The 121,896-nt window shown below is 39.8% G+C and overlaps 2 protein-coding genes and 1 long non-coding RNA gene across 6 annotated transcripts; 1 reads left to right on the plus strand and 2 right to left on the minus strand.

Annotated features, from left to right (window-relative positions):
- Positions 1 to 27,004: 27,004 nt before the first annotated feature.
- NTAQ1 (N-terminal glutamine amidase 1) lies at positions 27,005 to 45,097 on the minus strand. Its single transcript, XM_055545894.1, has 6 exons — positions 44,805 to 45,097; positions 39,623 to 39,722; positions 38,792 to 38,842; positions 34,679 to 34,827; positions 33,563 to 33,687; positions 27,005 to 27,675 (listed from the first exon to the last, which is right to left on the minus strand). The coding sequence occupies exons 1-6, from the start codon at positions 44,891 to 44,893 to the stop codon at positions 27,566 to 27,568; spliced, it is 624 nt and encodes a 207-aa protein (XP_055401869.1). The 5' UTR covers positions 44,894 to 45,097; the 3' UTR covers positions 27,005 to 27,565.
- A 5,919-nt stretch (positions 45,098 to 51,016) lies between these two features.
- LOC129626646 (uncharacterized) lies at positions 51,017 to 56,966 on the minus strand. 3 transcript variants are annotated; one of them, XR_008702111.1, is made up of 3 exons: positions 56,839 to 56,966; positions 55,465 to 55,537; positions 51,017 to 51,271 (listed from the first exon to the last, which is right to left on the minus strand). It is a non-coding gene; the product is annotated as an uncharacterized LOC129626646 (long non-coding RNA). The 3 variants fall into 3 exon arrangements; XR_008702109.1 differs by lacking the exon at positions 56,839 to 56,966 and adding an exon at positions 56,518 to 56,567; XR_008702110.1 differs by lacking the exon at positions 56,839 to 56,966 and adding an exon at positions 55,964 to 56,505.
- Positions 56,763 to 121,357, plus strand: ATAD2 (ATPase family AAA domain containing 2). 2 transcript variants are annotated; one of them, XM_055545895.1, is made up of 28 exons: positions 56,770 to 57,252; positions 65,901 to 66,049; positions 72,795 to 72,844; positions 74,317 to 74,482; positions 74,842 to 74,944; positions 75,202 to 75,289; positions 76,021 to 76,215; positions 77,447 to 77,564; positions 82,794 to 82,901; positions 87,187 to 87,295; positions 87,611 to 87,726; positions 91,972 to 92,146; positions 93,010 to 93,098; positions 95,056 to 95,215; positions 96,052 to 96,142; positions 96,832 to 97,146; positions 97,473 to 97,605; positions 98,097 to 98,283; positions 98,965 to 99,150; positions 105,559 to 105,694; positions 110,819 to 111,015; positions 111,539 to 111,698; positions 113,683 to 113,805; positions 113,924 to 114,067; positions 115,378 to 115,755; positions 117,684 to 117,817; positions 118,671 to 118,799; positions 119,798 to 121,357. In XM_055545895.1, the coding sequence occupies exons 1-28, from the start codon at positions 57,088 to 57,090 to the stop codon at positions 119,840 to 119,842; spliced, it is 4,149 nt and encodes a 1,382-aa protein (XP_055401870.1). In that variant the 5' UTR covers positions 56,770 to 57,087; the 3' UTR covers positions 119,843 to 121,357. The 2 variants fall into 2 exon arrangements, with proteins under 2 accessions (XP_055401871.1, XP_055401870.1); XM_055545896.1 differs by lacking the exons at positions 117,684 to 117,817; positions 118,671 to 118,799; positions 119,798 to 121,357 and having other exon boundaries at positions 56,763 to 57,252; positions 115,383 to 115,605.
- The last annotated feature ends 539 nt before the right edge of the window (positions 121,358 to 121,896 follow it).

A 121,896-nucleotide genomic window follows, 5' to 3' on the forward strand; every position in this document is an offset into this window, starting at 1 on the left:
CCCATAGACGGCAGCCACCAGGCTCCCCTGTACCTGGGATTCTCCAGGCAAGAACACTGGAGTGGGTTGCCATTTCCTTCTCCAATGCATGAAAGTGAAAAGTGAAAGTAAAGTCGCTCAGTCGTATCCAACTCTTCGCGACCCCATGGACTGCAGCCTACCAGGCTCCTCCATCCATGGGATTTTCCAGGCAAAGTACTGGAGTGGGGTGCCATTGTCTTCTCCGAGTAGGCACTCAGTAATCACTAATTTGGTGAATTAGATTGTCAATCCACTTTCCCCTTGGCACTGATGACAACTTAAGAAAAAGGTGTTACTAGGTCTCTATCCAGTGGTCTCGAGTTTTATTCACATTTTTGTGTTTTTTATTTGGATCTCACCACCTCATTCAAAAAGTCATTATTTGTCCCCAAGCCTACTTTACAAAAGAATTCTGTGATCTGGTTATTATTCATATGTGTCCATCATTTAAAAAATAACAACAACTGATGATTTTTGACAAGGTTGCTAATCAGTTCAGTTAAGTCCCTCAGTCGTGTTCAACTCTTTGCAATCCCATGGACTGCAGCACACCAGGCTTCCCTGTCCATCACCAACTCCTGGAGCTTGCTCAAACTCATGTCCATCGAGTTGGTGATGCCATCCAACCATCTCATTCCCTGTCATCCCCTTCTCCTGTCTTCATTCTTTCCCAGCATCAGGGTCTTTTCCAATGAGTCAGTTCTTCGCATCAGGTGCTCAGAATATTGGAGCTTCAGCTTCAGCATCAGTCCTTCCAATGAACATTCAGGACTGATCTCCTTTAGGATGGACTGGTTGGATCTGCTTGCAGTCCAAGGGACTCTCAAGAGTCTTCTCCAACACCACAGTTCAAAAGCATCAATTCTTCAGCACTCAGCCTTCTTTATGGTCCAACTCTCACATCCATACATGACCACTGGAAAACCCAAAGCTTTGACTAGACAGAACTTTGTCAACAAAGTAATGTCTCTGCTTTTTAATATGCTCTCTAGGTTGGTCATAGCTTTTCTTCCAAGGAGCAAGTGTCTTTTAATTTCGTGGCTGCAGTCACCATCTGCAGTGATTTTGGAGCCCAAGAAAATAAAGTCTGTCACTGTTTCTATTGTTTGCCAATCTATTTGCCATGAAGTGATGGAACCGAATGCCATGATTTTAGTTTTTTGAATATTGAGTTTTAAGCCAGCTTTTTCATTCTCCTCTTCCACTTTCATCAAGAGGCTCTTCAATTCCTCTTCGCTTTCTGCCATAAGGGTGGTGTCATCTGCATATCTGAGGTTATTGGTATTTCTCCCAGCAATCTTGACTTCAGCTTGTGCTTCATCCAGCCTGGCATTTTGCATGATGTACTTTGCATAGAAGTTAAATAAGCAGGGTGACAGTATACAGCCTTGACGTACTCCTTTCCCAATTTGGAACCAGTTCATTAGTTCTAAATTGTTGCTTCTAACCGTTGCTTCCTGACCTGCATACAGATTTCTCAGGAGGCAGGTAAGTTCAGTTCAGTTCAGTTCAGTCACTCAGTTGTGTCCGACTCTTTGTGACCCCATGAACTGCAGCATACCAGGCCTCCCTGTCCATCACCAACTCCCAGAGTTCACCCAAACTCATGCGCATCGAGTCGGTGATGCCATCCAGCCATCTCATCCTCTGTCATCCCCTTCTCCTCTTGCCCCCAATCCCTCCCAGCATCAGGATCTTTTCCAATGAGTCAACTCTTTGCATGAGGTGGCCAAAGTATTGGAGTTTTAGCCTCAGCAGCAGTCCTTCCAATGAACACCCAGGACTGTTCTCCTTTTGGATGGACTGATTGGATCTCCTTGCAGTCAAGGTGGTCTGGTATTCCCATCTCTTCAAGAATTTTCCACAGTTTGTTGTGAAAGGGGAAAGAAGAGTTTCTTCAATAAATGATGTTGAGGAAAGTAGATGTCCACAGGGAAAAGAGTGAAGTTAGAACCTTTTCTTACACCATACACAAAAATTAACTCAAAATGGATCGAAGATCTAAAAAATAAAAACCATAAAACTCCTAGAAGAAAACACAGGGCAAAGCTTTATGACACTGGACTTGGCAATGACTTCTTGAGTGTGACACCAAAAGCATAGGCGAGAAAAACAAAAGCAGACAATGAGACTACATCAAACTTTAAAATTATGTACATAAAAAGACAGACTCAGTAGAGCGAGAAGTCAGCCTATGGAATGAGAGAAAACGTTTGCAAATCATGTATCTGGTAAGGAGTTAATATCCAGAATATATATATATATATATATATTTTTTTTTTTTATTTCAAACATGAAATATCATTTAAACATCATTATGCTAACAATCGAATGGTACTAAACTTCCACGTATTATCTGGTGGGAATGTAAGTTGGTACAAAACTTTAGAAAAGCAATTTGGAAATATGTTTTGAGAATCATAAAAATATCCATGCCCATGCCATAAAAATATCCAAACCCCATTTCCAGGAATTTGCTCGAAAGAAATTATACTATAAAAGAAAAAAATGGCTTATGTATAAAAGATGTTTATTTCCAAGTTATTTATGTAACTGGTGGCAGACATAATCAAAATATATTTTGTTTTTCTCCCACCATCCCTCTAAAATGAACTCATTTGGAGAGAGGGGCAGTAGGAGAAGAAAGGAGCTTGTCCTTGACTCTAGATGACAACTATTGCTGGGCCTTGTCTGCTCTGGCCACTTCCAAGTAATGACAGTTTGATGCCACATCAAGTCACAAACATGGTCTTAATAGAGTAATTCAATGTGTCAGGTCATTATATTAATCAACAATTCAGTTTCATCCCAACACTTTCTCCCCCATTCCCAGATAGAGCCAGCAATTCAGTACAAGGTGGAGAGGAGGAGGGGGTCTCCTACGCAATTTCTTCTCTCTTCCACTACTCTGTCACAGTTCCTCCCCGACTCAGTAGCTGCTGTTTTAGATCCCATGTCAAAGTGACAGAGGTAAATGTTTATGTCTGGAAATACTTTAATTGGCTTGTGACTGGCACTGTCGTAAGTTCACTGGACTTTGAAGCTATAAACTGCTTCTTGCTTGTCCACTGTTTCATGGGATCTTTGGAGATCTCCCTCTCTGGGGACCTCTCCGGTTTTAATTCTCAGGACAACGGAGAAGTATGAAGCATTCCATCCCAGCTGCCAGTACCCACTGCGCCCCTGGTTCCCTGACAATCCTTTCTGTTCATACTTCATCATTTGAGTTTCTTCATCATTTCTCACCTGAGAAAGTCCAATGGGCAGGATTTAAGTGACTCCTGCTGGGAATGTATAAACTATGTATAGGTATATGATTAAATATTACTAAGATATAAAAAATAAAGAACTATTGATACAAGCAATAACATGGCTAGAACTCAAGGCTGTTATTTCTGCTAGTGAGAAAAGCCAATCTCAAAAGGTTACATACTACATGATCCTACTGTGTAACGCTCTTGAAATGATAAAGTTATAGTGATGGAGACTAGATCAGTGATTGCCAGGGAATAGGGTTTGCAGAAGGGTCTGACCAAAAAGATGTAGAGTGAGAGAGCTTCTTACTAGTAAATCAGTATCCTGGTTGTGATGGTGATACACAAATCACAAATCTGTACTTGTGATTAAATTTCCCACCTCCTTGGCAGTCTAATGGTTAAGATTTTGCCTTCCAGTGCAGGGGTGGGTGGTTTCAATCCCTGGTCAGGAAGCTAAGCCCCCACATACTTCAGGGGCCAAAAAAAACAAAACATAAAGCAGAAGCAATATTATAACAAATTCAATAAAATACTCTGCTGCTGCTGCTAAGTAACTTCAGTCATGTCCGACTCTGTGTGACCCCATAGACAGCAGCCCACCAGGCTCCCCGGTCCCTGAGATTCTCCAGGCAAGAACACTGGAGTGGGTTGCCATTTCCTTCTCCAATGCATGAAAGTGAAAAGTGAAAGTGAAGTCGCTCGGTCATGTCCGACTCTTCGCAACTCCATGGACTATAGCCTACCAAGCTCCTCTGTCCATGGGATTTTCCAGGCAAGAGTACTGGAGTGGGGTGCCATTGCCTTCTCTGAAAAGAATTTGGTCCACATCAAAAAAAAATTTTTTTTTAATTGCATAGTAACACACACAAGTGCATGTGAAAATGGATGAAAACCAAAAAAGTCTGTTTAGTTCATAACCTTGTACCAATGTCAATTTCCTAGTTTTGAAAATACAATTATCACTGGGGAAAACTGGGTGAAGGGCACATGGGAACTCTCTGTTTTATTTTTACAACTTTTTGTAAGTCTTAGAGGCTTTTTAAAATATATATATATATATTTTTAAATAGCTCCAGCCTAGTCTCTCCCAAGTGACTCACATTTGAGTCCTAGGAAACCCTCTCTCATCCTTTGCTCCAACAAACCCTGGGAGCGCAAGACCAAAGACCACCTTCTTTCCTGCAGCCACAGGCCACCCAACTGGTTTTCTTTGTCTCCAATTATAAAAAAAAAGTACTACAAGTTCAGTATGTGGACCTGAGGAAGCCCCCATCATATACTTTCAGAAAAGGAGGCAGAACTGTGGCCTTTCCTCTGGGGATGGAGGGAGGAGTCCCAGCATGCAATGCTCTCTCCACCTTCTCCCAGCCTCCTCCCGGCTCCACACACACACCTGTGTATTCAGTCTGGCTGCCGGGATCTAGGACTTGCATGACAGATTCATGAGAATTCCCCTGGTGTAGTGGATGCTGTGGTCTCTGCCCACAGGACTGAGGCCCTCATTTTCACCCCGATTCTCTTTGAAAATTGATCTAAGCTAACTACCTCACCCAAGGTCATGGCCACTTCCCAGGGGTAAGCCACATCCAATGACTGGTCCCTGGAGAGGTAAAAAGACCCAATCTCCTCGCCCCAGTACAGAACAATTCTGCAAGACGATCTCAGCTCAAGCCAGTGGAGGGCCGGCTGAGGCCTTTGTAGTAACTGCATTGAAGTTCAACTATCCCTTCGGCTCAGTCCCACTTCCTCCATAGCTGTTGATCTCCAGCACTCTCAATAAACCTCCTGTACAAAAATCTCCATCAGGGAACCTGCTCTGTGACACTTGACAAATTCCATATATGATTATCGGTCTCATATAATTGCAATCTGATACCTATTGAATCAGTACCTGAGTCAAAATTGAGAAAGAAAAGTCCCACATGACACCATGTTATGCTTCTAACAGGAATAACTGAAGAGAAATTTATTAATGAATCACAGCAAATCAGCATCATGGAATAGCAAATAGTCAGGAAAAATCATGAACATTTTACACCAAAATATTTTAGAAAAATGACTATGGTCTAGGATTAAGAGAATACAAAATTGTTTCTGGATCAAAAATAGAAAAAGAGGGACTTCCCTGGTGGTCCAGGGGCTAAGACTCCATGCACTCCCAATGCAGGGGGCCCAGGTTCAATCCCTGATCAGGGAACTAGACCCCACATGCTGCAGCTGAGAGTTCCCATGCTGCAACTAAAGACCCCACATACTGCAATGAAAACCGAAGATCCTACATGCTACATCTAAGACCTGGTACAGCCAAAAAATAAACATACTTTATGGGGGGGAAAACAGAAAAGTTTTACAAAAGAAAAAGCTATAAAAGGCATCTTGGCAATATTTGGAAAAATCTGGATACAGATTATGTTACATATAGATTACGTGGTTTCATCAATATTAATTTCTTGGACATCATAATAACAATATTGGGATTAGGTAGAAAACTGTCTTCGTTCTTAGGAAATCCTATTAAGAGAGAAAGAGAAACTCTTTCTCGCAAAAAACAAGAACTCACTCCCTGTAGCGATCTTATTCCCATTCCTGTGCTAAATGCTCCCCCTTGTGTACCAAAAGAGCAGACCGAATTCATCAGAATGCATTTTAAAACTCCCCAGCACAATAGGAAAGCAAAGCTCCAAGAATTGTAGAGAAGGCGGTCAAAGTATGGCAAACTTGAATGCACTCTCTCCCAACCCCCAACCAGCGGCGTGGCTCCCATTCCCCAGGTTGTGCCCCATAAGGTCAAAATCTGAGTTTCAGTTCTGATGGAGGGAGCATATGGTTGGCCAAGTGGTGGGGAGGAGGGTACCTATAGCCTTGCCTGTGAAGATCATGGGGTCCAGAGTCAAATAGCCCGGGGGCTAAATCCCACTAGGTCTTACTTAGCTGAGTGACCTCTTTGAGCATCAGCTTTGTCATCTGTGAGCCAGGGATGACAGTAGTACCTATCAAAGGGTAACTGGGAGAATGAACTGAGATAATGCAGCCCAAGACACAGCCTAGGGCTTGGCCCATGATTTAGCAAGTATTAGGAATTCCTTGGCAGACCAGTGGTTAGAACTCAGCACTTTCACTGCCAGGGACCAGAGTTCAAACCCTGCTTGAGGAGTTAAGATCCCATAAACCACGTGGGATGGCAAAAAAAAAAAAAAAAACACAGATTTAAAGCTCAGTAAGTATTAATCATTATTATGATCTAACCTCTTCTTGGAGAGGCTTCTAAGAGAGTTCCTGAGACATCCTACCACCTTGGAGAGCATCATTTGAAAAATAGTGCCCTAAGCATCTGATTTGTAAAATTTATTCTTGGGTAGAATCCATCCTATGTTTTTTCTACAAAGCTAACATTACTCATCTTATATTAAAAACAAAATATAGGGCCTCCCTGGAGGTAGTGGTAAAGAATCAGCCTGCCAGTGCAAGAGACATGGGTTCTATCCCTGATCCGGGAAGATCCCACATGCTGCGGAGCAACTAAGCCACAACCACTGAGCCTGTGCTCTAGAACCAGGGAGCCACAACTACTGAGCTCACCTGCCACAATTACTGAGCTCACCTGCCACAATTACTGAAGCCCGTGCACCTGAGAGCCTGTGCTACAAAACAAGATAAGCCACCACCAAGAGAAGCCTGCAACTAAAGAGTAGCCCCCTGATCGCTGCAATTAGAGAAAAGCAATGGAGACCAAACACAGCCAAAAATTAAATAAATAAAGTGCTTTAACATAAACAAATAAGAAAAAACCAAAACTCTCCTTCAGAGATTCATGCACTGAAAAGGACTATTTCATTAGGAATGGCTTTCCTCAGCAGTGATTTCCAAGGAAAGGGATTTTTGAGTTCTCTACCAAGTGTTCTGCTCACCATTGTGCCTCCTCTGGATCTTCTGCCTGACAGCCTAACCGTGGTCTCCTTTAAGGCAGCGACTCTCGAGCCCCATGACATGATGCCTGCAGGCTCTCATTCATGCTCCTGTGTCCGTACCCAAGTGCCTATGCCTCCTCTGCCTTTTGCTGTCTCTTCCTTTCAACAAATCCTCACTGAGCATCTGTCTCTGAAAGACATAAGTCTTGTTGGTCTTGGGTACTAAATTATCCAGACCATACTTCCTGCCTTTTATGAGTTTATACTGGTGTCTAATAGGCCAGACTCTAGTAGGAAAGCCAAAAAGATCCGGGGAGACATTACAGTGAATACAAAGACTGGTCAGTATCAGAGAACATCAGGAGCCCACTGGATTTAGGAGAGCTGAATTAAAATCCTAGATTTCCTACAGACTGGATCTGTGAGCTTAAACAAGTGAAATAACCTCTCTGGGCTTCCCTGGTGGTTCAGATGGTAAAGAATCTGCCTACAATGAGGGAGACCTGGGTCCGATCCCTGGGTTGGGAAGATCCCCTGGAGAAGGAAATGGCAACTCACTATACTATTTTTGCCAGAAAAATCCCATGGACAGAGGAGCCTGGAGGGCTACAGTCCATGGGGTCACAAAGAGACCCAGGGCAGCCAAATAAATTTTTTAAAAGATGATTAAGCCCTAAATCTCATCTTGCTCTCAAGGCTCTCATATTGTAAAGACACACCACATTCCAAAGACAGGCCACCCCATTACTTCCCCAGGCTCTCACTTCTATAATCCACTCAGCATCTCAGTCCCGAGACCAGCAGGAGAAGCAATGCTCTAATTCCACATTTGGATTTATTCCAATGTGACTGGATCTTCATCTCAAGGGGTAGCAATCCTGGAGCCAGACCCAGGTTCAGATGACGTTCATGTGCGTGTTGACTGTGCTCCTTGGGGAACATTGCCCACACCTGTTTCCTCATTTGAGAAATAGATAATAATAATCCCTACTTCATATGGTTGTTCTGAGGATGAATCAGTTCATATACAGGCAGTAGCTTTGACCCGTGCACGTACAAACTGAGAGCCCAATAAACATTGGCTATCATGACGAGTTCCCACAAGGGGTTATTTTAAGATTCTTAAAAGAAGTTCAAGAGCGATCTATCTACTAAGAAGGTTTTCGCTCTGCATGAGCTCATGCTTTCTGAGCCTTTCTGCCCCCCGGCTGCAGCTCAAAGCCATATAAGGCACCAAAACACATTCCTCATGAGCACAAGCAGCTCTTTAAAGGTCTCACCTTTACTCCCAGCAGCCAAATCAAAGGTTAGCACTGCTGAACAGAAGGCTAAGATCGGTATAATAGGAAAACAATTGGAGGCATGTTTCCTCGTTACTCAGTCTCAGCATATGGACGTTGCTGTCAAGTTCTCTAAGTGTGTGTCACACATTCTGGCTTCCCGTGCTGCTGGTCAACCCCGCTTTCACTCCAGAGAACACCTGAGGATGCAATTGTTAAAAGCTCTGCTTTTGCTTATTTAAAAAAAAAAAAAAAAGATCATGTGGGTAAATGTGTGAGTGAGGGAAGGTATGATTTATATATATTTTAATCTTATTTATTTTCAATATTTTAAATAAAATACTATTTGTTTTATTTATTAATGAGTAAAATTATTGATGGGGCCCCCAACTTTTTTTGTTTTTGGTAGGGGTACAGTTTGAAATGGAGCAGGACCACACGGTCCTTGCCCCCACCACCACATGTCTTCTGCATGCCTTTTGCCTGTGGAAAACTTAAGTCAAAGAATAAGTTTAATCAGAGAAATGAGAAATGTGGAAATGTGGAAACAAAAGAAAACAGTCAAAGGAGACTAAATAATAGTAATGTTGTGATTAAGCACAGTCAAGGATCTTTAGTTCTTTCTCAAGGGCTATAGAGAATATTCTGATCTATATCCTGTGAGCTGTACTATAGATACTAGAACACCAGGTAGAAAAGTTAACTACATGATGACCAGACTGTACCCAGGATATGAGTTGCCACAATGCATTTTAAAATATTTCCTCATTTATCTGGCTGTGTTGGGTCTTAGTTGCGGCATGTGGAATTCTTTAGTTGCAAGGAAATGGGAACAAGTGCACCCCGGAACTGAAGATTAACTGTACCTAAAACAACCAAGATGATGCTAGTCAGACCAGTGATGACTAATTTGAAGATGACTGTTAGAGATGACTGTGCTGCTTCTGCATGTAAACTCCCCTACTCTGTCTATAAAAGCTCTCCCCCCCAACCCCCGCTTGTTGTGGGGGGTGTGGTGGGGGCTGGGGGGAAGTCGGCCTTTGGACACATGTCTGCTACCCTTCCCTAGCTGCCAGCATCTGAAATAAAGTAAACTTGCCTTTCCACCAACCTGGCCTGTTTATTGGCTTTTGAGCGGCAAGCAGCTGCGGTGAGCAGCCACGGCGAGCAGCCAGACCCCCGTGCGTACTTTTCGGTAACAAGTCGATTGACAACGTTGTGTTAGTTTCAGGTGTACAGCAAAGGAGGCTAATGACTCTTAAAAATACAAAAGGATATATGATGGAGTTTCCCCTCTTCCTCTAATGCCAGCCACCCAGCTCTCCTCTCCAGAGCCCACTACTATCACCAGTTTCTTTGGGATATTGGATATTCTTTATATTCTGTAGAAATACAAGCAAACATATACCTATTTTCTCTCTCTCTCTTTTTTTTTTTCTTTAACCAAGACACAAAGGCGGCAGATACATATATGTTCTAGGGTCCTTCCAAAGTAAAGATGGATTGACTTTTATCTATTTTTAAATATTTATTCATTTATTTGGCTGTGCTGGATCTTCGTTGCAGCATACAGAATTCTTTGGTTGCAACATGCAAACTTTTAGTTGCCGCATGTGGGATCTAGTTCCCTAGCCAGGGATCAAACTCAGTCCCCTGCACTGGGAGCACAGAGTCTTAGCAACTAGATCACCAGAGAAGTCACCATTATCTTCTCTTTTAATACATACTTTTTCACTCGCTTTTTAAATTTAATTTTACTAAATATTTACTACATGTGAAAGAATATAAACTTAAGATAAAGAGTAAAAACATTACCAGTCAGCCTAAGAAACATAAGCTTCATATGTTTTCATAGCTTCATGATGTTTTCTTCCATGTTGTTGTTCAACTAAGTTGTGTCCAACTCTTTGTGACTCCAAGAACAGCAGCATGCCAGGCTTCCCTGTCCTTCACTATTTCCTGGAGTTTGCTCAAACTAAAGTCCATTGAGTCAGTGATGCCATCCAACCATTTCATCGTCTGTGCCCTCTTTTCCTGCCCTCAATCTTTCCCAGCATCAGGGTCTTTTCCAGTGAATCAGCTCTTCACATCAGGTGACCAAAGTATTGGAGCTTCAGCTTTAGTCCTTCCAATGAATATTCAGGGACTGACTGGTTTGATCTCCTTAGTGTCCAAGGGACTCTCAAGAGTCTTCTCCAGCACCACAGTTTGAAAGTATCAGTTCTTTGGTGCTCAGCTTTCTTTACGGTCCAACTCTCACATCTGTACATGACTGTTGGAAAAATCATAGCTTTGACTATACAGACTTTTGTCGGCAAAATGATGTCTCTGCTTTTTAATATGCTGTCTAGGTTGGTCATAGCTTTTCTTCCAAGGAACAAGTATTTTTTAATTTCATGGCTACACTCACTATAAGCAGTGATTTGGGACTGCCTTCCACAGAGTTTGAAACAAATTGATTTTTTTATTTTTGAAAATTTCCAAGATGCCTAGAAGTTTAATAGCTGGCAACATCATTTAAGTTACTGAGCTAAGAGGTTGGGAAAATGAAAGGATCATCACTTTAAAGTGACATTTTTAAAGGATGAGCTAAATATCATTTTTTGTTTCACCCTGAGGTAATCATGGAAAGCAACTCTTGGCTTTTCCTTCAATACTTGCTAAAGGGTCCAGGTACATACTTTATTCTGGCATAATTCCTATAAGGGTTGATGTTTTTCAGAACTGACCAAAATAATTATTTCCTGTAATGAGATAATTATGTAATCAAGTTCAGCAACACTTCTTTGTAATTCTGTTTACTTAAAAATGACTAATGCTTTAGGTATTTAAGAAGTGCATCTTGTGCTCCAAGTTTTGAAATAAAAGTCCTTGTGACATGTAAGTTCTCCTGACATTTAATAGCATCAGGAATAAGCAGGTTGACTATTAACTGAATTGTTTATCTGTAAATATAACCACTGTCAGATTATAGGGAATTATGAAATAGAATGTCACAGTGTCTAGAATTTGGCACTGGAGATTCCTGTAAATAAGTTCAGTGAGTTAAAGTGACTTACTCCAATATTATAAAGCAATTATCCTCCAATTAAAAATATATTTAAGAAAAACAATAAAGTGACTTACTTAAAGCCAACATTACTTATATATATACACACATATGTGTGTGTGTGTGTATATATATATATATTTATTTATTTATTTACTTATTGACTTATTTGGGCTTCCCTGGTGGTTCAGTGGTAAAGAATCTGCCTGCCAATGCAGAAAACACAGGATCCCTGGGTCAGGAAGATCCTCTGGGGAAGGAAATGGCCACCCTCTCCAGTATTCTTGCCTGGAGAATTCCATGGACAGAGGGGCCTGGCGTGCTGCAGTCCATGAGGCTGCAGAGAGTCAGACATGACTGAGCAACTAAACAGCAAGAGCAGCATTTATTTATTTGGCTGCCTTGGGTTTAGTTGCAGTACACAGGATCTTCACTGCATCAAGCGGATCTTCCCTTGCAGTGCATGGGCTCTCTAGTTGTGGCTTGTGGGCTTAGCTGCCCCATGTCACATGGGCTCTTAGTTCCCCAACCAGGGATCAAACCCACATCCTTTGCATTGCAAAGTGGATTCTTAACCACTGGACCACCAGGGAAGTCCCAAAGCCAGCATTATTTCTGATCACGAATCCACCTACAGCAAAAGGAATAAGTCAATGAGTTGGTGCCCTAGGATTCTCTGGTTTTACCATGCTCCTCATAATCCAGAAGTAGCTGATCTTCTGGAAGGTAGAATAAATGGCCTGTTGAAGGCAGGCACAGCACCAGCTGAGACACACCACCTGGTGCTGCTGACCTCCTGTCCTAAAGAATGCCGTAAGCCATGATGGTGCTGCCAGAATTTCTGGATCTAGGCACCAAAGGATACGTGTGAAGCATCTCTGGCCGCTACACCAATGATCCCCTCTTCAAATGTTTGCCTCCCTGCTCTGTGATTTGAATCAAACCCTTTTTGGCTTCAAGCAACAAGAATGATTTCTGTTATCTGCAACTGAAGCCTTACTGGTATGCTTACTGAATCAACACCTCTCAGAGAGGGCTCCGAACATCAGCCGTGTGTGTGTGTGTGTGTGTGTGTGTGTGCAGGCTTTCTCTAGTTGCAGTGAATGGTGGCTACTCTCCAGTTGTGGTGCATGGGCTTCTCATTGCAGTGGCTTCTCTTTTTGCGGAGCACAGGCCCTAGGTGTGCAGGCTTCAGTGATTGTGGAGCTTAAGTTGCTGTGGCATTTGGGATCTTCCCAGACTAAGGATCGAACTTTTGTCCCTTGCATTGGCAGACAGATATTTAACCACTGGACCACCAGGGAAGAACAAAATAACTCTTTCTTAAGTGACGCAATGAAAGCCCAGAGAGGTTAAGTGACTTCCTCAAGGTCACACAGCAAGTGACTAACAAAAGCACAATTATAATGGGGACTAAAGACTCAAACCTGATTTTTCCTGTATTCTGAGTGCAGGCAGAATCTAGGTCTCCTCTATCTGGCCCCAAGGAGGTCACACACAGCTCTGTACCCCATGGGCCTTGAGTAGAAAGTGACTCATATATTACCCATATTTCTAGAAATGGTGTCTGTTAGAACAGTGTGGCTTTATTAACATTTTTACCGTCAATTTCTTTCCAACATTTTTCCCAGAAATTGCTCTAAAACTCCAGGTCCCCATGGAAACCATTGGAAAGACTGCCTATTGACTCTACGTGTGATGCTGCTACGACTGCTCCCTTGATAACAAATGGATGCTATTAAAAGCCTGGCTCAAATGGAAGCCTGCTATAGCTCATGGCAAGAGCCACATTCTCTTTGGACTGACAGGGCGAAAAGAAATCACCCTCTGATGCTAGGCTACGTGGTCAAGTGTAGAGGAGAGAAGGAAAAAGTAATGCCTTCCCCAACTGTCACGAGCAGATACACAGGACAAGGTGCTTTCAATATATGTTTACAAGAGGAGGCTAGAGTGAAAAACCCACCAAGGTGTGAGAGTGATACCGATTAAGTCAACTCACAATAATCTTTGCTATCTGCCATTTGTAATATCCTTTCTAGATCAAAAAGTGAAAGAGTAGTGGAGTGGAGGCTTGAGAGACTGAAAAAGAAAAAAGGATAATACCACCTAAATAAGAATTATATACCCTTCCTAAACAGTACAATACTATTTATAAAAGGACAGTACCACCTGAAAATGGAACAGAACCTGGTCAAAAGGAAGAATGCAAAGAGCAAGAATTTAGCAGCACTTTTCTGGCATTACCCTTACCCAGAGATGGGGGCGGGGGGAACCTGACCTTCCAGACCCCTGAGGTAGCAGGGATTGCTCCTTCATTAAATGTTCCAGGCATGTTTGTCGGGCACCTACACAGTGGCAGACAACATGCTAGGCAAAGCAGAGAGAGCTCACAGTCTAGTGACGGGAGATAAAAACAGACTTTACACAAAATAAATATAGCAAATCACTTCAGTTAAGTGGTAACTGCTGTGAAGGGAGAAGTGGAGAAGCAGTCTGATACTGACTGGGGCGGGCAGCTTCCGACACGTGACCAGGAAAGAATTAGCTGAACTGTCAGGGAGCTGACAGCCAAGAGAAAATATGAAGGGGCAGGAAAGGGGTCAAATTAGAGCAAATAGCATGTGAGGTCCCTAAGGAAGGAATGAGTTCCTCCTTCTTAGGCACAGAAAACTCACCAGTGAGGCACGGCAGGAAACGGCCAGGAGCAGGGGCACTGGAATCACAGAGGCAGCCATGTCCAGACCCTGCAGGGCATTGTGGGCCAGAGTAAGAACAGTGGATTTTATCTTTTCCCCTTTTAGTAAACACTGATTTTTTTCAAGCATGCTCACTTATTTATTTCTGCTTGGCTCTGCTGGTCTTCATTGCTGTGAACAGGCTTTCTCTAGTTGCAGCAGCGGGAGCTACTCTCCAGTTGCTGTGTGTGGGCTTCTCATTGTGGGGGCTTCTCTTGTTGTGGAGCACAGGCTCTAGAGAGCAAGACTTCAGTAGTTGTGATGCACAGGTTTAGCTGCTCCGTGGCATGTGGGATCTTCCAAGACCAGGGATCAAGCCTGTGTCTCCTGCATTGGCAGGTGGATTCTTAACAACTGGGCCACCGAGGAAGTCCTGGATTTTATCTTAAGTAGTGTTGAAGCTAGTGTGAAGTTCTGGTAGTGGCAGTTGTTTTGAAATAAGGAAGTGAGATCATCTGTTTATATGTTTAAAAGATCACCCTGGCTGCTTTGTGGAGACAACACTGAAAGGTGGGAAGGGGACAAAGCGAAAAAGCAGGGAGTCTATTAGGGATGGTGCCTAGACTTCTCTATGACCTGGATGAAACACACCCAGCACTCTACCCATGGGTTCCCCATCTGTGGATTTCAGTCTGCAATTTTCCATCAGTGGTTGGTTGAGTCCACTGATGTGAAACCCATAGTTACTGAGGGCCGGCTGTATTGCACCATTTTATATAAGGAATTTGAACACCCATGGGGCTTGGTATCCATGGGAGTCCTGGAACCAATCCCCCATGGGTATCAAAGGATGACTATCCCTCTGGAGTATCCAGCTTTCTTTCCTCCAGTCGATGCTGAGGAAGGCAATGTGATCTAGTCAAGAACACAGATGTGTTCGCCCTGAGTGAGACCGGTGGGCCTTGAGGACAGGTCTCTGATGTCCCTAGAGGTCTCTCTGGAGGACTAGAAGTGGTCAATTTGTTCATCATGAAGGAAGACTTGGATGATGGCCACGATCAGGACAGCCCCCTCTTGACCCACATCCCTCTTCAGGACAGCCCCTCTTCTCTATTCCTTTCATCAGACCACTCTGCCTCCTGCCTCCCTTTCTCTCCTAAGCCCATTTCAAGGAGGCTTTCATCCCCACCGCTCCTCTGAACTTGTTCTGAAGCCATTTGCCAAGGCCGGTGGTCATCTCAGTCCTCAGCTTACTCAGTTGGTCAGCGACATCTGACTCCCTCTTGAATTATTCTTCTCTGAGCTTTCCTGTCTTCTCCCCTCCCTACCCTGACCAGCCCCTCCTTCCATCCTCTTTTGGGAGTCTTCATCTCCTGACTTCTAAGTGTAAAAGCACCCGGGGCTAGGGCCCCCACGTCTTCAGTCTACACTCATTCAATGATCTCACTGAGTCCTGTGCCTTTAAATACTGTTAACTGAGGTCTTCCCAGTTTATATTCACAGTCTGAACCTCTCCCCTAAATGCCTTTATCCAACTATTTGACATCTCTTCTTAGACATCTAACCAGCATCTCGAATTTAAGAGGCGCAAAATAAAACTCTTGATCCTCCTCAACACTCCTCCTCCCATCTACCATCTTCCCCAACTTGGTAAATAGCAACCATTCTTCCACACACAGTGTGCGTCCACTGTCCATCTTCTCCACCAGAATGCGGGCTCTGTGAGTGCAGGAGCTTGTTTTCTTCACTGCTCAATCACCAGGGCAGGAATGCTGCTCGGCACATAGCAAGAGCTACTTATTGAATGGATGAAACACTTCCTCGAGGAAGCCTCCCAGTCCCCTTTAACCAGATAATTTCCCCCATTACACATTCTCATGGGGCTTCCCAAGTGGCTCAATGGTAAAGAATCCGCCTGCCAAGCAGGAGTTGCAGGTACAATCCCTGAGTCCTTGGGAAGATCCTCTGGAGGAGGAAATGGCAACCCACTCTAATATTTTTGCCTGGGAAATCCCATGACAGAGGAACCTGGCAGGCTACAGTCAATGGGGTGGCAAGGAATCCGACACGGCTAAGCGACTGAGCACGCACGCACGCACGCTCACACGTGCTCTCTCAGAACTGCCACCTCTCCTTGACAGCACTCTCACAGCTGCAATTGCACAGTCATTTGATTGCTGCTACTCTCCATCATGAGTCTATAAGCTACAGGAGAGCAGAAGCTACTCTGGTTTCAGTTACCAGCATCTGTCCTGGGGCCTGAGGTTAGAGAGTAAGCCCTCAATAGGTAAAAACAATAATATTGGTGGTTTTTTTTAATATTTACTTTACTTGGCTGTGCTGAGTCTTAACTGTAGCACACAGGATCTTTACCCTTTGTGGAAACATGCAGGATTTTTAGTTGCAGTGTGAGAAGTCTTAGTTATAGCATGTGGGATCTAGTTCCCTGACCAGGGATTGAACCCAAGCCCCCTGCATTGGGAGCTCAGGGTCTTAGCCACTGGACCACCAAGTAAGTCCCTCAGTTCAGTTCAGTCGCTCAGTCATGTCCAACTCTTTGCGACCCCATGAATCGCAGCACGCCAGGCCTCCCTGTCCATCACCAACTCCCGGAGTTCACTCAGACTCACGTCCATCAAGCCAGTAATGCCATCCAGCCATCTCATCCTCTGTCGTCCCCTTCTCCTCCTGCCCTCAATCCCTCCCAGCATCAGAGTCTTTTCCAATGAGTCAACTCTTCGCATGAGGTGGCCAAAGTACTGGAGTTTCAGCTTTAGCATCATTCCTTCCAAAGAAATCCCAGGGCTGATCTCCTTCAGAATGGACTGGTTGGATCTCCTTGCAGTCCAAGGGACTCTCAAGAGTCTTCTCCAACACCACAGTTCAAAAGCATCAATTCTTCAGTGCTCAGCCTTCTTCACAGTCCAACTCTCACATCCATACATGACCACTGGAAAAACCATAGCCTTGACTAGATGGACCTTTGTTGGCAAAGTAATGTCAGAGATTGTTATATAGGCTAGGAGTTCTCTCTCCAGAAAAATACACTCATATACACACTCAGTGTATGTTAGGACTCCAGGTTAGGGACCCTTTGCCTTAGTATATTCAGGCTGCTGTAACAAAATACCACAGACTAGGTAGTTAACAAGCCTCAGTAATCTATTGCTCGAGGTTCTAGAGGCTGCAAGTCCAATCAGGGTGCCAGCATGGTTGGCTTCTCATTGTATCCTTACATGGCAGAAGGGGCTAGGGCACTTTAGGGGATTTCTTTGATAAGGCCACTAATCCCCTTCATGAGGGCCGCACATTCCTAATCTTTTTAAAAAATATTTATTTTATTTGGCTGTGCCAGGTTTTAGTTGCAACACAGGTCTTTGATCTTCGCCACAGCATATGGAATCTACAGTTGCAGCATGTGGAATCTTTACCTGTGGCATGTGGAATCTTTTAGTTGAGGCACTCAGGATATTTAGTTGCGGCATGTGGGATCTAATTCCCTGACGAGAGAGCGAACCTAGGCTCCCTGCTTTGGGAGCACAAAATCTTAGCCACTGGACTACCAGGGAAGTCCTCCCTACCCCCCTACTAATCTCTAATCTCCCACACACACACAGACACATGCTACCTCCTAATACCATTCCCTCTGGGGGTCAAGATTATACCATATGAATTCAGGGAGTGGGTTGGAGGAGATACAGATATTCAGGCCATAGCATCCTTGCTGAATTCCAACAGGCTAAAGCTACTATGCAGTTCACCGGGTGAAATACAGGGATATTGTTCCTTCTCTACGTCTGTTCGGTCAAGACACACAGGGAAATATTGATAGATATTCTGACGAAATGTTCTCATTAGTCAGGGTATTTCTGAACACTCTTCTCAGAAATGTCACAAACAATCACATCCAAACAGGATCGGGAGGGAAAACAGGGGGACAAAGGGCAAAAGAATAGGCCGAGATAATCCCTTCCGCAGAACATTCCCGTCATTTCTCTGCCAAGAGGAAAAAAACAGTAGCAACAGTTGTCTCACAACCAAATTCAACCTCATCGACCAGCTGCGGCTGCTTTATGTGCACAATTACACATCATTTCATTGATTTTATAACGAGCAGCGCTAGTGGAAACACACTGAGAGAACCTCATAAATACACATTCATTCATGCAGCAAATGTTCATGGAGCATCTATTGTGTGTCACGCGCTGCAAGACAAACAGTATGGGGGGACTACTTAGCACTTTTTGTCCACACTGAGTATCAGAAGCTGATCTGGAATAGTTATAATACAGCCTCAACACCACACTGCACTTATAACTAGCAGCTTCTTTCACTCGGTGTCATATAAAGGTGCCAAAAGGACTTGCTTAGAGAAATTGTCATCAGCCTCCAGAATGACTAGTATAGAGTCAGCTCAGTTGGTAAAGAATCTGCCTGCAATGCAGGAGACCTGGGTTTGATCCCTGGGTTGGGAAGATCCCCTGGAGAAGGGAAGGGCTACCCACTCCAATATTCTGGCCTGGAGAATTCCAAGGAATTTATACTCCATGGAGTCGCAAAGAGTTGGGTACAACTGAGCAATTTCAAACTTCAAATATTCACTTTCAAATACTGCATACCTGTAACCAAGCCCCACACAGAGGAGGCAGCGGTGCTAACACGAGTCTCCAGCTCTCGCCCACTGAAGAGCTGACGGTAACCCCTAACCAGGGGAACCAAGTGAATGATTCTGGTTCAGTCTGGATTTGTTTTTCTGGTCCTAGGGATGCTCATGTGTTTCCAAATTTTCTAGTTCTGTAACATCTGTACTGAAATAATCACTTCTTCCTTCAAGATCCTTTTAAGTAACTAGAGAAAAGTCCTTTATTTTGGCTTACATCCAATGCTTGTTCGAAGTGAAATCTCTAAGTGCCAAGTCTTTACCAAAAGATTGCTATACAACAGGCTCCTCCAAGGTTCACCCTCTGCTTTACAAGCGAATGAGAGTGAGGTAATAAAAGACATCCGAAAAAAGGACAGAGGTTCTGTCCCTTGAACCTGAGCATTCTTCATATGTCTTCTCTTATAGGGCAGTTCTGTCTTACTCATCATGGCCTAACTTTGCAAATGGTAGGCATGTAATACACCCTGGGTGGGTGAATGGATGGATGGAGGAAGGGAAAGAGGGATGGAACCTGCCACCTTGTAACTTCTAACTCTGTTCTCCAAAATGTATTCAAGGCAAATGGCTGAGACTTCCTCTTCCCTGAATGGTTAATTAAGTACCTGGTATGTCCCAGGCTTCTAACCATCAGTGACTACAAACTTGTCACTTTTATAGTAATCCCAAATCTTGATGATTTAGGCACATATCCACCATCACTAGGCCCAGCTTTATAATAACCATTCTCCAACAAGAATTTCTGTGCATTGTCAAGGGTTCTTGCTATTATAAACTGAACGTATGCAAGCCCCCCACTAGCTCCTCAATCCTATGTAAGGTCACTTTCTACTTCCAAGTCCTGAAGGGGTGGAGACACCCTTGGCTGCCTCACCCTCATAAGGACCCCCACGCCCTGCTGGCACCCACCGGCCCCACTCCCTTCCACCTGGTTCACTGCAGCTATGCTCCACCTCACACGGCTCCCAAAATCCATCACCGACCTAGAGTCGACCGTTGACTGACCAGCCTGAACCACTGACCAAGGTTTCACTGACGAGGCAGAGACAACCACTGACTCACACGTGGAGAACACAGACTTTTCACTCTGTCTACTGAGGTGGAATTAAACACCCTGAGTTCTGAAGGAGTCAATGAGGCACTGCTGATTCCAATTCTCTTCACACAGAGAACTCTGAAGTAGATTATGACTATGAAGATTATAGTCATAGATTATATCTTCATAGATTATATCTATGAAGTAGGTTATGATGTCACTGCTGATTTTTCCAAAGAACCCATGACTGAATCCCCAGAGGAGTCCGGCATCTTCATGGGAAAAAACAAGCCCGGCTCAGTGTTGTTTTTTCAGAAAATGAAGCAGATTCTCCATTAGCTGTGACCATCACTCTGCTAACCCCAACTTTCTACAGAGATTCTGAGCCTCTAAACAAACCTGTGCTGTGCTGTGCTTAGTCACTCAGTCGTGTCCGACTCTTTGCAACCCCATGGACTGTGTAGTCCACCAGGCTTGTCTATCCACTGGGGATTCTCCAGACAAGAATATTGGAGTGGGTTGCCATGCCCTCCTCCAGGGGATCTTCCCAGTCCAGGAATCGAACCCAGGTCTCCCACATTGCAGGCTGATCCTTTACCATCTGAGCCACCAGGGAAGCCCAAGAATCCTGGAGTGGGTAGCCTATCCTTTCTCCAGGGGGAACTTCCCAACCCAGGAATTGAACTGGGGTCTCCTGCACTGCAGGGGGATTCTTTACCAGCTGAGCTACCAGGGAAGCCTGTGAACGAGCCTACCACTCCTTAATAGGAGCTTGAATAATCACAAAAATAAGTAGTCAGACATTCAGTATGAGGACAAACAGAAAAGCAGAAACTGTACTCGGACAGAAAAGGGGCCTCTTATGCCCCCTTTAATGTGGGCTCAATAGAGGTCCATTTGAACTCAAGAGCAACTCCCCAAAAAGGCCTGATGAAACGGAGCTTCACAGAATATAAGAGCTACAGCCTCAGGCTTTAGCATGCTTCTATTCTGTTGCTCTGAGTCAACTGCTCAAATCCCAGCCTCTCAGGCCACTGGGCCACTGTTCTCCTTTGACGCCCAAGACCAGCTACTTTCAAGGTTCCCCAGGGCTGAACTGGGCCCCTAGTGACACAGTTCATTCCCTTCACTCCCAGAGGACAGGGCTTTCAAGAGGGTGGGAGTGGGGCCAGGGTGCGCTGCATGAAGGGGAGCGGTGAGGAACACACCCCGTGCTGTCCGTGCCACCCGTGGTCCCTCTAGCCACCAGGCCTCGTTGCCCAGTCTGGTTCCCTCAGGTGTCTTCCTCACTCTAAGTGACCTTCTCTCAGGAACCTGTTTTCCTCTCCTCTAGCTAGGATGGCTCAGAGGCCTCCTAGTCCATCAGACAAGCCTGCACATATCCGAACTGTAAATAAAGACAAGATTCACTTGGCTTCCTTCCCACAAGGCTCTCGAACCTCATGCAAAGCAAAAGGTATGGATGGACAGCAGTGTTCCTGAACATTGTGTGAAGGGCAATAATCCCACAAATCCTGTAGGACACCGAAGGGGCAGTTTGTGTGAGAACACCGTAGATCTAACTCCACCTGGATTATCAGTCTTATTTCCAACCCCGTAGAAATACCCTGACAAGTCTTGAATGGGCTTTGTATTAATTAGCGGGGGTGGTGGCTAAACTGCAGAATCAAGGTGCACCAGTAACTCTGTGACTTAAACAAATACACAAGTGTGTCTCTTAAGGAAGCGCTCTACAGAACACTTTTCAGGCAGGCCTGCAGCTCAGCTCCATGGGGTCATTCAGGAATCCAGGCTGATGGTGGCTTTGCCATCTTCAGTGGGTGGCTTCCAAGGTCACTCTACTACTACTACTACTAAGTCGCTTCAGTCGTGTCCGACTCTGTGCGACCCCTAGTCACCATCATATGGAGAGGGTAACAGGCAGGAAGGCCAGGGGTCTCCAAACGCAGGAAACTGCAAGTGTTAGACGTTTTTTATCTGGCTCTTAAGTGGCAGGAGGAAACAAACCAGTGTTAGATTTTTTTCCCCTTCGCTATACAAATTTAAAAAGAGGTTTCTCTTAAAATTCTGTGTTGCCATAACGACATCTGGCTCCATCAGAATTTAACTTTCCTCAAACCTTGAGCTAACCAATGCGCTTTTCTTATGGAAATGTTTGTCTTAAGCTATGTTAATGTACTACGTATTTACCCTAGACTGTGTCTTCAAGTCAGTTCTGAATAAGACTCAGAACCGACTGGACAAGCCAGTATTTTTTACTCATACATTGTTCTCCTAGTCTATGTTAATGAAAATACATATTGCTTAGAAATCTGCCTTTCTTCAAGATTCATGTCGGTCGTTTTATGGCCTGGGATGACTCACCTGGTGCTAATGTTATCTCAATGCATGTTGTGGGTGAGGGGCCTAGTGCCAGTCTCTTAGTTTCGAGACATTTCCTTTCTCTACTTAGCAGACTGCTTAGTAGGTATATAACATCCAGCTAAAGGCTAGCAGAGAGACACTCTTTCTGCCCTTCTGATATCTATGTCAGAAGTTTTCTCTATCTTTTTTATACTTTAATAAAACTTTATTACACAAAAGCTCTGAGCAATCAAGTCTCACTGGCCCCGAGAATCTTGGCCTCTTTCGTGGTTTAGCAACAACCTTTCAATATCGTGCAGTAGGCAAGGGGGAGAGATGTGAAGGAGGGGACTGACAATGTTTCACAAGTCAGCCCTGTTAAGTGGCATGCACCCCCTCCCCTTAGATCCAAACGGTGAGAACCTGGTCACGTGGCAACACCTAGCTGCAAAGGACACTGGGAAATGTAGTCTCTGGCAGAACACCCACAATGCCAGCTACAACTCTGTGACTCTAGAACAGGGGACAGCAAACTATAGCCTACCGGTCAAATCCTCCGGCTCCCAGATTTTACAAAGTTTTATGGAGCACAGCCACACCCACTCATTTACACACTGTCTACGGCTGCTTACCTGCTACGAAGGCCAAGGCTCAGCTGAGCAGCTAGTTATAGATGAGACCTTATAGCTGAGCAACTTCACTTTGACTTTTCACTTTCATGCATTGGAGAAGGAAATGGCAAACCACTCGTGTTCTTGCCTGGAGAATCCCAGGGATGGGGGAGCCAGGTGGGCTGCCGTCTATGGGGTCGCACAGGGTCCGGCACGACTGAGGCGACTTAGCACCAGCAGCCTGCAAAACCTAAAATAGTTACTATTTGGCCCTTTATATTAATAGAAAACATTTGTATCCCCTTTTCTAGAAAAAAAAGAATGGATTCAGTGGGACAATTAGCGGGCTACACTTTCAAAATTTATCTCAAAAACTGCTACAAAGATGCATGGCCAAAAATACTCCTTGAACTTTTTTTTTTTTTTTTGGTTGTACCACGAGAATAAAACAACTTCAGGACTCTTAAATTATGAACCATGCACACCATAGACTACAACATAGCCTTTAAAAGGAATGAGGAAGTCCAACATGTACTGATGGGATCACAATAAACTGTGGAAAATTCTGAAAGAGATGGGAGGACCGGACCACCTGACCTGCCTCTTGAGAAATTTGTATGCAGGTCAGGAAGCAACAGTTAGAACTGGACATGGAACAACAGACTGGTTCCAAATAGGAAAAGGAGTACGTCAAAGCTGTATATTGTCACCCTGTTTATTTTACTTATATGCAGAGTACATCATGAGAAACGCTGGACTGGAAGAAACACAAGCTGGAATTAAGATTGCCGGGAGAAATATCAATAACCTCAGATATGCAGATGACACCACCCTTATGGCAGAAAGTGAAGAGGAACTCAAAAGCCTCTTGATGAAAGTGTAAGTGGAGAGTGAAAAAGTTGGCTTAAAGCTCAACATTCAGAAAACTAAGATCATGGCATCCGGTCCCATCACTTCATGGCAAATAGATGGGGAAACAGTGTCAGACTTTATTTTTGGAGGCTCCAAAATCACTGCAGATGGTGACTGCAGCCATGAAATTAAAAGACGCTTACTCCTTGGAAGGAAAGTTATGACCAACCTAGATAGCATATTCATTACTTTGCCAACAAAGGTCTGTCTAGTCAAGGCTATGGTTTTTCCTGTGGTCATGTATGGATGTGAGTGAGAGTTGGACTGTGAAGAAGGCTGAGCACCGAAGAATTGATGCTTTTGAACTGTGGTGTTGGAGAAGACTCTTGAGAGTCCCTTGGACTGCAAGGACATCCAACCAGTCCATTCTGAAGGAGATCAGCCCTGGGATTTCTTTGGAAGGAATGATGCTAAAGCTGAAACTCCAGTACTTTGGCCACCTCATGCGAAGAGTTGACTCATTGGAAAAGACTCTGATGCTGGGAGGGATTGGGGGCAAGAGGAGAAGGGGATGACAGAGGATGAGATGGCTGGATGGCATCACTGACTCGATGGATGTGAGTCTCAGTGAACTCTGGGAGTTGGTGATGAACAGGGAGGCCTGGCGTGCTGTGATTCATGGGGTTGCAAAGAGTTGGACACGACTGAGCGACTGATCTGATCTGATCTGATATTAACTTTTAAAAGTAAGATGTAGAAGGGTACTTTTAGAATGTTACCATTTGTGGAAGAAAACAAAAACCAGAATTAATACATAATAATAGTGATACTTAATAATTAATACTTTAAACATATATGCTTAATGGGCACTAAGAAATTCCTGCAAGGATATAAAAGAAACAGAAAACATGTTACTTCTGGGTAGGGAAATCAGAAGGGAAATTTAAGGTGAGAATGGAAGGGAAGGGTACTTTCTATTATATACCTTTTCCCTCTCTTTTGGATTTGTACGATATTCATGTACCAGCTATTTTAACACCCTACAACATGACTGAGTCTTGAAACCATGATGCTCAGTGAAAGAAGCCAGTCCCCAAAGGCCACACGGTATCTTATTTCATGTATGTGAAATATCCAGAATAGGCAAATCCACGAAGACAAAAAAAAAAATAGTAGATTAGTGGCTGCCTGGGGTGGAGGGAGGGGAAGTGGAGAGTGACAGCTGAGGGGTGCAGGGATCCTTCTGGGAGTAAGGAAAATTTTCTGAAATTGACACACAACGCTGACTAAATTAAAAGCCATCAGACTGTATACTTGAAAAGGGTGAATTAAGTATTATTTGAATTCCATCTCAAGAAAGCTACTGAGAGGCTTCCCTGCTGGCTCAGTGGTAAAGAATCTGCCTGCCAATGCAGGAGACTTGGGTTCAATCCCTGCACTGGGAAGATAACCTGGAGAAGGAAACAGCAACCCACTCCAGTATTCTTGTCTGGAGAAGTCCATGGACAGAGGACCCTGGCAGGCTACAGTTCATGGGGTCATAAAAGTCGAACACAACTTAGTGACTAAACAACAACTATTAAAAATCAAACTGAGGAAAACCACAGAGTTTGTCTTTACTTCCACTGCTAATGAGCCCTTCTTCTGAAAGACACAATCATTTGTAAAAGCCATGGTAATACCCACAATCAGCTACAGTCAGTTCTACTGACCTGGGAGCCATTTTATATCATGTAATTGCTTCCCTGTCAAGATTCTCATAGATGCCTTCTTTCTCTTATTTTCAGAATCAACTACAAATTCTACTTTAGTCCCTTGCATTTCTTGAAAGTTCCCTCTTTCCACACAGCATTTATCAGTAATTTATTCAGTTCTCTCACACACGCTAAGGATAAAGAAAAGCGAATCTGACCTCAGAGAAAAGTAAAAGCACAGAGAGACAATGGTAACAGTTTTCTGATAAAATCAACCGTTCTGAAGAAAAATCTTGCAAGGGAAGCTACCCATCAGTTAGAAGTGACAGCACTCCTACTCACACAAGCTGAAGACGAAAAGGAACCTTCTGGTCTGTGTAACTGGCAAGTTCAAAGGCTGGGGCTGGCTTGAAGCACAGGAAGATGCAGGCACTCAGAAATGCCCCGCGGCGCCTGCTCTGCGGGGCTGCAGTGAGCAGGCAGTCAGCACGCCCTCAGCTGCCCCAAACTCCCAGGCCCCTGGCCCAAGAGTCCTGAAGGAGCAAGAACTTCTCTCTCTGAATGCCAACACAGCAACTCCAGAGAACCCTGGGACAGGTCACTCTCAAGACTTGTCCAGAGGTGGGGTCCACGCCTGGTCCAGCTTAGGCAACATGCCTTTATTTATGGCCATGGGGACTCTATGAAATATGTGAAGAAGTTTCTCAAAGGGCACTGTAGGAGTGGTAGGTAGAAAAAAACAAGTGTCCTCTACTTCCTCCAGCAAGTCATGACAATGGCCACTGGATATGTTGACAAAACCTTGCTCACTACACTGGTTAGAAGTAGGGGGTTTTCAATTTCAGGCAAGGTGGCCGGGAAGGTCAAACTTAACACACACACATTGTCTGACTGGTCTGCACCACATAATTTTGAATACCAGATTGGCAACCTGCTCACTAATTGGCAAGGGAAAAAAAACCTCCAGAGATGCAATTTATAAATCAGATCACAATCCTTGGTTCCCTCTGAATGTTTCTGCTCAAGGCAAGTATTTCTCGGGTCCAATTTGCCAAAACTTATCTTCTTTATTGTAGTCATGTACTTTTAAAATGACCATCTGAAACACAACAAAGTCATCCAAGTATAGGGTCTATATTGAACTCTAAATTATAAACATAATTTAGGCTGTATTTGTATTCCTCTTACCAGAGCTGATTCACTTTCTCTCACCATCTTCCAGGTCAGCTGAACCAGCTGGGTACGTGGTATTTCCTGAGACTGATTCTCGAGGAAATGACTGCAAGTGTCCCTCCAAAGCACAAGGCAGGGGATGTGAATGGAAGTTTCTTAGTAAGCAGAAAACACACCTAAGAGCAAAAGCTTGCACAGCCCTATTATAAGAAATGTGCTGCTTTTTACAACAGAACCACGGAGTATGTGAATGAGAACTATCTCTGTATGCTGCTTTAATGCCAAACATCTTTTATTTGGAATTAGACAATGAAAGCCAAAGTTCCAAACACATCTTCAAGAAGGAAGACTGATCAATGCATTTTGAAGCAAGTTCCTGTCTACAGCTGAGACCGTCTTGGGTATCCCAGATTATCAAGAGGGACACAAAATCTCCAAAACAAAATTAATTTAAGTCAATTTTATTCAAAAACATATAAATAGGCCAAAGAACAATTAAGCCTAAGAGGGCTGCAAACTTTTCTAAGAACATAATGGTCCCAAAAGACTAACATTTATTGCTGATTCAGCTCACAGTGGCAGCCCTCTTCAAGCAGTAGCACAGTTACTAGCAAACATTTTATGGGCATCTTTTACGGGCATCAGAGATTCACAAAGCAATGGGCCATGGCCCTGCCCTCAAGGAGCTTACAGTGGAGCTGGAGAGACGTGATACATCCAAAAGAGGCACGAAGTCCACGTATCAATATCATAACAAAAAGCAATTACTGGCGTAAGTCTTCACAGGTTTTAACAAATGAACAGTAGGAATATCTGAGCAACTACATCAAGTTTCAACCTGACATATCAAAAAAATGGTTTCTATTTATCCTTTTCAATTCAACTGAATTAAAAGGGGAAAGCATAATTCCAAGCCAAATGCACCATAATGTTTGCTGTCTCAGATGAAGGGGTAGATTGCTCAGGTTCTAGGGTTTCTCTGCGGCACCACATCCAGAGGTCAAGTTCAGTAGTTCTGGCTGCTAAACCGATGTACAAACTCAGGCAGCGAGTAGACGGCTCCCCATCCGACCTCAGGATCCATGCTGATAAAATCATTCAGGTTCATCTTGGAATCTAAAAAAATACATGAAAGAAATGTCCACTGCAGGCACAATTCTGGTTTAACAGCCCCAAAGACCAAAAGTAGGGAAAATTATTCAAAGGTTTCATAAGGGATCAATATCATTCTGTGGTATTCTTGTCTCAAATGTATAACCTCAATTGAATCATGAAAAACATCACACAAACCCAAACTGAGGGACACCATACACAGTCACTGATCAGTATCTTTCGAAAGGGTTGCTATTTAGTTGCTAAGTTGTGTTTGACTCTTTTGTGATCCCATGGACTTTGGCCCACCAGGCTTTTCTGTCCATGGGACTTCCCAGGCAAGAATACTGGAGTGGGTTGCCATATCACGAGGGGATCTTTCCAACCCAGCAATCAAACCCACATCTTCTGCACTGGACGAAAGATTCTTTACCGCTGAGCCACCAGGGAAGCCCCTTCAAAAGGACAAAAGTGTAAAAGTAAAGGAAAAAAGAAATTGTCACAGATGAAGGAGCGTGAGGAGACATGACAATTACACGTAATATCCTGGGTTAGATCCTGGACCAGAAAAAAGAAATTGGGGTAAAAATCACAAACTATAAATAAGGTCTGCAAGTGAACAGTACTGTGCTGATATTTCTGCACTGATTTATTGTTTTCTTGCTTTAGATAATAATGCCATGGTTTTCTCAGATACCCTAGAATTTGAGTAAAAAGTACAAAGGAACTTTCTGTGCTGTTTTACCCAACTCTCTAGCAATCTGAAGCTATGTCAAAATAAAAAGTTAGATGAAACACGCACAAATAAACTGCTGATCTACTGGATACAATGGCCAATTTATAGGAAATTCAGAAGATACAAGAGATATAATCCACAAAACCAGACCTTTCTCCCAGATTCATTGCTTCAACAAATAAATTACAAGGAAAAAAAGAGCTGGACTAGGAATCTCTACATATTAAAAAAGACTCCACAGAGACATAACAACCAAGCACAAGGTAGGGATTTTATCTGGATAATTCAAATAAATGTACTATAGGAAAAAGATTACAACTTTATGAGATAACTGTGAATCTAAACACTGACTAGAGAGATAAATGCTGATTTTAAAGAACTGTTAATTTTTTTAGCTGTAATAATGACACTGTAGTCATACTTTAAATAAACTAATCCTTACATTTTAGAGATTCATACTGAAATATTTAGAGTTGAAAGTACCTAATATCTGGAATTCACTTCAACATAATACAAGAGGGGGGAAAATGGATGGGCTATCAGCTATGAGCTGATAACTGTTGAAAGTCTCATTTTCCGTCTAGTTTTGTATATGACTTAAATTTTCCATACATTTGTTAAAAGTGTGTACACATTTCTTCTCGTCCTCATCAAGGAATAGTTATAGAACTGTACTCCTATCAAAAACCGTCAGGAAAGAGGACAGAGTATATTCAGCAACTCTTTCCACAAGCCAGACAATGGGCAACACGACTGACTGCTAAGAAAGCACAGACAAGGGAGGGAGCCTGAAGACCCTCCAGTTCACTGCCCAGGGAGCATGTCCAGACCACAGCACAGGAGCAACACGAACAGCACAGGGGTTCTGCCCGTGGGAAGACAGAGACCTGAGTCCAGCAGGGCACAGTGGCTACGTGTTGGGGACAGACTGCGGAAGAGGACGGAGCTACGCAGACAGTGCTCTAGATTTCTGCAGAGGCGACTCACCCTCTACCCCCAAGTCTGCCTAAGAACTGAACTCATGAAGGCAGGAAAGAAGCCCAGAAAGCAGCTGGTCTAAAAACTCCCAGAACTTCCATAGTCCCCACCAGCCAAGGGGGAGAGAATTCATAACACATGGGCATTTAGCAGAATCCTCAAAAGGGTTACACCTGAGTAGCGGGGCTAAATGAGCACAGGGTGAAAGGCTGCTGACAATCTGCACTGTATGTTCAGTTGCTTCAGTTGTGTCCAACTCTGTGCGACCCCACGGACCGTAGCCCACCAGGCTCCTCTCTCCACGGGATTCTCCAGGCAAGAATACTGGAGTGGGTTGCCATTTCCTCCTCCAGGGGATCTTCTTGACTCAGGGATCGAACCCGCGCCTCTTATGTCTCCTGCATTGGCAGGCGGGTTCTTTACTATTAGTGCCGCCTGGGAAGCCCATACTGAAAGAGCAAGCCCTGAAAGGACCCACCTGACCCCTGTAATTTAACTGTACACTAGAACCGAATCCAATATTGTTTTTAAAAGTACCTCAAGATCTAACAACTAACAATGTAAAATTCACAAAGTCCAGCACCCAACCAAATAACATGAATCACACAAAGAAACAGGAAAACACGACTCAACATCAGGACAAAATCCATCAACGAAAACAGACTGAAATGACAGAGATAACGCAACCAGCAGACAAGGATCAGCTATTATGAACACACTCTGTATATTCAAAAGGGTAGAGGAAAACGTGGGCACAACAGAGAGAAATGGGAGATATTAAATCAGCCCCAAGTGGAATTTTTAGAGATAAAAAAATAAAATATGTAAAATGGAAAAAAAATGCACTGGATGGGATTAACAGCAAATTAATGCAGCAGATAAGATGAATGAATTTACAGACAAAATAATTATTCAAAATGAAACACATACAGAAAAAGTCTGAAAAAAAGTGATCATTGACTTAATAGAATAAGAACAAGGCATCTAACATATGCGTAGGTGAAGGACAAGAATTTGTTTTAAACGGGAGGGATAGAGGTGGTGGTCAAAGGAAACATTTGAAAAAATAATAGCCAAATGCTTCCAAATTTGATGAAAACTATAAATCTACCAATCTAAGAATCTGAACAAACCTCGTGTGGACTAAATCTAAAGAAAACTACAGTCCATCATAATCAAATTGCTGAAAATGGGAAATAAAGAGAAAAAAAACCTTAAAAAGCAGCCGGGGGTGGGGGGGAGATACACTACATTTACAGAAACAAATATAAGAACAGCATGCTCCTTGATCAAAAACTAAGCAAGCAGAAAACAAGAGAGAGACACCTTTAAAAAACGGAAAGAAAAAACATGTAAAACTAGTGTATATTATCTAACAAATAAATCTTTTCAAAAATGAAGGTAAACACTTGGAATACAGAACACTAGAAAGAGTCTTACAACAAAAAAGCTAGATAATCAGCAAAACCAGGACTTCTGTTGACGTGATCAGACAGCCAAGGATGCAGGATGAACAAGTAATCCAAAATAAAGGAAAGACAGGCGCCTCCCAGGAAAGAAGGGTAAAAGTTCTTGCTTACCTGGGGTAGATGTACTTACCTGACTTACTCCATGTAAGTTAGCTAAAGTCTTTACCAAATGGCTAAAGGAAACCTCAAGTTCTGAAATACAGTGGTATTCATTTTCTAGGACTTTTTAATGCAATTAAATAAAAAATGATTATTATCTGCAGGCATTCAACACCTACCAGCATTTAAAAATAAAATTAAAAAAATTTTAAAGAGCAATATATAACGAATCAGCATTTGTCTGTATCTCCCGAAGAAGCACTATAACATTTCTATTTACATATAACACTGGTGCTCCAGCTAGGCTCACATTAGCCAGTGTCACTCTAACACACCGTTTGAGAATAGGAAAACGAAAGGACAGAGGCAGCAAAGGGCTCAGAAAGAGAAAGGGACAGTCATGGTGTACCCTATGGTTCAGTCCACGACTTGAGAAAGGTCCTTAAAAACTGAGCCATTAAAGGCTGGTGCTGGAACTGAGCTTTAGGGCAAGGGTGCAAGACTGTGAATCTTGGTTTCAGTCTTATCAGAGATGGGCAAAAAAAAGGAGGGGGTAGTTTCCTTCATTTAAAATACACTAAACGCGGAATTAAAAAGAGTGGGCCTGCAGACTCATGACCACCAAAATTATTAAATGTTGGAGCCAAAATATAATGTGCAATGAATGAAATGTGATAAATTTTAGCCCCTAAGGGCCAATTCCATAACTAAATTCCATAACCCTAACCCTAACCCTAACCAAGTAAAGCTGCTATGAAAGTATCTAAAACAGGCATTAATTGCAAGTTTGATGTCTTCTTGAACCTTTTCTTCTTTTTTAACTTTTTTTAAAAAAATAAGGCAATATTAATTAGCTAAAAGTAATCCCCCCTTATCCTAACTTCAAATACATTCCTTTGATAAATGGGGCTTCCCTGGTGGCTCAGCTGGTAAAGAATCCACCTGCAGTGCAGACCTGGGTTCAATCCCTAGGTTGGGAAGATCCCCTGGAGAAGGGAATAGCTACCCACTCCAATATTCTGGCCTGGAGAATTCCACAGACTGTGTAGTCCATTGGGTTGCAAAGAGTTAGACATGACTGAGCTAAAAGTAATTCCCCCTTATCCTAGCTTTGAACACATTCCTTTGATAAATAGGGCTTCCCTGGTAGCTCAGATGGTAGAGAGTCCACCTGCAATGCAGGAGACCCTAGTTCCATTCCTGGGTCAGTTCAATTGACAAATACAGGGACTGAATTAATGGATTGACCACACAAGAAAACATGGCCACATGGTTAAATTACTACATGAGAAACCGGTATGTTTACCCCACACTTCAGAGCAGATTCCTTTGAGTTCCAACCTCAAGTTCAGGAGGCCCCCAGTGAGCTAGTTACACAGGGGCAAAAAGAGACATTCCCTTCCCTGCTCTGGAGTACAGGGAGGTAACAGACCCTGCCACCCTCCAGCTGTGCCCCAGGGGGCAGGCAGAGGGCTGGACCTTCATGGACTCCAGTGTTCATGTCTGCCAAGTGAAGAGGAGATGAACGTAAGATAGGAGGGGGCTGGCACAAACAGCACCCCCTGGGAAGCAGTCACCAAAACCCAAAGGAACAAGTCAAAGAGGACAGGGGCTGACAAGGTTTATTGAAGGCTTACGACATGTCAGCTCCTATGTCAGTGCTCCTATGTGGAAGAGACACAGGGAGCCACCAGGCACTGTCCAGACCATACCCAGTAAGGTGTGTGAGATGAAAGCAAGACCCACGAAGCCCTCTCTTGACCTAAGCTAGCCCAGTTCTGGTGCTGAGCCTGGGAACCAGGTTGGTGGACCCAAAGCAATGCCAATATGAACTTTAAAAATCATCAGAGCTTTCCACAGAGAGCCTCAAACATCAGAGATGGAATCCTCCTTCAAATATACCAAATACACTTTTTACTTTCTTCCCTGCTGAACTCTGAACTCTAATGTCCAATTCTTCTGGCCTCCTTTACAGCCTGCAGAGCATCTTGACTCAGACAGCATCATCCTCATCAGAGGATGCTAAGTTTTTACTAATTAATGGCAACCTTGTGAATTACTTTCCACCATAAATTCACCCAGGTGAATGCCAGACACAGTAATATGGTGAAGAACCCTTGATCTACTTAAGTCTAGAGAAATTATTAACTGGACTGATGCCTAAAAGCACATAAATGAGATGAGTGGGACAATAAAACCAGCCAGCTCTCACTGCCTTTCTAATGCAGATTTTATTACAGAGATTTCACAGGTCTCAAAGAGGCACCAGGGGATTCCCTTTACCATAACATGAAACCCCACCACGGGGAGGCTCTACAAGTCCCGTGGTGAAGTGGCACAAACACACAGTTCTTCCAAGGCTGGTGGACCAGAGGCAGGGACAGCCGATATTCCAGCAACAGGGTTGTGGTTTGGCTCCCTGAAGCCTTTCCTCTCCCATGAAATCTTCCAATCCTGCTCTATGAGCCTCCGTTTGAGTCTGATAAATACACACAACTACACTCCCTCTCACCTCCTAACCACTCTGGGAGTCTTACCCAAACGACAGTGCTCTTTCTATCCTTGGTTAAGGGAACTCGCTCACCGGCACACTGATGGGAAACCCTCTGAGAGGATGTCCCTTGCTCACCTCCAGTCTCGATGCAGGGATACGATGGGGGAGGCTCTCTCCAGTTCCCACTGGAGTCTTTCATGTGAGATCGGTCAGAAGCAAAGTTCTTCAGATATGAGTCTGCACGGATCACTCTAAATTTCCTGCATGTAAACCAACACTCATTTATGTAACAGTTGAAATTCTAACTTGATTCTTATAGAGACTCATTTTCTATGACATGCACAAAACTAGACTGACATTTTTGTACTATTAGTAACAGGCAGATAGTTTAATCGCTAAGTCGTGTCCGACTCTTGCGACCCCATGGGCTGTAGCCCACCAGGTTCCTCTGTCCATGGAATTCTCCAGGCAAGAATACTGGAGTCAGCTGTCATTTCCTTCTCCACTATTAGTGATACACAAACAGATATGTGGCTTTAACACCTGTTAAAGATGCCGTGAGAAATGATCAGCTGACATTCCAAACTACAAAGGCATGGAAATCTATCCAGCTGCCTTTACTTAGTCAATGAATATATCAGGGGCCAAGGGCATAATTTTCAGGTGTTGATATCATGAAAGTGTTAGTCACTAGTCGTGTTGGACAGTTTGTGACCCCATGGACTATAGCCCGCCAGGCTCCTCTGTCCATGGGATTCTCCAGATAAGAATACTGGAGTGGGTCGCCATTGCCTTCTCCAGGGGATCTTCCTGACCTAGGAATTGAACCTGGGTCTCCTGCATTGTGGGAAGATTCTTTACCATCTAACTACCAGGGAAGTCTATCATACTCCTCTCAATGTTGCCGTCATATGGCATCCAGCTCCCCCAACCCACACCACCCCACCACCCACACACCCAAAAATAAGAGTATGAAAGACATTCCGAAACTGACTTGAAGAAAACGTTTTGGATCTCATCACACAAAGTTTTAAAGACTGCCAGCCTTTCGTACGACGGACAACCTTTAAAACTTCAAAATATTTTGAATCTTCTGTGTAGTACATGACTCTCAAATATCAACTCAATGGTGAAGCCAAGACAAGCAATCTTTACAAAACCAACACAGAAACAAACACGCAAACAAAGTAACTTATAATTGTCAAAGTCTAACTTCAGAAAAGTAGGTAAATCCACTCTGAATTTCCTCACCTTCTGAACTGTGGGTGGATGTCCTCATCAGACTTAAAGGCATCTTCCACGTATGTGTCAAAGGGGCAGGGGAACGGCAGGACAGTGTCAAGGTCATAAATGAAGCTCTGTCCTCCGCTTGAAACATGAAGCAAGACAACGTGGTAATCCTAGAAGTAAAAGTTGCTGAAGTTAACCAGGTTACCTTATGATGGAGTATTCCAAGGTTATAGTAATAATGCCTATCTACCAGCAAAAACATATACAAGGCTAATACAGCCCTCCTTAAAATAACAAAGCAAACACAAAACCCTGAAAACAGACCAGATGTCCAGTGACAGAGAACAGTTACATAAACAGTGGAAATGTTCATGTACGTTAACTGTATACCTTCAACCCAGCAATTTTACCATTAGGAATTCATCTTAGAGAAACACTGCCATATGCAAGTAAAGGTATATATTCAAAGAAAATCTCTGCAGTGCTGTTTTTAACTGTGAAGATTCAGAAACAATCAGAAGTCCATCAAGAGGGGAAAGGCAGCCACGAAGCAGCCATAAGATGGGGTACTGTGCAGTTGCTAAAAAGAATTAGGTAAACTTTTGTGCAAATTGGATTAACTCTGTTACACCACTGGATGGAAAAAGTAAATTGCAGATTATGTATTATACATTATTTTTTAAATTGATGTGTATATAAAGACAGACGTGTGTGTTCAGAAGTACATATGCATGCATATGAGTACAGAGAAAAAGTCTGTAAGGATATCCTCCAAACCCTTAACAAAGCGAAACGGCCTGAGGTCAGCCTGGAGAGGGAAAGAAGGACTTTAAAATGTTGTTGGGACTTCTCTGGTGGTCCAGTGACTAAGACTCCGAGCTCCCAATGCAGAGGGCCTGGGTTCAATCCCTGGTCAGGGAACTGGATCCCACAGGCCACAACTGAGAGTTCTCATGCTGCAACGAAGATGAAATATCCCTCATGCTACAACTAAGATCCAGCACAGCTAAAGAAATAAATTTTTTAAAATGTTGTTGCTACTGATTTTCAATCAGCCATGCCCTAACCTGTAGCCATTAAGGAAAAAGGACACAGAGAGCTTCTCCCGCACAGCTGGGTCCCAGCATGCATGTGAATGCTCACTCTCACCCCCAGACACGGGGTACTGCCTAAGCCAGCTAAGAGCTAGAACGGATGTCAGGAAAATTTATCAATGGACTTGAGGGCAGTCTGATGCTTAGAGTGCCTCGGAAGAAACACGCTCACACAGAGAACGGCATTGTGAGATTAAAAAATCCAATCACATTAGTACAATGTTAGAATACCATACGTTTCTAGTACTTCAGAGCTTACAAAGCACCTTCTCAAATGATGTATCATTTGACCCTGTGAGATAGGGAGAAGACAATTAATTGAGACTGGAAACGCTGCACCATCAGAGCCCAGAGTGCTTCCTTTGGCTCCAATTCAATCTTAGGAAAGCAGAAACAGCATCAGAAATGAACGCTTCTCCCCTGTCCACCCCTTAATGCATCCAGCCCTCCCCTATAACAGTCCTCGATTTCGGCCCCCTGGGCTTCTTCACGTTATTCCACTCCACCTGCGCTGTGTCTCCACCGCTCTCCCCCAATTCATCACTGCAGCTCCGGCTCCAATGCTTTCCCCACCCAGGAGTCCATCTTTGGTCTTCCGCCATCCCTGCCAGCAGTAGTCTCTGCCATATCCCAAATCGGGTTCTCTCCTGACATCTACTTCATGTTATGTTTTTTTTTTTTTCAAATACATACTCCCAATTACTTGTGGGAACCTGTGTTACTAAAATACAGATACAGAGAGGAGAAAGATAGGTCCAAATGTTCAAGAAGTTCCTGGAGAAGCGAGTGGGACGCCCAAGTCAGTGGTGGCAGAGGAGTGAGAGGGTGAGGGAAGACAGGAGGAGGGAGAGCCTGCAGGTTAGGGCACGCGAGGCGGGATCACCCGGTTCAACCTCAGCCCTGCCACCACCGGCCTCCGTTTCCTCTTCTGTAAAATGGGGATAACTGTAGTGTTTGAAAGTGAAAGCTGTTCAGTCGTTGTGTCCAACTCTTTGAGACTCCATGGACTGTAGCCCTCCAGGCTCTTCTGTCCATAGGGATTCTCCAGGCCAGAATACTGGAGTGGGTAGCTGTTCCCTTTTCCAGGGGATCTTCCCAACCAAGGGATCGAACTGGGGTCTCTTGCATTGCAGGCGGATTGTTTACCAGCTGAGCCACGAGAGAAGCCCAACTGTAGTGTTTACCTCATAGTATTCCTCACAGTTACTAAGAGAATTAAAGAGATTATTACGTAAATACTCAGCCTTCTTAAAAACCAACCAAAGTGGCGGGGGGCCCCCACAAGGGGGACGGCGACCCAACTAATAAGGGGAGTTTCACTGAGGAAAGGCTGCATCTTGCCTAAAGGGAAGAACATTCCAGAAAGAGGACACAGCTTGTGGAATGGCATAAACAGAGACTTCCTGGGTAGTCCAGTGCTTAGGACTCTGCTCTTCTACCACAGGGATCACAGGTTTGATCCCTGGTTGGGGAACTAAGATCCTACATGCTGCACAGCACAGCCAAAAAAATTAAAAAAAAAAAAAAAAAAAAAAGGCATAAACAAGGAATAGCCTTCTGGCTAGCTCAGGTCTATGTTCCTACAAAGCAGATGGCCAATGAACTCGAGAAGGAAGGCAGGCTACCTCCACGAGGAGAGGCAGAGACGGGGACCAAGGAGTACAGACTCGAGAAGCAGCTTCACTCTCTGAGCCAGGTGAAGAGAGCTTGTCCAAATGCCTGGGAAAGACACCGCAGGCTAGAGGCAGAAGCGCCCACTTAGAAAGTGACCTCTTCCTCAGGGTTGGTCTCCACCGACTGAGGGAGGCTCACCCATCACCTACAACAGAATAGCAGGGAGGCACAAACCAACTACCAGAGGTGTATTCCACACAGGAAGTCTGCAGGGAGACTTCCTGAAACAGGATCCTCCACCGGGAGCTGCCATGAGCTGCTGTGTAAGGAGGGCACGACCACAGGTCCTTTCCCTGAAAATTCCCTGAAGACCGGAAGCTGAGCACTTCAGCAATGGGCATGATGCTAGGGCAGATGGACAGTCCACAGCTGGGGTTCTATCGCTCTGTTAACAAAAATCGCTAACACGTTTAGAGCACTGGTGCAGATACCAGGGTAATGCTTCAGAAATGCATCATCTCCCTGAGGCCCCGGTGACCAGAGGAGGACACCAAGGAAAGACGGTAACTAAGCCGTCCAGCTCACACAGCCCAGCAGAAGAGGGACTCGGGCTTAGAAGCCAATTCAAATGATGCCTTATCCTAAATATGCATTGGAAACTTGATGTTTGTTACATTATCATGAATGGAGTTTTTCTTTTATCTCCATGTTTCTTAGCACAAACAATTCCATTCTTCAAGCACCAGGTTAAGGTGACATATGGATGTGTGCTAGAAAGGATCCCCATCTGCCACCTATCAGCCAGGTGACCCCGAGGTAGTCACTTTGCCTTTCTGGGCTTGTTTCTTCACCTGAAAAATGAAGGGGTTGGAACAGATCTTTGTTTTTCAAATGCCAGTCATGCTAAGAAGTTTGCTCAGAACACAAATTCCTGAACCTTTAGATCAACTAGATTAGAAACCTTTTTTTTTTTTTTTTTTTGGCCACATCAGGCAACAAGCAGGATCTTAATTCCCCGACCAGGGATTGAACCTAGGCTCCTGGCAGTGAAAGCCCTGAGTCCTAAACACTGGAATTCCCAGAAACCTGTATTTTTCACAGTCTCTGGATAACTCTACTGTGCAGATGGACTAGATGCTGCTGAAGTTCCTTCCAGTGCTAAATAGACAAGAGTCTAGACAACAATTATATCTGCTACATTAGCCATTTAAAATCACTTCTATAATAATTTCAAAATTAAAAGAAAACATGCTTGTCAGTGCTTCTGCCTTAGACCAAATAACATCTTTCGTCCAAAGGTCAAATTATTAATAACTATCATAGTCTTTCTCTACTGCCCCATCATTTCTGCTTTACCAAAACACAAAGACTGCTCCTGGATTACAAGTACTGCTGTATCAGAGGCTGTCTGTGCGGACCATCTTACCCAGATGACAGGTCCATCTCCGGGTCTTGCCTGCTGCTTCCAGATAGGTATCTACAAATACAACACACTTCCTGAGTCACAACTTTACAGAGCAAACACCATTCAATTCTTTTAGGCAATACACACATGGAAAATCAAATATTTCAAAACAACAAACAAGTTAGGTGGAAGAATGAACAGATAAGAAGAAATCCAAATCTTTCCAAGGGTCCTTAATGATGAAGGAGCAATAATTCATTGTTAAGATGTTCTCTGGAGAGTAGAAAGAGACCCAAACTAGGGAGCGGAAGTCCTGGCAGGTTCACCTCTTGCTCTCCCACTTAATTATTCATGGGGCCTTCCCAAGTCTCTATTTCCTCATCTACAAAATGGAAACAGCTGTCGGGACCCTGACTACTTCACAAGGTATCCACTGGGATCAAACAACATGATGCTCACAAAAGTGCTTTACAAAATACGAAGAGCTTACTTTTTTTTTTTAATACTTTATAGAAGTTTACTGGAGTTCCATAAAACGCAGGAAAGAAACTTTTCCTTCAAACCTGAGCGTATGTGCTTCTAATCTAAGCGTTTTAAAAAGCTCTAACTTAACACCTAAAGAAAGGGAACTGAATTTGCATAAACATACCATCACATATTTCCCTACCTGCAAGTTAGGAACTAAACTCTTAACTACATCCTTGTAGGAAAAAAAAATCTGATTCAAAAACAAACTTTGAACTGTTGCCATATTTTATAAAGCACATTTTAGAACAAGCTAAACCCATCCTCTATTTAGCTTCGAATGTCATCCTGAATTTGTGTTCTTTCTGCAATCACTCCCCAACTTACCATCTTCCTCTCATTAGATATGAAGACAGCATAACACTCTTCTAAAGGATACTGGTCGTGGTTTTTGATGTATTCGCAGAGCTTCCAAATATTTTCTTCACTGGAATAAAATAATTGTTTAAGCAATATAATTAAGAGAGAACACTCAGTTCTTAAGTGAACACTCAGTTCACTCAAATTTGAACAAAAGACCGATTATTACATTAAAAAAAAAGTTGGTAGAGACCTTAAACACCACCTCCTCCAAAAACTGGCTAACAATTGTACCTCCTCTGAAACATCCCCAGCAACAGCTGTTACCAACCTGAACTGTGCGTGGACCCCTCTGCAGACACAGAGCTCACTGCCTCCGTTAGCAGTGTTAACACAGAGGCATTCTAACTGTTCAAATGCTCCATCAATATTCTAAAAGTTCTGAGTCCAGGGACTTGAATTCCAGTTCAGCCACTTACAAGGTAGTAAGTTTTAGACACCTTGACCTGAGTGTCTGCTTTTCTCTTCTGTGAAGTGGGCATAATCATATCATCAATACTCAATACATCTTGACATTGGTTGGCTGCTCCCCTTTGGAAATGGCAGGATGGGTATTGTGATGGGTATTGTGTAGGAGGGCTCCTGACTGGAAAAGATCAGGACGGTTATGGGATATGTCCAGGAATTCTTCTGGAGGGAGCCTCTTGTGAATGCTATTCCCCAAGCCCCTCTGGTATGGAGGAGGTCCTGACTTTTAGAAAGCTCTTCCTCATGCTGAACTGAAATCCATCTTTCTTATACTACTGCCCTAGATGAATCTCTCTTTTATATGAGAGGCCTTCAGCTATTATGAAGCAATGATAAGAACCACCGAAGTAAAGCAATGCCCAGTGCATCAAACCAAGCCATGCCGGCAGACTCCAGCATGGGCAAGCCCCAGCACTCCTGGCAGTATTCACAGCTCAAGCTTTGGGTTCCTGTCTTCTTCTAATGGGGCACACAGCACCTTTGCTCAAAACGAGCTACGCCAATATTCCGCTCACACAAGTGACTCAATTTGTCAAAACCTGAATCCCAGCCACCTACACCATGAGACCTGGAAACGGCACTGAGGACAGGCACAATTCTGTGAAGAGACACACACTTCACTCAGCCTTGCCCATGTCCACCTGTCTCAACACTTCATGCAACCAGACTTAAAGCACCGAAGTTAAGTGTCTATATTTTTCTCCCATGATTTTGTTTTCCCCTAGAATATCTAAGAAGTCTTACGGTGGGAAAAAAATGGTGGCCGAGATACCAACAGGAAAACGCTAATAATTCTATGGGATGTGCAGCACAGAGTAATAACATGTGAACTGTTTCAATATGACATATAACATGTAGTAGCTAAAATTTTTTTTAACCTGGATGTTCTCAGACAGAGTTTTGAGAAGACACTTGTCTTTCCAACCTAGAGACATTCAGGAGCACTGACTATCAACAACAGCCAGTGATGTACAAATCACTGTGCTAAGAGCTTGGAGTTTAGAATGATAAATCAGAGTCGCAGACGAGGAGAGGAGCCACACATATACATAAATAATCGAGCACCGCAGGAGACCATAAAAGATGCATAGAGCAAGTACAGAGGAGGGAGTCATTCATTTTGAGGGATACAGGATGATGGAGGAAATAGGTCAGCGGGTTCTCCTTGTGTGTTTCCCTTTCCCCTCCCAAGAATGGACAGAGTTAACCCCACAAGTCCTTGAATCCATAAATACCATGAGCACTACTGGTTGGCTAAATACACATGTAGCTTGGACATACTTTGCTTATTACTTTTCAAATGAGTGAATATCACACAGAGAAAAAAATTAAACCTAAGAGTTATTGAATTTGCAGTCCCTTTTAATCAATAATTTGTCTTCAAGAGTACAACTAATATCATGAAGGAGGATCTCATGAAACTTTTCATGCTAATTAAAAAAAAAAAAAGAGGCCCTCATCCTTGGAAATGCTGGGAGTCACCACTGGAATAGAAAGTGCCGCAGATTAGGTGTGAGTCCTGCAACGCATTTAATTGGTTTAAAAAGATGGGGGGGGGGGGTAGTGATAACAGTAACGCCCCAGGCTGTCAGCTGAGGATCCTGGTAGCAGAGACGCTGACAAAACAGTACTAGGACTGGGACTCTGCAGGGGTGGCTGGTGATGAGCTGACAGAGAAGCATGCAGAGGGGGAGGATCCCTGGGACACAAGTGCTTAACAACTATTTGAAAAATCCGAAATGATTACAACAGAATCAAAAACGCTTTGCAGGAGACTTCCCTGGTAGTCCAGTGGCTAAGACTCTGTGCTTCCAAAGCAGAGGGCCTGGGTTTCAGCCCTGGTCAGGGAACTAAATCACACATGCCACAACTAATAAGAGTTCACATGCCGCAACTAAAGACCTGGTGCAGCCAAATAAATAATTTAAAAAAAAAAATGCTTTGCAAACTGCACGAAACACAAATATTGGCTACCACTATTATCATTAAGCTGGGTCTTAAAAGCTAAGTGACATCTGACAGAAACTAACAGAAGTCAAGAGGAGGCATTTATTCCAAGTTCAAAGAATCCGCAGGAGCAAACACAGAAAGGTGCACCAGCCTGATGCGTTGGGACAGGATAGGGCACTTGTTCTCCATCAGAGGTAATTTTGCCCCCCAAGGAACATTTGGCAATAGCTGGTGACATTTGGGGTTTTGACAGATTCGGGGAGGGTGGGCATCTAATGGGTAGAGCCTGCCCTACAAAGAACAGATGCCCAAACAAAGAATCTCCATGCTCAAAATGTCAACAGAGGCAAGGCTGAGAAACCCTTGGGCACAGCAGAGAAGCCAGGTTCACAAAGAGGTCGCAGGAACAGATGGTGACCAGATCTTTAGAGTGCTTGCTATACGCAGGAGATAGACTTTATTGTCTAGGCCTGAGCTCCTGAAATTGGATCAACGAGCCAGACTCAGATTTCTCTACCATGCAGCTCACACACATCCAGGCTCTCTGGGGTTGGACTCTAAGATCTGCATATTCTATAAGCTCCAGGTGATTCTCTGGTACATTCAAATTTAGACTGGCTTTGAGCAGTATGAAGCCAGCCCAAAATTAAAGACTTAATGGGCTATGGGAAAGCTGGGCAGAGATGCCTGTTAGGGAAGGCCAGAACAGGCCCCAGTGGCCAGACCCCAGGAGGGACAGATCTATGGCTGAACAGACCAAGAGGAGACGATCAACTGAACAGATATTCATCTCCTAGTATTCTTCCACTGAATCACTGCACTCCTATTATGTCGGCCTCTCTGTCATTCCTCAAATATTCTCTCCCGCTTCCTTCTAAGAGCTCTGTACCTACAGTCCCCCTGCCTGGAGGCATCTCCTGCCAACATCCACAAAGCTCCTGCCCTCTTTCTTCAGCTCTCTGTTCAAATGTCATTTTTCTCTGTTCAAATGTCATTTTATCAACGTCTTTAAGTATCCTAATAATATGGTTGAGTTACCATCTCTTATCTTGTTCTATTTTTCTCACAGCACTTAACACACCCAAGTGTGGTTAAACTTGTTTTTGTCTGCTTTTCCCCAACAAAAACGTAAGAACTATGAAATCTTATTAGGGAATATGTCTACGTTGTTCACTGCAGTATCTCTAGTGTCTAGGATCCTGCTTCACATCCTCCATAAACATTTACTGAATGAATGAATAAAACAATGAATGGATCTCAGAGACAAGAACTAAGAGGACTGAGGTGAGAGGAGGGGCAGAAATAAAGTGTAGAAGTACCTACCCCAGAGGTTCCAAGTTCAGCACCACTACTTGCTAGATGTGTGAAAGTTAAAGTCACTCAGTCCTGTCTGACTCTTTGCGACCCTACAGTCCATAGGATTCTCCAGGGCAGAATACTGGAGTGGGTAGCCTTTCTCTTCTCCAGGGGATCTTCCCAACTCAGGGATCGAACCCAGGTCTCCTGCATTCCAGGTGGATTCTTTACCACCTGAGCCACGAGGGAAGCCCTTGCTAGATGTGTGACCTTGGGCAAACTAAAGGCCTCCCTGTGGCTTAGTATTTTCATTAATAAAGGAAATGAGAAAAAGGATAATAATAGAACTATCTCCTAAGCCTGAAAGGAAGTACTTGGCACTAGGCCTGACATGCAGTCAGAGCTGAACAAACTCCAGCTCTTTGTAGCACGGATTTCGTGACCAGCTGAAGGAGGAAAGGCAGTTTCAGAGGACCCTGAGGTTTCTTGTGCAGGACTGGAAGTCTCCATTCAAGCAAGGGAATGGTAGGCGTGGGAGTGATAAGGACCAAGATTACGAGTTGTGATTCCACCACAGAAGTGGCCTAGGAAAGGGGTACAGTGTGCGGACTCTGTGTTCCCAACCTGCATTCCTTCACTCTCAAGCTATGTTGTTGTTCACTCACTAAGTCGCTGACTACAGCCAGGCCTCCCTGTCCTTCACAAGTTATGCGGCCGTAGGCAAATTTCTTGCAACCCTCTGTGCTTCGACGTGCTCACCCTTAAAACGGGAGTAACAGTACCTTGCCCCTAATGTAACTGTGGGGAGAAATGAATTCGTTTACTGAAACGTCTGGGAACAATGCTCGGCATATACTGAGTACCATGTGTAAACGTAACCACTATTATAATAACGACGTGGTGGTCTTTAAAGCTCCTAGTTTCTGGTACAACGGGGCCTGAGTTGGAATCCTGGCTGCCTTTAATGAGTGACCATGGGAATGTTATTGCGAAATCTCTTGTGTTTTCATTCTCTTCCAAAATTAAAATGACCTTCACATCAATGCGAAACCACTTTGGGCTTTAATTTAGTACAATAATTTTCAAAGGCTCTCTACCCTCCACCCTCCGCCGCCAACTCCCCTTCCAGGCGCCCTCAAGCACTGAGATCCCCTGAGAAAGGTCCAGGAGAAAAAGGCCAGGCAGAAGTAAACCACCAGCGACTCGACCCTTCCTGGCGGATACCACCCCCCTCCCCCAACACCCTCCGAATGCCCACTCTCCACTCAAGACTCTAGGGCTGCCATTCCGGCTCCCTCCGCCCCTCAAACCGGAAAACCCTCCAGCCAGGCCCAGAGCGCCCCCGGGGAGGGGCCGGGAAGAGGCGGAGCCCGGCTGCGTCTCCACCGTCGAGTGGGCCGGGGAGACGCCGGGGGCTGCCCCCGCGCCCCCTCACCAGTAGCAGCTGTTGTAGACACAGGCGTCCCGCGGGGGGCTGGCCGGCTGGTAGTGGGCGGCTGCGGCGACCGGGGCGTCCCCTTCCATGGCGGGCCTGGGTACGGGCCAGAGGCGTACGGACCGGACCGGCCCCGCTGGCGGGCTTCGGAGGAGGAGCCGGCGCACCACACGCGGCGCTGGTTCGCTGGGCGGACTGGGAGGAGCACGAGGCTGCCGGTGGCGCCCCCGGGGGATGGGGCCTGGGGCAGGGTGGGCGGAGCCCGAGTGGCGGAAAGCGCAAGATTCCGCGCCGAAGCTCGAGATGCGGGTGGCAGGTTCCGGGAGGGTGGAGCTGGGAATGAAGAGTGTTGTCAGTGGCTTGACTCGGGCAGCCCTGGATTGGCTGGGCAGGTTCTGGTGGGCGGGGAGCGGGCGGGGCGAGCGATGCAAAGTCCCGGCGCGGAAAGAGGTGGGCGGAGCTCGAGGCGCTCGGTGGCAGTGGCGTTGAGGGTGGAGTCTGAGAGACAGGGGCGAATCCTGGGTGGGTGAGCGGCGGGAGTTCATAGTGGGAGGAGCCAGGGACGTGGAGGATCGCGTGGTTCCTGGTTTGCGAAACCCCGCCAGGTGGGTGGGGTCGGGGGCCAGGGGCGGGGCCACGCGGCACGTGGTCCTAGAGCAGCCGCGTGCCAAGAGTGCTGGAGGCTTGGGAACAACGTGGTTTTGATCAGCGTGGGAAAAAAAAGAGGTCACCGGCTGGCCGCTTTAGAGGGGAGTCAAGGGAGGGCTTGGAGTTGGTACATGGTGCTTCGTGAGTCTCGGAGGAGTCTGACACCCTCTAACCCCTTGCCAGCTGCGGCCGATGAGATTGGGAAGACTCCACGTGTGCAAGTGAAATAAGAGGATCTTGTGTGAAAAGGGTTTATTTTTGAGAGGGGCGAGGGGGCGCGGGGAGCGAAGAGGATGGTGGAATGATGGAGGGAGGTTCATTCCAAATATACTGACTCAAAAAGGTATATTGATTCTTTCATAGAGTAAGTAAGAACAGTTTTGAAAGCCCTGTTAGTATTAATCATATATTTATTTGCCAGCGTCTGGAAAGACACCAGATTGTTAAAAGTGTTTATCACTGGTGAATGAATGGCATGGAGGACTTTCACTTTAGATTTGTATCCTTCTGAATGTTTATATTTGCAAGGGACATATACAGCTGATCGGGTATTTTCCATTCTGAAAACCGGAATTGTTAGATTGGATTATAAACTATACACACACACACACACACACACACACACACACACAGTCTGATTCTCCCAGACTCATGAGTTCTAAAGCCCAAAAGTCCTCAAGACTTTTAATATAAGTCGTTGTGTCAGTTATCAATGTATTACCTCTCAGGTCCAAATACATACTTCAACATAGACTCTATAATAAATAATGGAATTCCTTAAAGCATTTATCCTTTAAAATGAGCAGTGTTAAACCTTCTTTATTAAGTGCACTGAAGGAAGAAGCTTCCTGTGGTTTCTGGGAACCAACAAGGGTTAGGAGTGTGGTCTCAAAAACATCCAGTAGGGTCTACAACAGCTACAGCCCCAAAATTGGTCCTTCTGTGACCTTGCAGCTCTAGCCTTGCAATAACCTTTATGCAGCCCTCTTGACACAGAAACTAGAGCCCTGCGAGGGCTGCAGGCAACCACCTAGCAAGCCTTTCAGGGGGGCAGGGTGACACACTGAGCAGTCCTTCTGCTTCCATCTCTCCAATCCCCCAGCGTCTTAAAGGTCTTCTGTCCCTGCCAGTTCCCAGATTCCCATGGCTCCCCTCAAGGTTGGTTAGTGATCATGCTCCTCCACCCTCTTCTCTGTTGTTTGCCCAGCTACCCTGGACTGCTTCCAACCTGCTAAATGAGCAAATGTCTCTGCTATCTGGTAGCCAACCATGCTTTCTCCAACGAGATCCAGACCCCTCTCAAATTTGTCCTTGAGGACGCTCCCTTAGCCCAAGATACCATAGTTTCCTTTTATCTCACATTTCACTTTTATCTTAGTTAATTCTTGACATTCACATCCCCTTTTTAACCTACCATGTGGTTTCTTCTGATTGGACCTCTAGACTGCTGCAGGATTCTGAAGCCAAACTAGTAGGTTCCATTACTTACTAGTTGTGTGACTTTGGGCAAAGTTACTTCACCTCTCTGTGGCTCAGTGTCTTCATCTAAAATGAAGTTAATGATAATAACACCTACCTCAGAGGGTTGTTATGAGGATTGATTGAATTTATGTATATAAAGTAGAATGAATATGTACTGACACATAATGATGTGCTTAGTCACTCAGTCATGTCCCACTCTTTGGGATCCCATGAAATGCAGCCCACCAGGCTTTTCCGGTTCATGGGGATTCTCCAGGCAAGAATACTGGAATGGGTTGCCATTCCCTCCTCCAGAGGATCTTCCCAACCCAGGGATCAAACCCAGGTCTCCCGTGTTGCAGGCTGATTCTTTACCATCTAAGCCACCAGGCAAGCCCAACACATAATGATAAATGGTTGCAGTCATGATTTGTGGTATAGTTTCACTCCATTATCTCCAATATATCCTAATTTCCATCACTGAGTGTCTTACTACTCAGATAAACCTTTGCAGAAGATACATGTTCAGTTCAGTTCAGTTCATTTTGGTTGCTCAGTCGTGTCCGACTCCTTGCGACCCCATGAAACGCAGCACGCCAGGCCTCCCTGTCTATCACCAACTCCCGGAGTCTACCCAAACTCATGTCCATTGAGTCGGTGATGCCATCCAACCATCTCGTCCTCTGTCATCCCCTTCTCCTCCTGCCCTCAATCTTTCCCAGCATCAGGGTCTTTTCCAATGAGTCAACTCTTTGCATCAGGTGGCCAAAGTATTGGAGTTTCAGCTTCAACATCAGTCCTTCCAATGAACACCCAGGACTGATCTCCTTCAGAATGGACTGGTTGGATCTCCTTGCAGTCCAAGGGACTCTCAAGAGTCTTCTCCAACACCACAGTTCAAAAGTATCAATTCTTTGGCACTCAGCTTTCTTCACAGTCCAACTCTCACATCCATACCTGACCACTGGAAAAACCATGGCCTTGACTAGACGGACCTTTGTTGGCAAAGTAATGTCTCTGCTTTTCAATATGCTATCTAGGTTGGTCACAACCTTCCTTCCAGGAGTAAGCATCTTTTAATTTCATGGCTGCAATCATCAGCTGCAGTGATTTTGGAGCCCCCAAAAATAACATCTGACACTTTCTACTGTTTCTCCATCCATTTCCCATGAAGTGACGGGACCAGATGCCATGATCTTAGTTTTCTGAATGTTGAGCTTTAAGCCAACTTTTTCACTCTCCTCTTTCACTTTCATCAAGAGGCTTTTTAGTTCCTCTTCACTTTCTGCCATAAGGGTGGTGTCATCTGCATATCTGAGGTTATTGATATTTCTCCCGGCAATCTTGATTCCAGCTTGTGTTTCTTCCAGTCCAGCGTTCTTCATGATGTACTCTGCATATAACTTAAATAAGTAGGATGACAATATACAGCCTTGACAGACTCCTTTTCCTATTTGCAACCAGTCTGTTGTTCCATGTCCAGTTCTAACTGTTGCTTCCTGACCTGCATACAGGTTTCTCAAGAGGCAGGTCAGGTGGTCTGGTATTCCCATCTCTTAAAGAATTTTCCAGTTTATTGTGATCCACACAGTCAAAGGCTTTGGCATAGTCAATAAAGCAGAAGTAGATGTTTTTCTGGAACTCTCTTGCTTTTTTGATGATCCAGCGGATGTTGGCCATTTGATCTCTGGTTCCTCTGCCTTTTCTAAAACCAGCTTGAACATCTGGAAGTTCACGGTTCATGTATTGCTGAAGCCTATCTAACATGTGCTCTTTCACTTTCCTTATTTTCAGCTTTTCCCAGGGAAAGTTCATTGCTGGCTTCCAATTCTGCACAGCTTTTTTCTTTTCTGTTTTTCCACAACATTTTAGTCATATGTCTTTAATACTATTATCATGTTAAGTAACTTGACCTGTCTCAGCCTCTGCCATGAGCAGCACCATGACATGGTCTTATCTTGAGACAGTACAGAATAATAGCTCCAGAGTCAGACAGACCGACTCAAATCCTTTCTCGGCTAACTGTCCTGTATGACCTTGGACAATTCACCAGTCTTCCTGTGTGTCAATTTTTTTTGTAAAATGAGAGTAATACAAGTAGGTGTCTACCTAAACAAGGCTGTCCTGAGCATTAAATACACTAATCTGTGCAAAAAGCATAGTGCCTGGCACAACAGAGAAATACCCTATGTAGTAAACAACAACCAAGTTTTGCAACTGTGATTATCATCATTATGCTTCTTTATGAACAAAGTGTAAGCACTGTGACTGGGATAAATCCCTATTGAATTAATGACTGTTTTGCTAAGATACAAGTGAGGTTACTGTCACAAACCCAAAAATGTGGTTTAGGGGAGATACAATGCATTTCTTATATAACACCCTGGATGTTTACATTCCAGAGCTGATAAACTGTCTCCACAGTGTCTGTACCCAGGCGCCTGAGATCTGGATGGAAGGCCGTGTCTAGAATGTTGCCCTGGTTCCACATAGTTGAAAAAAATCGCTTCAGTCATGCTTGACTCTTGGCAACCCTATGGATTGTAGCCCCCCCGGTTCCTCTGTTCATGGGGTTCTCCAGGCAAGAATACTGGAGTGGGTTGCCATGGCCACCTCCAGGGGATCTCCCTAACCCAGGGATCGAACCCACATCACCTTTGTCTCCTGCATTGCAGGCAGATTCTTTACAGCTGAGCCTAGTTGAAGAATGCTCACCACCAAATCTGCTGCAATTGCATTCTGGCCAGCAAAATCAGGAAAAAGGAGTAACAGAAGGTTTAAGAACAACAATCCACAAAATGGTACATATCATTCTGCTCACATTCCACTGTCTAAAAGGTAATCACAAGGTCACATACACATGCAAGGGAGATTAGGAAATGTAGGGTTGATTCTGGGCAGCCCAGGTGATAACAGTATCTCAAGCAGAAGGAAGGATGGATATTGAGAGAGTCAGAAGTCTCTGCTATAATGTGCTTTCTTTAAGCTACTAAACATTTTCTTAAAAGCAGGAATTAATCTTTAAATTGGAAAAAAAATAGATTGTATTTTTAAAACACACACAATTTCATGGTAAAGTCTATTAAAAAGAGTATGGTTTCAGAGGAGTTAGGAAGTACGTAGACCAGATTCTGACCTGCAAACCCTAGTGATGTGGATGTGGAAGAAAAGAGAGATGCACTCAGACAAGTCAATACCCAATAAAATCAGGATGTTAAAGGTCAGGGGTTTGGAGGAGGAACTCATAACAAAGGAAAATACAAAAGAGGGCCACAGACGTGAAAGGGGAGATTCAGGAATACAGTCAGGTTTAAGAACAAAAGGGGCTTTTATTTTTTGTTAGGGGAGGAGGTATTTTAATGCTCAGTATTAAGAGCTAGAAGAAAAAGAAAGTGAATCCCATTGCTTGAGACCAAATGATATGATGTGATCAGACAACTGAAAAAAAAAAAAACAGAAATACCCAGTGTCTATTTTGCTAGCATTTTCTCTATCAAAAAAAAAAAAAAAAAAGAATCCTCAAGCTGTAAAGAATAAAGAAAATGGCTGTAAGAGGAAATTAAAGCCAAGATAACTGTTAATCAGCTCTACAAAATAAAAAGTCTAAAAAAAAAATTAAAAATAAAAAAGCTAAAGTAGGTGCAGTGGTAGAAATCACCAAGTTGCCTTAAAGGGGTTAAAAAATCTTTAGACTCAGATGAGTTACATTCCAGCATACTTAAAGTGCTTTAGTTTATGATCCCAAAGCCTTTCTTATGGATCTTTGAGAAAGTATGTTGGAAAAGATGACATAAGACTAAATACGAATAGTTGTTGTCTTCAGTTTCATAAAAGGAAAATATATATATATATGTATTCCAGACACTACACCCTGATGAACTTGATGTCTATTTCCAGGATGATTTGTGACCATGAAAAAAAAAGAAACAGTTATTATTTAGAGGCCTCTACTGATTTGCCAAGCCCACTTCATGCCAAATGGACCTCATTTCATGTTGTTGGAAGAATTAATTGATCATTAGAAGAGGATTATAGCACAAACAGAATATAATTTGATTCCAGCACAGCAGCTGTCCTCATTGTATTAATCATGACTCAATCAGTTAAAAGTCAAGGCAGGGAGGCTGTTTATTAGTCTGTTGAACGGGAAGGACACCAAAGTGGCTCTCACAGTTGAAAGATGAGCTGCAGAAACCAGGCTGTCAAGGGACCAGAAGTGGCACTCACTTCCCCCAGGCCTTCTTGCTCCCCATATCTGTCTGCTGAGTGCTTGGCTTCATCCTGAGGTGACTTCACTTCTTGCTGTAGGAGGATGGCCACTGGCAGCCCCCTATTCATTTTTTCCAAGCTTGGCAACCCTAGCGGAAAGAGAAAACTTCTTTTTCCTCATGGCAGTCACACAGAGTGACTTGTACCTTTATTTTTCACATTTCTGTACTGCATGAATTTTTCACATGGGATACTTTCTAATAAACTTTTTAATACTTTTCTAAAAAATCAAAGTTATCAACATCAATATAAAAAGCTACGTGGACAGACTGTTGTTTACTTAGCTCTTCCCCTTGTTGTTGAGTCGCTCAGTCATGTCTGACTCTAACCCCGTGGACTGTGACCCACCAGGCACCTCTGTCCATGGGATTCTCCAGGCAAGAATACTGGAGTGGGTTGCCATTTCCTTCTTCAGGGGATCTTCCTGACCCAGGAATTGAACCCGCATTTCTGCATCGGCAGGCAGATTCTTTACCACTGAGCCACCTGTGCAGCCCCAGCTTTCCCCCTACTGTTGTACATTTAGCTTGTTTTCAGATCTTACTCTTATAAATAAAGCTGCAATCAATATCTTTGCACGTAAACCTTCGTCCTCGCCTCTGATTAGTTATGTTTGGAAGGAGTCCTAGAAGTAGAATTCCTGGACTAACAGTTTTTAAATATTTTCCAGGTCCCTTAATATACGTGGCTATATTACTTATAAGAAACAAGCCTCTCCCTCAATATTACATTGAGTATGTTTATGTTTATTAAAAAAAATAAAAATATAGGCAAAAAATGGCATTCCTATTGTCATTTATTTTGCATTTATCTGATTGTAACTTTCCCAGGTGGGATCATTTTAACATAAAGCAATAAATGCTAAGGCAGCCATGTGCTATGTGAGCTCTGGGTAGGGGTGTAGCACCTCATCATTGAGGGTGGGGAGTTGGGCTGGGTTGGAATGCCATACTATTATTACCAATCTTACTTAGAATGGGGTGGGAAGGAGGCAATAGTACCAGGACCCATGCTTATGCCTCAGGGCTGTGTACCACACCTTACATGGGCAAATTGAGAAACAAGTATATTCAGGGGAGGCTGATAAAGACGGAATGTCTGAAAACCACATCCTAGAATTATGACGTGTCTTTCTGGCTCATTTCCACATCCTCTCTCCTGGCCCTCCCTCCTCCACATCTGATAGGGGTGTCTGTCTCATGCTGTGCCCCTTATAGGAAACCACTGGTGAAAGTCCCTTTTCTGAACTGAAGCCTCTCTACCAGAGTTCTTTTTTAAAAAAAAATTTTGGCCATGCCACAAGGCATGTGAGATTTTAGTCCCCCAACCAGGGGTTGAACCTGTACCCCTGGCATTGGAAGCACGAGGTCTTAACCACTGGACTACCAGGAAAGTCCCCAGAAACCATCTCTGGCTGACTTAAATAGGAAATCAAATTTACTAGAAGAATGGGGAGGACAGTGGGGTGGGGCTTGGAGAAGCACAGCCAGGTCAAACCGATAAAATGCTCCAAGGATCCAAGAATGGTAGTGATGAAGAATCTCTCTCCCTGCATCTTTGGGTCACTTCTTCAAGATGTGATGAATGTCTCAGGTAGGAGCGGCTTAGTAATTGCGATGAGGTAACATGCTTGAGCCCTGGAGACCAGGTCAACAGGGAAATGAAGTATCCATCCCTGTGGGATCCCCATCGAAGGAGGTGGGCCCTGTCTTGCCCAAACCCACCCAAAGAGAAAATCTCTCATGTAGGAGAAATGTTTAAATTTGGAGTAGCTGAAAAATGGACAATGTCAACTGTGACCCACCCCCACCTCCATGTGATTAATGATTTTCTCCTCTTTTGTGGGAAATCACTGAAATTAGCTATCAAATTTAAGTAAGGTCAGATTTATAACATTGAGAGAAATCCCTCTTCAAACTGATGTTTACTTTCTAATTGTTACTAAAGAACAGAAAGGGTCCCACCTATGACCTCATCTCAAATGAGGTAATGGAATTATGATTAGCTCTGACTTAAGCCCTCTTTTCTGTCTCATGTGAGCTAAGAACACTGACCCTCTTTAGGAAGTCATGGGAGGGGAGGAGAGGAAAGAACCTGAGTTTCTGCTGCCCCCCTCTTTCCCTAAAGACATTCCTATCAACCATAGCTAAGACTTTGGCAAAAGAAAGAAATATGACTTGCTAAACACCAGTTCCAGGGAACCCACCTGCAATGCAGGAGATGCGGTTCTATCCTTGGGTGGGGAAGATCCCCTGGAGTAGGAAATGGCAACCCACTCCAGTGTTCTTGCCTGGGAAAATTCCATGGACACGAGTCTGGCCGGCTACAGTCTATGGGGTCGCAAGAGTTGGACTAGATAGCCACTCAGCAACAACAAAGACCAATTCCAGACCAATTCTGTTTCCTAAGGCTGCTGTAACAAATGACCACAAATCATGCGGCTTAAACACGCGCACGCACACACACACACACACACACACAGGGAGGCATTTATTCTCTCACAGTTCAGGAGCCCAGAAGCCTAAAATCAAGCACCACTAATATCAGCACCACTGGTTCTGTCCTCAGGCTCTTAGAGGATGCTCCGTACTTCTCTCTGAGCTTCTGGTGGTTGCTGGCAGTCCTTGGTGTTCCTTGGCTTACAGAGGCATCATTCCAATTTCTGCCTCCATCTTCACATCACCTTCTTCTCTATGAGTCTGTATGTCAAACCTTCCTTTCCTTTCTGTTAGACTTGGATTTAGGGTCCACCATATATCCAAGATGATCTCATTTCAAGATCCTAATTACATCTGCAAACGCCTTATTTCAAATTAGGTCATGTTTTCAGATGCCAGAGTTTAGGACTTGGATGTATCCTGTCGGGGTATACAGATCACCCACTACATCAACTAAAGGCTGAAGCAAGTGTGATATTTCTTAATGTAGAACACAGAAAACCATTTGGCTGCCTCTGTCTCCTGGTGTTCTGAAATTTTTATTTCATTGCTTATTTAAAACAAAACTAAAACCTAAAATGACAACTATAACTTCTGTGGAGGTCAATTTGGTAGTATCGAACAAAATCATAAATGCGTATCTTTTTGAGGTGGAAGTTCTTTTTATAAATGCTTATCGAGGTATAAGCGTTTCCCTGGTGACTCAGTGGTAAAGAACCTATCTGCCAATGCAGGAGACACAGGTTAGATCCCTGGTCCAGAAAGATCCCCTGAAGAAGGAAATGGCAACCTACTCCAGTATTCTTGCCTGGGAAATCCCTTGGACAAAGGAGCCTGGCAGGCTACAGTCCATGGGGTTGCAAAAGAGTCAGATAGGACTTAGCAACTCTTAACAACAATCAAGGTACAGTAATGCATAAAGAAAAGGGAACAGACTAGGCTGATTTAAATATTGTTCTTTTTTGCTTTCATTTATATTGGGTAAACAATCATCTGGAAGCTTTTTTTTTTCCTGTTGTAAAAGTAATACATATTTAGTGCAAAAAAAATCAGAAAAATTGATTAAAGTACAAAGAAACTACACAACCACCATAATATTGCCATCCAGAAACTAACCATTAATATTTTGTTGTAGTTTCTTTTGGGCTTTTTCCAATACAAATATATGCATACACACATATCCTTTTTTAAAATCAAAGATGGAATTGTATGATATGTAAGTCTTTGTACTTTCTTAACAAGTTACAATACATTATGCACAACTTTCCATGTAATTAACACAGCTGCATCCTAATTTTAAAAAATGTTTATTTATTTGGCTGTACCAAATCTTAGTTATGGCATACAGGATCTTTAGTTGTGGCATGTGGGATCTAGTTCCCTAACAAAGGATTGAACCTGGGCCCCCTGCATTGAGGGCACAGTCTTAGCCATTGGACCACCAGGGAAGTCCTGCATTGTAATTCTTACTGACTGTATAGCAGTCTTCTTAAGGATCCTCTGAGGGACATTCAAGTTGTTCTCCACTTTTTGACATTATAAATAATGCTCATCATACATTTCTAAAAACTCTTAAAAGGTCAAATTTTAAGTGCTAAATATTTAATAATTTCTGTATCTTAGGTGTGAATGGAAAGAAATTTCAGATATTCCCTCCAAACTTGCTTTAGCCATAGCTTTCTCTAAGTACAGCTTCATCTTGCCATTAGCTCAAGAAAACAAGCAACCAAATACTGGGGTAATCTTCTACTCCTCTCTTTCCCTCATGCCTAAATCCAATTAATGAGCAAATTCAGTTGGCTCTTTCTTCCAAACATGCCTAGTATTTGACCATGTCTCATTACCTCCACGGCTCTCATTCTGGTCTGTGTCACTTCATCTGTTGCCTGGATAATCCTGGTGCGCTCCTACCTATAACTGCCAGATTTAGCAAAAAAAAAAGAATACAGGACACCCAGTTAAAACTCAGTTTCATATTAACAATTTATTTTTAACATGTTTGTCCCCAATATTGTATTCTCAAGGCAGCAGAGAAAGGGATTCTTTCCAAAAGTCCGAATAGGTCACTCCTCTGTTCAAACCCTGTGATGTCTTTTCATCTCACTTATAATAAAAAGCAAAAAATCTTTGAGGCCTTGCAGGATCTGCTTCTAGCAGCATTTTCCTCTTTGATCTCACTGGCCAACTGTTCCCCCCTCCCTTCTTGCATCTCTCTTCTCCCAGATATACATAACCTCCTTTAGATCTCTGCTTAAACTTCATGAAGCTCTCTCTAATCGCTATTTAAAATCTCACGCTTCCCTTCACCTTCCCTACTTCACATTTCTCTGTAACACTTACTACCTTGTAACAAACATATCATGTATTTAGTTTTCCTCCTTTCACCAGAATTTAAGTTCCACGAGGGCATTTTTGCTTTTTGTTCACAGCTGCATTCCGAGTGCTTAGAATACTGCCTGGCACGTAATAGATGCTCAATAAATATTTAATACATGTCGAGTTAAGGAAACGCAGACATCCAAATCAATAAACAGCTTTTGTTTCTGTTTCGCTACGGCTCCGCTCACATTCTGATCATTCAGCATGCTGCTATTATCAAAGTAGTCGTGTAACTGCTTTATTTTCAGATAAATTATTTTCTTCTGGAATAGTAGTAAACATTTATATGTAAGGCATAATAATATCTTAGAACCTTAGGTGTTAAAAATTAGAGTTAATTTACATATTAGGAGATCTAAGAGCAGGCGGGGAGAATCTTTTGCTCAAGATCGCGGGCAAGGGTGGCGCTGGGTTACAGAACCTGCTTTTAACTATAATACTCTACCCGCTCGTTTCTAACTCTGTCTCTTAACTCGTTTGGGTTATCAGTAAGAGTCCTTAAGAAACAAAGTCAAAACCTGTCAAAGTCAAGTGCATTCTCCCGCCCCAGTCAAGGACTCCGCATTTTCTATTTGAATCCCGCGTGGCGGGAAGCGGAGGGCTGGTGTCGGAAGGGGCGGGGAGGGGCCACCAGGCCCCGCCAGCCAATCAGAAAGGCCGGGAGCCTCCTTTCCCGCGCCCCCCCACCCCCCCCGCCCCGCCGGCGTCCACGCGCCAAAATTCCAAACAGGACGTCGCGCAGCCATCCGTAGTGTCCCTCCGCCGAGCTCAGCGAGCCGGAATTATCTAAGAAAAAAGAGTAAGCAGTCTCCTGTCACTGTCGCCTCGGCCCCTGATACCGTCGGTGTGGGTTCTGCTCAAATTCGGCCCAAAGCCCTCTGCGCTACGGAGAGGAAAGTTTCGAGCCCGCCGTGGTAGGGTGGCGGCGTGGGCGGGACTGGCGGCGGAGGGATTCCGGGCGCGCGCGCTGCGGCCGGCGGCACGGCGCAAGTGGCGCCAGAATTCGGAGCGCGGAAGCGCCTGAGCGGCTGTTGCCTGAACTCTGGTGCGTCTCCTGCCGCGGACGGCACGGCAAGAAGGGAGAGAAGATGGTGGTCCTTCGCAGCAGCCTAGAGCTGCAGAGCCACCCCGCCGCCTCGGCTACGGACTCTCTGGACTTGTCCAGCGAATTCCTCAGTTTGGAGCAGACCCGGAGGCGGCTCCGCTCGGCCGGCGCCGCTGAGCAGTCCGCCGTCACCGCGGCCGCCGCGGGCGTGAGTACCGGCCTGGGGCGGGCCCCTGGGGCCGGGCCTGGGGGACTGCCCGCTGCCCACTGCCCGGCAGGGCCTTGCGAGATGGGAGTGGGCGGTGGGATCCGAGTGACAGTTGGCTGGGGGTTAGGCAGAGAAGAGGGGGTGTAGGTTGGGAGAAGTATTTGTCGAGGACGCGTAAAATGGAAGGCTTCTTAGGATCGGAGCCCGAAGGGGTGTGTGGGTCTGGTGGAGAGAAGAGCTGACTGTTGAGACGGTGTGTTAATCTGGTTTCACTCAAGAGGAAACCGGAGGTCTCCGCAGCCGAAGCGCAGTTCGGGGCCCCACCTTGGTTAGCGGCTTGCCCCGCCCCCCACCTCGCACACCTCCGAGACCGATGGCCCAGGCTGCCGCCCTAGGTTCGCAGCGATCGCGGGCCACGCGCGTTTACCGAGCGCTTACTTGTGTGCATAACGAGTGTTTTAGGAGCCGCGAGTGGATAGAAAGATTGTGACTCAGGTTTCCTGACCTGGAGTTTACGATCCAGAGAAGTTCGGTAATCCGAACGCCCTGAATAACACCAGGTTGCATAACGTGGAGGGATGGAGAGCGACGTTTCATTTACGTCTTCTTTACTTAAGCCTCATAACAGCACCATGAGAATGGATAATTACGTATCTTACCGATGGAAAAAAAGGACTCGGAAAGTGGTAGATCGAAAGTTGAAACTTGGATCTTCCGCTACCACAACCCGTTCCCTTTCCCTTATTTTCGTGTTAACAGCTATAAACAAGGTCTGTAGGTTTCCATGGAGGTGGAGCAGTATAGTCTTCTTGAAAGAAGTTCTTCTCCTAGGTCTGATGTACAGATGGGATGTTTGATTGGTAGATTGAATTAAGTCCGAGGGAGAGAGTCCCTCCACCTTCCCTCCGCCACCCCCAGCTGCTGAAAGAGACACAGATGGAGGAGACCGCGTTCACAAAATGTTACAGTAATTGAGGAAGCAACAGTACATAGCAAAGTTAAGGCAGCAGAAAGTAGTCTAGTTCTGTTAAAGCGAAGGGTAGTCATGGGGGTGGGGAAAACAGGACAGGAGATAGGGTTAGAACTGGTAAGTCAGACTGAAGCTGAGGGGAGGTGTATATGGTGGGAGAGAGTGAAAAACATAGGTAAGGGAGAGATCGGGATATGAAATTGTCAGAACCTCTTGTAGAGGCCTCATCAGAGTTACTTCTTAACCGAGGGGAATGAAAGAGCCCATTCAGTCTCTGACATTGTGATTCTGAATTGAAAAAACAAATAATTTCCTGACTTTCAGGATCTGTTTCCCAGTCACAGGCTGAAGTTGTTAGAGATCTAGGGAGGCTGGACACTTCTTCAATGGACTTGGTCACTTATTAACCTTTGTTCAGAAGAACTAATTAATTTCAGTAAATATTGAGTGTTTATTATCTTCAGGACAGTGCCAGTTCCTGTGACCGTAATGCTGTATTGAGTAGTGGTTAAGTAATACAGGCACTTAAAACAACTGTTAGTTCTTCCTATGATAAACCATAATGGAAAAGAATATAAAAAAGAATGTGTATGTTTATGTGTAACTGAGTCACTTTGCTGTGCAGCAGTAGTTAATACAGTGCTGTAAATCAACTATACTTCAGCAGTAAAGAAATTTTAAAAAATGTTCTGAACATCAGCTTACCAATATCAGCAGGTTTCTGTACTTTTTGAAAGGGGGTGAAACCCACCACATGGCTAATGAGAATTAAATGTGATCATGCACGTAAGGCAATTACGTGGACATTTGGCTGACATATAGGACACAGTTATTGTCAGCTGTTAAGACCTCAGTCAACTTTAATGGGCACTTTTTTTTTCTTTGAAGTTTCTGAGACTGAAAACCTTAGAGTCATCCTTTTCTCTTCATATTAGCAAATTCTGTTGCCTTCACTTTCAGAATATATTCAGAATCTGACTACTACTCAGCTGCTCCAGTGTTGCCTTGCTGATTCAAGCTGTTAGCTCTTGCCTAGATTATTAAAATAGATGTTTTTATTTTTGTTTTTTGTTACATTGGGTGGCTTGTGGCATCGTAGAACCAGGGATTGAAACTAGGCCCTGGCACGGAGTCCTAACCACTGCACCACCAGTGAATTCCCATGGGTTGTTAACGTAGATTCTTCACCAGCCTCCCTTATTTGCCACCCTTACATATACATATACACCCTCCTCCCTTGAAAGTCTGAGTTCTCAGTATAGCTTACAGAGGGATCTTTTTAAAAGTCGTAACAGTTGATCACTCTGCTCAAAAATCCCTATCTAAATAGAATAAAAGTTGAGAAACAGCCCTATACATCCTTGCCCCCTTCCCTTTATGATGACATCCTCTTCTCTTCTTCCTTTTGAAAAACCCAGTCTATTGCAGCCACTTTGGCCTAGCTGCTCATTGAATCCCAGAGCCTTTGCACTTGTTCTACCTTCGGTTGGGAATATTCTTTCCCTGGATATCTGCATCAGATGTTCCTTTACCTTTTACATTTTTTTAAAATTAAAAGCAACAACAACAACTCAGAACTCATAGTAGTTAATGTGTTCCAAGAATCTTACAAATATTAACTCACTCCTCATAACTTTGTAAGATAGGCATCCTTGTTTAACAGGTAAGGACAGACTTTAAATAACTTGCTCAGTTCACCTTTATATGAAGACGTAGCGCTACAAGTCCCACGTAGGAGAACCTGGATGACGTAGCCTGTTTGAAGTGTTTGCTAACTACCTTGTCCTAATAGCCCTACTGAAAATTGCAAACTGCTCATTGTCAGGATGCTCTGCTCTGTTTTATGTTCCTAGCATTTACTACCTCCTAAATATTGTATAATTTCCTACTTTTAAAATATTCTTCTCTCCCCAAATCAGAATGGAACTCCATAGGGATTTGGATTTTGAACTTTTGTTCAGCAGTATATACTCCTAGCACCTAGAGCATGTTAGGTGCACAGTAAATATTTTGTTGATTGTCTTGCTGTATCAGTGGTATGTGGTGGTCGAGCAGCTAGCACTTGGATGGTTGTCGGAGGGTAGAAAAGATATTTTTTCCCAGCTAGGATTTCCAATAGGGATTATTACACCTTTTTGAGACATAGTGTTCCTCCTTAGGATAGATTGTAACCAGAGGGTTATTTAGTGAGCCTGGGATTGGGTCTTGAGGGGGTAATATATTCATGCTGAGGAAGTTTACCAATAGAAAAAAATGAAACATACCGTTGTGATTGGAATATTTTCTAATTACAGGACTTTACATTCAGTGGATTTGATTTGATTATAGCTTGCTTTTTACATCAGTTATGCATTTCAGAAACTTCCTTGATCCACTCTCATTGTACTTGAGTATTTCTTAGTCTCATTCATGCTTTTATTGACAGAGCATTTCTTGGAGTAGATTTCTTTTTGAAGATGGTTGGATTTATTCATATTCGTTAACTTGTATTTTTCTTCATCTGATCTTGGAGGTTGACCTCCAGGTTCTAAAGATAGAGTTACCTGTTAACCACATTTTGCTTTTACGTTTTGAATATGATCTCACTTAACTGGGCTTAAGGATTTTTTTCCCCCTGACCTATATGGGTTCCTGGAAAATATTTTGTTGTTGTTTTAAATCTGTTTCTTTGATTTTATTTTCTTAAACTTTATAAGTTTGGATGCCCCTTTCTTTTGGAGTCAGGCTAGCCATTGTCCTTCTGGGCTTTCACAGAGCTGAGTCTCTTCAATTCATTAAAGTTAGGGTTGTTTTTCATGCTGAAGAGACATTTAAGGATGGGTAGTGGGGTTAGGTTGTGTTTGTGTACATTTTATTCTGTATGTTATTAGGTAAAATAAACACACTGTAGTATGTAGAAGGTATTGGGTTCTTTTCTTTTTTCATTGTATGTTTATTTAGAAGTCTGGAAAGATAATATACAACCCTTGGGAGATATATATACAACCCTTGGGAGATTTTTTAAAACTTGAAACATATCACAACATAATGAAAAATGCACAGTTCAGTGAAGTATCTCAAAGCATGGATAGATTTTGACATGTAGTGGTGAATATTACTCCCTGGAGTTGGCCACTATGGATTTGAGGGAGTGTACTTGTTTTGTGACAATAATAGATAGTCCGTTTTTATGTTTGTTTTGGGCTGGCTCTTGATTTTAGGCTTAGAAGTTGCAACTTTTAGATCAGGAATCTGATAAGATAGTGTTTAAGATGGATTATAGACAACAAATCTGGGAGTTTCGAAGACCAGTTAAAAGATTATAATGCTGGTAGCTACCAGGCATGTAGCACTTGCTGTGTGCCGGGTTTCCCCTGTAAAGTAACCATTAAGCAGTTTGTTAAATAGATTCATGTAATGGCTGGATTACTATTCATTCATTCAAAAAGATTTTTAGAATAATACTTCATGACTTGGGAAAATGATTGTATCACTAGAAAAAAGTTACAAAGCATAAATAATATTAGCTCAATTTAAAAATTGTGTGAATATGTATGCATAGGAAAAGAATGGTTTGTGTATCCAAAGGTTAACCCATTTCTATCTGTGGATAACTGAAATTGAGGGTGATAGTTTTATTGTTGTACATTTCTTAATTTTTCCATTTGTAATGGGCACATATTGCTTTTATTTTTATATTGCTTTTATAAAGAACATTTTTGAAAGTTATATTTTTAAATTCCTCAGTGTATGCCCAGATACAGGTGATTCTCAAAACACTTGTTTTGTTTTTTTCGCCATGCTGTTAAGGAGAGCCTTTCTTGATGCTTAGTACTTACTTAGGGATAATGAACTAAGCCAATCTCTGCTCACAGATTCACTTAGACTGCTTAAAGGTTAAGTCTTCTGAGTTTCTCAGGGAATCTTTTTTCCCAGTATTTAGCACTCCCCTCCTTTTTTTCTGTAGAAACCTTTTTTTTTTTTAATTCCCAGGAATATGGTGACATTTACTTTTTTTTTATTGTAATATAAATAACAAAATTTATCACTTTAGCCATTTTAAATATAGAGTTTTGTAACATTAAGAACATTAACATTATTCAATAACCCATCACCACTCTCAATCTCCAGAATTTTTCATCTTCCAAAACAAACTCTGTACTTATTAAATATTCCCTGGTATTTTTAAGAATAAGGGAATTCTCTGGAATTCCCTGGTGGTCCAGTGGTTTGAACTCAGCACTTTCACTGCAGTGGCCCAGGTTGAATTCCTGGTCTGAGAACTGAGATCCCGCCCAAGTGGCCAGAAAATCACACACACACACACACACACACACACACACCTGGTCTGAGAACTGAGATCCCGCCCAAGTGGCCAGAAAATCACACACACACACACACACACACACTCTCTCTCTCTCTCTCTCTCTCTCTCTCTCTCTCTCTCTCTCTCTAACTCTCCATTTTCCCTCTTCTGAGCCCCTGGCAAGGAGTCTCATAAGAGGAAACCTACAATATTTGTTCTTTTGTGACTGACTTATTTCACTTAGCATAGTATATTCATTCATGTTATTTCAGTGTGTTAAATTTTCCTTTATTTTTGACTGAATAATATTTCATTGTGTGTACTATATATTGTTTTAATTCATTCATTTGTTGATGAACTCTGCTTTCACCTTTGGGCTATTGTGAATATGCTGCTGTGGACAGAAGCGTTCAGATATCTCTTCAGGCCCCTGTTTTCACTTTTTTTTGAGTATTATGCCCAAAAGCAGCATTGCTGGATGATGTGGTAATTCTGTGTTTAATTGTTTTTGAAGACTTGCCATATTCGTTTCCACAGTATACACAGGGGTTCCAGTTTCTTCACTTTCTTGCCAACACTTACTTTCTCTCTCTCTCTGTCTCTTTTTTTTCCCTGGTAATAGCCTTCCTAATTGGTGTGATCCCCTGTTGGGTTTGATTTCTGTTTCCTTATGACTAGTTATGTTGAGCATCTTTTCATGTGTATATGGGCTATTTGTGTATATTCTTTGAAGAAATGTCCATTCAAGTCCTTTGCCTGTTTTTAACTTTTTATTGTTGTGACAGTATAGAATTTCTGTATATATTGTGGGTATTAGTCCTTTGTCATTGTCAAATACATGATTTGCAGATACGTTCTCCAGTTCCAGGGGTTTCCACTTTACTTAATTGATAATGTCCTTTGTACAAAAGTTTTTTTAATTTTGATGAAGTCCAACTTATCTTTTTATTTTGTTGTCTGTGCTTTTGGTGTCCTAAGAAATCGTTGCCAAATCCAATATCATGAAAGTTTTCCCTATGTTTTTTTCTGAGTTTTTAAATTTTTTTAGCTTTATAATCTTTTACATTTTTAAGCTGCCATCTAAGGTCCTCCCCATCCCCCACATCAGTTTAAATAGTTACAAAGGAGATAATTTCTGTCATTTTTTTAAAGTTGACATTAAAAAATAAAACTATTGCATCACACTTTTATAAGTAACCCCTGGAATCTAAAAATCGTAGTTATTTGATACCTGTCTTGAAGCATTAAAAGTTAACGCATGAACAAGCTCTTTTAGCAGCCAGAAATTTTACCTTGATTCTTTTCTCTTTTAATTTTTATTTCCCATCCACTTAACTAACAGCATTTTATCTTGATATATTTTCATGCTTGAAAGTCGTTTGTTAATTATCCTTTCATACTTGTAAAACAAAATTTGTATTTTTCCACTTTTCCATGACAGAGCTCCAAGAAATAAAATTTTTGTGCATTAAATTATTGTAATTATTAATATTCAACTGATCAAAACAACAAAAAATATTTTTATTAAAATGATTAAACATAGGAAGTAATATTTTATTAGGATTTCATGTGGTTGAAGTCTCCCTACCCACCCAGGTAGCTTATGTATCTGTGGGCAGATCTTATTTATTGTTGAGGACAGTGTTTTGGCATCTTGTGTCATTGTTTTTGTAAAGGTAAGTGCTGAGAAACATTGTTCATATAAATAAATAGATAGTAATGAAAGGAGTTTTGTTTGCAGTGCCACTCAGTTTTTCTGGCTCATGTGCAGAAAATCACTTGCCAAACATTTTTAATGGTCTCTTAGCTTGATTAGGTCTCCTTTCAATTTTGTTAAAAGCAAAGAATTGGGAACATCTAACAAAGGAAAGGATTTGTTGCCTAGCATAGTCATTCATTTTCTTAACACCTACATTAGTGTTTTTCTATGTTTGGCTCTTCTAAGATTTGTAATGCCTTGAAGCAGCCCATAATAGTAAGATTCAGAATGAGTGAGAGATATGACTTTCTTTTGTAAAATGGGAGAAAGGTAAATTTAAGAGGATGCCTTGTGTTAGGATGTCTTCTTAAATCCATTTTAAGAAAAAGTACATATGGAATTTGAGAAACTGAAAATAAATACCCTTAAACAATTTTTTTTGGAGTCTTATATTATAAGATGTAGGTACTCATTTTAAAAATAATGCACTTATCTAAATGCATAGGTGTTCTTTTTTCAGACATCTTGAAATACGGGCACATTGATAAAAGTGTGTAACTCAGACATACCACTTAATATCTTATGAAGAACCTAATTTTTTTTAACTTGTCCTCTCATGCCTTTAAGAGAATGTCTCTTACACAGGTCCTTATGATATAAATATTCTTACTTGTGAACCCATCAAATATTCTTCCTGAAACAAAATTAAATGACAAAATATCCTAATAAAACATAAAGAAATGACCAGGTAAAGCCAGCCTAAGAAGCGTGGGGGGAACGATGTTTCATTTAAAAAAATAAATGCCTGTTTTTCTAAAATTATAAATTTTTAGAGTAGTAAAATTTAGGATTATAGAGTTGTTAGGTACATTTGCTTCTCTTCTAATGTAAAAATATCCTTTATGTGATTTCTAAGAGGCATGTATGAAATCTTGAACAGTTTATGATGGAACCTCTGTAGCTTATAAAGCCAACCCACTAACTTAGAGAGTCTCTACTGAGCAAAAACAAAGTTACGTGGCACTCTATGGTTTTTACAAGAAATTAACATATTTAATGGAGAAGGAAATGGCAGCCCACCCCAGTATTCTTGCCTGGAGAACCTCATGGACAGAGGAGCCTGGAGAGTCCATGGGGTCATAAAGAGGCAGACACGACTTAATAACTGAACAATTAACATATTTAAACAGTCTTTAAATTCACTTTTACATTATCTGACTGAAACTGTGTGAGATAGTAATGACTCCTTTTTGTCATTGAAGCCAAAATTGCTTCTGAAGCCAAAAGTTCTGATTGTCTAGTTATTTTAAAGTTGCCGCCAGTGGTTCCAAGTTTGTGTGTGTATCTTTCTAACTTCTGTAGCCTTAAAAAAGAGGAGCACTTACTGTTATGAACTAGTACAACTTTTTATCAGTGGCAGAAAATTTCACTCTAGACTACTTGTTATGAAATAGAACTATAAACCATTAATAAATCTTAAATTAGCCACCTTATAGACATTATTCATACTTGTTTATCATAAAATGATTATCCTAGATATTAACTATTTTAGTTTCTTGTGGAGATGCAAAAATAATACTGTTCCAAAAGCAGTTGTTACAAACTTTTTAATCAGAGAGAAGTCTTAGGAGTTTAACTGGGATATTTGACTGAAGAAAAAAACTTAAATGGCTTTTAAAATTTTTCTTTTGAAGGATGGGTCTTCAGTTAAGGAAGTTGAAACCTACCACCAGACACGTACTTTAAGGTCCTTGAGAAAAAATGCACAGAATTCTTCAGATTCTAGTTTTGATAAGAATACGGTGATAACGGAGAAACATGCTAATGGCAGACATTTTACAAGGTAATACAGATGCTTGAATGTTAATTCAAAATAGTTTTAAAGTATTAATTCAGGATTTGCATTTAATTTTTAAGTGTGTTCTTAACTGATCAAAAGTTCAAGTTATAAAATGAAATTTATTTGAAATGAAATTGTGCGAAATGAATATTATTGAATTAAAAATTTAATATGTACTAGGTTTCTTATTTTCTTATTCAAAGGCAGTGTCTGTTACGTGTGTGAGTGCAGCTGACAAGGTTGGTTGACACAGAATCAGTTCTGGGTACTTGAGTAATCTAAAGAGACTTTTATGACTGTAACTTGCTTATGATATATGCTTCTGATTCAGAGCCTATGCTTTGCATGCTAAGTTGCTCCAGTCACCTCCGACTCTTTACGATCCTTTGGAGCCCACCAGGCTCTTCTGTCCATGAGATTCTCCAGACAGTACTGGAGTGGGTTGCCATGCCCTCCTCCAAGGGATCTTCCCAACCCAGGGGTTACACCTGGTCTCTTACAACGCCTGCGTTAGCAGGCAGGTTCTTTACAGCTAGTGCCAGCTGGGAAGCATGTATAAAAAGCTTTTATTCAAGAAAGTATTTGTATTTCTGATTGCTTGCTATCAAGTTTTTCATCAATTCAAAGTCATTTATGAATATCTCTGTTGATATGCTTCTAAAACTTTTCACAAAGGAGGCAGAACGTGTTTTTCCTTTATTTTTGGTTTTTGATTTGTTCAGTGGGACTAGGTGGCTTTATACATATTTAAATTTCATTTCTCAAGAACCCTGAGATAGATAGCATGAATCCCATCTTAATACTCAAGGAATTAGTTTCAGTGAATTAGGAAGTATGTACTTCATGGAGCTTAAGTTTACTTGGCCCAGGGAAAATTTAAATCTAACTTTAATTAGCTCAGAACCTTCACTTTTCTCCCCATTTTGGTGGGCTTAATACAGATGGTGGGGGTGCCAATTAGAATAAAATTTGTTTTGATGAAATAATTATATTTACATTAATTCTTCTCATAAAGAATGGAAGCCCACTTACTCTCAAGTAGAATTTTTTTATTCTTAAATTGTGTAACAGATTCTCCAGATAAGTGAGGTTGTGCCGTTTTAAGTTTGTTTCTTTGTTACTGTTATTTTTCAATTATTTACTTGGTCTATTATTATATGTATTTAAATCAGCATCTTATTTCATCTACTGTTCATGGAATTGAAGAAGGAAATGGTAACCCACTCCAGTATTCTTGCCTGGAAAATTCCATGGACAGAAGCGCCTGGTGGCCTACAGTCCATGGGGTCACAAAGAGTTGGACATGACTGAGCACATTCATGGAATACCTACTACTGTATTTCATGGAATCCAAGGTAGCAACAATTGAAACATGCAACATTATTTTATGAGACAGTAAGAAAGGAAAAAACACTGAAAATTAAAACTATGACATACCATCAGTTATAATATACATCCCAATTTTGGGGATGTTAAATGGGGAGGGGTACAGTTTTTAGAATCATTGAAACACAATTTAAGTTACCCCACTCTTTCTAAAATTTGTCTTCTTAGAGTAAAGTTGGGAGGAGAGGGTCCATAAATTCTCAATGAGAATTTTAAGATTTCTTTCATGATCCGAAGAAAAAAATAACTGTTCTAAATCATCTGCCTTGCTGCCTTATAGAGAGCAGCCATAAAAGAAACCATCTACCTTGCTGCCTTACAGAGAACAGCCATAAAAGTTCAGGCTCTGCATTTATGTTTACAGTTGGCCCCAAGTAGTACTGCTTTAGTTATCTCAGGGTCATGAGATGAGAACCCAGTCTGACCTTGATACATAAGCGATGCCTCTGCTTCCAAGAGAAAGCTGTGTGATGTGATGTCATACATGCCGTTCAGATGAAGGTTTAGAGCCCTTTAGATAAGAGAAGTGGATGTGTCGAGTCATCCAGATGCACAACAAGCATGATAGGTAGCATGCTAAACTCAAGAGAAACCCATAGCAATCTGAATTAAAATCACACAGCAAATAGAATTTGTGTCAGGAAACCTCCAGTGTATTCTGTTAATATTTTTGTTGATGGTTGTTTTTATAGTTTTATTTGTATAAAACTTAAATGAATTTATATCTAGTTTGGCTTGTACATAATCATAAAAAAATTAATATAGGAAATCCTCAAAATCTTTATAAGGCTCTGTATGTTACTCAGGTTTGTGAAACATTGTGCTCAGTGTTAAAGGAATGTATTAAAATAAATGCTGTTTTAATCTTGATTTAAAGATGAATGACTTGGTGTTTTTAAATTAGAATCTTCCTAAAATATATTGAATTCCTGTCTTTTTATTATTTTAAAATAACCATTGAAATATGATTTACATACCATAAAATTCATGATTTTTAAGTGTAATTCATTGGTTTTAGAGTATTTAGTGGTATTGTGCAAGTGTTGCTGCTGTCTAATTTCAAGACATTTTCTTCACCCTAAAACGAAACCCTGTGCACCATTATCCCTCCATCCTCAGCCCCTTGGGAACTGCAAATCTACTTTCTATCTCTATTTTGATTTCTAAATCTATTTTCTATCTATTTGCCTATTCTGGACATTTTATACAAGCAGAATCATACAATGGCCTTTTGTGTTTGGCTTCTTTTACTTGATACAATGTTTTGAAGGTTTATCTATATTGCAGTGTCTATCAGCACTTCATTTTATTGTCAAATAAGATTTCGTTATATGAATGTTTTGTTTATCCACTCATTAGTTGATGAACATTGAATTGTTTACCCTTTTGGATTATTTTGAATGATGTGAAGACTGGTGTACAGATATTTGTGTGGACATAGAGTTTTGGTTTTGGGGTATATGCCTTGAAGTGAATTATTGGGTTGAATGGTAACTCTGTTTTAATGTTCAACTGCCAAACTGTTGTCCATAGCAGCTGTACCATTTTATATTCTCACCAGCACTGTATGAGGATCCCACTTTGTCTGCATCCTCACTAACACTTGTCATAGTTTGTCTCTTTGATTTTAGCCATGTTAATGGGTATGAAGTATCTCGTGGTTCTGATTTGCCTGTCCTTAATGGTTAATAATGTTGGATTATTTTTCTTGTGCTTGTTGGCTGGCTCTTTATATGTTTCCTGTAGAGAATAATTCCTGTCTTTAAAAGAATTCCCTGTATTCAGATCATTATTGCAAAGGCTGTAATTTATATAGATAACATCAGGATCTGTTCGTACAAGACTTACATAACGTGGCCTATAGTATTTTTGAATTCTGCTTTATCTAGTTTGCCTATTTCTTACCAGGATGACTGTTCGCTATTGCCAGTTTGCCTGATTATAATAATTTTTTTACTTCTTTCTGTGTGTTTTTACCCACCAACCCTTTGTTTTCAGTCTATTTGGGACTCGAAGACCAGGGAACCAAGGTTTATAGAATAATACAGAAAGATTTGAGTAACTATGGCTTGAGGGAAGACTATATATTTGTTTGGTCCTAAAGTTCTTAACTAGGGTCTACTAATAGAGTTTTTTCAGGCAGCATATGAAAACTCTGAAACAATGTTTTAAACTTACATGTGTATATGCAGTTTTCTAGGGAGAAAAGTGGAGAAGGAAATGGCAACCCACTCCAGTACTCTTGCCTGGAAAATCCCATGGACGGAGGAGCCTGGTAGGCTGCAGTCCATGGGGTCGCTAAGAGTCGGACACGACTGAGTGACTTCACTTTCACTTCTCACTTTCATGCATTGGAGAAGGAAATGGCAACCCACTCCAGTGTTCTTGCCTGGAGAATCCCAGGGACGGGGGAGCCTGGTGGGCTACCGTCTATGGGGTCGCACAGAGTCGGACACGACTGATGCGACTCAGCGGCAGCAGCAGGGAGAAAAGACCCATAGCTTTCATCATATTCTCAGGAGTTGACAAAAGTCCAGACATCTGTTTTTGTAAATAGTTTCACTGGAACACGGCCATGCCCATTCATTCTGTCGAGGGCTGCATTCCTCCTTCAGTGTTAAGAGTTGTATGAGTAGTTATGACAGAAACTGTACAGCTGACAAGCCAAAAATATTTGTTATCTAGCTGTTTAAGAAAAGGTATAGCAACCCTTGCAAGTAGGAAATTGCTTCCCTTCCCCTACAGACAAAAAAAGAAAAAGACACTGCTTTAGTCTTTGTATCCCTAGCATCTATTAGGGGGGCCTTGTTTGTAGAAGTGTAGACCTACATGGTATGGAGAGAGGGGCTCTTCCATGAGGAAACTCTATGAACCTGTAAACAAACTAGCCCTTGATCTGTAGATGGATTGCTGAAAAGTGTTTCTTTTTGTTCTTCATTCTTAAAGCCTGTTCCAAAAGAGTTAAGGAAGTCTAATGATGACCTACATTGTTAGGAAGATATAGATGGTTTAGAATAAGATGGTTTCATTTTAAAGTGTTGCATTTGAAATTCCACGGGTATAACCAGCCCACTTGCAAAGAGCTTGATTTATAGGTTGATTAATGAAAGTGAAAGTCGCACTGTCCCGTCCCGACCGACTCTTTGAGACCCCATGGACTGACTATACAGTCCATAGAATTCTCCAGGCCAGAACACTAGAGTGGGAAGCCTTTCCCTTCTCCAGGGGATCTTCCCAACCCAGTGATCAAACCCAGGTCTCCCGCATTGCAGGCAGATTCTTTATCAACTGAGCCACAAGGGAAGCCCAAGAATACTGGAATGGGTAGCCTTTCCCTTCTCCAGGGGTTCTTTCTGACCCAGGAAACGAACCGGGGTCTCCTGCATTACAGGTGGATTCTTTACCAACTGAGCTATCAGGGAATATATAGCCTATCCAGGTATGGAAAATTGAATCCCTAAAAATAATGAGTGAATGAGACATACTGCTTTGTTTGCTTCAATGGATTTGGGGAAAAATAGAGGAAGATACTTTTTTTAAAAGCCTTTGGAAGATGTTCTTTCCAATCCTGCAGACTCTGTATGTCAGTTTGTAGATGGGATATCTGATTCACAAATGTGACCGTTTCTACCTGTGAATAATAATGCATGTTGTGTGAAGATTGTAGCCAGCACATGTTCTTAGAGGAAAATTAACATGTCACTAATTTCTGTGATGTGTTCTTAGGTCCTCAAGGATGTGGGACCACTATATTCTTATTGTATAAAACACCTTGTCTTCTCTTTGCCCACTATTCAGTTCAGTTATACCTAAAGACTTAGGATAAGGATTTCATTTCATGTTTTAAGTAAGATACTATGGTTTGATTAGTTCTGCTTAGCTAAGACTTAATGCATACAGTTGACCCTCTGTATCCACTGATTCTGCATGTGCAGTTTCAATCAACTGTGGATCACAAATATTTTCCAACCAAAAATTCCAGAAAGTTCCAAAAAGCAAAACTTGAATTTACCACTCACTAACAACAGTTTGTTGTGATCCACACAGTCAAAGGCTTTGGTGTGGTCAGTAAAGCAGAAGTAGATGTTTTTCTGGAACTCTCTTGTTTTTTCTATGAGCCAATGGATGTTGGCAATTTGATCTCTGGTTCCTCTGCCGTTTCTAAATCCGGCTTGAACATCTGGACGTTCTTGGTTCATAAACTGTTGAAGCCTTGCTTGGGGAATTTTGAGCATTACTTCGCTGGCGTGTGAGATGACTGCAGTTGTGTGGTAGTTTGAACATTCTTTGGCACTGGCTTTCTTTGGGATTTGAATGAAAACTGACCTTTTCCAGTCCTGTGGCCACTGCTGAGTTTTCCAAATTTGCTGGCATATTGAGTGCAGCACTTTGACAGCATCATCTTTTGGGATTTGAAATAGCTCAACTGGAATTCCATCACTCCACTAGCTTTGTTCGTACTGATACTTCCTAAGGCCCACTTGACTTTGCATTCTAGGATGTTTGGCTCAAGGTGAGTGATCACACTATCATGGTTATCTGGGTCATTGTGATCTTTTTTGTATAGTTCCTCTGTGTTTTTGCCACCTCTTCTTAATATCTTCTGCTTCTGTTAGGTCCATGCCATTTCTGTCCTTTATTGTGCCCATCTTTGCGTGAAATGTTCCCTTTATATCTCCAGTCCCTTGGACTGCAAGGAGATCAAACCAGTCAATCCTAAAGGAAATCAGTCCTAAATATTCATTGGAAGGGCTGATACTGAAGCTCCAATACTTTGGCCACTTGATGGGAAGAACTGATTCCTTGGAAAAGACCTGATGCTGGGAAAGATTGAAGGCGGGAGGAGAAGGTGATGACAGGATGAGATGGTTGGATGGCATCACCGACTCAATGGACATGAGTTTGAGCAGGCTCTAGGAGTTGGTGATGGACAGGGAAGCCTGGCATGCTGCAGTCCATGGGGTCGCAAAGAGTTGGACACGACTGAGTGACTGAACTGAACTGAACAACTGTTTATGTAGCATTTACATTGTATTAGATATTACAAGTGATTTGGAGATGACAAAGAGGATGGACATGGGTTATATGTATATACAAGAGGATGGACATGGGTTATATGCAAATTCTAAGAGACTTAAGCATCCTTGGATTTTGGTATCTACGGGGGACCCTAGAACCAATCCCTTCCTCACACTGAGGGACAACTGTATATCATTGAATTTCACAACAGGGTTCTTAGCCTATATTTAGCTATAACTTATATAAACATATTTTTCCATTGTCCTAGTTCATAATATTATGAAATACAGGATTTAAAATTATGTCAATTATCTTGAGTTATTTAATATATTTTTTAATATAGGCAGTTGGCCAGACAGCAGGCTGATAAAAAAAAAGAAGAGTGCAAAGAAGGTAAGTAATGTTAAAGGCATTTAAAGTTTCTTAAATATTCAGTTTTTGTTTACAGGCATACTGAGGTACATACAATTAACTGTCTATATTTAAAGTATACAATTTGTTTGGTTTTGATGCAAGTGTGTGCTATCAAACCATGACCATGAGAAGGTAGTAAAGATAACCACCTCCCAGAATTTCCTCAGGCCCCTTTATAATCACTGCTGGCTTCCCCAGCTCCTCTCCATGCCCTCCATGCCCCAAGGTTCCTAAGTGGCCGCCAATCTGCTTTCTGCCACTGTAGAGTAGTTTGTATTTTTTACAGCTTTATATCAATGGAATTATACAGTATGTGTTCTTTTTGTCTGGCTTCTTTTACTCAGCATAATTTCTTTGAGAATCATCCATAGAGTTGCTTTCTATTGCTGAATAGTAGTATTCCATTATATGGATATACCACAGTTTTTTTCCTTAGCTTTCTTTTAATATAATTGATATATAACTGTTAATTTAAGGAGTACAAGGAATGTTGATTCGATCCTTATATATTACAAAATGATTATTATCATGGTTTTAGCTAACACCTGCATCATGTCACGTAATTGCCATTTCTCTTATTGCTGAGAACATTCATGCTGCAGTCTCTTAGCAACATTAAATATCCAGTACAGTATTATTAACTATAATCAGTCTGCTGTACGTTAGAGCTCCAGAACTTACTCATTTTATGGCTGAAAATTTGTATTCTTTGACCAACAATCTTCTCCTTTCTCTTACTCCCCACCCAGTCCTTTGTAATCATTATTCTAGTCTCTGTTCCTGGATCATACATATAAGTGATGTCATTTAGTATTTGTCTTTCTCTGACTTACTTCATTTAGCATAATGCCTTCAAGGTCCATCCGTGTTACTGCCAATGGCGGGATGTCCTGTTTCTTATGACTAAACACTGTTCTGTTGTATGTGTATTCCACATATTCTGTGGGGGATTTTTGTTTGTTTTTTGGGTTTGTTTTTGGGGTGGTGGCATGCCACACAGCTTGTGAAATCTTAGCTCCCCAACCAGGGCCCAGGGATTAAACCCAGACCCTCATAGTAGAAGTGTGGACCACCAGGAAGTTCCCAGTCCCACATATTCTTTATCCATTCACCTCTTGGTGGATACAGGTTATTTCTCACAGTTAGTCTGTCTGTCTTTTGATGGACATTTGTTTTGGGTTGTTTCCATTTGGGGGGCTGTCACAAAACTGCTTCAAACACTGTATACAAGTCTTTGTATTATTTATATATGTGTGTTTTCTCTTGAGAGTGGTATGATCGGACTTATAGTAGGTGTGTGTTGTTTATTTTTACATAAGATAAGGGTAAGTTCAAGAAATTAAAACTTTGTTACATGAAAGTGTAGCTCTTCAGTTGTTCACTTTAGAATTGTTTTATAAATGCTGTTATTTCAAATCTTTCTGTTTACTTTTATGTACACATCTGTGAAGACAAAGCAATTGCAGTTACTCGGTCACTGAGGACTAGAAACATAGTTCAAAAAACAGAACACTTGCATGAAGAGAGTGGTGATGTTGAAGTTCGCCGGAGCTGTAGGATCAGAAGCCGCTATGGTAGTGTGAACCAGTCTGTACTGTTTGACAAACTTATAACAAAGTAAGTAAAACTCATTTAGATGAAGATGATTTAGCTGACAAAAACTTTTCGTTGGGGACTAAATTTTGACTAGCATGAATGTTAAATGCATTCAGCTTATGTAAGTATAAAGTGATTATTAGAGAACTTTGTAATAATTCTGTATGTGCATTTAACTATATTTGTATTTAAATTCTTATAAAGAATAGCTAAATTTTTTATAGTAGTAAATCAGTGCTTCTTATAAAGATAGTTAAAATTCCAGCAGTTGAAGAATATAATGGAAGAAAAATTAAGTTTTTAAAAATATACTACCCTTTAAAATATATATATACTACTCTTTCACAATTTTAGCTTATGTTTATATCATTTTTTTTAAGCACTGCTGAAGCTGTGCTTCAAAAAATGGATGATATGGAGAAGCAGCGTAGACGGCGAATGAGAAAACTTGAAGACTTGGAAGTATTTAATGAAACAGAAGAAGTAAATATATTCTTCCATTAAGGGGATGATTTCATAATCTCCAGTTTAACCTTTTTTCTGTAGTCCCTATCCTTTCTTTTGATTAAATTATTCATTTTATTCAGCAATTATTTTATCAGTCACTAGAGTTATTACTAGAGTTGTAAGAGTTTATAACTGGAAATATCTTCATTATTTAAGTAAGGTTGGAAGGTCCTACTGGATTTATTTTAAATAAACATACTAAACAATAATGGATTTTATTTAAACATTTTTAGGGGAATCTTAACATGTACACAAGAGGGAAACAAAAAGATATTCAAAGAACTGATGAAGAAACAACTGACAATCAAGAAGGCAGTGTGGGTTAGTCTTTTCTCTTGTTCTGTCTTCTGGGTTTGAATTTCAGTGCTTTTTATTTAGTAGGATATAGTCTTTATTCAGAAGCTATAACATGTATGGTAATTTGTGATAAATTAGGGAGTTGGTCATAGTGTCAGAAAAAAGTGAAAGTAAGGGAGATAAAAGGATAATGTGTTTTGCTGGGAATGTATTTGAAATAAACAACTCTAAAACAGATGAAACTGGTTTGCTTGTATAATACATCTGCAGATAACATATGTCTACCTGTTTTAGTTTAAAGTTAAGTTTTACTATTCTGCCATTAAATGCTCTATCACTGATCTATACCCTCATGCCAGGTTTTACTATTCTCTTTAGAACTTACTGCTGCAATTTCTTAGAAATTTTCTTGAATGAAAATTTGTTTTCTGAAATGTGTTTTAAATGTTTGCTGGGGGTATTTTACATTATCTTTAAGCAGACTACATGTCATGTAGGTCAGGGACAGAAGTTCACTATATTAATGAATTAGCAGTAATACTTTAAACTTTAGTTTGGTACTTAGTGACAGTGGCCTTTAAACTACTTTTTTCCTTCCTCTAGTTATTTTTAATTCTATAGTTTTTTACTTCATTTTTCAAAATCTTCAGTCTTTAATGTTGCAGAATTAAAGATTCTTTGGACAATCTAGAAGTAAATGAGTTTTAAAAGGAGGGTCTTTAGAAGCCTAAAAGTAAATGTTTCTTAATTTGTAGAGTCATCTGAAGAGGGTGAAGACCAAGAAGATGAAGATGATGGTGAAGATGAAGATGATGGTGAAGATGAAGATGATGAAGAAGAGGAAGATGATGACGACGATGAAGATGAAGAGGACGTTGAAGAAGATAATCAGAAGCGATACTATCTTAGACAAAGAAAGGCTACTGTGTACTATCAGGCTCCATTGGAAAGTAAGACATATCTATTAATGTTTTTTTCCAGAAGAAGATATAATTAGGTTACCTTTATCTTTACTGCCTTTCCATTGTCATTCTTATTTTTCAGGTTATCATTTTACAGAATATTCATGGCTGTTGTCTTTCATAACTTACCGAAAATGTGCAGGAAGTTATTTCTTTTTCTTTTCCTCCTTGGTGTGTGTGTGTGTGTGTATATATATATATTTTTTTTTAATTTTATTGGAGTATAGTTGCTTTACAATGTTATGTTTCTTCTGTATAGCAGAGTGAATCAGTTATACATACATCCCTTCTTTTTTAGATCTCCTTCCCATTTAGGTCACCATAGAGCATTGGGTTTAGAGTTCCCTGTGCTATGTGTAATTTCTCATTGGTCGTCTATTTTATGCATAGTAGTGTATCTATGTCAGTCCCAGTCTCCCAGTTCTTCCCACCATCACCTGCTTACTCCCTTGGTATCCATGAGTCCACTCTCTACATCTGTATCTCTGTTTCTGCTTTGCAAATAAGTTCATCTGTACCATTTTTCTTCATAAGCAATAAGCAATTTTACACGGTATTTCTTTTTCTCTTTCCGACTTAAGATGTTCCATCTTCTAAAATTTAAATGTTAGCCATGACCAAAGCAAATAATTGGGTGACTTTTAAATTTCATGTCTGTCTTTAGTTATTTTAGCTTTCACAGTTTTGTACTTAATTTATAAGTTTGTATAAATAGGACCACTTTTGATTTATGTTAAAGTTGTTCCTCAACACTTAAAAGTATATATATATATATGTCTATATGTGTGTGTGTATATATATATATAGGACTGATAATCAGCCATTATGCATCAGTATAATCATAATGGTTGTTTGTGGTCAGTGTGTGTTTTTGTTGGTTGTTGTCTGTCTTGCACACATATATTCAGTAGCAGCCTTGCAGGCATAAATGATTTAAACCATGAACAGTAAAATTTACTCTAGTAGATACATGCTATTGATGCTATTGATAGTATTTTCATGGAAGGAAGGGCATGGCAACCTACTCCAGTATTCTCGCCTGGAGAATCCCATGGACAGAGGAGCCTGGTGGGTTACAGTCCATAGGGTTGCAAAGAGTCGGACACGACTGAAGCCACTTAGCACGTGCACATGCACAGCACCTTTGTAAGTATTTAGATGAAGAGCAAAATTGTGTTTATACATATTTATGTCATGTACATATAATTTTTTTTCTTAGAACCTCGTCATCAGAGAAAGCCCAAAATATTTTATACTGGCCCAGCTTCTCCTGCGAGACCAAGATATCGATTGTCTTCTGCGGGACCAAGAAGTCCTTATTGTAAACGAATGAACAGGTTTGGTTCTGAAATAGTGATTGATTTATGACATGATTGTGGCTGTATTAGAGTAGAATTCTAGAGCCTTAAGATTGGGTGTATCAGGATGGAATTCTAGAATTGTGTATTTTGGAGAGTTAGCTCTGTGTCTTCAGGGCTTTACTACTTCAGGCTCCACTACTGACTGGTTGTCAGTTTGCCTTCACTGATAGGAATTATTAATAACTGCCATGGTAAGGTAGTTTATTCACCTGTTCTACAGTAGTAATAGAGAGCTACTTTCGCTTCGGTGTTTACTGTATTCCTGGCTTGGTGTAAGCATTTTACATAGACTGTCTCATTTAATTTTCACGTTAAGTGAGAGTATAGGTTTAGTCTTGTGATAGTCTTCACATACTATCCCAGACATATTTTCTTAACCATGACAAATTCTAAGTTACATAGCTTTTAGACTTCTTACGACTCTGCCCATCTTTTTTTTTTGGCAAATTTTTTTTTCTTACATAGTAGGAAACATTAATTTTCTTTGACTATTAAGATTATTTGTGGGTTTCTTTTCCTTCTGCATCCTAACACTTGTCTGTCTGTCTTATTTAAGTCTGAGGAAGTAATTCTTATTAATTCTTCATTCTCCCAAGTAATAGAAGATTTTCTGATGCAATAGAATTTTCTGGGTAATAGTAGCATTATAGTAGTTCATGAATGAGGAAGCTTGTAAGGGAAGCCTAAAATGGCAGGACACAAGTAAAATTTCATATTTTTCATAATTTCATTTTTAGAGTTTCAAAATCATAATGTACGTTCTGGATTTCTTGTTTCTTCATCCCTTTTCATACACCCATAGCCCAGAAGGATAGAGGATGAGAAAGACAACCTGTCGGGGCTGCTAGAGATAAATTGCACTGAAAGATGCCCATACTGTCGGTGCTTTTCATAGGCCCTGTAGGATATTGTTAAAGACCAGTATTTTGATAGTGAAATTTAATGATCCTTAGAAAAGGAAAGGAAAGTGTAGTATGCACTGGAGTCCTCATTAGCATAGTACCCAGGGTGGCTGCCTGACTCACAGGACAGGCCTCTGTTTGAGCCAACAGAAGTGAGAGGCTGGCAGTTACTTTGAAATTTGATTTCTTCTCCCATATTTAATGGGTTTATGTATCTGGGAATAACATGATTGTTGACTGACAACCTCTGTAGTCACCAGCTTGTGGTGGGTAGCAAGTGGGTTTTTCTTTCTTTTTGCCACTTTGGTGCTGGAGTTCCCTTATTTGGTTCACAGGGTATACTCTTTCTCTATGGAGAGTATCTTATGTTACTGTGTAATTCCTTGGGTACAGGATTTTCCCCTCTCCTATTATTTAACAAATATTGGAATACTACTATGTGCCACATACTATGGATATAAAAATGGCTTAGCCAGAATTCCTGCCCTTGGATCTCAGACTAGTGGTGGATTCTAACACATTTGGAGTATGAAGCAAGAGATTTAGCTGTTCCATGAGTTACATTAGTGACCTTTGTATTGGTTTTGATAACTCCCTTTAAACTTTTTCATTTTGATAACAACTTTATTGTGATATAATTCACATACCATATAGCTTACCCATTTAAAGTGTACAGTTCTTGCCTTAAAAAATACCCTGTACTCTTCAGTTATCACTCCAATCCCTCAAGCTCTAAGCTACCACTAGTCTACTGTCGGTCTCTATAGATTCTGGGTATTTCATATAAGTGGAATTTTTTGTGACTGGCTTCTTTTGCTTGTTAAAACAGTTTTAAGATTGATCTACATTGTAGTATATATCAGTACTTCATTCTTTCTTTTTTTTAATAAAAATTTTTTTCATTAAATTTTTTTTTTTCTTTCAAGTTTTGACTATGCTGAGTCTTCGTTACTGCCCATGGGCTTTCTCTAGTTGTGGTGCATGGGCTTCTCATTGTGGTGGCCTCTCTTGTTGAGTACAGGCTCTAGGCTCACGGGCTTCAGTAGTTGTGGAACATGGGCTTTGTTGCTCTGCAGCATGTGGAATCTTCCCAGACCAGGGATCAAACCCATGTCCCCTAAATTGGCAGGTGAATTTTTTTTTTTAATTGATCTTGTAAGACCTCAGAAAATTGAAGCAACACTTATGCTTATCCCTACCTAGGTGAATCTTTGGTCAAAGACAATTCATTTTTAAGAGAAACAAGAATGGCCAGCAAATTCTTAACTACTGGACCACCAGGGAAGTCCCACTTCATCCCTTTTTATTGGCAAATAAGATTCCTTTGTATAAATGTACCATATTTTGTTTATCCCTTTATTAGTTGATGTACATTTGGGTTGCTTCTACTTTTTTGGCTATTATGAGTAATTCTGTTAGGAACATTCATGTGTAACTTGTTGTGTGGACATGTTTTGGTTTCTCCTGGATATATACCTGGAAGTGAAATTGCTGGATCAGATACTAACTATATTTAATGTTTTGAGAATTGCCAGATCATTTTTCCAAAATGGTTGCTGCACTTTACATTCCCACAGTGTACTAGAGTTTCAGTTTCTCTACACCTTTACCAGGTGTTTTGAATGTAGCCCTTTATAAACTTTTTTTTTCTCTGAATTTTCTGTGCCAGGGTGGAGTTAACATCTCATTTCTTCTGACAGCTTTAATGGTAGTCATTTTGCTTAGCCTTTTTACTTTTTCTTGAAGAGATCAACCTCTGTTTATAGTTTGTATCCTGCTTAGGCAGGGAAACAAAACACAAATCCGGTGAATCGTTGGAACTTTGCTCTTAGTGAAACTTGCAGCCACCATGCAGGATCTTCCAAGGGTCTTTGGCATACTTACACAGCAGAACTTCAGAAATGCTGCCTTAAATGCTAAACCATTAAAATGCTAACCATTAAAGTAGGATTTTCTGTCTTTCTTCTGATTGCTAACCTCTCATCATCTAAGGTTTATTCTCTAGCCTCAGTTTGCAGTTTCTGAAACAAACCTACCACCTTTAAACAAGAAGGTAACATAAATAGTACAATTGCTTCACTAGTGTTTCAAAGTATTCCTTACTGGTTGTCAAGGAACTAGAACTGACCTCTCTAGACGTTCCAGTTGGATTCATAGTGCAGGTCCAGTGCTGTCTGTGTCAGATTTTCAAAACTTCTTAGTTTTGAAGAAGTTTTGGGAAATAGGAAGAAAATGGGAAGAAAGAAAAAAGAGTGAACGTGGGTTATATGTGTTTAGAATTTTTTTCAACTGAAATAATAGACTTTCTGCAGTGTAGTATAATTCTGAAGAGCTAGGACTGCCTAGATTGTGAATTCACTTCTACCACTTAACTTATTAGTGACTTCTTCCAAGTTACTTAACCTGTCCATGCTTAACTTTTTGATCTGTAGAATGCAGACAATAGCACCTATTTCATAGTACTGCAGATTAGATAAGTTAATACATGTAAATCACTTAAAATAGTACTTGGCGTATGTTAAGTACTATATGCATTTGTTACTGCACTTTAATGGTTAAAGGTAATCCCTACTTTGCAAATCAGACATTGGAAACTGTGTCAGTACACAAGATTTTGCGGTTTGCTTATAATTTTTTGATTTATGAAATAAACAACTGGAGATCATCAGTGTGGTAGTGTACAGAATGTGAACCATTTTTTTTTTAATAGACAAAGGTTTTGAATTCTGACACTGTCACTGACTAATTCTGATATTTTAAGCAGATTAGTTGAACTGTGAGCCATATTGGCCCTGATTATACAATGAGCCTACTAATACGTACTTGTCCAGAGTTTTAATGGTTTAAATGAGATATGTCAACTACTGGGTACAAGAAACAGTCAATGCTAGTCCTTTTTATTAATTGTTAGTCTTAATTATTGTGCATACCTACTGAATTCACAGACAGTTATGTGTACTTTGTAATTGTGAAGGTCTCTTTATAATATTAATTAATGGTAGTATTAAATAAGTTTTTCATATAAAATTGTAGACTTGTACTAGATATTTTTAGTTTCAGGCAGATCACAAAATTGGTCTTAGGCGTGTTTGAGTGGTTGGATGGTGGAGGATTATCAAAACCCTGGGCTGTTTATGTTTCAGCATTCAGATTTGTGGCCAGGGGTAGAGTTACAAAGATAATATACAACAATCATAATGTGCAACATTAACATTTATAAGTGTGTCTGGGCCCCCAGTGTATAGTCAAATGTATTAATTTTATAGCAAAACATATGAATAATCATAGTAAGTGGGACAAATAGAGATTGTGAATTGCATTTGTGACATTTCAGGTCATGTTTTGCTGCTAAGTGAATAATGGAAAAACTTGTTTACAGGGTTTTTCTAGGTACAAGATTCTGGACTTCAATTTTCAGATAATAAATTGTGAACTTCTGTATTTTTGGACATACCTACTTAACCATGATTGTATTCTGACTCAGGAAATGCTGTCTACCCTGAGCCAACAGAACGATTAAAGTTTTCCCAGCCAAATTTCTTTGCTTTTATTCCGTGAGTCGTTTGCAACTGTCCAAAGGTAGAAGTGATTTAAAAACTTTTTTGAGATTGTAACACTCGGTACTTCATCTGATACTACCAAGCAGGCTAAGATTTTGATTATTTTTCTCTCTTTTTTTTTTGTAAGTAGGAAAATAGAGGCTTGTATGGGTTGAGTAACTCATCCACGTTTACACAACCATTAAATGGCAGTTGTGAATTTAGAGTTGAGGATACACTATAGATAAAAGAGCATCTGTTTTCTCACTGTTTCTTAGCTTTTTTTGATCCCTCTTGATCCCGTTTGGTTTACATTAAAAATTCTAAAGAAAAAAAAATTATCGTGTTCTCCTTTGAATATTGTTTGACATTTCAAAATAGGTGATTCCCTTCCAAATGTAAATTATATATAGTATAATCTTGAAAATACTTTCTAAAATTACAATCCCAAAGATTGTAAAACCCTCTTAATCGTACCTTCTCTTTGAGTATACCTGACTTATATTAAGACAAGAAGTCACTCTGCCTGAACCATGTTTTGTCTTAATGATGCCTATAGCTTCCTATCTTTTCCATTCTCCGTTATCCAAGTCTTTTAATTCCTTCAGAAGATTCAACCAACAAAGCTCACTTCATTGATTCAGCAAATATATTAATTTTATGATAAACATTTTTGGATCACTAGGTATTTTTAGGTATTTCTGATATTTGTATTGTATGTTTCTCCTGCCTTCTTCCATTATGATTTCAGTTTACCTCTTTAGGCGAAGGCATGCAATCCACAGTAGTGACTCTACTTCATCCTCCTCTTCAGAAGACGAACAGCAGTTTGAGAGGAGAAGAAAAAGGAGCCGTAATAGAGCTATCAACAGGTAAGTGCTTGTTGATTCCTTTAAAACTGCCAGCTTTTTTAAGTAGAAAGAAAAATGAATAATTCGGGAATATGTACAGCTTGGCACATATTAAAAAATTACTTAAAAATTTATATACCAGTTTAATATATAAGCCTTAATATATAATAACTCGTGTTTGAAATATCTTCAGTTGAAGGGTTAGAACATATTTTTTTTAATTTATATATTTTTGGCTGCGCTGGATCTTTGTTACTGTATGTGGGCTTTCTCTAGCTGTGGTGAGCAGGGTTTTCTCTTCATTGCAGTACTTCTCACTGCAGTGGCTTCTCTTGTGGAGCACGGGCTCTAGGCACACAGGCTTCAGTAGTCACAGCACATGGGCTCAGTAGGCCCAGCTGCCCCATGGCATGTGAGATTTTCCCAGACAAGGGACTGAACCCATGTCCTCTGCATTGGCAGGCGGATTTCTAACCATTGGACCTCCAGGGAAGTCCAGAGCATGTTTTCTTATAAAACCAAAATGCTGCTTGGTAAACACTGACTTGAGGAAATAACTATTTTTTCACTGAAATTTTTTTTTCTGTTTATAATGATAAAAAAATTCTTATTGTAGAACTCTTCAGGAAAATTGAAAGGTTAACTTATTTCATAACTGCTTATAGTGTAAGTTCAGATATACTAAATCAGCTCATTTGATTTTTCACAATAATCATAAAAACAGGGCAAAAATTACTCCCATTTTATGGATATGGGGGGTAAATGAATAATTCAGTGCTTGGATTCTAACAATGCAATATTTGTAGGGTAGAAAACAAGTTTGATAAAGCGACTAGAACATATTGAAGGGGCATGCAAACCAATCATTTTTTATATCCTAAGTTCTATGTGTTTTTTAAATCATGTTAGCTCTGTTCTATTCAGTGTGCTGGGCTTTAAGTATAAAGTATGCAGCGGTTAAGAATCTGCCTGTGATGCAGGAGCCGTGCGTTTGATCCCTGGGTCAGGAAGTTCCCCTGGAGGAGGAAATGGCAATCCTCTCCGGTATTCTTGCCTGGAGAATCCTTGAACAAAGGAGCCTGGTGGGCTATAGTCCACAGGGTCACAAAGAGTCAGACATGACTGAAGCAACTTAACACAGCATTCAGTATGCTGGCTACTAGCCAGCCACGTATGACACTTAAAATGTATCCATAGCTCATCTGAATTGAGATTTACCATCCGTTTTTGTAAAAAACACACTCTTGGATTTCAAAGACTTAGTACAAAAAAAGAGAATGTAAAATATGTCAATTTTTTAAATATTAATTTTGTGTGATGAAATATTTGGGATATATTGAGACATACTGTTTTCTGAGGAGGCCTTACAAATGGCTATGACTAGAAGAGAAGCGAAAGGCAAAGGAGAAGAAAGATATTTGAATTTAGAGTTCCAAAGAATAGAAAGGAGAGATAAGAAAGCCTTCCTCAGTGATCAGTGCAAAGAAATAGAAGAAAACAATAGAATGGGAAAGTCTAGAGATCTCTTCAAGAAAGTTAGAGATACCAAGGGAACATTTCATGCAAAGATGGGCACAATAAAGAACAGAAATGATATGGACCTAACAGAACCAGAAGATATTAAGACGAGGTGGCAAGAATACACAGAGGAACTATACAAAAAAGATCACAATGACCCAGATAACCATGATGGTGTGATTACTCACCTAAAGCCAGACATCCTGGAATGCAAAGTCAAGTGGGCCTTAGGAAGCATCACTACGAACAAAGCTAGTGGAGGTGATGGAATTCCAGTTGAGCTGTTTCAAATCCTAGAAGATGATGCTGTGAAAGTGCTGCACTCAGTATGTCAGCAAATTTGAAAACTCAGCAGTGGCCACAGGACTGGAAAAGGTCAGTTTTCATTCTAGTCCCAAAGAAAGGCAATGCCAAAGAATACTCAAACTACCACACAGTTGCGCTCATCTCTCACGCTAGTGAAGTTAATGCTCAAAATTCTCCAACCCACGCTTCAACAGTACATGAACCATGAACTTCCAGCTGTTCAAGCTGGATTTAGAAAAGGCAGAAGAACCAGAGATCAAATAGCCAACATCTGTTGGATCATCGAAAAAGCAAGAGTTCCAGAAAAACATCTGCTTTATTGACTATGCCAAAGCCTTTGACTGTATGGACCACAACAAACTGGAAAATTCTTAAAAAGATGGGAATATAAGACCACCTGACCTTCCTCTTGAGAAATCTGTATGCAGGTCAAGAAGCAACAGTTAGAACTGGACATGAAACAACAGACTGGTCCAAATAGGGAAAGGGGAACATCAAGGCTGCATATTGTCAGTCTGCTTATTTAACTTATATGCAGAGTACATCATGAGAAATGCTGGGTTGGAAGAAGCACAAGCTGGATCAAGATTGCTGGGAGAAATATCAATAACCTCAGATATGCAGACAACACCACCCTTATGGCAGAAAGTGAAGAGGAACTAAAAAGCCTCTTGATGAAAGTGAAAGAGGAGAGTGAAAAAGTTGACTTAAACCTCAACATTCAGAAAACTGAGATCATGGCATCCAGTCCCATCACTTCATGGCAAATAGATGGGGAAACAGTGGAAACAGTGACAGACTTTATTTTTTGGGGCTCCAAAATGACTGCAGATGGTGACTGCAGCCATGAAATTAAGACACTTGCTCCTTGGAAGAAAAGCTATGACTAACCTAGAAAGCATATTAAAAAGCAGACATTCCTTTGCCAACAAAGGTCCATCTAGTGAAAGCTATGCTTTTTCCAGTAGTCATGTACGGATGTGAGAGTTGGATTATAAAGAAAGCTGAGCATCAGAGAATTGATTCTTTTGAACTGTGGTGTTGGAGAAGACACTTGAGAGTCCCTTGGACTGCAAAGAGATCCAACCAGTCCATCCCAAAGGAAATCGGTCCTGAATATTCATTAGAAGGACTGATGCTGAAGCTGAAAGTCCAATACTTTGGCCACGTGGTGTGAAGAACTAACTCATTGGAAAAGACCCTGATGCTGGGAAAGATTGAAGGCAGGAGGAGAAGGGGACGACAGAGGATGAGATGGCTGGATGGCATCACCGACTCAATGGACATGAGTTTGGGTAAACTCCAGGAGTTGGCGATGGACAGGGAGGCCTGGAGTGCTGCAGTCCGTGGGGTCACAAAGAGTTGGACACAACTGAGTGACTGAACTGAACTGAGACATATAAAATACATTATTAAAATAGTATACTCTTTAGTGTGGTTAATACATTTTGGTGTGCATTTCATTTCTATTGGACAGCAATGAGATCATTCAAAAGTTATGTACTTGCCTTCATTTTATAGAAATGTGCATTCAGTCCTATTAATTTTATATTATGCAATTCTATTAAGAATTACTTAAATATCTTTTTAAAAGCCACAATTGAAAACTTTTCCATCTTAAGCTTGGCAGTATAAATTTCTCATGGAATTTGAAACTAGCAAGAATTGTCACTTGGGGAGAAGATGGTGTGCTTTTACTTGTATTTAGTAGTAGCAGGGATTCTTTGCTTAGGCATTCTTATACAGGTATCTTAACTTTTAACATGAGCGTTTTCATTCTTCCATCTATAAAACAAGAGCTTTTTCTAGGTATATTTTTTTGTAACCTACTGTAAATGTTTTTGAAAGTAATTAGGAAAGTAGTGATTCACTCTTGCTTGAAAAGATTGACATGGATCCAGGTGCTGGTGGGCTCTGCATATTTTGCTGAGAGGTATAATAGCAGGGTGGTGGCGGATCTGGAATCAGGCTGCTTGGGTTTGATTCCTAGATCTGCCACTTATACTATCTGTGTGATCCTGGGCAAGACAGTTAACCTTTCTGTGCCTTGGCTTTCTTTTAAAATGGGAAAAATAATAATACCTATGTCGTAAGAGTATTGTGAGGATTTAATGACCTTGTACTTGTTTAGCACCTAAACTAAAACCGTGTCCAGCAAATGGTAAAGTGTTGTAGGTCAGACACTATCGTTATAATGTACGTTGATACTTCCTGAATTCTCAACCATGAATTACTTTATGTTTCCGTGGTATCTTGTGATATTTTCATTAGATTGTATATCTTTAATAATAAGCCTTCAGATGTAAATATTTCTAACACTGAAGTTCTCAACTAGTAAAGAAAAGGAGGAACTCAAAACACATAATCTCATGATTACTCCATTTGGAATTTTTTTAATTCTTAAGAAAAATGTCTATATTCTAACATGGAATTTGGGGGAGGAAAGTGGTGTTTGATGAATGTTTGGGGTTTGTAATCTTAGGTGCCTCCCACTAAATTTTCGCAAAGATGAATTAAAAGGAATTTATAAAGATCGCATGAAAATCGGAGCAAGCCTTGCAGATGTTGATCCAATGCAACTAGATTCTTCAGTGAGTACAGTCTGAGATGTATTATTTTAGTTTAAAATTTAAAAAGAGAAAAAAAAAGAAAAAAAAATTAAAAAAGAAAGCAGTGTTTTATAAGAAATTTTTTATCTTTGTAGAACCTTTTATTTTTTTGTAATCTTTAGGCCACAACTGTTGCTCAATTGTTCCTGTTAAGTTACTGTTACTCAGTTGACTATGTGTGGCTTGGATATAATTTAAGAATGGAATAAGATTTTAGCTTTGACTCAGAGATTTTGACCCTACTTTTGTAAATTTTTGTAAAATCTCAGAATGTCAATGTTTCCCTTCTATTAACAGGTACGATTTGATAGTGTTGGTGGCTTGTCTAATCATATTGCAGCTCTAAAAGAGATGGTAGTATTTCCATTACTTTATCCAGAAGTCTTTGAAAAATTCAAAATTCAACCTCCAAGGTAATTTAATTATACTTTTTATTTTAGCTAAAATCTTTCCTGTGCTATGTACAGAAACCGCCTTTCTCTTGAAAATTTCCAGGCCTAGAGTCATTTGTTATACTTGCCCTTGCAAGGTCCTGGGTGATTTGAGTATTTTTACTTTCTCAATGTTTAAGATGAAAAATGGTTTCAAAATTGATTCTCCATTAAAAAAATCATTTCCCATGACTTTTCATACATTTAGTAAAATTCCTGTCTTACCTACTCTTTTTTCCTTTCAGCTTTGTGATTTGGTTTTAAATTTATATCAAAGTAATATATGTACATAGTTTTTTAATGTATGTATTTTTATTTTATTTTTTTCAGAGTAGTAAAAGATGTTTTTCAGTTTTCACAATCAATAGCCAGATAAAAAATAAAAGATAATTGTAATTGCAAGCTATAATGGGAACATGATTAACTTAACAGTATAAATTATTATTTTATAACGGCATAAAATAATTACATACAATTGGGAGGTCAAGCAGAGTGATGTGCATACATGCACATAGTGGAAGTGCACAAAGTGGAAGTGCATACATGCACATAATTTTTTAATATATGTATTTTTATTTTGTACTGAAGTATATCCATGGACAGAGGAGCCTGGAGGGCTACAGTCTGTGGGATTGCAAAGAATCAGACACAACTGAGCTCCCATGTGCACATAGTTGATTATATATATACATAACTTTAAAAGTCAAATAGCACCGTAAGTTTCACAAAGAAAAATTTACAAAAGTAGGGTAGACCCTCTTCAACGCTTCTTCATTTTAATTTTTCTGTTTTTTAAATTTGTTTCTGTCTTTTGGCCACACTATGAATCACCGGGGAAGTCCCTCATTTTTCTATTTTAGACACAATTTATAGACTTCTAAGGATGAACAGTGGCTATTTGGCTCCTTTACTTTCCCTACCCTCCATACATAAATATTTATTCCCCTTCCTTAATACTTTCAGTAGTTTATTTGTACACATATAAAGTTACTGAATCAATTTTCAGTGTTTGCTTTATGCCTATATATATATATTTTTTTGCAGTCGAGCCATATATAATATAATTGTATTTTTTCTTTTATATCTCTCCTCTCCCCACCAACTTTAATATTTGCTGTTTTGGTGACAGGAGGGTAGGGGTTTTTTGTATCACCATCCTTTTTAAAATTTTAATCACCATCCTTTTTTTATCTTCTTTCTTCTAGTTTTTATACCTTACTTAACCAGTTTTTAAACCCTAGTTCCTGATTTTCTTTTCCTTTTATAATTTTTTTCCCTGAATCACCCTCTATGGAAACATTGATTTAAGTAAACTTTTAAAAGTTTGTAGGCTTTTTAAAGCATAAATCATTTTAGTTAAATTGAAGCATAAATCAATTATAGTTAAACACTGGTGAATTTAAAAAAATTTAATCAAAAAATATAGAATATTAAATAGTGATTTAATGATGACAGGACATGTTGAAAGTACCTAGTTAAAGTCATTTAGTGAATTTTAGGGAATTCCTGGCAATCCAGTGGTTAGGATTTCATGATCTCACTCCCAGGGGCCTGGGTTCAATCCCTGGTCAGAGAGCTAAGATCCCACAAACCACAGGTTGTGGCAAAAAAAAAAAAAAGTGGTTTAGTGAATTAAAGCAACAATGACAAATTAGAACATTCTCTAACATCATATACAAAAATAAACTCAAAATAGACTAACTTTAAGACCACAAACCATAAAACTCCTAGTGGAAAACATAGGAAAAATAGAACTTTTAATGTAAATCATAGCAATATTTCTTTGGATTCATCTCCTAAAATGAAACCAAGATTAATAAATGGGACCTAATTATATTTTACGCTTTTTCACAGCAAAGGAAACCACTAACAAAACAGAAAGGCAACGTATAGAAGAAAATATTTGCAAATGATATAACTGATAAGGGATAAATATCCAACATATATAAAAAGTTCATACAGTTAAACATCAGTGAAACAACCTGATTTAAAAATCGCCAGAAGAATTGAATAGACGTTTGTCCAAGGGGACATGCACGTGGCCTACAGGCACAGGAAAAGATACTCAGCATCACTAATCATCAGGGAAATGAAAATCAGAACCACAATGAGGTATTACCTCATACCTGTCAGGAAGGCTGCCGTCAAAAGGACAAATAGTAAATGTTGGCGAGGATGTGGAGAAAAGAAACCCTTATATGTTGTTGGTGGGAATGTAAATGGGTGCTGCCACTGTGAGAAACAGTATGAAGGTTTCTCAAAAAATTATAGAACTACCGTCATATACCAGTAATTCCACTGTTGGGTATATATCCAAAAAAAAGCACTAATTCAGAAAACCCACATGCACCCTAGTGTTGATAGCAGTACTATTCATAATTGCCAAGATACAGATGCAACCTAAGTGTCCACATCAGCAAATGAATGGATGAAGAAGACGTGGTATAAATATATATACAGTGGAGTACTGCTGAGCCATAAAAAGAGAATGAAATACTGCCATTTGCACCGACAAGGATGGGATTGGAGGCCATTTTGCTGAATGAAATATCAGAGAAAGGCAAATATATATGATATTGCTTTTATGTGAAATCTAAAACTACAGCAAACTAGTGAATATGAGAAAAAAGCAGATTCACAAATAGAGAACAAACTGATGATTACCAATGGGGAGAGGGAGCTGAGAAGGGGCAGTGTATGGGTAGGGGATTAAGAGGTATAAACTGTTAGGTATAAAAGAATCTACCAGGGTATATTATACAAAATGGGGACTCGAGCAGATATTTTACAGAAACTGAATGGAATATTGCCTTTAAAAATTGTAAGTCACTGTATTTTACACCTCTAACTTAGTTAATAATGTATATCAGCTATACTTCTATTTAAAAAATTAAATTAGACCAGTTCCTTAAATTTTTTTCTCTTCATTTCCACTTTCTTACATTTTTCTTACATTTCTGCTCATAAAAAATCAACATATGATTGTGTTAAACTGTTTTTATATGGTATGTTCTCTTTCCATTTCAATGGCTGAATGATACTCCATTTTGTGGATGTATCACATTTTATTTAATTGATTCTGCTATTGCCGACTCTTTTGTTTTCTCCTAAGTTTTTGTTATTACAGATAATTAGTACCATGAACATCTCCATTGCTTCCTCTTTATGGGAATCCTTACTTTTTTCTTTAAAATAATCTCACAAATAAAACTATTGGCCCAATAAATATATTTTTTAAAAAAATCTGTTTCTGTCTTGGCTTTTGTCCATTGAAATCACTGATTTATTCCATTTAAATTGATTGTTTTCTAAACAACTTTTTTTCCGCATCTGCATTTGATTATGTCTGTTTCCTATTATTTTTGTTTTGACTGTGCTGCAGGGTTTGCAGGATCCTAGTTCCTCAGCCAGGGATTGAACCCAGACCCTTGCAGTGAAAGCGCTGAATCATATTCACTAGACCGCCAGGGAATACTCTTAATTTTTCTTTTATATTTTATCCTTGACTTTGAATAGATTTATTTCATCCATCACTTTTTTGTTTGTTTGGCCATTCTTATTCTGTCGTTTCTGTTTTTCTGAGATCTTTAACTTTTCAACTAAATCACTATTAGATAGTTAAGGAGCAGTTACTTGATCATTTCTATGAAGAGTGTGAATATAACTCATTTTCTCAGAATTCTGCCATGAGATCAGTGAATAACTTTGGGAATAGGTGAAAAAACTGCATTATCCCATGACAGAGCAGTGATATCACCAAGAATTATTGTGAATTGTTTACATTGTCCTGGTGCCTATCATCCAGCCACTACTTCAATTTCTCTCTTTTATCCTACTTTATCTCATGGTCATTCCCACCATTTTCTTGCAAAAGTTTTGGTGTTACGTTACTGACACTCAGACCAAGGATGATACTTGAGATCTGCTATTCTTCCCACTGATATGTTATAAAAGTAAACTGTCGATCATACCTTTTTTGCAAGATAAGGTAATATGAACAGATTTGAATGAATAAAAGAAAATGTTTCAAATAAAGGGTTTATAAATAGTTTCAATATTCATTTTGTAGTATGAATATTAATCCCAGGTTTTAAGTTGTGCTTTGTGTATTGAAATGTTTCAGTTGTCTTGTTTACTTTCTTATTCACTAATTATATTCATGAAATTGATCTCTAATTTTGTTTAGCCTGTTTTTTAATGTATTGCTAAAATAATACTCTTTTACAGAGGTTGTTTGTTTTATGGTCCACCTGGAACTGGAAAAACTCTGGTTGCTAGAGCACTTGCCAATGAGTGCAGTCAAGGGGATAAAAGAGTTGCATTTTTCATGAGGAAAGGTGCCGATTGTCTGAGTAAGTGGGTAGGAGAATCTGAGAGACAGCTGCGATTGCTATTTGATCAGGTATGATATTAAAATTTGCTTATATAGATCTGTAATCAATGTAGATTAAGTTTGTAAGGTTTGGATAAAGTTTGCATTTAATCACTTTTCATAGAAATAGACTCAAAATAATTATGTCAAATATATAATGTTTCTAGATTATTTTCCTTTGTATGTCTTGATTACACCAACTTATGACAAACAATTTTAGAGAGAAAAGAGAAAAGGATAATTGGGTCTAAATTCTTTGGAGTCTTAGGTCTCGTATCTAGAGAAAGAGTGATATTTTCATAAAGAGATAACACTAGTGAGTTTATGTTTCACTATGCAAGCTGAAGATTAGCTTTGCCTGAGTGGCTTTCAGTTTCATATCCCAGATGTATTGACAGTTAGTTAAGAGATAATACATTCTGATCTACTGAGGCATATTGCTGCAAATACTTTTATATCTCTTTATAAAATTCACTGAGGCTTTTTAAATTTTAATTTTACTGAAATTGATTTTAAACTATAGCATCTTGTTAAATGTTTTCTCATCCTGACATGGAGGAAGGCTGTGTCACTGTCTTCTGTTCTTTGTTTTGCTTTGACAGTTGGTCTTCTATAGATGTTTTTTGTGTCCCAATAATTATAGCTAAATGAAATCTAAGGGATATAACCAGTGGAGTATGTATTTTGAATATTTCCAGCTGAATATACAAATAAACTTAAATCACACGCTGTTAATAATTTAGTCTGAATCCTTAAAACACAATTCTTGAATTTACAGTTATATTTTTTAAAACTTGTTAAATGCAAGTAGGAATGAATTTAAAGTGGTTTATATTGAGTCTACATATTTGAAGTCTTTCATGATAGCCTGCAATCACTGGACTGCTTTCTAGGCCTATCAGATGCGCCCATCAATTATTTTCTTTGATGAAATTGATGGTCTGGCCCCAGTACGATCAAGCCGGCAAGATCAAATTCACAGGTAAAACTTGCTTGATGGTACTTCTGCCTTTCTCCCTATATTCTGAGCTGTATTAATGTTACAGGAGGGATAGAATGTTAAACAGTAAGAAACTTTATAAACCAGTTGTTTGGTAGTAGAAACCAATGTATAGTACAAAAAAGAAAAGTGAACCTGTTCTAAATGGTAGGATGTTCTCAAACACAATATTGGTTATAGATTTAACTTGTGATACAGACTTAAATGCCCACTGGCCCAGTGAGGTAAATAAAGGCAGATAAAATGAGTGAGGCAGGCCAGAGATAAGAGTAGGTCAGGGAAATGTGTCTGAATGTCTAATTGTCAGAGAATAGTCAGTTGCTTTTAGCTCCAGCCTATTATTGAAGTGCAAAAGCTGACTCAGATTTGAAAAATAAGTTTTCTCTTTCTTAAATTTTATGTATGTTAACTATCTTTTAGATGTTGCCAGCTAGGTCGGATGCTTTAAAGGCACTACCTGAGCCAAGCAAAATATATCTTAGTGTATGACCACTAGTTTAAGTTTCTAATACTAGCTCAACTTCCTCATTTTCAGAATGAGAAACTTGCATCTCCCCTGTGATAACTGTGTACCCAGGGGAGCAGTTTTCATTAGTGCCACTGCCTCAACTTGAATCTAAATTACTTTAGTCCTAGTTCATCTTCACTTCTTCAGACCTTCTTCTTCAATGTAACTACTTAATTAATTTGGGATACCCAAAAGCAAATGTTTGCATGCCTTCATAATGCCAGTATTATTTTTACCATAGATGTTGTAAAAGAGGAACAAGATGTAAAAATATGAATGATATGTAGGTTTTGGCTTTTCTAATGCCTAACAACATTTACTGTATTATTATACCCTTCTTTGACTTGATGCTGTAGAATTTTATTTGTTGCTCTGAGTAAATTAAAATGTTTACTCCTGTATGATTAAAAACAGTTGTGTGTGCTCATACCTACTAATAATGATGCACACTTTTTAAATGTGACTCATTTCAGTATCAGCTGTACTGTATTCATTGTGTTAATATGAATAACACTAGCACCATCACTTTTCAGTCAAGCAGTTGAGTAACTACTGTAGTTTGGAATAATTCTAAAAGGGATTGAAGAAATTTCAGCAACAAATACAGAATAATTTTAGCAAGCACTTGCCATTTCAAATATGTGTTTTTAAGAGAAATTTTATTGTGCAAGTTTTTTGGTTTTTTTCCAAAGACTTAAAAAATTTTAGAGAAAAACGTTTTTGCTAAATTAAGCTTTTTTAGAAGTTAGCACATTGACCATGATTAAACTATATTCTGTGTCTTATTGTTTCTGATAATATTGTAGGATAATGTAAATAAGTAATTATGTGAATACATTAGAAAATAAGATTTTTAGCCCAAGAGAAAGGGGATGCAAATATAAAATAAGTTAAATTAAAACCCTTGGATCTTTATTTGAATTGGAATATCAGTATGAGCTCATGATGAAATTTATTTTTGAAGAAAAAATAATTCCTGTCTCTGGACACTAAAAAGACCTAGAAGCAATCACAGTCCAGTATATTCTGTTTTACTTTGGCATCCTTTGATAATGTGTACACAATGAAGTTTTTGAAGCTTTTTTTTTTTTTTTTTCAAAGTCTCTGTTTATCTGCCTAATACTTGTATATATATATTTTTTATTGCCTCCTTGTTTGAGAACTCCAGAGTTCTATGTGAAATTGTGCTTTATGAAATGGCTTCCAGGATCCATTTGTAGCATTCTAAAAAGTGTGTTTTCCATTGATTTTAAATGTCTTTGTGCCTAGTATGTTATTTTACAGATTTTCTTTTTTAAAAGTCTATTGAAAATAGTGGGATGCGCTGAGGAAATTTATTCACACATTTAATGTATTAAATCTTCACAAAAAAAGAAATGATGTATTCGGCTTCTATATAGTTAATCTCTTCTCTCTTATTTTTAAATTTAGTTCAATTGTTTCCACCTTGCTAGCTCTTATGGATGGATTGGACAGCAGAGGAGAAATTGTGGTCATTGGTGCTACCAACAGACTGGATTCTATTGATCCTGCTTTACGAAGGCCTGGTCGTTTTGACAGAGAATTCCTATTTAGCCTACCTGATAAAGATGTAAGAATTTGACATCACTCAAATTTTGACAAAATTGATTGTGCTTATCTTGAACAAGTCTTAGTATAGTGCAAATTTGAAGATTGAGTTTTGTATGTTCTGAAGCAAAGTTGTATGATTAACATTCAAGTAGGTATGTATGTATTTTTAGAGAGGCATTATTTAAAGAAAAGAACTCAGATAATTTTTTATTTTATTTATTTATTTATTATTTGGGGGAATGCATACCTTGTGGCATCTTAGTTCTCCAACCAGGATTTTAACCCAGGCTCATGACAGTGAAAGTGCTGAGTCCCAAACACTGGACCAGGGAATCTCTGGACGTGCACCTCCACACCCGCCCCGCCACCCCAAGCACAGCCTTTGCTTGTTAGTCATATAACTTTATTTTGATTCAGAACACACGGCCTAACAGTCAGTCCTCAGCCAGTTCATTAGACTTGACTTTTTCATGGATACAACCATGTAATTCTACCCAGTTACTTTAAAGCTGCTGAATATTTTGAGAACCAAGTATGAAAATATGGGTAGAGCTGTCAGTACTCAACAGTTTTTAATATGTACAATAAACAATAATCCAGCAGTTAGTTAATTTTTCTCATTCACATTTGTGATGACTAGAACTTGAGCACTAAAAATGCAGTCTTATTTAATACAGATTTCTTAAGCTCATACAAATACATCATTTTTTTCCATTTTTACTGTTTCATATTTCTGTTTATATTAGGTATTGACAGCTTTACATTTTTAGATAAGCCAATTATCTTAGATTAAAGTTACCCTAATCTAAATAGCACTGTATTATTATAGAAAAATTAAATTGTTTTTGTTTGTAGGCTCGAAAAGAAATTCTAAAAATTCACACAAGGGATTGGAATCCTAAACCACTGGACATGTTTCTGGAAGAACTAGCAGAAAACTCTGTTGGTAAACATTGCTTTAAGTATTACAAGAAATATTACATGCATTTCAAAGATGGAACAAGTTGTAGTTTTGCCAAGGTTTAAAGAAACCTTGTTTCTTGTTTAAAGAAATACAAAGTTAGATTTGTTTCTTATTTATAATTTGTGGCATGTTTTCTTATAAAGTCCTAGATACCATATTGAGGTGTTTAACATCTTGACTGTCAAAGAATTTGAGAATGAAGTTAGATTGTTTGCTGTTTACATTTTTCTAATTATCCTGTTAAGTATTCTACATAAGCTATTGCAGGTAACTCTTACATCAATCCTGTGAAGTAGGTAGCTTTATTCCTATTTTACAGATATAGAAATGGCTGAGAAAGCATAAATGATTCTCTAAAAAGATCACACATCTAGTAAATGACAAACTGGAATTTGATCCTGATTATCTGATTTCAAAACTCATGCTCTTGACCCCTGCGCTGTGCTTTTAGTGCTTGCGTATTTCACTCTCAAAAGTTGATTGATTTGTTAGGGGTTATTATCAACCATGTGAGTTCACTGAGGGGCTGAGAGACATTTTAGCCTTATTACTCCTAAATATTTTGCTACTATATTGCTAGGCTGATGTTTAGTTTTCTTTTAACCATTGTCTTGCTTAATATGGTGGTGATTTACTTTAATTTTTTTTTCTTTTTTGGTTGCCTTGGATAGGATACTGTGGTGCAGATATCAAGTCAATATGCTCTGAAGCTGCTTTATGTGCTCTGCGTCGACGCTACCCACAGATCTATACCACTAGTGAGAAACTGCAATTGGATCTCTCTTCAATTAATATCTCAGCTAAGGATTTTGAGGTAGCTATGCAAAAGATGATACCAGCCTCCCAGAGAGCTGTGACGTCACCTGGGCAGGCACTGTCCACCATTGTGAAACCACTACTGCAGAGCACTGTTCACAAGATCCTAGAAGCCCTGCAGAGAGTATTTCCACATGCGGAAACCAGAACAAACAAAGCATTAGACTCCGGTATGAAACTTGATTGACTGTTCAGTTTTCATAGTCAGTAAAACTAAGTATTTTGTACATCTCAGTAATGTTTCTTTATGAAAGAGCCTCTTGAAAGGAATTTGGTCATGCTTTTCCTAGATATCAAGGAAGTTTACTTCACAGATTACCCTAGACTGCCTTTATTTTAGGTTTGAAGTACATTTTAAAATTTACTTGTTATTTATATGTACACAAACTTTTTTGAAAAAAAATCTCATTGGAGTTGCTAACTGAAGCATTATGTGAAGATCCACTTTGTAATTGAGAAAAGCTACTAATGTACACTTTTTTTGCTTGCTTTACAGATATTTGTTGTCCTCTCTTAGAAAGTGACTTGGCATACAGTGATGATGATGTTCCATCGGTATACGAAAATGGACTTTCTCAAAAATCCTTTAATAAGGCAAAAGAAAATTTTAATTTTCTTCATTTGAATAGGTACATTTCCCTTGAAAATTTATATATATGTATATATATATTCATTTGGAGAAGGAAATGGCAACCCACTCCAGTATTCTTGCTTGGAGAATCCCAGGGACAGAGGAGCCTGTTGGGCTGCCATCTATGGGGTTGCGCAGAGTCAGACACGACTGATGCGACTTAGCAGCAGCAGCAGCATATGTATTCATTCTTGTGTGAATTCCCTAAAACTAAATGAAATTATGCTTGAGAAGATAAAGGATGCCAGCTAATTTACTTTTTTAAAAATTAAAATATTAGAAAATATTTTGTTACAGTTGTCATGATGTTAGAAACTATATTCCTAAAAATCTGTAAAGTTCGATTATTTCCAAAAGCCACATGAATCATGCTGCTATGATTGGCCATATTGTCAAAACTTTTGGCTTATAAAAGTTTATAATTGATAATTGGGAGAGAAATTTACGCTTTTTTTCCCTAAAACATAGGTTATTACTCATTTCTTTCAGAAATGCTTGTTATCAACCTATGTCTTTTCGACCAAGAATGCTGATAGTGGGCGAACCAGGATTTGGGCAAGGTTCTCATTTAGCACCAGCTGTCATCCATGCTTTGGAAAAATTTGCAGTATACACTTTAGACATTCCTGTTCTTTTTGGAGTCAGTGCTACGTCTCCTGAAGAAACATGTGCCCAGGTAATTCATTGTTGCCCAAATAAGCTGTAAGGTGAAGTAGTCTTCCAGAGACAAAGTCTAGAATTGCTTCATTCTTTTTTTTACACTGTGTTTTTTGGTCTTTCTGATTTCTGACTTCATGTTTTCAAAACAGAACCATGCCTAACTGCTTAGTTATTAAAAAGTATGACTTTAAATCCTTTTCCACTTCTTAATTACTATGTGACTTAGGAAAGTTTATTAAGTCTTTCTGCCCCATTTTCCCCATTTGCAAAATGGAAAAATCAGTACTTTACTTACATGACTGTTGTGAGAATTAAATAAGTGAAGTACTTAAAACAGTGATGGCTATGCAAAAAGTATGCAAATATTCTGCTGCTTCTTTTTTGCTCTAGTTATATTAAAAGTTTGTAAAAGTGTTTTATGTATTTTTATATTTAACCTTGGTTGCCATAACAGAAAAGTCTTTTAGATTTCTTGAGCTGTTTTCTAATTGCTTGAAGCAATTATGTTTTTCTAAAAATGAAACTTTTATAAAAACATTCAAAAACAAGATGGTGGGATTGGGGGAAGCATTTTTTAAACTTAAGGGTTTTATATGACAGTTCTGGGAAGTTAAATTGTTCTAGATTTAAAAAGCACACTGCTAATGTGCTGACTCTCTAAATGTATGTAAATGTAATTGTTTTCTCTCTCTACTAGGTGATTCGTGAAGCTAAGAGAACAGCACCAAGTATAGTGTACGTTCCTCACATTCACTTGTGGTGGGAAATAGTTGGACCAACACTTAAAGCCACGTTTACCACATTATTACAGAATATACCTTCTTTTGCTCCAGTTTTACTACTTGCCACTTCTGACAAACCCCATTCCACTCTACCAGAAGAGGTAATTTGTGGGAGAAATCATTATGCTTTAGAATGGAATATTCATAATCAATATAATTTAAAAAGAGATATTCAGAAACTATTAGGAATTTATGGGGAAAAAATTCAAGTGCTAAAGAGGTGAATAAAATTATAAGGAGAAGTTTTCCTAATTAAAGATACCATTGGTAGCTATTTGATACATATGTCTGTTGGGCAGCACATGTGTCAGCATTTGTTGTGTATATGTATAGTGAGACCAGAGCTTTCCAGGTGGCGCTAGTGGTAAAGAACCTTCCTGCCAGTGCAGGAGACATAAGAGACTTAGGTTCGATTCCTGGGTCAGGAAGATCCCCTGGAGGAGAGCATGGCAACCCACTCCACTGTTTTTGCCTGGAGAATCCCATGGACACAGGAGCCTGGCGGGCTGTAGTCCATAGGGTTGCACAGAGTAGGACATGACTGAAGTGACTTAGCACACATAGTGAAACCACTTTATAAATTTTTTTTCTCTAAATGGAATATGATACATTACTGTTCCATAACTACTTTATGTATCTTATGTGTTTTTTAATATGTAAGTCTTATTTATTTTAAGAGCACCATAGCCTTTGCTGTTGTATTGTTATACCATAATTTTATTTATCCAAATCCTTATTGATAGGATTTCAGCTATTTTCTAATTTTTTTCTGTTGAACTGATACAGTGAGCATTTTGGGGTTTTAAATCATATAAACATTACCATGTGGATTTTTTTAACATGCATTCCGAAAAGTGGAATAACTGTAGCTTAGTTGAAGGGTTTGCACACTTGACATTTTTAACAGTACCAAATTACTGTCCTTCAAATTTGTGCCAATTTCGACAACTACCAGTGACCAGGTTTGTTCTGTTTCTGCTTATAATACTATTCTCTTATGGCAGGAACACCTCTGCCCATCACTGTCTTTTCCCTTACTCTGCTTTTTTTTTTCAGTTAGTTTATTTTATTTTTTCAATTGGAGTATAATTGCTTTTCAGTGTTACGTTAGTTTCTGCTGTACAAAAACGTGAATCAGCTGTATGGATACGTATATTCCTTCCCTTTTAAGCCTCCCTCCCACCCTCATCCCACCCCTCTGGTTTGTTTTTGTCACTACTTGACATAACGTATTAATTTGTTTGACTCTGTCTCTCCTAGCAGAATGTTAAATATGTGAAGTCGGGACTTTTTTTTCCACTTCTCTATCCCCAGAGTACATAATAAGCATATTGTAGGCTTCTGTGTGTGAGTGTGTGTGTATGGTTTTTCCATACCTTTAACAGAATTAATGTACAGTTTATAGAACACTAGTAGGAAGATAAATTCAAATATTTAACTTAAAAATACATTTGAGCACTTATTCTATAACAGACATGGTTATAGGCATTGGAAATATAGCACTGAACAATTTAGACAAAAATCTATATCCTCCTAGGGCTTACATTTTAGTTGGGGGAAAGACAAACAAAAATAAAATACAATACTAACCTATCACTATGGAGAAAAATGTAGCTAAGCAGTGCCAAAAGTGTGGTACGGTCACTGTGTTAAATTTACTGGGTTGGCCTCACTAAGAAGATGGCATTTGAGCCAATACCTGGAAAAGGTGAAGTAGTGGCCCATTTGGGTATCTGAGGGACAAAGGTTCCTGGCAGAGGAACAAAGGTTTCTTATGCAAGTATAAAAGCCCCAAAGCAAAAGTGTGTCTGATGTGTTAGAAAAATCGCAGAAAGTCTAGAGTGACTAGAGCAGAGGGAGTGTAAGGCCGAGAAGGGGTTGATGCCAGGGAGCTATCAAAGGGCCAGGTTATGTTCCCCATGGCAGCTTTAGTAGTTGTGAATTACTCAACTAAGAATCGAATAAATTGGGAAATGAATATTAAGTGTATGTTAAGTCTAGATTCTTAGGGTGGTAAGAGTCCTTAAAAGTTTCTAATCCCCTAGTTCTGGACTCTAAATTCTTTCTTTTGTGTAATAACACTGTCACAATTAATTTTGTTAGTTCTGACTCCTAAAAAAAATCAGCTTATTTTGAGAGGCCTCCATTTCTTAATCTCCATTTGTTTCCCAGGTACAACAGAGAACTTGTCTAATCTGTCTTCATCATGGCAAGCGCTTTGTATGTTTGAACATGCTTTTGCATTCATTTCTATTTCCTCACTCTAACCCAGGCTTCTTCACACTAAACAGTTCTTCTATGATAAGATATAGTTCTTAGGATTCTTAAATACAATGCAAGTTTATTTCTTGCTCACTTACAATATCAGGTAAATGACTGGAGTGACGGGTGTACCCTCCCCCCTGTAGTGTTCCACACACTCAGACTGGGAGAGCATGCTCATTTTCATCACGTGGCTCTCCAGATTGTTTTCATTCCACCCAGCTGAAAGGATTGGCCCTTTCTTGTGCCTGGTCTGAAAGTGATACACATCATTTCCTTTCACGTTCCATTGGCTGAACCTCACATAGCCATACCTAACTGCAAGGGAGACTAGGAAATATGATATAGCACTGGGCCCAAAAGAAAGAGAACATGAACTGTGACAGTAGCAAGCTCTGCTGCACATCACACATATTTTTAGTTTCCTCAAAATTCTAGTCACTCGCCTGAATGTCTTTCTCTTTATATTCCTTTTGAAAGGCTGTACCCAGAATGAATTAAGTACTTTAGCAGTGTTCTGATTAACGGAGTAAAGGAGAATTGCTATTTAGTAGCCACATTAACCATTTATGTATTGTACTCACTGTCAATTAAAACAACATTATTTCAAAGTTTAAAACAAAAATAAGTTTATACTCTTGGTAATAAGTAAGGGAGACTAGCTGAACTTTATATGGATGGAGGGAGGTTGAATGGAGAAGGCAATGGCACCCCACTGCAGTACTCTGTCCTGGAGAATCCCATGGACAGAGGAGCCTGGTAGGCTGCAGTCCATGGGGTCGCTAAGAGTCGGACACGACTGAGTGACTTCACTTTCATTTTTCACTTTCATGCACTGGAGAAGGAGATGGCAACCCACTCCAGTGTTCTTGCCTGGAGAATCCCAGGGACGAGGGAGCCTGGTGGGCTGCCGTCTATGGGGTCGCACAAAGTCGGACACGACTGAAGTGACTTAGCAGCAGGGAGGTTGAAAAGCCATAATCAGTTTAATCTGGTGTAACTTTATCAAGAATGTGGAAATTCTGTACTTAAAATGTTTTGGCTTTTTTTTTTTTGCTATAGCTTCTTCTTTTTTATGATAATATTTCCTAAGTATGTCATTGTAAACTGGGTTGAGTAGCCCAGCGTCACCCTGTCTGGGAGAGTGGAATGGGCACCAGACCAGAAATTGCTGGTTTTATAAAATGAATAGTCTATATGGATACAAATAAGCAAGTCTGCTTTGAGCCTTATGTAGTCTCTATTGTCCTTGGTGAGCTAGTGATACTGTGTCTGTAGCATTGGACCGTAATATATATGAGAAGTACTATGTATTACATTACAATTTGTCCATCTCAAAACTGCAGTCACAGTACCTGTATGCATGAGCACTAGTAGACCCTAACAACTCATGAAAAAATGAGAAAGAATGTCAGTAATAGAAACTTGGGTGAATTGTGAAACACAAGCAGTGAGGATTAGATTTCAGAGTATGTGCGTCAAAGGGCTGCTTTGAAAAATGGCAGTGATTTCTAGCTCTAGATCAGTGCTAGGAGGAAATTAAGAGAGTCCTTGAACAACTTTGTGTTTTTTGGCTTTCTTCACTTCTGGCCATGCCAGACAGTAGTTGGCGGAGTTTGTCATCAGCTAGATCAGTGAAGGTGGACCAAGGACTAGTGTGGCAGGGCAGTAACTTAACCGTTAGGTACTGAATGGGAGGAGTGGGAAGACCCTGTGCCCAGGAAACAAATTACAGGCATATTCTGTTTCTAATATAGTCTACCTTCTTTCATAATCACTGAAAAAGAAACTAGAATAAACAGAAAAAGCATCTATGAACAGTCATATTTGAAAGGCAAAGATAAATTTATAAATAAGCATTTGAGGAAGGACAGTGCCATAGAAAATTATATCCGTGCATCAGCAGCAGATTGTTATGGAAAAGAACCATTTGAAGACATTACTAATGAAGTAGCTCCTCCCAAATACAAAACCCTCTAGGGCTAAAAAGACACAGATGAAGAGTGAATTAGCAAGATGAGGGATCATGAGATCAGGAATTCTTATATAATACAATAGGACAGAGATCTGAAAAGTGAGGGGAAAATTAAAGGAAATAGAGGAGATAGATTCAAGTCTAGCATCTATTTAATGGGATTTAAGAGCAGAGAAAAGAAATGTAGAAGAAAAAAACAGTCAAATAATACAACATTTCATAGAATTAAAGAATACCATAATCTTCAGATTTAAAAGGGCCCCTGTTCTAACTGATGGATATAGAAAGACTGATATCTAGATAAAATTTTAGAACATCAAAAGTACAGAGAAAAATCTAAGCATCTTCCCAGAGAATAAAACATGACTAGAAAGGACTGAAAACAAATTGCTTCTACATTTTCATTGGTAACACCAGCTACTACGGAGGCAACTGAGCAATATTTTCAGTTAGAAGGAAAATAATTTTGAATCTGTAATTTTCTTCCCAACAAATTAACATTTGAGTGAAAGAACAAAATATGTTTTTGACCATACAGTGCCTAAGAAACTATTACCCGCAAACCTCTGACTGAAATATTAAAAGACAATTTCTCCTCTTGGTTTTTTCTTTTTTTTTTGGCAGAAGTGGCATATAAGAAGCAGTGCAGGAAGAAAACAGTAAAACTTGTCACAAAATTGTGCTTGTTAACTTTTTTTTTGAGGAAGAGGGAAAATATTGCCTCAGGTTCTTCGAACAGAATACTCTTTAAGCCTGATGCAATCAATGTGATAGACACTAAATACACAAAAACACATTTAAGTTACCTTTAAGATCTTGGGTCACTCAGATATCCAAAGAAGGAAGTTGCCAACAAGTAACATTTTTTAAAGTTATGTGAAACTATGTTGACCTTGGTTCTGAACTCAGAATGGCAGGCAGGAAGGACATTGTGAAGGAGAAACAGGAAGTAAAAGCACCTTCAGATTTGTATCTGATATGAAGATGTTGATTAACTTTACAGTTTGATAGAAAAAGAAGCTTAAGGATATATCTGTTAAAACTTGTAACAGTGAAAGAATAGAAATACAGCATAGAAATAATACATAAAATATCTGTCCTTTTGTGACTGGCTTGTTTCCCTTAGCAACTGTTTTCAGTGTTCATCTGTGTTGTAGCCTGTGTTCAAATTTCATTCCTTTTTAGGCTGAATAATATTCTGTTGTATGTCTGTACCACATTTTGTTTATCTGCTCATCTGATGATGAGCATTTGAGTTGTCTTTACCTCGTGCCTAACTCCTGAATAATCCTGCTATGGTTATTGCTGTGCAAGTTTATTTTTTTTTCTTCCAGTTTTTTTGGATATGTATACTGGGTTACATGGTAATTCTTTAACTTTTTTGAGGAATCAGCATACTGTTTTCCACAGTGGCTGCACCCTTTTAATTCCTACTGGCTCAGGAGATCTAATTTCTCCCTGTTTTTACCCGTTCTTACTATTTTCCAGCCTTTATTCTTACTGAACAACCACTTATTCTCATATCTCACTTTGGGTTGTAAAAGTGAATTAATTGATCTCAGTTCAGTTCAGTCACTAAGTTGTGTCCAACTCTTTGCAACACCATGGACTGCAGCACTCCAGGCCTCCCTGTCCATCACCAACTCCTGGAGCTTACTCAAACTCATGTCCATTGGGTCGGTGATGCCAGCCTGCCATCTCATCCTCTGTCGTCTCCTTCTCCTTCCACGTTCAACCTTTCCCAGCTTCAGGGTCTTTTCCATGTCAGTTCTTCACACCAGCTGGCCAAAGTATTGGAGTTTCAGCTTCAGCATCAGTCCTTCCAATGAATATTCAGGACTGATTTCCTTTAGGATGGACTGGTTGGATCTCCTTGCAGTCCAAGGGACTCTCTAGAGTCTTCTCCAACACCACAGTTCAAAAGCATCAATTCTTCAGCGCTCAGCTTTCTTTATAGTCCAACTGTCCCACCCATACATGACTACAAAACCCTTTAAGTAAAATATCACCATATCAGTTATTGTATGAATTATAGTTTGGAGTCTTGAGTTCTAAAGAAGACCCCATGGTTTTAGTTCCTTATCCACTGCATATGTGATGTATACATAAGTTCAGTATAAGTACAAGATTTAAGAAATTACTCATTACACAACTTAGATTGTTATTACAGTAATCTACTGTTTCATTGAATGATTGATACATAGTATGTATGTGTATACAACATACATATATACACACACATATATATAATGCATCTGTTTTCTTTTTTAAGGTACAAGAATTATTTATCCATGACTATGGAGAAATTTTTAATGTCCAGTTACCTAGTAAAGAAGAACGGACACAGTTTTTTGAAGATTTAATTCTGAAGCAAGCTGCTAAGCCTCCTATATCCAAAAAGAAAGCAGGTTAGTTTCTGTATCAAAGTTAGTATATAATAATTTTGAGAAAGTGGAAATAAAACATCAGTTAATGGCATTGCCATCTTCTAATAGTCACTCAGTTGTGTCTGACTCTGTGACCCCATGAACTGTAGCCTGCTAGGCTCCTTTGTCCATGGAATTCTCTAGACAAGAATTCTGGAGTGGGTAGACATTCCCTTCTACAGGGGATCTTTCTGACTCAGGAATCAAACCCGGGTCTTCTGCTTTGCAGGAAGATTTTTTACCACCTGAGCCACCGAAAAGCTTCTAAGGTTGATACCTCTTACCTGTATTCTTTGTATTTCCCATTAAAATATACTAAAGTTCTTAAAGCATACAAGGCCTTTCATAGTAGAGCCCTAATCATTGTGGAATTTGGGCTGGAATTCAGAGTATAGCCCCAATCTGTCTTTCCAAGCCCATCTTTGATACTTTACTCTCTTCCATCCTTTTCCTTACAAAGCACTCTATCTTTAAACCATACACAGCATATTTGTGTCTTTTGACAATTTCATTCATGCTTGTTCTCTGTCAGTAATGCATCTGTCCTCAACCTTGTCTCTGCCTATGGAACTACTTTTCCTGCTAGTATAATTCGTGTTTTCCTTCCTTAACATCTAGACAGAATTAATTGACTACCTTTATGATATGCTGTACTTTTTTCATATTACTAATATGACATTGTGGTGATGTTATAATTATCTCTTACTACCTTAATAAATTGCCAACTTACGGGGGCAGCACTCTCATATTCCCTTTTTTATCCTGAGTAATTATTAGTCCATTCTGTTTAAACCAACTCAAACTATTGTCATATTTAAAACATACCACAATTTTTCATTAGCTGAAAAATTAACTAGTCGAGATGACTTCCTCCCACGCACACAGGGAAATTCAAATTTTTTTTATTTTAATTTTTTTAAGTTTTGGAAGTATGATAACACATTTATAGGAAACTTGGAAAATATAGAACAAGGTTATGTATAGTTACATAGAGTTCCACTATATATACAATTTTTTTTTTTTTGAGTAGGTAAATTAAGATTTTTAATTGGAATTTCAATATCAAACTCTCATATACAGAGATGTAGAAGGATATAGTAGACCTGAAAAGCACTGTCAGCATAATGAAGATTTATACAGTTTTCACACAATGATAAGATACAAATTCTGTTCAGGTTCCCATAGACTGTAAACTATGAGACATTGGAACATGTGCAGGGACATAAAACAAAGTGCAAAAATTTCATGGTCTAAAGGTACTGAAATCATACAGAGCCTGTTTTCTTATCACGGTGGAATTATGTTAGAGATCTGTATCAAAAGATACTGGAAAAGACTTTTAAGTGTGATATGACATGTACCAAGAGAGATCTTCAACTTAGCCATCAAAAGCCTGAATAAAGTTAGGCTGAAAAAAACACAGAGGATGATTGCGGAGAAGAAAGCATTTAAATGAGAAATTAGTATTAAAGATACTTTAAACAAAATCACTTGTATTTTGAAATTAAATGTCTACTTTTAAATGATGGGTGTATCTAAGAAGCCATAACAAGGAAAATTACAAAATATTTGTAATAGAATAAAGACAAAAATTAGCAGAATTTGTTGCATGCAGCTGAAGCTGCTCAATGCAGGTAAATACAATGTGGAGTCTTAAAATAAGATATGAAAACAAGTAATGGACACTAGCATGAAATCTTGTGAAATTTGAACAAAATCTGTACTTTTGTTAGGAATACTGTATCATGTGTTAATTTCCTGTTTTTTTTTTTACAACATATTATTTCTTTATATTCTCAGAATTGGATTAGAAGTTTCAAGCCTCATTCAATTTTTTTTTTTTTAATCACTGCTGCTAAGTCGCTTCAGTTGTGTCCGACTCTGTGCAACCCCATAGACGGCAGCCCACCAGGCTTCCCCGTCCCTGGGATTCTCCAGGCAAGAATACTTGAGTGGGTTGCCATTTCCTTCTCCAATGCATGAAAGTGAAAAGTGAAAGTGAAGTCGCTCAGTCGTGTCCGACTCTAGCGATCCCATGGACTGCAGCCTACCAGGCTCCTCCGTCCATGGGATTTTCTAGGCAAGAGTACTGGAGTGGGGTGCCATTGCCTCCTCCACCATTGCCTTCTTCTTCTTCTTCTTTTTAAATCACTAAGATAATGAATTTTCTTTAGCAGTAATACTAGGTACTAAACTGCATGGAACTGTATCAAAGTTTTGAGTGAATATAAATTAGAAATCTGGCATTCTGTTCATACTAAGTCAAACAAGTGGAATCAAAATGTCATAAACTTTTTTATCTAGGCAAAAATTCATAAATTCTCTAAAATATATACTATATATATGTATACAGAAGCTTTTCTACTACATTTGATAAAGGCTTAAGAAAGAATAACAGCAACAAAGAGATGGAGAAATTGGAGAACATAACTAAATGAAATGGGAACACTGAATATGAAATAGAAGAAGTGAAACTAGATAAAAATAAAACATCATCCTATAGTCCAGTTGTTTTTAAACGTGGCTGCTCATTAGAAACACATCTAGAGCTTCAGAGAAGAATAGCAATAACTGGGCATTTGTATTTTTAAAAAATTCTAAGATAATTGTGTTATGTATCTGAATTTTAAAAAGTAGTTACAAGTTTTTCTATTAAAATAGTCCTTTTAGAGATACAGAATTCTATTATTTTCTGTTGACCAATCATGATACAATAGTATTAAGGAAATAATAGAACATAACCATAATAGTAAAAGATGTTTATCAGTTTTCACAGTCAAGAGCCAGACAAAAAATAAAAGATAATTGCAGTTGCAAGCCATAAAGGAAACATGATTAACCTAACACTTTAAAATAATTGCATACAATTTAGGGATTAAGAGAGTGATGTGGTAAGTGGAAGTGCATATATGCACAGATTCTGATCTGCCCAGCCAGTCTGTGTCTTTTGGTTGGTGCATTTAATCCATTTGCAGTTAAGATAATTATCAATATGTGTGATCCTATTACCATTTTCTTAATTGTTTGGGGTTTATTTTGTGTAGGTCTTTTCCTTCTCTTGTGTTTCCTGCCTAGAAAAGTTCCTTTAGTATTTGTTGTAAAGCTGGTTTGGTGGTGCTCAGTTCTCTTAACTTTTGCATGTCTGGAAAGCATTTGATTTCTCCATCAAATCTGAATGAGAGTCTTGCTGTGTAGAGTATCCTTGGTTGTAGGTTCTTCCCTCTCATCAGTTTAAATATATCGTGCCATTCCCTTCTGGCTCATAGAATTTCTGTTGAGAAATCAGCTGATAACCTATAGGAGTTCCCTTGTATGTTGTTTGTCATTTTTCCCTTGTTGCTTTTAATATTTTATCTTTATCTTTAATTTTCATCATTTTGTTTACTATGTGTCTTGATGTGTTCCTCCTTGGGTTTATCCTGGGACTCTCTGTGCTTCCTGGACTTAGTTGACTATTTCCTTTCCCATGTTAGAGAATTTTTCAGCTGTTATTTCTTCAGATATTTTCTTGGGTCCTTTCTCTCTCTCTCTTCTCCTAGGACCAGGTCTCCTAGGACCTGTTGGTGTGTTTAATGCTGTCCCAGAGGTCTCTAAGGCTGCCTTCATTTCTTTTCATTCTTTTTTCTATTCTGTTCTGTGGCAGTGATTTCCATCATCTGTCCTCCAGGTCTTAGCCATTCTTTTGCCTCAGTTATTCTGCTGTTGATTCCTTCTGTAGCAGTAGGAATTGTTCTTCTGTTCTTTAGTTCTTCTAGGTCTTTGTTGCATCTTCTCAAACTTTGCCTCCATTCTTTTTCCGAGATCCTGGATCATCATCACTATATTTATTTTGAATTCTTTTTCTGGAAGGTTGCCAATCTCCACTTTATTTGGATGTTTTTCTGAGGTCTTATCTTGTCCCTTCATCTGGGACAAAACTCTGCTTTTTCATCCTGGTTAACTTTCTGTAGTGTGGTTTTGGTTCCAGCCACTGTGCGATTGTGGTTCTTATTGCTTCTTCTGTCTGCCCTCTGGCAGAGGAGACTAAGAGGCTTGTATAAGATTCCTGATGGGAGGGAGTGGTGGTAGGGAAAACTGAGTCTTGCTCTGGTGGGCAGGGCCGTGCTCAGTAAAACTAATCCAGTTATCCACTGATGAGTGGGGTTGTGCTCCCTCCTTGTTAGTTGTTTGACCTGAGGTGACCTAGCCCTGGGGTCTGTGGGCTCTCTGGTAGGGTTAATGGTGACCTCCAGTAGGACTTAGGCCAAGGGGCCCCTTCCAGGACTGCTACTGCCAGGGACCCCAAGCCATGGCCCACCATACCTCCACAGGAGACACTTAACACTAGCAGGTAGGTCTGGTTCAATCTCCTGTGGCGTTACTGCTCCTTTCCCCTGGATCGTGGCGTGCACAAGATTTTATTCGTGCCCTCCAAGAGTGGAGTCTGTTTTCCCCAGTCCTGTGGGGAAATCCCCCTGGCCTTCAAAGTCAGATTCCCTTGGGATCCCCCATCCTTTTGCTGGATCCTCAGGTTGGAAGGCCTGACATGAGGCTTAGAACCTTCACAACAGTAGGAGAACTTCTTTGGTATTTATTTTGTTCTTCAGATTGTGGGTTGCCCACCTGGAAGGTACGGGCTTTGATTTTATCGTGTTTGTGCCCCCTCTTACCATCTTGTTTCAGCTTATTTGTGTTTGGACGTGTGGTATCTTTTTTTGGTGGTTCCAGCGTTCTCCTGTCAGTGGTTGTTCAACAGCTAGTTGTGACTTTGGTGCTCTTGCAGGAGGAGATGAGTGTACGTCCTTCTACGCCGCCTTCTTGAGGATGACATTTTTCGTAATTAGGATATTCTTGTCCTGAAAATAGGCATTTTCAAGATTTTAATAGCCTCTTAAATGATTTTTAAATGATAATGACTCAGCAATTCACATTCCCAGTTACAAACTGCCAATTACTGCTGGAAGAGATGTAGAGGTTGAGATTATGGTAGCACTTTAGTATTCCAAATCCCCTGGTTCCTGACAAATAGAAGGAGGATAATTCCTGAAAGCTTGTCTGCTTGGTATACTGAATTTTGTCACCCTTGATCTGGTGGGAGAGCAGTAACTAACTTCCATTCACGTAAAGTTTTGCAGGCCCTGGAGGTACTCCCTGTGGCACCACCACCTGAGCCAAGACCACTGACAGCAGAAGAACTGAAACGACTAGAAGAACAAGAGGAAGATACATTTAGAGAACTGAGGATATTTTTAAGAAATGTTACACATAGGCTTGCTATTGACAAGCGATTCAGAATATTTACTAAACCTGTTGACCCTGATGAGGTATTAATTTAGTCTTTGGATCAGAATGCTTCAGACTTTGAGAATATTTGAACAGTTTTATATGTGTCCCTCTGTACACTCTGAACTTGCTTTTTTATTTGTAAGCATCAAGTAGTGTTCTCAGCACATAGAGGCTTCAGGAGTTATGTAAGGCGTTTTCCTTTCCTGCAGAGCATAGACAATTAACTTTGCCCAACTCAAATGTTCTATAAGTAACTTGAGAATGTCTCAATGCTACATGACATTCCTGTGACCTTCACAGTAAAGAATGCGGTCCTAAGTTGGCATTGAAGGGTGGGTGGCATTTGGATGAGCAAAGAGGCTTAAGGTGTTACTGGAGATACAGGTGCCCAAGAATGAGAATGAATACAAAACAAAAGCCACCTTAAATACAGAGTTTCACATTAATATATTTTCATTATCTCTTACGTATGTATTCTCTCCTGTTTTGCCTGGCAGAAAAACTTGACTCAAATTTTTCAGTGTTCAGAGTTTGTGATTTGGTCGTTTGTTTGAATTTTAGGTTCCTGATTATGTCACTGTAATAAAGCAACCAATGGACCTTTCATCTGTAATCAGTAAAATTGATCTTCACAAGTATCAAACTGTGAAAGACTATTTGAATGATATTGATCTGATCTGTAGTAATGCTTTAGAATACAATCCAGATAGAGATCCTGGAGGTGAGCATTTAGTGGGTTTTGTTTTATTTTGTTTTGTTTTTTTTTAACCTCAAGGAGTAGAACAAGGGCTGCTAACACTTAGTGAAGGGTGATTTTATACTTGGTGCTATATTAGAAGCATTTTACACTCACAGTGCCATTCAGTCCTAATGAAACACAAAATTGCATAACAGTTTAGCTTGTTCTTGTTTGTCAATGTTCTTTCTCAAAGTAGGAAAATAAAAAGTCTGTAATAAGTTTGAAAGGATTTTTTTAATTAAGACCATTACAATTTTTATTACAACAAATTAATATAATACTCGGTAACAGACTAAGTCCCCCATTTCCTTTCTCCAAAGGTAAGTGTAAGTAAGTGTTGGTTGCTCAGTCATGCCCAACTCTTTGCCACCCCATGGACTGCAGCCCACTAGGCTCCTGTGTCTATGAGATGTTCCAGGCAATGGTACTGGAGTGGGTTGCCATTTTCTTCTCCAGGAGATCTTCCCGACCCAGGGATCGAACCCGGGTCTCCTGCACTGCAGGCAGATTCTTTACCAACTGAGCTACAAGGAAAGCCCCATCTCCAAAAGTGGATGCTGTTAAGTTTAGGGCTATCTTTCCAGACCTTTTCTGTGCATAGAATGTATCCACAATCTACCGCACCTACACAGGCTATTAAATAAAATGTATAAAGTAAGAGATTTTTAGGTGATTTGTTTATATGTATAATGATATATTCAAATATCTATATAAACTTACTGATTTCCAAAAAAATACTCTTTCAGGTTCTTTTTCTTAGCTTCTTGCTTTGTGAATGCCCTATCCTTAACTGTGTTGCTGGATAATTTTTTTTAATAGTTCTATTTCCTGTGTTGAGTCTCTTACATTGGTATTCTGTTTTTAAATTTGTCGTGCTTAAAAATTAGATTGATTTCCACCACTGAGACTTTACCCAACGATGTAAAAGCCCACTATTCTTCCCTCACCAGTCTTGTACCCCACCTTCCCTAGGCTCTGTCCCACAGGTCAGAGTTCTGGAGGTAGCAGTGGGCAACAGGCTGCCAAGTTGGGAAAACCCCTTAATTGTAGAAAGAAGGAAGTTTCTCCTGGAGGAAGTAGGCTTCTTCTGTTTCCTTGCAGTCATGCTGCTGCTGCTTCCTGTTCTGACCATTCTGACAAATGTAAAATTACTTCAGGGCAGTGGTGTTCACACTTGAGATAGCACCAACATCTCCTTCAGGACATGCTAAGGTGCAGCTGGCTGGGCCCCACCTCCGCAGGTTTTGATTCTTTAGATTCAGGACTGGAGAATGTGCATCCTGACAAATTCCCACATGGTGCCAAGGCTACTGCACTTAATGAACTTGGCCCCAGCTTTCTTCAGGTCATGTTAGAAGCCCCTAGCAGCATCCCTTCGGCTGTAACAGCCCTTCCTGTCTACTGTAAACTGAATGTTGTGTGAAAGCTGCAGCATCCTCCTGCCCTGCGAGGGGGACTGATCCAGCTGTTCAAGCAAATTTACATTCACTTATGATCTGCCTTTCTTTACCTTGAGACATATTCCAGTTCATGGCACTTAGACTCAGTTTAGGATTTTTTTCCAGTGCTTCCTAGGTAGTGTTGCTGTTTCATTGTCTTTGTTTAGTTCCTCAGTCAGTGTCGTAACATCCTCTATATCTCTTCCAAAATTGTTTTACATCCCCGGTTCACTCATGAACCTGATAGCCTTCCTTGCTGTTTTTGTGTCATTGTATTGTTGTTTAGTTTTGCTGTTAACTGATTCTTAAATTTTCCTTGGTGTTTCAAAGGGATTTAGCTAAGAATCAAATGTCCAGAACATTAGATGAGCATCAAAACCAGAAATAACACAGTTCCAGTAACTTACTATTCATGGTGGAAGTAAAAAACAAATTGTAACAGCTATAATCTTAGCCCAACATGTAAAATTAATTTTTGTTGAATTATTAGAAGGAAACCGTTTTAAAATTCTTTCTTTATTCCATAGATCGTCTTATTAGGCATAGAGCCTGTGCTTTAAGAGATACTGCCTATGCAATAATTAAAGAAGAACTTGATGAAGACTTTGAGCAGCTTTGTGAAGAAATTCAGGAATCTAGAAAGAAGAGAGGTAGGAAAATGATTTGACATCAGAAAGAGATGCTTTAAATGTATTGAGTACTCATAATTCTCCATGTAATTTTTATATCTGAAAATTTTACTTGATATTCCGCATGTCTATTTATAAGGTTGTAGCTCTTCCAAATATGCCCCATCTTACTACCATGTAATGCCAAAGCAAAATTCCACTCCTGCTGGTGATAAAAAATCAGATCCAGAGCAAAGTGAAAAGCCAAACAGGCCCAGTACTCCTATGGCTTGCAGCACTCCTGGTAAGTGCATTTGGGTGATTTTTACTTAGGAAACTCTAGCCTTTACTCTCTTCTGATGCTGTTTACTTTTCTCCCTCAGTTTCCTTTGTCTATATTGATGCCACTCGTTACATTGGTTTCATTTCTATTAAGGCAACTTTGCATTCTTTAAATAAATCCATGCTTACCGTGAGGTACCATTTGCAATCCCAATTCACCTTTCAGTTTACAGTCTAATTGTGGGTTGACTTGATTTGAAACTGATTTTTGCTTCCTATAATCCTAATCTATTTCCTGTTCCCTCTTTATTCTTAGGGTATAACTCCACAGAGTACCCACCCAAATTCTGTGGGTTTTCCAAGGCCTCTTCCTTGGCAGGCTCCTAATTCCAGTTTTTGCTTTTAAAGTTCTGTGAATATCAGACTGTCCTCAGCTTCTTAGCCTCTCAGCTATTCATCTGTTTTCCAAGATTTGGGTGCCATAATTCCTCAGTGCTTTTAAACGGAATGTTCATAAAAACTATTCATACTAGCCCAACTAATGCTGATCAACAGTAGAATGGAAAAATATGGATTATTATACAGAAGTGAGAATTATTAAACTTCACGTAAATACAACACTATGGATGACTTTCCCAAATATGAGATTGCAGAGTGGTTATACTGTGTCTAGGCAGAACTTTTCATCTCTGTGTACCATGGTTTCATCTGTAAAATGATGTTGAGGAGTGGTAGCACACCTGATCGGGTTAAAGTGGAATTTCAGTGAGTCAGCACATGTGAAGGCCTTAGAAGAGTTCCTGCTTCATGGTAAGCACTCGATAAGTGTAGGCTGTTTTTAGTCTTGCCCTTTCTTCAGTTCATTCCTCATACTACTGCCAAAATTGGCTTTGCAATATGTGCATTAAAAAATTCATACCATTGTTGGAGTTTCCTGAAATGGAAGGGAGGTTCAAGAGGGTGGGGATATATGTATACCTATAGCTGATTTCATGTTTGACAGAAAACAACAAAAGTCTGTAAAGCAATTATCCTTCAATTAAAAAATAAATTAATTAAACAAAAAAATTCATGTCTTTCCCCTCCTTAAAATTATTGAACTTCTTAAAAAATTATTCAGGATGAAATCCAAATTCCTTAGAATAACAGGTCATTGCCCGCTTTCTGCCTTCTCACAGTACTACTTTTGTTCATCTATTCCAGCCATACCATACTGTGGTGATATCTCAGATTTTCCTCTTAATATCTCAGGAGGTATTTTTTCCTCCATTTAACTTAGACTTTAAAAAGTTGTTGAATGTTCTCTTATTCTTTTTCTTAAATTCTTTGAAGCTCAGTTGAAGAGAAAAGTCCGCAAAAAATCAAAGTGGTACTTGGGCACCATAACAAAACGAAGGAAGATCTCACAGGCAAAAGATGACAGCCAAAATGTCACAGGTGACAAAATTGAGAGTGATACAGAGGAAAATCAAGATACAAGTGTAGACCACAATGAGACCGGAAACACAGGGGAGTCTTCAATGGAAGAAAATGCCTCTGAAAGCAAAATAGAATTAGAAAATAACAATTCAAGTCCTTGCATTGAGAATGAACCTGAAGAATCTGGAAAGACTACAGCATGTACAGAATTGAGGAAAGATAAGATTGCTTGTAATGGAGATGCTTCTAGCTCTCGAATAATAGACATTTTTGATGAAAATGAAGCAAAAGGTAAGTCTCAGTGAAGCAACTTACTAATTTTAAAAGATGTTTCATTCAGGGTTCTTTAACAGTTAATTGCATCTCAGTTTACTCTTTTTCCATGTTTTTCAGAGTACAAGAGTTAATTAAGGAAGATGGCATTTTATTTAATAAGATTAAATTATTAGTATTAAATAGTAATAAGATATCATTATTTTATTAAATAACAATAAATGACTGTGGTTAAAAGCACACTACATTGGGACTTCCTGGTGGTCCAGTGGCTGAAACTGTGTTCCCAGTGCTGGCAACCCCGGTTTGATCTCAGGACAGGAACTGATCCCACATGCCACAACTAAGACCTGGCGCAGCCAAATAAGTAAACCCTTTTTAAAAAGCACAGTATAGCATCAGACAGACCTGGATTTGAGCCTCGAGCCCACTGCTTAGTAGCTTGTGACCTTGGTTAAGATTCTTGCCCCATCAGCCTCAGCTTTCTCATTTGCAAGACTGGGGGTAGATAGTGCTGGGTAATAAGATATTCTGAGGATTGAATAAAGTAATCCAGCTAAAGCATGTGGCAAAGTGCTTGGCTATACAATTTTTAAAACCTGGCAGGATACCCTCTCATTTTTAAGCAGGATAAGCAGTTTCCTGTGATTTCTTGCTGAGTGATGTGAAACAACTGTTACTCACCCCCATCATTCCTCTATCCCTATTGTAGGTCCCAGATCATTTATACTGTATTTATTCTGACGGTCCTGCTCCCAAAGATTTTCATTTAGAATTGTCTTCTGTCTGCATCTTCTTGAACCTTTGGCATTAGATTTGTTTGGTTTTTGGAAAAGCCAAACATTTAGTCTTACAAAGCAAAAAGAAGGGTAACAAAGTCAAAAATTTGTTTTGGTCAAAAACAAGTATTGGCTAAGTTAATGAGACTGGTTAATGAGACTGGTTTCCTTCAGTGGCCTATATGGTTAATCTTTTTCGAGGACTAGAAATGAGTTCTAGTGTGTTTGAGTAATCTTAGAATGGTTTAGGATATATCCTTTTGAATGTGGATATTTAAAATGTTAATCCTCTGACTGTAAAATTTTGTATGTTCAATTTAAGTTCAGCATTTATTTTCGTTTTATCATTATATTTTCTAAAAGAACACTAGTGAGACCAGGCACCTATTTACACTGGTCAGGAGATTTGGGTTCTTGTCCTGGCCCTTAGAGTGGTTAGGTATATTGACCTTAGAAAAACCTCTTCACTTTTCTTTGGCCTTGTTTTTTCGCCTCTTAGTTAAGTAGATTGCTATAAATCAGGGATAGGCAAACTTTATCTGAAGGGCCAGATAGTCACAACTATTCAATCCTGCTGGAAAAGCCATATTGACACCCTTAATGTAAAGTGGGTGTGGTTGTGTTCTAATAAAACTTGAATTATGGCAGTAGACCAGATTTAGCTTATGTGTAGTAGTCTGTACTGAAGTTCCTTCCAGCTCTTAAATATCATTAATTTTTTTTTTACGTGCTACACAGCATGCAGGAATCTTAGTTCAATCCCAATGACCAGGGATTGAACCTGTGCCCCCTGCAAGGGAAGCTCAGAGTCCTAAGCATTGGCTTGCATATATGCATGCTCAGTCTTTGTGACCCTATGGACTGTAGCCTGCCAGGCTCCTCTGTCTATAGGATTCTCCAGGCAAGAATACTGGAATAAGTTGAATTTCCTTCTCCACCTAACCACTGGATTGCCAGGCAATTCCCTGTCCTTAATTTTTCAGTGTGTAAATGGTAGCATCTTAATCTTATAGCAGAGTCAATAAATGAGATAAATAAGTAAATTATAAGTAAAATGAGATAAATAAATAAGTAAATATGTCCTGCTGCTTAATCAGCCTAATGTTTATTTTAGGCATTATAAAATGTCTGTGAAACAGACAAATAATAATTATTTTTTCATTCTAGAAATGTGTGTTCTGCGAATGACTCGAGCTAGACGTTCCCAAGTAGAGCAACAGCAGCTCATCAGTGTTGAAAAGGCTTTGGCAATTCTTTCTCAGCCCACACCCTCACTTGTTGTGGACCATGAGCGACTGAAAGTATGTAAATTAAAATCACAATGCTTTCATTGTATGAATTAGAAACATAACTCACCAAAAGCGGGATTATAATAGTACATTATTGCAATTTGGCTTGCAATAAATATATTTTATAGAAGGATAAACTTGGTATAGTTTGACATTACCAATGAAACTCTGTAACTTTCATTAAGGCAGTAATTGAAGATGACTAGTGTATTAACATTACTGTTTTGACATATTAATTCTTGTCTATACCACTTATCCCATACATTGTTTGTATGACCATACTTATGACCATTTTAGTTGGTTTTTACTTAACCATGGTTGCATGTTTTTGTTGACTACAAGGCAATGGAATATCATGATAGGACAAGACTTGAGGAATCACAGAAATTCAGTAGGTCCATTTCAGTCATAAGAAAAAACCCTGATCAGATGAAAAACCTTTTTTGAAGAAAAGAACCCTGAAGTGGTGCAGTAGATCATTTATGTCCTGTCTCTTTTTGTTTCACATAACAATTCTAGCATATATTAATCATAGTGACATAAAATATTCTACAAAAATGCCTTTTCTCTTGTTAGTCTAGTTTGAGATTATTTTTTAACTTGACAAGAAGAGATTGATGGCTATAATAGAAATTGGCAACCTCTTCAGCTGTAGTTTTTAGGATGAGAGGCCAGAGTCATAGAATGTTGATAAAGGTAGCTTGCAGTTGAATGTCAGAACCACTGTTAGAGACTGCAGTGTCTTATCAGATGACTTGATCTGCCCTTTCTGTGGCTTATATGCTAAAAATGTCCCCAAATCTTCAAAACTAAAATGTCTCTGGGAATTTCTCTCACATATGTAAACACTTACGTTTTCTTTTAGAATCTTTTGAAGATTGTTGTTAAAAAAAGTCAAGAATACAATATTTTTCAGTTGGAAAATTTATATGCTGTAATCAGCCAATGTATTTATCAGCATCGCAGGGACTATGACAAAACAGCACTCATTCAGGTAAACTCATCTATATGAGAAATTAACTGATTATAAAAATTTCTAAATACCATTTTTTAATGTGTGGGATTATGAACTATTTCTAGGTACAACCATGTTTTGTACTTTTTAAAATCTAGCACCTAAATTAGCTTGTGTTTCTTTAATAAGCAGTGGAACATTGAAGTATCTATAAACTATGAAAAATCTTTTGTGTGTGTATGAATGAAGGCATATAGCTCATTTTTAAGACAGACTTAAGATAGGCCTATTTGTCTTTATTTAATCTGCTTTATAGTGGATGTGTGTGCTTAGTCACTGTTGTGTCCAACTCTTGGTGACCCCATGGACTGTAGCCTGCCAGGCTCCTCATCCATGAGATTCTCCAGGCAAGAGTACTGGAGTGAGTTGCCATGCCCTCCTCCAGGGCATCTTCCCAACTCAGGGATCGAACCCAGGTCTCCTGTATTGCAAGGCGGATTCTTTACCATCTGAGCTACCAGGGAAGCCCTTATAGTAGATATTCGAGTCCTAATGTTTAAAAATAGATATTGACTAATACCTCTATAGGATTTCATATATGTATACACACACACACACACATAACTCGCTACCTACTATATACCTACTAGTATGTAATATATATATAGTATTTAGTATATGTAATAAAGTATACTGTGGTATCTATGTAGTATAAATATATGTAACTGTATAACCTATAAACTCTCAAAATCTGTAAGTACACCAGTGCCGTGGTTAATAACTATATGAATTTAATGTAAGATGAAAGCATCTCAGACTTTAATTCAAAAGGGATTTAAATAATGAAGTCCCATCAGTGTTAACAGTCTATGTGATAGTCATAAATACTGAACAAAATTTGTTTCTCTCTCAGTTATATACATGGATAATGATGTCCTTAAGGTTGTTCGCTGCAAAAGAAAACCAGCAATGGAGTAATGTTCTTTAGTGTTTTCTGCATTGAAACTTACTGTTTTTCCCTCCTATCCTTTATCTAGAAAATGGAACAAGAAGTAGAAAACTTCAGTTGCTCCAGATCATGATGTCATGGTACCAAGTATTTTTTATATTCAGTTCCTATTTAATTCACCTTTGTCATGTTGACATAACTGATGCAAGATGAAATCCTGAATCTCTAAAGAAAAGAGTAAAATAGTAATTAAAAATATTTAAACTTTTCTGGTATTTATATACATGTGTAAGATAAATTACAGAGATAACTGATAAATATTTGATTGAACAAGTCATTGTGGTAATGCTATTGCTATTGTTATCAGTAAAGTGTGGCCAACTCCTAATAAAGTTTATTTTGATAATTAATGTTTATTACACTTAGGAGTAATTAGTGACACTGATAGTTTTTGTTTTAAGCACTTTTAATTTTATCCTTCCTAAAAATAGTTTATTGTGTCAGACTAGAAACTACTTAACCATTGTGTCTTTGCCATCGTTTCTGCCTTTAGCATTCTCTGCAAATTCACTTAAAAGCTCGTGCTTGAGTCATGATTTGCAGAAGGTCCCCTGAACAACTTCTAGGTGAACCACAGTTCTGTACTTGAATATCAAAATTAATGCTTTTTAGATCAACATTTTTTTATCATTTAATTTGGATTAATAAAAAATTTTAAATTTTTTTGTTTTACTTTTATGATTATACATACAACAAATGTATTAACGACTACTTTGTTAAATATCTTTTTAACAATGCAAAGTTTTTATATATGAAAGCTATTTATATCCTTCTTAGGCTGTATTCTATAGATACCTTTTGTATACAATTATATAAATGTAAATATTATGAATTTTGTATTAATGATGCCAAAAATGCATTTCTTAAAGCAATAAAAGCATTCACCACCATGCATTTCCCCCTTCCCCCATTTTATTTCTTTTTCTTTGAGACATTCTAGTATTACTTTGCAAAACGTCTTTTGAAGGGAATAAGGGATAATGATCTCGTGAGAGATTCTGGATTCCAATACAGTTTCTGAGTTAAACTGCATTTTGTTGTTGTTTTATCTGGATATTTTATTTAAAGGCTTCTAAAACTCAATAATTCAGATACCTTAATTAGTAGATACTGTCTTATGTAATGCATAATGGAATGCTGCTGCTACTGCTACCGCTAAGTCGCTTCAGTCGTGTCCGACTCTGTGCAACCCCAGAGATGGCAGCCCAGCAGGCTCCGCCGTCCCTGGGATTCTCCAGGCAAGAACACTGGAGTGGGTTGCCATTTCCTTCTCCAATGCATGAAAGTGAAAAGTGAAAGTGAAGTCGCTCAGTCGTGTCTGACTCCTAGCGACCCCATGGACTGCAGCCTACCAGGCTCCTCTGCCCATGGGATTTTCCAGGCAAGAGTACTAGAGTGGGGTGCCATTGCCTTCTCCGAATGGAATGCTAGTCACTGAAAATATTTAAGTGTATGTATATTCCTGGATTCACATACACACGTCTTCATTTTTAGTGAAATTTATTGTAACTTATTCTAGATTCATGCTTTTGTAACTAGGATTTTGTTTTGTATGTATAGCTTCTGTAATAAATTGTAAAGGTAAAAATTGCTTCTCAATTCTATTTCTTAATTATTTTATAATGTCCTAAAAATAATTCAGTGTGAAACAAGTGCAAAAATCTGTTTTATTACTGTGCATAATTTAAAATGCTATTGACACTGGAATGTATATATTCTTTAGTTACCAAGACTAATCTGCTCCTGTCCTTTGCATGACTGTGTATACATGTGGAGAGTAATGTATCTACATTGCTGTGTAGGCTTTCAAAACCATGCTGAAATTGCAAACCTAGAATGTCTTTCTCTCTTTTTTTTTTGCTTAAAAGTATAATAAGGCTATTATATATATATAATATATTATGTATATATTATATATATTTATATATATAATCTGTATGTTATATATATTATACATAATATATATTTATATTATAAATTATATTTGTATATTTATTTTATAATGTATATAAATTATATACATAATTTTATATTATATATTTTATTCTATATTATATTTTATAATTTTATATTATGGTATAAATTTTATATTTATGCATTATATTTTATAATATATTTATATTTTAT

Source organism: Bubalus kerabau, chromosome 14 (assembly GCF_029407905.1).
Source record: "Bubalus kerabau isolate K-KA32 ecotype Philippines breed swamp buffalo chromosome 14, PCC_UOA_SB_1v2, whole genome shotgun sequence".
NCBI classification, from domain to species: Eukaryota; Metazoa; Chordata; class Mammalia; order Artiodactyla; family Bovidae; genus Bubalus; species Bubalus kerabau.

Coding starts and splice junctions, on each gene's coding strand:
- ATAD2 (XM_055545895.1), top strand. CDS start 57,088: ATGGTGGTCCTTCGCAGCAGCCTAGAGCTGCAGAGCCACCCCGCCGCC. Junction 76,216..77,446: donor CTATCAGGCTCCATTGGAAA/GTAAGACATATC, acceptor TTTTTTTCTTAG/AACCTCGTCATCAGAGAAAG. Junction 113,806..113,923: donor GGAATCTAGAAAGAAGAGAG/GTAGGAAAATGA, acceptor TCTATTTATAAG/GTTGTAGCTCTTCCAAATAT.
- NTAQ1 (XM_055545894.1), bottom strand. CDS start 44,893: ATGGAAGGGGACGCCCCGGTCGCCGCAGCCGCCCACTACCAGCCGGCC. Junction 39,723..44,804: donor GTCTACAACAGCTGCTACTG/GTGAGGGGGCGC, acceptor ATTTTATTCCAG/TGAAGAAAATATTTGGAAGC. Junction 33,688..34,678: donor ATCCACCCACAGTTCAGAAG/GTGAGGAAATTC, acceptor GTTTACATGCAG/GAAATTTAGAGTGATCCGTG.